The sequence below is a fragment of the Manacus vitellinus genome, unplaced genomic scaffold, assembly GCF_001715985.3.
Source record: "Manacus vitellinus isolate BGI_N305 unplaced genomic scaffold, ASM171598v3 scaffold_32_pilon, whole genome shotgun sequence".
Lineage (NCBI taxonomy): Eukaryota > Metazoa > Chordata > Aves > Passeriformes > Pipridae > Manacus > Manacus vitellinus.
In genome coordinates, this window is record NW_021940460.1 from 4,258,439 (window position 1) to 4,401,128 (window position 142,690).

At 45.2% G+C, this 142,690-nt stretch overlaps 2 protein-coding genes across 4 annotated transcripts; one reads left to right on the forward strand and one right to left on the reverse strand.

Moving 5' to 3' along the window:
• Window positions 1–7,539: 7,539 nt before the first annotated feature.
• Window positions 7,540–15,363, reverse strand: IFT22 (intraflagellar transport 22). 3 transcript variants are annotated; one of them, XM_029961354.1, is made up of 5 exons: window positions 15,347–15,363; window positions 15,162–15,251; window positions 14,310–14,512; window positions 13,273–13,433; window positions 7,540–7,815 (listed from the first exon to the last, which is right to left on the reverse strand). In XM_029961354.1, exons 3-4 carry the CDS (start codon window positions 14,485–14,487, stop codon window positions 13,285–13,287), a joined length of 327 nt encoding a protein of 108 aa, XP_029817214.1. In that variant the 5' UTR covers window positions 14,488–14,512; window positions 15,162–15,251; window positions 15,347–15,363; the 3' UTR covers window positions 7,540–7,815; window positions 13,273–13,284. The 3 variants fall into 3 exon arrangements, with proteins under 3 accessions (XP_029817214.1, XP_029817215.1, XP_017932160.1); XM_029961355.1 differs by lacking the exon at window positions 7,540–7,815 and adding an exon at window positions 9,281–9,295; XM_018076671.2 differs by lacking the exons at window positions 7,540–7,815; window positions 15,162–15,251; window positions 15,347–15,363 and adding an exon at window positions 14,897–15,144 and having other exon boundaries at window positions 12,425–13,433.
• A 14,455-nt stretch (window positions 15,364–29,818) lies between these two features.
• Window positions 29,819–66,629, forward strand: LOC108640377 (collagen alpha-1(XXVI) chain-like). Its single transcript, XM_018076523.1, has 3 exons — window positions 29,819–29,868; window positions 56,027–56,149; window positions 66,452–66,629. The coding sequence occupies exons 1-3, from the start codon at window positions 29,843–29,845 to the stop codon at window positions 66,627–66,629; spliced, it is 327 nt and encodes a 108-aa protein (XP_017932012.1). The 5' UTR covers window positions 29,819–29,842.
• Window positions 66,630–142,690: the final 76,061 nt, after the last annotated feature.

Genomic DNA, 142,690 nt, shown 5'->3' on the forward strand with positions numbered 1-142,690 from the left:
TTAATGATCTCATTTGAAAGATGTCTATATTAAGATCTGAGAGCTCTCTGTGTTCCCAAGGGACAGGCTCATTGAATATTGTGATGTACCGTGAAACTAAACAGTTTTTCTTATTTCTTACCTCAAAATAACCAAGGAGTCAGAAACTCATTCTGTGTGAGTAACAAAAGGGCACATTGAGAGCACAGTCTTTTGGGTAACCTTGCTCAGCCATACATTAGAATTGCCACTGCAGGGAGACACAGCTCTGCCTTGCACTCCTTCATTGGCAGGTATAAAAATAAGCCATGACCCATTCAGACTCACTATACCTGTATTAACAAAATTATCTGCACACACTTCAACTGCTGCAGTACCAAGTCCAGCACCTCTACTTAAGTCACTGCTGAAGGCAGATTTGGACAAAGGCTCCCTCCTGCCAGCTCTGTTATTGCAGCAGGATTTTGCAGTAGAGGAGAGCAGGCACCAGAGTCAGTCACCACACATTTACCACACCTCACCCAGCAAAGCCCGGTGTGGGCCAGCACTGGGACCTCAGAGAGACCTCTCTTGTTTTTCACTCTGTTCATGAGATTATACTTTTCTTTAAAAAACCTAAAATAGCAGCAGGAGGTTCTGCTTCTTGAGGCTGTTTTGCATAGAAGTGTGACATGCAGTAGTGTTTCTCTAACCAACAGACCATGTCAACAGTAGCATCCCATGCATTCAACTTCCTGATCTTGAGTCGACCAGTTCGTTAACATCAACGAGATGAGTCATGTCAGATCTGCAAGACTGGGCCATTTATCTCATTTTCTTCCTCTGAGGCACAAGCAGATCAGATATCCCATAAATTCTAATGGTTTGCAATGCCCACTTGCCAAGAGAAGGAGGGAGTGTTGCAAGTACCATAAAATTCGTTGTCCCATGTGGGTCATATTAAATGGTGAAGCCAAAAGATTTCCCTGTTAAGGCTTCAGCAGCAATGCTCCTTTTGGAGTGTTTTATTCATCCAACCACTGTTAACCCTCAGTCTGTCCCTCTCAGAACTGCCTTTGGAGACATTTAGAAGAACAATACCCAAGAAATCTTTGTGTAAAGAGCAGACCAGGCAGCTGAAGAGACGCCACAGGATTTCAGAGGATCACCACATCTTTGCAAGTCCTTCAGCTGAACAAGCCTACCTTTTGAACAGTTGAATCCAGGTGGGTTTACTGGAAGCTCCAAAAGTGTAGCTCAAGGCCTTCCTCCAGGTGGGACTCCACAGTGATTCCTGAGCCTTTTCTGAGGCTCTGCCAATTCCTGCATATGCAGAGATGGTCCAACCAAATAGTTGTCAGTACAAGTTAAAATCCCACATCTTAGGTCAGTGGGTACACCCATATGGTCCAGCTGTTTCTCATCAATGCCATCCCATCCTTATGAATCCTTTTATTCCCTGTTTTCCCTGATTTCTCCTAAGTGTTACAGTGGTCTCTCTATTTGCCTCTTTATTTCACTGGAGTGCCTTTTCCAGACCTATGTCCCTTAGATGCAGACACACAAAATATTTTGTTTTTCTATGGCACCTTCCATGGGAGAAAGAGCCTTTTAGTAGAGTCAGAAGAGGGGGAATTATCTTGGATTTACAGGCTGAGCAGACCCAGAGACACAGCCTGATTTTCCTGGGGATACACAAAAATCAGCAACAGGAAGGAAAAAACCTGAACATGTATCTCCTACCTCCCTATAGCTTTTTTTTTGTCATGAAGTGCATTTCCTTTCCTTATTCATCCCACCTTAAAAAAATACCAAAAATACTTCTGACCTTCTATGAAAAATAGCTGAAGACAAACATCTGTTGTAAAATGAATATTTCTGAGCAGGTGAAAGGATCAAAGAAACTCGTTTTCTATAGAATCTCAGTTTGATTCTCTCAAAAATGTTTGCTGCTGAGATAGCTTCCCTGCCTGGCTCTTGCACCACTCAGGCAGCAGCAAGAAGCTCCTTTCCCCTCTGAGACCACAGGAGGTTTCACATTACGTTGTTAACCTCCCTCGGATCATCTCCTCCGTGCACAATCCCAGTCACATTTACATGCAGACATAATGTCACTCAGCCCACTTTATGCCACTTAAATCTCTCTCGTTGCCATGGGGAGCATTGATAAGGAACCAATTAGCAAATAAAATATTTGAGGACGGATGTGAAAGCCCCTACTCCGTGGATTTGTGTGTCACAGGCAGTGACATTTCATTTGGCATTTGTCCTTACCTGGCTGAGCTTCTTCCACTGCAATTTCAGCTACATTGTGTAGTCAAAACATGCCCTTCCCACGGGATTTAGAGGCTTAGACGTGCAACACTATCTGACCCGGGGGAATTTTTACAGCTCTCAGGAGAAGAGGGATCGCTTGGAAAGCGCTTTTCCGGCATGGAAGTGCCAAGAGCACCATCCAGTGCCTGAGCGGAGTAAACACACAGGAACTCGATGGCGCTGGGACAAAGGCAGCTCTGCACATCCCACAGCCCAGCCACACGTGGTGGGGTGCACGAGGATTTAATAAAATGCAGACGCTTACAGAAGGAACTTGGAAGGGAAGTCTGGCAAAGCGGTCAGCCTTTCAGGAGGACAGGAGGCAAGCTGGAAGATCCCATCTTTTAAGCTAGAGCTGTAGGCTGAGTTGAGTTACTGATGATTTAGGGAGCAAAAGATGCAAGGGAGGAGGAAGAAGAGGTGGCAATAGATGGAGCCGGTTAAGAAAAGCAGGTAATTAAATCCATGATGGAAAGGAGCTGCTGCAGAGAGAGAAAATCGGGCCAGATCCTGCAATCCTTCCCCTTTGCAGAATTGAATCAGCAAAGGGAGACTAGGAAGGTGTGCTGGCAGCTGAGAAAATAAGGGAGAAGTGACCTCAGCTGCCACTGCCCAGTCCCAACAGCCTTGTATGGCTTGTCAAATGTGAGTAGTCCTGGATTTCGAGAATAAAAATTATTTGGAAAAAGATTTTGCACACATGTGGGCCATAAGTAATAGTTCTTACTACATATGGCTACAGGCTGTTGGTGGGCTAGAGAGAAGGAACTAATTGGAGAACAAGGAGTCCTTGGGGCTAAAAGTGGGCACAGGCAGAAATTAATGTTATCTGTAAAGAAGTGATACCCAAAAAGATGTCCAAGAAAAAGCATGCAGCTTTTCCATGGAGTGGTAGCTGTGCAACAGTGTATGGAAACTCTGTGTAAACAAGGAAACAGGAGTTTGGCATATTATGAACTGGATATTTATTAATCAGAGATACAGAGTGCTGCAGTTTACCACAATATTTGTGGTAATTTGTCACTAACATGTTCTCCCTAAAATCAGACTTTGGGCATGGTATGGAAATGCTGTAATCCAAGACAACTCCTCTGTTGTGTTCAGCCTCACATGTGTTTGCTCTTACCGTTTTTATATTGAACTTGCAGAGCAAAACTCACTTCTTTGATTAATATTGAGCAGTGTTTTGTTAGTGCCCTGTGGCAGAAGTGCCCAGATGGAGTGGGTTGAATACTGAAAACATGAGAAGCATTTAGTGTTCTGTGGAGCTCTGTTAAAGGTGTCTGAATGGAACATCTGGTATCAAATCTTGGGATAAATCAGTTTGGACCTGCTCTGGGTCTGTGCTTTGTTCCAGCTTTACATTCCCTCTCTTCCTTCCTTGTTCCTAGAGCCAATAGATGATGGTTTATTGCCTGGTGCAACCCATTAAAGTCCCTTTGTTGAGGCTTGGCAATTAGTTGAGCAGAAAGAGTATAAAAATCACTTTGACATCTGGGGGGTTGAAATGGCAACGCTGACTTAAGATCTCCCTGAAAGGCTTTTTATCTGTCCTCAAGGTGAGGGAGAAAGAAGAAAGAGTGATTATCCAGAGACTTTGGGAAGATATTGCCTGATGTGCCTGCAGAGTGTAGCCCTGTTAGAGGGCTTATGTGTGTATAAAACATGCCTACCCACCACAGGGCCCTGATGTGGGCATGCAAGACCTCCCTGCCAGGGGAAATTATTGCTATCCCACTGCTCAGCACTGCCACATCCCTCTGCCAGTCCTGCTCTGTGGGCAAGAAAAACTCCTGCAGATTTGAAGAGTGAGGAAGGAAGACGGAGCCGTTGGGGTGTCGTGTGACTGACACCACACAACAGATGGAGGTGCCCATCCTTCAGTCCTACAGCACGTTCCACAGCCCCAGCCTTCCCAAACACATCCCACTGCTGGGAACAGCCAGGAAGGGCAGGCTCACGTGGTTTTCACACCAAGAACTGTGGCTGCAGAGGCGAATCAGGTGCTGAGGCACATGAACATCTAATTTAGAAGTGTTCGAGATGGACTCCTGGCACTTCAGGAAGTGTTTCAGCTGAGTACACAGAGCTCCCAAATACCCTTTGGACATTTGGCTCCACTCTTGGGCAGATTTGCATGAGTGGTGTTTTTAGCTGCTCGTGTGAGTGGTGTTTTTACCTCCAAATTTTACCAGATTTCCCTGCTCAGAGGCTCTGACTCCCAGAACTATGACCAAAGCCATGAAAGAACACCAAATGGGAATCCCTAAATTGCATTCAGAGTATTCTGAAGCAACTCCTTCCTGAGTAGTAACCAAGAAAATTGTCTCACAGTGTAACATTTTATGCTATTGAGAAAATAAGATATTTTGAGTTATATTCCTTTAAGATGTCTTGCTGTGTTTAAAGGGCTGATTTTCTTCTCTTTTTTGTTTTGTTTTCAGGCTTGATACATCAACCAAACTTCAGAGGAGCTGCTCTTGCCTCACACCAATGTTGAGACGAAAGAGAAGCAAGTTATTCATGTTTTAATGTTGTTTTGTGCCAGATGTTTTGCTGGTAGAAATCCATAGCTCCACAGGCACCCATTTCTTCAGGATCTGGAATGTCTGACACAATTTCTGTCTCCATTCTGGACGGTCTGTGAAGGAAGCTGCTTTATTTTGCAATATTGAATATTCATGCTGGGAAATTATAAGGAAAAACAAAATAATGAGAGACAGGGTCTCTAATAAGCTTCCTGTCACATGAGGCTCTGGTTCTGGTGAAGCAGATGTGGTTGCTGACTTGTTTCCAAAATGTTTGTGGAGTGGTGATTAGATTCTGTCATACTGATGTTATATCTCTGTGATCTCATTCAATACAAGTAGTTCTGCAAACAGTGAAATATTTTTTTCCGATGGATTTATATCTTGGATTGTGTTTCTGCATAAATTCTCTGATGTTTAATGGGGATTGAGTTCATTTTAGCCTGTTTCTTCAATGAGAGATGAGTAATCTGTCTTGACTTGGCTGCCTACTTTCACAAAACTTGCAGGAATTAAATATCACAAGTATTTAAAATTTGAGTGGGAATTATGAACCAGTTCCAGAGTTATTTGGAGCCAACTCATATAAACAAACATAAACATGAGTCTCATTTTCTTTACAAAAGCAACAGGTAAGAAGCAATCTTCTGTTACTTTGTCCTTCTATTTTACCTCCTTGATTCTATTTTTTTATTAGTGATCAATCATATAAGATATGCTTTATTTATAAAGCTGTGTGAAATATGAGACTTGTTTACCACATTGAATAGATATAAAAACATCATTAATTTATACTTATTATGGGCCACACAAGAGATGACATTGCTTTTTATTGTCCTTGCCAGAGCAGGGGAAAGAGGTGACATGGATTTTAACTTACATGTTTGCACAGGCAAGTGCAGAGAAAGAACATTATTTTTCCTTTAGAATTCTCATAGTTCTGGTTTGGAAAGGGAGAAAGGAAACCTAGAATCGAAAATGATCTTTTGTGTTGCTGAGTCCAGTCTTCTGCTTCTGCAGAGAGCCAAGTTCCCAGTCTTTTTCATAAAACAGGTTGTGCTATTCAAAAATATGCTCCTTTCTCTTTGTCATCCCTCCTATCCTCCCAGCTTCCCACTTTCTTTGGGTGTTTGCTCCAGAATTTACTTCCTTTGATAGGAAGAAACCCTTTAATTTCCATAATCAGTTTATGCATGTCTGCTCTTGTTCTGTGTTGTTCTATGTTCTTGTTCTTCTTTCCTAAAAAGTTCATTCCTGTAGGTAGCCATGTCTGTAAGGGGAATAAGGAAAGAAGACTCTTCCAAGAGGACAGAAAATCTACACTTGGGCAAATTCTTAAGACACAAATCTGTTGGAAACTAGGCTTCAACAGCACTTAACATAAAATGTTTGTGTGTCTAATACTCCCAGGTTTTTCTGGGACTGGCAAATGAATTATTTAACAATGGAAACTGCACATGCATCTGCTTGGCTTCTGTGGGTTCATGTTATAGAAAACTGTAGGAGTGTTGTAGAGATCACAACTACCCAACTTTGTGTCATAGACCCTGTGTCTTCACAGGCCTCAGAAATTCCCATTTAGCTGAGTAGAGGAGAACAGAGTGGCAAGTCTCTGCTTTCATTGCTAATGCTTTGTAAAATAACCTTTATGGTCTGTAGATTCAGTCCTGTGCAGGTCTGTGTGACTTAGGATTTATTACACTGCACTTCATATTTGTGCATCTCTCTCCAGTTCCTGGAGAGGAAAGAAATTAAAGGTCTAAAAGGTTAGCTTGGTGTTAATAGATCGAGATATACCCAATATTTAACTTCCCTGGACAAAGGAACTGCTTCAAGGGCTGGCTTGTCCTGTTACAGTGTGACAGTGTCAGCCCTGTGTGCTGCAAACCTTCACCCAACCTTAGAAATAAAAAATAAAAAAGCCAAGTGTCTGCTCAATGGAAAACAGATGGAGTGTTCATTAGACATTACTTTTAATGATCTGCTTTAAAAGTAAAGATACACCATTCCAAGCAGAAGAAGGGCCTCCTAATAGCTGTGTTTAGGTCCCAGGCTCATTATCTGAGCTACAGATAAGCAAGATTGCAAGACCTTTGAATCATTGGAACTTCCAGTTAAGCTTGCCGACCATTATTAGAATTCCAAACACAGCAGAACTATTTTGGAGCCTTACCAATATTTTTTCCTGAAGATGTATCTTTATTTAATGATTCAGAGTTATTATGATGGGCCTGGCAGTCAGTTGCTCAGTTGCTGGAGTATTACCATTTAACCTAGGTCAGGATAAAAATCTGGGAATATTCACTGCAGGGCAGACCTTTTGCATCTTTGAGGGCCTGTTCTTCACAGTCCACCTTGGTGTGACTCCCCCAAATGGTGTTGCTGGCTGTGAGAGGTGACCCCAGCAGTCTAGAAAGCCTGAAGATCCTTCCTGAAAAGATAAACCCTGCATTCTGTGCCTGTAGGTACTAAATCAACTTTTGGCATGTAAAGAACAATGCAATCCCAGGGTTTTAGGCATAGATGGCTGCTGCCAAACCACAAGAAATGCTTTTGTCTGGAACTCATGGAGCAGTAACATAGCAATGGAGGGTGTACCCTTGTCTGTTATTCCCTCTGAGCAAATTCTCAGAGACATGTTACCAGGATCCAGATAGATTTCATGGAACTAGGAGAGAAATGGGCTTTAATTTTCTTATAAAGGGAGGAAGAGACAATAGAACTCAGCAAAACATGTGGCAAGTTTTGTTTCTGTCTGAGAGTTATGCAAGCAAAACCCAGTGCCCATCCTCAGACAGCACTCTCCCAAGTGAGACTCACGTGAGGGAACTTGTGTTACTTTTCTCCTTAAAGCCTTCAAAATTGCTTTATTTCCTCTGCATATGTGTAAATACAGCCTTATGTCTTCAACTGATCTCCAGCTGGTGAGTATGAGTCAGAATCCAAACTTCTCAAAGTTCAAGGAAATTTAGAGCTGATGTTCTGGTTCACTGTCACCTCTGTAGAAAAATACCTGCATGAATAATGAGAAATAAGCCTCTTGTTTTCATAAGAGGGACCAGAAGGATCAAGTTCAGCAAAAGTCTATCACAAACTGTTAATTAAGCACTGTTCTGAAACCAGGTTTTTCCCACTCTGTTAGAAACCTTCTTCAATTTCCAGACTGGAGTTATTAGTGGCTGGTTTGTTCACATATATTACTGTGCCAAAGCTGTCTTTTAGTTTAGATTATACACAAATAGAATGTGAGTATTAGGTTTCCTCTGCTTTTTGTCTCTTTTGGGGAAAAAAAAAAGAGCTTAAATACAAGGTCACCTTGTGTTCAAGGTCCAGTTATTTCCTCACACAATTCAAGGGTGGGGGGAGAACAAGCAAAAGGAGCAGATGACAAAGATGACAAGAGTGCTTTATATTTAGGTTTGTGTACCTTAGAATGAGCCAGCAACAGCATCCCTCCTCCTGTTATCTTATGTCCAAGTAAATACAGTTAATTTTCTTTCTTTGGGTTATATTTGCAGAAATCAAGCAAATGCCTTCTCTCCCTGTGTTACTAGAGTGTATTGGGATCCAGTTTTTGAGAAAATGTGTTTATTCTCTTTCATTGTACCCCTATTTTATGCCTTTGACATTGGAGCATAGATATACTCCTCCCCTTGTCATTATTTCTTCTTGAAATAATGACTAATCTCTATTTTCTTTACTTTGGTACCTCAGATCACAGTTGAAAAGTTATGCCAGCAAATTTCCCCAGGTTGTTAAATTGCTTATGGTTTAAAAGTTCATTGCAGTTGAAAGTTTTGCTATTCAAGGTTAAATTGTTGAGGTAATCCTGGATCACAAGTTGTTGAATTGTTTGTAATCAAAAGTTTTTCATTGATGAAGTTAACAGTTTAAAAGTACACAGTTTAAAACTGTGAAGGGTTACAGTCAAGTTGAAAGCATAGGATATCCTTGAATTTTAAAGAATAGGCCTAGTGTTGCATTACCAATTCCAAAAAGCTTTCAGTGGAAGAATTAAGAAGTTTCCTTATTTTACCATGCCAATTTATAGCTAAGCAGTTATGTCAGCTGACTGACATAATTTAAAAGCATAAAAGGCAGGAGCCACATTAATAAAGTGTTCCATTTTGCACCTAACATTGAGGTGCAAACCCTCAAGTGTGTGAACCCTCATCCCTGTGGGGCTGTCGAGGACCCTGAGAGAGCCTGTTTGCCACAAGAGGGAAAAAACAATACAATTGTTTCCTTCTTCTTGTCTCATTGAGTGGCCTTTTCCTGGTTTAGTGTAGCTTTGTGAGCATGGGTGGCCAAAGCATGGGTTGCACAAGCCAGTTCCATCATCCTGGTGATTACAGCACGAGGTGAGAGGTTTCAGATACTCCTGGTTGTGAAGAAATGATTTTCAGAGGATGAACTCTCAGCAAATTCCAAGCAGGTGCCTTTCTGAGATGTTTAGTTGTGCAAACCTCAGTCACTCGGGGAGGAATCTTGTCCTAAGTGAATAACACAAGATGGATCAGTGTGAAAATCCACACCTGGAAGTTGCTTCCTAAAGCAGCTCCATGTCAGCACCCTGCAGATTTTAAAGTGAGGGTGCAAACCCCCAGCCTGGCTGGACACTGTGCAGGGTGGTGGCCTCTGTGACTCCCTCGAGTCACTTGGCAGAGCAATAATGGAAACGGGAACGTGGGATTTCTTATGTCTATTGTGTCCATTGGAACAATACTGCTGAGAGCAACTGGGACCAAAGGCCTGGCCTTCAAAATATCTGACTTGAAAAGAGAGCTGCATTTTTTTGGTAAGGTCCAAATGTGTTTCATTCAGCTTTGCTGCTACTCCCAGAGCTGAGTTGTAAAAAAGTCACACATCTGGGCTGCGCTGCCTGGAACTGTTTCTGTCATCCCAAGCAGTTTTTGGCTTCATTATGTTCTGGGTGTGCAGCAAAGAGCTTGTAAGAGCAAACTCTTAACTGAAGAGCTTAAATGTCTTGAATCACCAGCCTGCAGGGTAGCCATGGTCTTTAACTTTATAGATATAAACCTGAAGTCTTAAAATTCTGCATTTCTAGCCCTGCAGAATTCTCATTCAGACTGCTCCCTATCAAATTTCCATGCTGACTCCATGTCCAGGCAGGTCAGCTGTCCAAAGGAATGATGGACCAAGTGCTTTCATGGGAGATAAGTGTGAACTTGAGTAGAGCTCACCAATAGCTATAAAGTTTTTTTAAGCTATACAGCAATAAAACTGAAAATAATTTCAGTACATCCTAAATAAAGGGATGTAAGATGTCAGGATTATCAATATTTAATGCCAAGTGACAAAATAATGTTGCACCTCAATAGTTCCTGTTGAAGTAATGGCTTGTTTTCTCACTGCACAGTTGGCATATCCTGGAGTCTTTGGATTCTGCACTGTGGAGGCTGAATGTGTTAGAATTAATTAATTAATATTTAAAATGTTCTATGCCCCTCATTCCAGCCTCAGTTCCCCAAAGCATGACAGTGCAGGTGATCACAGAAAAGCCACTGGAACAAATAGCTACTGAATTCCAGTGTGGTCAAGGATCCACAGAAAGGACAGGGAACTTGGAGCTCCCAGTTTGTGCATAGCTGATCCAGAGCAGGGGTTTGGGGCCCGTGGCTGCTGCCAGGATGAGAAGGGGACACGAAGGGGACACTCTGAGAGCCTGAGGACACCTAGAGAAGGCCACATGTGTCTGGAGGAGTTGGCAGGCTTGCCTAGTTCTCTGCCTTCCCTTCCACTTCTTGGAAAGTCCATCCAAAAAAAGCTTTTCCAAACTTCCCAGCATGGTGGGCAGGTCCTCAGTGTGGAAGACTAAAACAGAGTGCTTTTGCTGCAGACTTGCCCTTCTGCTCCTGAACTGTTCCTACTCGTGGTTAAACCCGTGCCTTGCCAGCCAACTGATTTCCACATGCTCCCACTTCCCTTTACACTTTTCTGAGCAGTTCTTTGGCCTCTCAAAAAGCATGGACAGAGCACAGGACAGTCACTTCCCAACCACGTGGCTTCAGGCACACAAACAGACCTGCACATCCCAAGGAGTAACTCTGGGATGGGGTGTCCCTGGGGGCTCTGCAGACTCCGACAGCACAAAAGGGCAGGTTGGGAAGGGCAGAGACCTGACTCTGCTCAGCTGGCATTCTCATACCTCCCTTCCAAGCAGGTGCCTCTGATGGCCTGTTTCATAAATCATTATTGAAAGATACCTCTGAATAAATACTTTCTCTTCTCCAGTACTAAGGATTAATTTTGCATGAGTCTGTGTGTTTACTCTGTTCTTCAGCAGGGACAGAAATTACTCTCGGCCAGATTTTACGAATGATGTTCCACATTTATTGCATATTATGACCTTTTTGGATGATACAAAGTCAAGTCTAGGGATCTGTCTTTCTTATTTTTCTTCTCTAATGAACAGTGTGTTGCAGTGTAAAGACACCTGTAATTTACATCCTTTATTTGAGATTAAAGTAAGCTCATGATTAACATATTATATGAAGCAAGGTGGTGAACAGGAGAGTTCATTGACTTTTCAACCCTGGAATCACCCAAACACTGTTTTACATTCCAAATAAAATATTTGCTGGGTTTCACACCAGTCTTTTACCAGTGTGTATCACAATGTTGCTGTTGGGAAAAACTGAATTTATTAAGGCAATATATTTTAAAAATTGGCTCCAGCACCACACAGCTGGCAACAAGGAAAAAGTAATCTAAGGCAGCATGTAAAAAACTGTTCTTTAGTTAGATTGTGAATTTTCCAATAACTGCCTCCAGCAGACCACCCTATGACACTGATTGCAAGCACATAAAGCCTGATGGTTCCAAAGTCATATAAATAAAACGTGGATGTTGAAATGCCAACCTCCCACTATTTGCCTCCAACCTTTTCTTTTCATCTCTTCACTGCTTATTTTGCTTTTTTTCTTTCCTGGTGTCCTTCCTCTCACTGATGTTTTCCTTCAGTACCACCTCCCTCTTTGCCTCCCAGAACCAAGGGGAGGTTTCAGCTTTAATGGCAGAGCAGGAGCCAGCAGGCAATGGAAAGGAGCTGGGGTGGATTTGGTGAGGACACCAAGCCCCCAAAAAGCAGAAGAGTGCAGGTTATTTGTGTGTGCACACAACTTCACACACCCAGTGCCCACCTGAGCAAACCAGAGGAGCAGTTTAGGGCAGTTCTAAACTGGAGCCCAGCTCAGTATGGTTCAGAGTGTTATTTGTAGCCAGGAGTTTGATGACCTGGAGCTGTTCTAAGATCTTTTAATTTTTCACCTCCCCTGCCATTGCATAAGGACAGGCCACTCATCACTCAGAAAAGAGCTATGAAAATAATAAAAATAGATTAATTAACGTGGAAGAAAACCCAAGAAGCTCTCAATCCTGTTGTCTGGAACTAAAATACATCTGGTACTTCCTGGTTTATAACATACTTTGTGTAAAGGCTGTTTACTCTTTGGCTGTTTGGGTTGGTGACAAGTTTTTGTAAATGTCTCTTGTTAGACCTAAGTAGGGTGAAATGTTTATCTCTTGTTTTCCTTACTAAAAATTAAGCAAGTTGTTAAGAGTCTCACAAAACTATAATTAACTTTCCCTTTGCAAACAGAACATTTTAAAAATGTTTTTATTGCCTTAGTAATGAGTGTTACAAAAAATGTCTTCCACAGCAAAACACACTAATAACAGGGATGAGTGCAAACCAAACAAGTCAAAGTAAATTATCTATGAAACCACTTATTTTAATGCAACAGGGAACAGTAATAAAAGTTTCGAAACAGCTTTTCCTCCTTTGAGAAAGCAGAACTATTTTTTTCTCTGTTGGAGCTCCTGACATAGGTCAAAATATTGCACTACACTGAGATTTCAATTCTTTTCCTCCCAGAGGGACCTAAACATTGTCCTCACAACATGTGTATTTTGTTGGAATAGAAGAAAAACCTAGTCCTGAGAAGGACTGCAACCAGCTCTGTCAGGCCAAGGCAACGGCTGGGCAGGAAGAACATAAAACAACGTGGATTCCACACCACAACTACTCTCAGATCTCTATTCCAGTCAGTGTGTACTGACTTCCAAGGGCATAACTTGCCCAGGAACCCAGCTAACATGAGCCCTTTACTCAGATGCTTCAGCCCAACTCCACAAATCTCCTGTTCTGTCAGGCCTCATTCCCTGACCCCTCTGCACAAAGGGCTTCTGTGAGGGATGACCCAAACCTTTCTCTTTTGGTCCTCACTAACATATTAAAAAATCCCTTCCTGTACTTCTGATGCCAAAGTGCAGGTGTAAAGTTACCCAGATTGCTGGATGTGCAGCCCTCTCCTTGGCACCACAGCTCACCTGATGTCAGCACTTCTTTCCAGGCTGAAGTGTTTATAGGCTGGCAAATTCTCCTTGTGAGGACCCATTCACAGGCTTACAAGGGGGAAACTATAATTTTTTCTTCCCTGTTCAGTACCTTTTTTTAATGTTATGAGATAATTGACATTTCTTCCCTCTCTCTGCTCTCATTCATTATGGTGATAATGCTTCTGAAGTATTTCATGAATTCCATCCGAACATCTTCAGGATCTTCCTCCAAGTTGGAATGTATTAGTTTTAGTTTGTTCAGTGGGTAAGCTTTGAAAGTAAATAAAAAACAATTAAGTATATTTCTTTTAAAAAAGAAATAGTCACGAAGTCATGGGACAGCTCATGCTGGAGTCAGCTGGAATTCAGTAGTACCCAATGTTTGATACCCCAAACAAAACATGAAGAAGAAATGCAGCAGAGCTTGTCAGCTTTACAAAGAAATCCAGCTTAATGCTAAATTAAATTCTTCAAACAGTATTATTAAAGCTTAAAGTCTGGTTTTGGAGTCATATTCAGTTAGACAGAATCAAACAATTCAGCACCAAACTACAGTTTTACTGCTGAAGTGATGTGACATTTTTTGATTACTTCAAAGTCACAGAATCATACAGTTATATTAAATATGTATTAATATATTAATACTTATAACAAATATGTAGTTGTTTGAACACTGGAACAGGTTGCCCAGAGCGTGTGTTTTCACTGATATAAACAGCCACAAATAATTTTGCAGTATATAAGGCACTGATTTTAAAAGGGAGATCATTAGCCTCTTATTTCAAAGGGCTCCTGTTCTTTTGATTGATAGAATGCAGACTTAAATGGCCTCAAAAGTTAACAAAAAACCATCCAATGGAAGAACCAAACTACTACTGATGAGGAAATATGGCAGGAGTTCTAATTCCTGGCTCAGCTGCAAAGTTACTGTGTGACTTTAGAGAAGCCACTCAAAACTTTGCTTGCCTTTACTTTCCCTTTTGTGAAACAGGAATATCCTTGAGATCAATTATTTCTGGTGTTGCAGAGTGTTCTTTAATTGGCAGATTCAAATGAGAAATGTAAGCCATAAGTTATGAACAATTTTAAAGACACAGAGATCAGTGAAAAGCTCCGAGTTACAGGTGGAGTTTTCCATCTCCTTACCCAGGGACAGGTTTTCTGTGTCCTCTGCACTGCCTGGCTTGTGATGTGCCACCAGGAGACACTGACTGTCGAGCAGTGGCTGCTGCTGCACGAAGCAGGAGTACCACATCTCAATTTCTTTCAGGTGACTGGGCAGCTCAGGGTTGAAGATTATTATTACCCCATGAGAGTCCTTCATCAGAGCTGGCCAGCACGTTTCAAACCTTGAAAGAACAGCACATGGCAAGATTGACAGCTGGACAACAGAAACATGCACCCAAACACCCTCAAGTTTTCTTCTTCCCTCTTCAAAAAGACATCTAAGTGTGGCTTTTTTTAATTATAAGATCAGTAATCTTGCCAGTGATCTATATATTCCAACTACTTTGTCTTACCTACTATGCTACTTGGTCCCATGGTTTGCTGACAATCTGCTATTTGGTCAAGTGCTTATTTCACCTTTTTCCCTAAAAATGGATCTGTCCCTTTCTCAATTGTATCTTTTGGAAATTTAGGGCTCAATCATATACATACACTGTTTGAAGTTCACTCACATAACAGCTTCAAGGAGATAAAGGCCATTACAAGTGGGCCTCTGTCTCCTTTACCTGTAATTCCATTCCAGGAGCTGTGGACTTTACTGGTATATTCAGTAAATATTTTGCATATATTATGCAAAACAAAGTTCAGCTGTGATCATGGCAGAGAGTACCTAATGTCAGATGCTTTACAGCAGAAGCTATAGAAGGATATATTGGGCTAAAGAGTCAGGAATATTCCTCGTCTCAAACAGATCACTGGTTTTAGGCCTGAGGTCTGAATAACCTGTGTAAACATAAATATCAGGGGTTAAGTACCAAGGACGTGGCTTACTTTTGGTCACCACTGCAATCCCACAGCTCGAATCGACACCCAGCTCCCTTGCTGTTCCCATTCAGGTTTGGCTTCTCATACTCCAGGATCCTGCGGGAAGTGATGGATACACGGTGAAACACGCTCCTGTGCAGCAGCACAGCAGAGCTCGGGGTCGGCACGCAGAGCTCGGGGGTCTCGCTCACCTCACCCCCTGCGTCGGGCTGTAGCTCCCGATCCCTTCCGTGCTCTCCGACACGAAGTTCGCCAGCACCGACTTCCCAGACTGGCCGAAAGACACCCGGCAGGAATTGAACGCGCCACAGCCACAGTGCCCACCCGAGCCCCCAAACGCTGCCCCTCCCGCTCAGCCCCGGGCCCTTCTCCCTCCCTCCTGCCGCAGGGCTCCCGCGGGGCTCGGGGGGTCCCTGTCGAGGGGACTCTCTCGGGGGGTCTCTGCCGAGGGTCCCTTTCGGGGGGTCTCTGCCGAGGGGACTCTATCGGGGGGTCCCTGTCGGGGGTCCCGCTCACCTCTCGCGGCCCCACCAGCAGCACCTTCGCCCTCACATGGCGGAGGGGGGGGGCACGGCCCCCCGCCGCAGCGCTGCCGCAACGCGTCCGCGCGGGAGGGAGGCGGGCGGTGATTGGCGCTGCCGCCGTACGTGACGGCGGCGGGGCGGGGCGGGGGCGGGGCGCGCGAGTGACTCGCGGCCGCCGTGAGGGGGCGGCTCCGTTGAGGGGGCGGCTCCTCAGACCCGCGACGTCCGCGCCGCGTCCCCACAGTGTCCCCACAGTGTCCCCACAGTGTCCCCTCAGTGCCCCCTCAGTGCCCCCACTGACCCTGTGTCCCCAGACACGCGTTGTGTCCTCGCTTCGTCCTCTTCGTGCCCCCACAGTGTTCCCAGAACGTTCCCGCTGTGCCCCCGCAGCGCCAGCAGTCCAACCCCGCAGTGTCCCCACGGTGCCCCCGCCCCGCTCCGCCCGCGGATCCGTCTGCCGGAGTAAGTAGGTCTCACAGCGAAAGGGTGAAGGGATCCTTTACACTCCGCACGCTGATCTGGTCCAGGGGAACACGGGGTGACCAGCGGGGAGAAGGGTGAAGTCCTGCTGGCTGCTTTCACAAAGGGACAAGATTCCCGCACGGGGCTCCCTCCAGCTGTGCGATTCCTGAGCACTGAGGAGCGGAGGGACAGCTCAACACTCTGAGGGCAGGAGGAGGAGAACGTGGAAGGTCCCTCTCAGACCATTTTTCTGCCCGTAGGTACCAAACTTTGAGCCATGAGCAGATAAACCTCCACTATTCCCCTGCAACCTTTCAAGGAAAGATGCAATAGGGACCACCAAGCCCAAACCTGCTGGCCGCCCACAGTGGGTTTGTAGCGCCTGTAAATCCAAAGCAGTGAGCCCTGAGGGGACCCCCAGCTTTTGTGTCCATTATTGTGTGGCAGCGAATCCTTCTGCCTGCACCGTTTTGGGGAGAGGTGTCCCCTTGGTCCCTCTGGCCTCTGGAAAGCAAGAGCCAGATACTAAACACACCTAAAACTCACACGGTGCTCCTGTGTGTCCTGGTGTCCCTCACTCATCCCATCCTTGCCTTGTTTCATTGCAATTTTACCTGCAGATTCTCCTTGAAAGGACAATGAAGCCAAGCTCCTGGAGATTCTTATTAAGGCTCGTTAGGGGAAGCAAGAGGCTTTATTAAATTGCAGCTTCTAAGAAAATAAAACATCTGGCAGACAGATGTGCCGCCTCAGAGCTGTTTAGTGCCCAGGTACAATAGCACTTTTAGACAAGCTTTCAAATAGGGCCTCTAGGCACTACCACAATGTAAATGTTTATTATTAGTACTGCTAATAAATGTGAACCAGAATTGCCCTGCTCTCACTGAGGGGGTACAATCTTCTCTATCACACTGGAGACTCATTTGTTGTTTCACTCCTTACATTGGGATAGTTTAGGATGGTTCAGTGTGGCAGTGGCACCTCACCATTCACACAGTATTTTAAACTTCAGAAAACCCTCTGTTTTCAGGTTGGTGGGACAAAGACAATGAAAAAACACTAGTTGCAACTAGCACTGAATTTGATTCTGCTGTAGCAGATTGGAAGTGTGTTTTCTGCTTGTGAAGGTCCATGTGTGATACAGGACCAAATTCACAATGAACTGGGAAAACTCCTATTAATCCTTTCTGCAGCTCTGTTGTTTTCCACGTTTCAGACCCACAACTTGCAAAGGAAAGACAGGAAGGGTGGCCCAGAGAGAAGAACCAGGACAGCCTCTCACATTAGCTGGCACATGGTATTAGCTGCCATTAGCACTTGAAGAGAAATGTGTTATGAAGGGAACTATTGTGGACAGCAGCACAGAAGAGGGGAAAAAAAAGACTAAGAGGTAACTGAAACTGGGTAAAACTGGCTGTTTGTGCAGCTGCCCAGAAAGCAATTAGGATTAATTTTTAGATGAAGTGTCAGATAGGGTCTTTGTGTGTTTATATTAGCCACTGAAGAGTAAGGAGAGCACAGCTAACTAAGGCTGCAATTTTGGGATTTATCCATGTGATTTAGAGCTTGAAGTCACTTTAGAAAGTGGGAATTAAGCTTTCAAGCCACTTAGGGTGACGTTTTCAAAGGCATCTAAGTCAAGTACACTTGATATTATCAAGATCTGCCTTAGGCATATGGGTAAAGTTATGTTAGTTGCTGGTGTATTGTTTGCTGAGAGCACATGTGTATGAATCACTTTGCTTCTCTTATTTAAAACTCTTTGTCAGACTACAGCAGTGAGAAAACTCCAGCAGTAAGTGAACTACTTCCAGACAATGCTGGTAATGTCTTTAGGTCTTGCATTTATTAGCTGGCTGGTTTTCCACCATAATGTTTTGGTAGCAAACAAAAATTATCATCTCCACGTGATTCTCTGTGGGCAGATCCTCCTCCTTCCTTCAAAAGCCAAAAGCAACTGCAAGGTATCAATAATATTTCAACAAAAGTGTTCTTCACTCTAGAAATGCCAGTGAGAACTCGAGTGAGGAGACACAGCAATTGCTGTACCAGGGCATGTGATGCTTTTTGCCTGAATTGCAGATCAGAGGACTTTGCCTCCAAGTTAGAGGTCTGCAGGTTTTACTGGAAGCAGCAGTAAAATGTAGTGCCAGTCACCTTTCAGATAATAGTTGAGCACTTGCAAACCATTCAGTCTTTCAGAGAACACTATTTTGCATTGTATTTCATTTAATGTGGCATATAAAATTTTTCCTATGAAAACAACTAAAAAAAAAATAAAAATCTTTCATAAGCTTTTTGTGGCTCAGTGCTGGTACTTTGTTTAATGTCCTGTAACAATGTTTCCAAACTTTGGAAAAAAAACCCCAAAATACCCTAGAGCACTGGAGTTGTGTGTGAAAATGCTGCCTTGGTTAGAAGTACAACCACATGGCACAGCTCACCATGAGAGGGGAGGCTCTGCCTGGTTGCTGTTTGTTGCATGACATTTATTGTGTGTGTGCAGAAACAGCTCTTCAGTGGGTGCAGGCAGGGACCTGCACTACATCCTCCACTTATTTATACTCGTTCATCTGGGGGCAAGGCCTAGAACAGAGGAATTGAGAGGAAGGAACACCTATTTTTGAGCACTGTAGCCCGTTATTAAAAATGAAGGAGAAAATCAATATTGCAATCTCAAGGCTTGTTGCTTAGGAAGCTCAGGGCAGGGATATGTCTCCAGGGCTCGAAGTGTAGTTGATTAAGTAAATGATGGTTTGGATGAAGTGTGGCAGCTCTCTGGAAAAAAGTTTTGGTAGGGCTATGAAAAAGGAGAAAATGGAAACAGGACATTAAGTTGCTTTGACAGGGGTGCAGTGGAGCCCTGCTCTTTGTCTTGAGTCTGCAGGGTAACACTCAGTTCAGTGTCTCTCAGGAAACTTATTCTGAAATAAATAGGAAAAGCTCATGCACAACCTCGTTGCTTGGCTCATGCCAACACATTGTCAAGGACTACAACTCTGATCAATCTGTGGCCTCAAAGTCCTTCCCAGAGGAGATGAGGATCTTTATTTCCATTTTATAGATGGAGAAACAAAGCAGAGGAAGGTTAAATTACTTGTCTGAGCAGCCCACCAGCTGACAGGAGATCCAGATTAATTAAAATGCCTCTAAATGTGAGTTCTGGCCAGGCATAGAGGAGGCGGGGGGGGCAGACAACTCAGGCAGACAACTTAGTGGCCAATGCGTTCTCCTGACCAGTGGCCATGAACTCAGTGCCAACTTAAGCAGCCCATTCTCCCAATGACCCTTCATCAAAGTCAGTGGAAGTTCCCAAGGGATTAATTTAACTTGCTCCATTCATGCAGTGGCATATAGACAAAACCCTGCCTCCATGACCACCAAAAGACACCAAAATTCCCTGATTTGTGAGTCACAATATGCAAATCCTGAAGTAGGATTTAGCTCCTATGGTTTAAATCTTCAGGTCCAGCTGCAGATGATGTCTCTGATGGATGTTTTGCTTATTCCAGAGCGGTTGCTCTGATCCCAGTCCGTGGAGCAACAGTAACACCTAGTGGCTGAACGTGCCAGTCCCTTCCTCCTTTCCTCGCTCCCCGTCACAAAGTAGAGTTGGAGGGCACACGGTGTGATTGACAGTTTTGACTTGCAAGGCCAACACTCGGGATCTCCAGGGATTTACCATTTTCCTTTCAACCCCCCACCACGTTCTGGTTTCTATTAAAAGTGGTAGATGAAATATGAAACTCTTCCTCCCACCCCCCAAGCCCCTTCACTTTTCTGGCTTATGGAGGAGGTTGTTCCAGTCCATCTTGATCTGTAGGTGGGTGGGCTGTGAGTGACCGAGCCTACTGCTTCCAGCTTGGAGCACTCAGATTTCTGTCAGGAATCCAAGCTTTTTTTTCTTTTTCTTTTCCCTTTTCTTTTTCTTTCTTTTTTCTTTTTTTTTTTTTTTTGGTCTGAAAAAGATCAAGCAGATCATCTGGTGGAGGTTGGTGACCTCAGTGCATTTGATAATGTGGTGTTAACTTGCCTGTGTTAAGGCAGACCAAACCAATCAGTTCCAAGAAGTACCATTTCCTAAGATGTGGTATGTGGGATTGTTTGCCACGATCTACTGGGACTGCTAATTCATCAGAGAGGGACCCCTAGAAAAACAGCATTAGGGAGGAAAGAACCCACAGATGTTTATTGTGTTAGCAGGAAAGCCCTTCAGAGGGTCTTCATTCTCCCTCACAGGGGAAAGGTTCAATTTTTCCATGGAAAAAAGACATTAAGCAAAAGTATTTCTGCTGAAGCCCAGATCATTTGCATTTGTAAATAGAGCCTCAGCTCTTTGTGGGAGTTACATTACTGAGACACTATGGGCTTATCATATTCATGCTGTTTAATTTTAGGCTTCTGGTTTAGGTATTCTGAACTACCCATTAGGAGGGTCTTCACTGCCTGTTGACAGAGCCTGGGCTCTTAATTTGCACTGTGGACACTTGCTCTTTTCCACAGGATTTTAACTGGATCACCACCGACTCAAAGAGCAGCGTTTGTCTCCCTTCACAACCCCAGCTCTCCATCTGGCTTCCTCACAATTACCTGTTTAGATGGAACTGATTCAATTGAAAACCAGTCTGGGATGAAAAAATAAAATAAAAGAATCAGCTTCATGCCCCCCTTTACTGCACAACAGCACAAACCCCTGTGCTGACAGAAAGAAGGTAACGAGGACCAGCGGGGACGTGGCCAAGTGGGACAAGGATGGGACCATTTCTGTTGTCTGCTGTGCAGATGTACACTAAATTAAGGAGTGCATATAGTCCTAGAATTAGTCAGACCTCCTGATTTGGTGTTCTTGATACCTGCTTGTGAGAGCAGTCAAAGAGCCTGATGGTGAGAAATAAGGAATATTGTGCTGGGATGTGTCAGGCACCCTTTACTCTTAGAAGAGAGAGTGTGGCAGCCTTGCTGGGCTGGGCAAAACCCCTTCCTCTATGTTTGGTAAAAATGACATCGGAGGTGGTAGACCTGAAAGCACCCAAACGAGACAATGAAAGGATAATTGTTATTTGTGATTCACAAGAGCTCTCGGAACCTTTTCTATTAGACCCGTCTGTTTTTTGTTTGGAATATAACATTTCAAAGTGAGCTTTGTTTCTCCCTGGCAGCTGTGGTGTCTGCCACCCGTGTGGGGCTGCAGAGGCTTATTAACATTGTCTGATCCAGTTATTCACTCAAGGCCAGACCCTCAATGACTTCATAGAAAGAAAGCAAAGAAGTGTGTAATGTCCTTAGAGGGACTGCCATGTGCCCTATAGGAGAGGAGAACCTACTGACAGGAAGATTTTGTTTTCTCTCATTTTCATTCTCTGGTTTGACTTATGTGTTACTTTGGAGTTTGTGGCCAAACACGGGAGTTCCTTAACCCCACGATCCTTCCAGGCATTATGTTTCTGTTAACATCCTGGGTCAAGGCAGCTGGCTTTTCACATGGCTCCCATTCATTTTCATTTAAGGCTCAATTACCTCTTGGCAGTATGCCACTAGAGACAACAGATTTATACCAGTAATTAGTATGTTTTGAGAAGTCTGGAATAAAATCCTCTTTTGCTTTGGTACCTGGATACAGTGATGAATTCTTAACTCTACACCCTCGACTTAAAAATCTGTAGGCTTGATAATTTTGCCTCAATTCCCTTTAAAACCTGCTAAAAGTAGTATATTAGTTTCCAATGCTTGGCTCACTTGCAAACTCTTCATTTGAAATTCCCTCCTTAACATCTTTGGGCTCACAAATAAACATGTATGAGACTGGCACTCTGAGTGGGACCTGCTGCAGCTGAACCTCCTTCCATGTCTGCAGGTGGGGTTTGAAGCAAAGTGTTGTACTGTGTGTTTTAAACACCAGGAGGAATGTTTTGGAAATATAAAAAGGGAAGTGGGTTGGGTATTATAAAAGAGTTCATATTTAATACAGATTTTTGATTGTGTAGCATTAAGTGGTTCGTTATTTTATTGTTCTTCAATAATTTGAGAGCTTAAATCTTCTGCTCTTGGCTTGGCTAGTGATGCTGTCTTGAGCTGGGTTATAAAAATACTATGCTTCACCTAAGCACAGATTGTTATAGTTTTCATCTTAATTAGCAAGCTGCAGATTAATACAATCACTCTTTCTTTCTTTTGCCATAGAAGTTCAGAAGTATAATCTGCACTTGTGAGAACACAAAGAATTGGACTGGAAGCATTCCAAACTCTTTACTGTAAGTGTTCAAAGATTTAATGGAGTCTTCAGTCATAAAAATCTTTAATTTGAACTAGACCTTTATGTTCTCCATTCTTAAATTCACCATTTTTATGTCCAGGGGATTTCCTGTTATCCAAGTATGGATGGAGGCCCTTTGTTTCCCTCTGTGTGTGTTTTCTAATTCAAATCAAATGTGTATGTCAGTGGTTGATTGCACTTAACCTCCTTAGGTTCATATTTCTTATTTAATTGCATTACATTTTAAGGTTTAAGGCTATGTATTTACTGCAGTTAATAGCACACCATATTTTAATGAAGCTGTTATCTTCTGCAAGTATACACAGAACAATGGAGATTGATTGTAGAGGATCTTTTAGAGAAACTGTATCTCAAAGCCATTTAAAATGAATAAACACAGTGGAGAGTTTTAGTTAATGTAGCTCTTTACCTGCCACAGCTTCAAAACTAAGGAAATGAATGGTTGGGTTACGAAGGCTGTTTGTTCTCCTCCTCCCCAGACCTCAGGAGGTCAGGGCTGTAGCTGCAGTGTCCCAGGGAACATGGAACAAGCTGTGTTTGTTCCCAGAGATGCTCCAGAATTGCAGCACTGCTTTTTCCAAACTCCACTCACCTTCCCTGTACACTGTCCAGGCTCCCTCTCTGCCCAACCTACAGCCCAGCTCTGTAAATCTGTTGTCAGTCAGTTTAGGAAAGGCCCAGAACATGGAAAACGATTATCTAATTTTATTGAAACATCTGAAAAAAAAAAAAAAAGGCAACTATTACCCAGAGATCATGTCCAGAAAATCTGGGACAAATCTCCTGTGCTCTGCTAGAGCACAGCCAGCTGAACACCTGTTTCCAATGCAGAACAGGGCATCACCCTGCACTTGGGGCACTGCACCGGGTTTCTCACAACAATCTGAGAGTTAAACACTCTGAATTGAGCCAAAAAATGTTTTCCTCTGAGCCACTTCTTTCCAGGCACACAGCAAGGCTGATAGTCTTGTCCTACCATTCCATCACATACCAAAAATCTCCTTAGTCTGGTCAAAAGCTTTTATTTCCTTTTTTTGGGCAACAATCAGTTTAAACATTTCATAGTATCTTGCAGACTTTATAATTTCCTTTCTGCCAAAGAACAATTTATATCTCTCTTTAGATTACATCTCATCTTGCTTCTTTTGTTTTTTTCGTCTCTTGTTTCATTATTGTTGCTATTTATACCATGTCATTTTTATTCCATTTCTATTATCCTCACAATAGCCATGATACATAACAGAGCACTGAACCCCGTGTTACAAAGGGAGGCACTGAGAGATTTCCTGATGGCTCTGGTAGGTCAGGGAGTTCAACCAGATTCTTTCTGGGTGCAGACTGACAGCCCATGCATCCTTCTTGCCTGAGACCCTGTGGCACAGGGGCTGTGAGCCAGTGTAATCCCAGGGGATTATTTGGGGATTGGTTTTGCATCTGTAGAGAGATTGATCTCCCTCGGGCAGAAGAGAAAACAGAGAGAGATGAAGAGCATTTCTCATGGTGAAAGAGAGATCTGTGTCCTATCTGTGGAGCTGGGTGTTTGGAAAGCACAGTTTAGTAGCTCCAGTTTGGGTCATTCAGACATGGAAGCGAGGCCTGGAAGAGGGGTGGATTTTGGAAATCCATTAGGTGTGGAATCCATTGCTGACAATGGAGTGCACTGTGAACACCTAAGCTAGCATTAGTGCACGTGTGCTTAGCCAAGAAATACTTGGAACCTGTTGCCTTGCAGTGACTTTAGCCTTTAATGCCTGCAATGATTCTTTCGTATTTAGCACCTTAGCTGCCTTTTTATTGCTTCCATGGAGGAATCTGTAAGGTTCAAGAGAGGAGATTAGGTAGAGAGCCAGCTAAAGAGCAAGGCAGGGCCACTGAACAGTGTTGGGGTTTGCTTACATGATTGCTCCCCTTAGAATGGAGAGAGCAAAATGTTCATAAATTAATAAATCTGGAGAATATTCTCTTTAAACAATCCCCAGAAACCCCAGCCTAGCACACAGCTGTAGAAAAAAGACCCCAACAACTGAACAGGATGTTGGGTTGCATTATGGTAAGAACAGGGTATATATCAAAAAGGTGTTATTGTTATTACCTAAACCTCTGGTGAGTTCTTGTTGAGATTGCTCTTTTCAGTACTGCTCACTCCACCTAAGGAGGACATGATTAAGGGATAAAGCAGAGAAAATGACAGTAACACTGTGCCTTTTAGCTCTGAGTTATAAAGTAAGACTGAAGAGCTTTGGTATTATCTTGTTTAAAAAGAGATCTTGCAGTGATTTTAAATGATTTTAAAATAATGAAGGAGATTAATCACATTGAAACAGACAAAGTCTGTGAAAACAAGGCGACTTAATTTGGCAAATAGGATCTTGGGAAAAGAATGAAGACAGAGAAGGGAGAGGCTCATAGGAATGCTCCAAGAAATATGTAATGTCAGCTGTCAGAGCAGCCCTGTGAGTGTGGATGTGCAGTGCTTTAGAGCAGAATGAGATGAGACAGAACTGTAAGGAAAAGGCAGGTGTGACAGTTGGGCTGTGGCTGTTGACCAGTGGCACACAGGGCCAGTGAAAGCCAGGCTTTGGGACACACCTGCAGCCTGTGGTGAGATCCAGCACGGGCAAGGCAAGGGGGGTGCAGGAAGGCACTGACTGGCAGGGAGTTTGCAGTGTGAAGACATGGCTGGCAGGTAAGGACACTGGGGAACAAGGAGGAGGAGAAAAGAGGGGGAAAGCAGGTGGCTGCTGCTAATCCACCTTAACTAAGGTGAAAATACTGGTGGTAATTACAGCTCTCAGCTGGGCAGGATCCTGCTGTGGAGGTGATGGTCCCTGTGCAATGGGACCAAGTGCAGTGATTTTCAGGGTGCAGCCCACAAATTTTTGAAGGACCAAGGCCCTGTGAAAGCCAGCTAAGAAAAGCAGACTCTTGTGGTTAGGCCTAATTGTCATGGCTCATGGAGAAAGTTCCTGGGAGATTTGGAAAAAAACCAATTAAAGCTGTAAAAATAAGGATGGAACATTCAGATTTGCTGTGTGGATGAAAGGGGACTCCAGACTCCTCACCTGCATCCCCCCCAGTTCTTCTCCTTGGTTCCACAGGGCAGGTGTGCAGGAGCTGGGATGAGGATGCTTATTTCCATAACTCCTTTCTTATCTGGTTTGTGTGCCTTTACCTGTGTATTCTGTCAGGAAGGGGGTGAGCCCAGTCCCTCTTATGTGGCTTGCACAATACAGAGAGGGAACTGAGATTCCTACTCACGTTGGATTCCTCAAGTCAGGCAACCTGGGTCCATGGGGAAATTGAGAGAAGTACGAGGATTCTGGGGCCAGAGTCCAAAAACTGAGACATTCTTTGGGCATGAAAGTTCTTGCATGTCTGAGATTCAGAGAGTCCGTGGCTCAGGACAGGTTTCCAAAACCAGCTAAGCATTGGGATACCACTGAATGTGGATATCCTGCAGTCAGTGACTCCAATAAAAATTGCAGCCTGGTCTCTGGTAGCTGCTCCCACTGCACGTTACAAAGTGCTTCATTTTGTTATAGAAGCTCAAGGTTGTTTGTGGTCTGGAGGATTTATAAATTCAGTGTTTATGTCCTGTGCAGCATCAAGCAAGCAGGCAGCCCTCAGTGACTGAATAATGTTTAAAGAGCAGTTAATGAACAGGAACATGGTTCAAGGATACAGACCTGGAGACAGACCTCCCAATGTTTTCTTTAGTGACCTCAGCAATGGAAGAGGGAGTTTATTAAATCTCTAGATGAGGCAAAGCTGGAACCGAATGCAAGAGTACTGGAAGGCAGGATTAAAATTTCAAGTGATCTTGACAAATTGGTGATATAATCTGAATAAAATAAGATGAAACTCATTAAGGACAACTGCAGGGCACTGTGCTTTGGCAGGAATAACTTTAACTAGCAAGTACAGGATGAGGGAATGTCAGGCCAGCAGTTCTGCAGAAAAGGTAGAGGATCCCAAACTAAACATGGATTAACAATGATGTACAGGTGTCAAAAAGGCAAATCCTCAGCAGGGCAGTGATATTCCACAGAAGTAGAGGTCATGGATACCATAAGAAAGATATAGACCAGCTGGCAAGTCCAGAGGAGAATACCCAAACAGCTCTACCTAACTATCTAACACGTGACCTGAAGGGAAAATCTGAAGGAGTTGCCATTGTTTTGCTTCTAGAAGGAAAGGAGAGGTGTTAAAACATTTTTAAAAGTACACTGAGGAATTAAAAGTCTCTTAAAAGAGAGGAGGAATAGTTTTCTGTATCCATAATGAGAAAAGTAAGCCATTAGGAGCTTAAATTGCAATAAACCAGACTGAGATGGGATGTTAAGAAAAACTACCAGGACAGAGCACCAAATATTGAAGTGTGTTTTCAGATGACCACGGGGAGTTTCTGCCTTGAGGTTTTTCAGAACAAGGCAGAAAAATGTGTGCCAACAATAATCTGTGTATAATAGATCCTGCCTTCTAGCAGGGAGAAGGAAGAGGGGTTAGGTAACTCTTCCAGTCCTTCCTGGCTACTTCTGAACGTGTTTCTCCTCTGGCAGCTTTGAGTGCAACAGACTTGGTGCTATTTCTGCCTTGGCTTTATCCCACCTGAGTGCACCCCTGCTTTATTGCATTCTTGGTGATCTGATGGATCAAGGGTGTGCCCACAAACTCCCTGTGCTTGTGCAGATCAGTGCCTGACATCAAAGGTGGCATAAATCATTTTTCCCAGGGCACAATCATGCTCAGAGTATGTGTAATTCCACCGGACACAGTCATTGTCTTGCTGATCTCTTGAGTCATCACATTTTTCATCTGCTGAATTATGCTTCAATCTGAGTTATTTTATCCCCTGTATTGCTTTATAATACCCACACAAGTGCTTCACTCAGACAACATTCTCATCTATGGTCAATGAATTTTGCCAAAGTCATGACTTCTGGATCATTTCTTGTGCTTCACACAATAACACCATCTACCAGGTTTACTGTAGGCTGAACTGCTGGTGTAAGTGTGACTTTTTCCAATTCTATTCCATTTTGAGTTCAGCTGTGATTGATTTATTCCAGGTCAAATTCAAGAAATGTCCACACACTATTCTCTCCAGCTTAAAAGGAAAACCACTGCAGTCTCCTAAAATTTTTAGTTTGCCTCAGGTTTGGTTTGACTTCTCAGTAACAGACATGTTACAATAACCTTAGTAATCTTATAATTTAATTTATAGTAGAGGTCTTGAACTCTTACTGTTACTAACCTCTTATCCATCTCCTTCAATTTTCCAAGGTTTCTTGAGTGCTTTGTATATCACAAGGAAATAATCTAGGCATTTTGAGAAGCTAGAAGGGGTTTATCTAAATGATTTTTGGGTTTAGAAGATCTTATCAATTACTTTACTCTCACTTCAAAAGGACACTTCATAATTCTAAAGCTCCACAAGGTTTTATCAGCTAGAACAAAGCTGGTTTTCCTTTAGTTTCTTCTCAGTATCTGCATGAAAGGTGCACTCACTAAATCCAAGGGGTAGGCCTTTCAGAGTTTGTTTGCCGTGATTCTGATAACATTCTGACTCTTTTTTTCAGCTAACTGCTGACTTTTGTCCCACTGTAAGTGGTGCTGAAGAGTTGAGATGGCATTACAGCTCTGGAGATGCTCACAGGTACAACAGTGCTTTTCTACCTTTTTGAGCCACCTTTCAAACTGAAAACATCATCGAAACCAAACCCCTCTTTCTCTGTATCATTCCTTTTTTTCCCTTTCCACTGAACATAAATCAGACTAAACTTTGAATATTCCTTTTACTGTCTGTATTCCCCCTACTTCATTTCTTAGCTGGCTTGCATGTGGGGTGTGTATGTTTAAAGAAATTATAGATATTTTCACAGAACAGTTTCTAATATCTTATGTCTCAGGTTTGCCTGATGGACTAGGAAGCTGAAAAACACTGCAGACCATGTGAAACTCTAAGTGCCCACACAATCCACATCCAGTGGATTATTCTTTGACATGACAGTGTAAGGCTGTCACTTGCATGGAAGGACAGCCCTCCAAGGGCTGCTTTTTCATGACAGTAAAGTGTATAGGGTTGGTAAATTAAAAACCTGCCCCTTACCTCTTTACTTTTCTTCCCCTCGTGCTTCCCTGCATCGTGGCTTTCCAGTACCCACCCTGCCTCCTCCATTGTGAACTGAGTGGGTGAAACACATCCAGATAATTTATTTAGCCCTGATTGCCTGGGCAAATCTTTAATTAACATGCTTATGCTCAGGCATAGAAAGTGTAGCTGTATATTTTGAAATACATTACGTCTGGTTTGTAAGAATAGGACTGTTCGGATTTCAAGGGTTCTCTTCTCAAAACCAGTCCCTCTGATAAATTGAATGGATTATGTTTTTGTTGGCTGTCTTTGTTACCTCCATCACTGTGTTTCCAATTTATCAACATAGTTTTGAGAAATTGTTAGAATATGTTGCACTCGTAAGCACCGTGGGGAGAAAAAATATTCATTTATTACTGCTATTGTGTTTGATTATATTACACATATCCAAAGGACTAAAATGAAATGTCATCTTTAATTCTCCCCTTACAGTAGACAATATCACCCTTTCTCCTCCCTTTCCAAAAACAGCTTGGAAGTCAATTCTTCATTTTCATTTCAAATCAGCCATACAGAGTAGAAGCAAGTGTGCATTAGGGACAGGGCAGAAGGAATGGGAGTCTGGAGATCTGAGCTCTGTTTCTGGCTCTGCCTTTAGCTCTTTCCAGTCTCAAGCAAAGTCATTTGACCTCTGGTCTCCAGTCTCTCAGTTCATGAAATAGGAAGACCATTAGCTTCCTACAGATGTCTCTAATAATTTGCCAGAATCATGTCTTGTCTAATCACCTGTGTTTAATATCTCCCAGGGTCTTGCAAAATCAGTGAAGGCTGAAGCAGCAAATTTTGCATGCAGCCGAAAATGAAATGTTCTTGGGGAGTTAAGACTTAAAGACTATGAAGAGCTTCTGAAGGGGGTAACCCAAGCCAGGAGAATGGGTCAGAAAACCACTGGTGCTGTTCAGTGTCATTAAATATTGATAAATGATCTATCCCAGCTTGTCAGGAGAGGGGAACTTTGTGTGTTTGGGACAAAAGGCTGATCCCAGCCCTCAGCACTCAGCCTGGAGCTGCAACAAACTGCTGGTGGTTGGATGTCCAGCTGAACCCACTTGGGCTGAGCACACACAGCTGAGGACGAGTACCCAGATTAAAGGGGAGGGGAGCCTTCAAAAACTGCTTTGTGGGTGCTCCAGTTCCTGACTGCTTCCTCAAAAGACAAGTGAATTTGGTGTGGTTTGTAGCCCAACTGAGAGGGGAGACCAGAGAGTAGGTGTTTTCTTTTATTACCCTGTCAGGCTGAGTAGAGGGTTCCTCAGGACTGACTTGGAGCAGAATGGCTGAGAGGCTGAGCATCCTAGGGTGAGTTGCTGGGAGCTTTGTGTTTTCTTGTGGGGGGAAAGGCAGGGAAAATGTTCCCCTTGCTGAGGGTGAGAGGAGACTAAAGGGAAGGGTGCTCAGGGCTGGGGACAGAGGGGCCTGTTATATCCTGGCTTCAGGCACTGCGGGCCTTTTGTAAATAAATAGTGCCTGTTTCTGAGTGGGCTTGGTGATCCAGTGCTCCTGCACCAGGCTTTTAGGGCTCTCTTTGAGCTCAGAGTGCTGGTCCATTGCTCTTTCCAGCTCTGGGTCTGGCACACCCGGGGGCAGCTGTTGGGCACCCCCAGGGAGGCCGTGCTGAGCTGCTGTGCAGATTGTACCTCTGCCTCCCTGGGGGATTTGCTGCAGTGATTAATGACAGTGGCTGTTGAAAAACCTGGTGCCTCATTTGCAGTCTAAACTTGTCTGGTTACAGGCTCCAGCCAGGGGCCATTTGTCTCTGTGTGCAGGCTCTGGAGGTGGGCACTGTGGGGGAAGGGGTAGGTGTTCACCTGTGGGTGGAGAACAAATGCCAGATACAAGATGGTGGAGTTTCCCAGTATCTTTTGGGTAACATTTTTCAGCTGTGGTATCTTATAGGAATTGTGTTGCTCTTGAGGAGAAGAAGTCTCTGCCCTTGCTGAGCCCCACAGAGAGGCCTTGGGCCCCTGGCATGAAAGCAAAAGATGTGTTTCAGTGGTACATCAGGGCTGTCTTTGGATGGTCACACAGTGAAGGTGCTGAGGCAGTGTTGAGAGCTTGCAGGATCTGAGGGGAAAAAACTTAGACAGTTGTGTCACCTCAAAAATTAAGTCTCTCCTTGTGGAGTTCGGCTCAGATGAGTCACTTGCCCATTCAGGAGCTGCAGCAGCCCAGGTTCCTCTTGACCTGGGAGGGAATGCTGAAAGGCCAGCAAATGGGGTCTGTGACACTGCAGCCAAATGGGAGATGTACAATGGTTTTAAACACAGACTCTGCTGCAGTACAGAGAGGGAGCTGTGCTGCTGCCTTCCTTCTCAGGGTAGTGCCTTTGTGAAACACCCACATCCTTCCTGCAAAAATGTTCCTCCTGTCTGGGGTTGACTGTGCAGTTCTCCAAGCTCAGGGCCATGCTGGATGATAGGCAGAGGTGGTCTGTGGGAAGTGGTGGCAAAGAGAGTGTTTGTGAATCACAGAATCACGCAGGTTGGAAAAGACCTCGAGGCCACTGAGTGCAACAGCCAACCCCACACTGTCACATTCACGGCTGAGCCGTGTCCCCATGTGATGCCAGAATGTGCAGGATGCACATACTGAAGCAGAGATCACATTCTCGCTGGTTACCTTGCGAGTGAAGCGTCTTAAAAATTATTTATTTCCTCCTTTATCTGTGTAATTTCTGCAGTATGAATATGGCAGCAGGCACAGGCTTTTGGGCAGTGGATTGCCCTCGACCTGGCTCTCGGCTGGGGGTGGGTATTCGTGCCAGCTCTGCCCCGGGGGCCCGCGCAGCCCCGGGCGTTCCGTGCCCCGCGGGGCCGCGGCTCAGCGTCCCCGGCCCGGGCTCGGGGTGCCCGGGTGCCCGCACCCTCGGAGCCCCTTCGCAGCGGGGTCTGCCGCGAGGCCTGGCAAGGGTTAACGCCGAAGCCCCACGCCCCCTTTGACGGAGTCGGACCAACCTCGCCAAATTTGAAAAGGCATCCGGGGCTGAGTGAGCGCCCTGGGCGCCATCGAGCCGCGCTGGCCCCGACCCCTGCGCGGGCAGCAGCCGCCGGGCTTCGGCTTGCCGAGGGACGCGCTTTCCCTTCGGGAGCCGGAGCGGCCCAGCCCGTGTCCTCGGGCCGCGCCCCCCGTGGTCCCCGCTCCCGGGGGCATCTCCCGTGCCGTGGGATCCCGCGTTGACCCGGCCGGGGAGCGCGGTGCGGCCCCGCGCCTGCCGCGCCGTCTAAGAGGAGAAGGGGGAGGCGGTGGGAAAAGCCCGTCCTCGCAAAAATGCAGCTCGCCCTTTTCTTGTCCTGGTGCTGCTGCCTGCACGGGTGCGCGCTGGGCACGGGCTTCCTCTACCAATTCCCAGCATCAACCCTGCAGCACAACTACCCAGAGCAGAGCTCGGGCTCGCCGGGCAGCGGCTTCGCCAGTCGCCGGTGAGTAAGACCGGGAACGCCTCCCGGGAGAGGCGGCTCCGGGGGACGCACGGGCAGCGGTCCCCGCGGAGGGCACAGGAGTGAGCCGGGCTGGGCTGGGCTGCCCGCATCCTAACTGGGATGCGGGAGGCTCCCTACCTGCCTGAGCACTGTCCCTCTCAGGGACAGGGGGCGGCTGGGAAAACGAGATGCTGAGCTTTGGGAAATGACACCCGCAAACTCTCTCCTCTTACCGCCCTCAGCCCGTCGGGGACGGGAAGGGGCTTTGCTGGGTCTGTAGGGCAGCGTGTTCCCTGTGCACGGCGCAGCCAGAGCCGGAAAACCTCCCGAGCCTGGACACGGGGGATGCCGGCAGAGGGAACTGTTATAGCCCTCGGCTGCGAGGAGAAACTTGTTCAGCTCAACAAAGGAAAGCCCTTAATTACAGATCTCTGTTCAAGAGCTGCAGCTTCCAAGTAGCTGTTTAAAACCAAACCTCCCACTCTTCTCCTCTCCTTCCTACCCCAACCCAATTTCTTATAAACTTAATGTAAATCAGTTTTGATTTACTGTATCTTGCTGCTCCAGTAGAGCAAACAATTTAGGCTTCTCCCCCTCCCCTCTGTTTTCTCTGGGTACTTCTCTAGAGGTGAAACAGCTGTTCAGATGAATGAGCTGCACTGTATAAAGCAAGAGAGTGGCTTAACCTGATTCCAGTTGTTCTTGAATTTCACTTTTTTCTTTTTTTTCCCCCTGCCTTTCCCTTAAATGGGGACTTGGGATTTAATATTCAGGGCTCGTCCATCCTGTCTCTACCTCTTTTCCTCCTCCTCTTGCTAATAGCTAGTCCGTGTGAGTTGTGCTGCTGTGGAGGAGGGCTTCTGTTTTAGCACCGCTTATTTGGGCAGGGAATTGGGATACGGATTTCCATCGGGTGTCAGAGGCACAGAGCGGGCACCAGCCCTGTGCCTCGCACGGCTCTCGCATCTGGTGCGGGTTTCGGCCCCGGGTGGGGGTGGGTCTGTCCGCGGGGCTGTCAGAGAGGCCTCGGGCTGTAGGGGGTGTGATGTTAAACTACAGTAACTGTCAAAGGGTTTGAAACGGCAGAAAATTATAGGAGAGTAATGGGATAAACCTATCCCAGCTGGATCTGTTCCAAGGTACCCCCTTCCCAAAGCATGAGCTGCAATGAGAACCACATGTCATTTGTCTTACATATCTATTAGCCTGCAGATCTTTGTTCTGAGCTACCACGCTTACAGCAGTGTGGGCTGTGTCTCTGCTCACCAAAGACCTTCCCCAGTTCACACTCACACAGTTTTCCCATGCCTCAGTGGTTTGGGCAGCTGATGCTTTGTCAGGGGAACGTGCCCCTCTCCAACTCTATAAAGTGTTGTATAAAACCACATAAAGCTGATTTAAACAATGATGTTGGGAAAGCTGGTAGATTTTATTTATTTATTTAGTTAGTTAGTTCAATGGAACTCTGCCATGAGAGAATCTCCTATTCTAGTTTAAAGCAGAGGGGAAAGTAAAAAAATTGCAGGGAGGGAAAAATCACTGGTGGGTGTCATGAAAAGAAAATTCAAGTGCTCAGTCAAATATCACACGTTGAAGCAATCTTTGTATGTTTTAATTTCCCCCTGAGCGGTGGAGTTTTGTTGTTGGCAAATGTCTTAACAGCTTCACTTTCTGATGGGAAAATCTGTGTGGGAAAACTTTCCCCAGCCACAATGTTGGACCTGTGGGGGGAACCTCCTGCCGGGTGCAGCTTCAGGTTGGGAGAGCCGGAGCTTTCTGGATTTAATATGGTCCTCAACGGGAATGAGGCTTTTTGCTCTGAGTCTGACACTGATCTATGTGGGTGTGAAGGGTTTGTTTTTTTTCAAGGACTGAATCAGACTGTTGTTAACACTGTTCAGTGTCCTTTTGCCATTAACATGGGATCTTGGTAGCACCTCAGTTATGTGAGGCAACAGCAGCTCTGTCACAGCAGAGTTTTCTGGCCTCTGCCCGGGAGAGGCTGTGGAAGAGATGAGATGGTGGGAAGGTGATTCCTGTTCATGACACTACATGGCCATTCTCACTTTTCTTCTTCAATCTTCCCAGTGAGTACTTTGTCCAGTGACTTCTGGCACTTCTCCTGAGTCAAAAACAAGCAGGGCCAGAGCACTGGAAGTTACTGCTGCAGCTCCAGGTTTTGGTATGTGTCAGCACATACTGATGGGATGCTCTGCAGCTGACATGTTTCCTTGATACACACCATGTTCCTGCAGTTGTCTTTTCCTGCCCTTAATCAAGAGGTGAAGACATGATTGAGCTGTTTGGGAATCTGCTATCAATATTTTGAAAATTCACTTGTTGTAAGAATTATATTTCTCCAAGGGAGGAAGTTTCTGGGATCCTTTGTGCTGATATAGCCCTTGATAGGAAGGTTGCAGTCTGACTCAGAGATGGGCTCCTGAGGCTCCAAGGACTACTGAACATGTTTTTGTGTCAGAAAACTAAGGCCTTGGGCAGTCTAAGAAGCTTGGGGTGGTGGTAAAGGGAAAATTAGAGGAGGAAGTATAATTATTCACACCCTTCAAAATGAAACTATGGAGTACTATTACCATGCTGGAAGTAGCTTGGTTCTCAAAGAATGGCTGTATCTGTGTTAGTTGTCTCTGGAATTGGTGTTCTCTCACTCTGTTTTCCTGTACTTTCTAATCAGTCATGCCTCAGGCCCCTGTGAGCTCAAGTGTGGGAGTTAAACACTTCTGACACTAGAAGGGCTTCGACTGGAAACCTCTTTGGATGTGAGGTGGAGGTAGCTGAAAGAAAACTCCCAAACATGAACCCAAAAGAAATGTAGGATAATGATTCTTTGTTAGAGTGAGCATTACAGTAGCATCACAGAAGTCATCTGGGTTGGATGCAAAGTCCAGCTGTGATAGGCCTTCAAAACACACCTCACCCTAAAAATTTCTTCCTGTGAGTGAACATTAGAACCACGATGTTACAAACAACAGGACAGTACATGGCATCCTTATCCAGATTATCCTGGTAACTACACATCAGTACTTCTTCTGGTCACAGTAATTCCCAGTGCTTGCTACAGCAGTGATGTTTCTTGGGGATGGATATGGAGAGGAAAGTAATGTCAGTCCATTGGAATCTGTAAGTGCAGCTTTTCATTGCTGGAGACAGAGGCCAGGTGACCTTCATCCATTTCTTGTTGTGCATCCGAGCCCAGCCCAGGAGAGCAAGACCTGGCTTCCAGATCCTCCTTTACCAATGGTTTACTCCATGTCAGAGGGCAAATTGCCCTGGAACAGTTAAACATGCTCTGTGTGCTGCTTTGATGTGGGGAAGATATTTAAACAGACAACACCTTTTCTGTACTACATCTTGTCTTGCTTCCCCCTGAGAAACCTGAAGTGTTGATGCTTTCAGATGTTTAGCTGATGCTTGAAATATGTTGTTAATTATTCCTTGAGGCCACCAGTTCCTTAATAGGTCACTTGAATGTCTGGCTCTGGAGATCAAGATGTCTTGGTGGACCTGTTGTAGGTAGATGTCTTCTTTTCAGAATAACCACCAGTGTTGTGCCTGTGCTGGGCTGGAATTGCTCCTCCCCAGCACACCTGCACTGCACTGTAACAACCTCCAGCCTCTTAGGGGAGATTTTAGTACTTTTAAGTAATTGTGGGTCTCTTTATGTGATAGAAACTTGTTCTTCATATTAAAAGGTGATCTGTACATCAGTATCCCAATTTATGCAGTCTGACAGAACACATATCTGGAGTTTTCCTGTTGGATTTCTGTTAATTCTCTCTTTACCAGAGAAAGATGACTTGAACCTTATTTCGGCCCCAAATTCTGAACCTCTTGTGACTCTTAAGTGGGTGTGGAATATAAAACTCTACATATTGGCCAAATGTGGTTCTCCCTTTTTACTGACAGGATCTTGCTCTCTGAGTCATTCCCTCCATCACCTAATAGTCTGCTCCTTGCCTGGGGTCTCTGGTTTGCTGTGGGCTCTGAGGATGTCAAGTAAACAAACCAGGATTTGTATCACGCTGAGTCCTCTGCCCTAATTCCACTTTGAAGTGCCTGACCCAGGTAACCAAGGGGTCAGAAGGTCTTGAGCTCATCACCAAACCCTGGAACTATCTGGTGTTTGTCTCCTGGACTTTGCAGCCATATGATCTTCATCTGACTCAGTGCTGTAACTTCACAATGCCATTAGCAGTGGAAGCAATGGCAGTGTAAGGGCCTGGTGACACTGGAATGGCTTTGAAATACCAGATGTGACTGGAGTCACTGCAGTAAATTATTCCTTTAGGAAATCTACCATCCTGTCTTTCCAGCTGCTTGTGTGAATCATTTCCTCTCAGGTAGGTTTCATTTACCAACTCTAGGAAGAAAAAGGGAGCAGAGAGGCAAAACAATGGGTGGCAGTGAACTTGTGCTCCCCTTGGGTACATTAACAAATGTGTCTCTTTCAATAACTCTTATTTGTTAATTTTCTCAAAGCTGAGCTTGGCAGTGTCCTAAAATCCTGGCTGAAACAGGCAGGTTAGAAACTTCACAGGTTTTCTTTGGGATGTGATTCTGTGACACTTGAATCATAGAATAGTTACTCACATCTTTGTTTTATTGGATTGTCTTGATACAGGGGGAAAAATGAAGACTGACTTTCAGATGATGATGGCCTGAAAGCATAGAGTGCTTTAGGGCTGCTGCAGTGGGATAGTGGACCAGCCACTCGTGCTTTTTGCTGCATTAGACCTCTAGCATGTCTGGAAAGGTTACTGGTTTGTACAGCACAGATGCCTCTCCTGTAGGGTAATATCAAAATTCATCTGACCATGTTTCTGCAATATGCACAAAGCTCTCAACTCACTTTTAATTAGGCAGATCTAGACAGTGCTTAAACTTACTTCCACTCAGGCATAATGTTTGTTTTGAGGCTTTGAGCACACAGCTAGGCTGTGCCAACTTAGATATCACAAAGATTCTGTTGAGGAGCATGGCTGCAAAAGTAAAAAAAGGCTAATGCTGCTGATTGGGTTCCTGTCCTACATTTCTGAGGTTTTTATATAGTTGAATAATACTAAAGCTCCTGCTTAGTTTAACTGTGCACAGTGTTGTACTGATCTGAGTTAGTCCTTAATGCTGCAGAAGCAAACAAGAGTGGGAACTGTGATATTGTTCCTTATTGGGTTTGTTCCTTTCTTGGAAGAAATGATTTGTTGATGTGAAATTTATTGCATGGAATAACATGGTTTAGATGCTTTGACAAGTTTGGATGAAGTTGAATGGTTTTGATAAGTTTAATGTTTTCCTCCTCTTGGAATTGAACAGACGCGGAAGTGAAGAGTGTGCTTGGGTGAAAGTGTTGTCTGTAATGTCTACCTAGGCTTGACTGCTTGAATCTTTTTGGGAGGACTAACAAATAGGAAGCTGTTTCAGACTCCTTTTCAGCTTCCAAAGCTTGGAAATCATAGTTCTGGCACAGAAAAAACCTCTCCTATCTGTCTAGAAATGGCTTTCCCCCAGAGGACCACACAATGGATGCTACTGAGACAAAAGCTGAAGGCAACTTCATAATGTTTCATGTTTGGAACAGACCAGTCTCTTCTTCCATATCAATATGGTTTATCTGGAAAACAGAATCTACCACTTAAAAACATAGCAGTTGATTTCGAAAGCTCTTTGGAACTGAGAAGAGAAGGTATCTGTGAGATTCTCTTATTGCAGGACTCTACCCCTGTGGTTTGGGTGTCTCCTGTCTGTCCTCCAAGAGCTGAGTAAGGCTGTCCTTATCCAGCCACCTTCCTTTGTGCTGAGCAAACAAACCATCTGTCAAAACTTTAAAGCTAACATGAGGTACCACTACATAGGAATGCCCAGTTCACGTCCAATCTTGACATCAGGTTATGTAGTCAAATGTCTTTTTAATCAATTCCACTTTTTCTGCCTCCAGGAACTGGGTGGAAGGGATGTTCTTTGCAGTGTTTGCGCTGGATACAGGCATGTGTTTGCTCAGAGCATCTCAGAAATGCCACTGCAGTGAAATCATGAGGCAGGGGAGTATTCCCTGGATGTGGTTGTGTAACCAAGTTGTACTGAGTCTGTAGAGTTAAGAACAGGTTCAGTTTTGTTTCTTCTGGGTGTCCCCCACTTTTTTTTCTGTATGTATGTGTGTGCTCTGAAGAGGAGTTGTGTTTGTCTCTCCAGATGGACAAGACTCTTGCTTCCTGCTTTCCACTTCTCAATGGAATAAAAAGACCAAGGCTGTGGGAAGGAGTGCCTCATAAGGGCTGTGTAGGCCAAGGTGTTCCATGAAAGGTACCTGTTTCATGTGAGAACAGTTTTGGGGGTGGACACTGAGGAAGGAGGCACAGCAACTGCAGTTGCAGGGCTGAGTACTAAGGTTCCTGGTCTTCTGTTCTGTATGAGAAATGGGAATAGGATGCTCCTTACCCTGTGCATGTTGGAGCTGTTTAGGACTAAGAAAAGGCAGCAGCATAGGTGCTAAATGAGCTAAATACTCCTTTTGCCCTGTTGTGATGACCCTGTGAGATGGGATTGCTCAGTTAAGGCACTGCACAAAAACTTCCCCTCTTGTCCATGGCTCGTTTTGTTCCCGGGGTCAATCAACATCTGCTTTTTCCCCACAGGACTTTGCTTATTTAGTTGTTCAAAAGTGTGGTGCTGGGAGTTCTCAGCTTGGTTGGGAATGCTCCTTCTCCTTGGGAAAGGGCTGGGGGCAGATGGGCTGGCGGGATGACATAACGTCTCCGTGCCGGGGCTCCCATTGGCCCGGTGCGGCCGTGCCTGGTGGGGTGTGGTAGCCCCGAACGGAAGGGCAGACATTTCTTTTTTGCTGTGTGCTGCTCAGCCCTTATTAAACTCAGATGTTTCTAACCCTTTCCTCCAGGCTCTCATTATTGCTGTAAACACAGCAGAGCACAGGGAGCTTTTTCAAATCCTCATTTGAGGCAGCAATGGGTGACAGCTCTCCCGACACGAATTCAACGCTCCAACCCGAGGACATTCTGCCTGTGTTTTCCCTAAAGAAGAAAACTTTTTTTCTCATTTGATGCCACTTCTCTTGCTCCTGCCTTGGCTTTCTTGGCTTCCTTAATTCCATCTTGTGCTTCCACAGAACCTGTCTGGTTTCTGCCACCCTGCTCAATGTGGGCTGTCTGGCTGCTTTGTCTCATTGCTGTATCTTGTGCAAACTTGGAGTTGTTTGCATTTTCAGTGGCAGTCAAAGTGATGCCAGCTAAAATAAGGTTTCTGTTGCTGTGCTAGGATAACTAAAAAAGGCTCTCCTGGAAGAAAACACCTAGATCTGCCTGTCAGCAGGTCTGTATCTCAGCTGTACCTCTTCCAGATTTACTGTGTGGCTCTGACAGAAAATGATATTTCAGCTTTTTGTGGAGGGAGAAAGAGAGGAGAGACTGCCATGGTAACAGGGCCTTAGATGCTTCCTACCTATGAACCACATCTCACCCACTGTGAGCTACTGTACCCCTTCAGGGGAACTTAGGAATCCTTGGTATCTCTGAATATAGGCTGTTAACTTTGAGGTATATTCAGGCTATTTTTAATCTTCTTGCATTCAGTTCTCCAAGGACTATACTCATTGCAAAGCTACTTAGGAGTCTCAAATATCCATTTAATATCATTCTTTTTCTGAGCTGAGAAATTCTTGGCCCAGTGAGGTATCAGGGCTGCTTTGTCAGAGCATTGACTTGGTAAAAACTGTGTTCCTGCAAGATCTCTGAAGGTTTCTGTCAGAACATCTGTAGGGCTTGTTCTCACGACATTCTTGTATCACTCTAGTCTTGTGTCCCTCATAAATTGAACTGAAGAGCTCTTGATGGTTCAGAACCAGGATATGTCAGGTGTTGGGAAGATCATTGCCATTATGATGCAGTATTTAGTCACTGGAAATACAAGTGATTTCCTTTTGGAAATCCAAGCTATCCTAAGACATTGGAAGATGTCTTAGGATCTGGTCCCTGCCATCTCTGACTTGGTTTAAATTGCCCTTCAAGAGCTTCTGGTGCATGGGAGACACAGAGAGCTGTTCTCATTTGGGTCTCTACATCCCCAAGAAAACACTGATTTAATTAGTGACCATTGCAGCTTTGAGGTGAACTTTTTATACTGCTTTTAATAAACTTTAAAACTAAAATGGCAGAGCTCCTGAGAACTGAGCTGTCAGCTTGTGTCTGGCACTGGCACTGGCAGTACAGGACAGAGAAAATCTGATATGCTTAAGCTCCAGTATTTCAACATGGCAAACCCTGCTAACCTAAACACTGAGGGGGGAGCTGCATTCTTTGCTATGCCTAATCTCTGTATTTTGTTAAACATGCATTCCTGCCAGAACTTTATTGGACAGAACAATAGTGACCAGCTGGGCAAGTGACCCTGGCTTTTCTGGTCGGCAGAGGAATTCGGCATCTGAGGAGTTCAGATTCTCATGTGCAGCTTAAAGTGATCTGGATTTAGTTGCTTTTAATTATTAGCTGGCTGATTCATAAGGCTTTGTTTTCCACACTCTTTCCCAAGAAAAAGGCTATTTCCTTAAATGCTCAATGTACATTCTGTAGAGCAGCACAAAGTCTGGGAACTGAGACTTGCAAGTTCTCTCTCTCTCTTTTCTTTCCCCTAAATAAAATGGGAATAGTAATATTTCCCTTCATGTAAGGGAAGGCTCTGGGGAGTATTTCATGAGGGTGTGGTTATATCTTGGAGGGAAAACTGCAAAATCCAAAGTACTGTATATGAATATATGCAGAAGTTTATAATAAATCTATGAATGATAATACTTGGCACTTGTATAAACTTCCACTTACAGAACAGAGGTCGTTGTGCTCCCTGTTTACTGCACCTCTCTGAGCCTGGAAAGTCTTTGGGAGTTAGTCTTTGCAGACAAGGATTTAGTTTGAAGGGGAAGCTGAGAGGTGAGAGAGGGAGCTGAGCAGGGCAGGCTGGATTGCCCAGCAGCAGAGGGCTGGGGGATGGCACAGGCTGGGGTGTTTTCCTGTCCCCAGTGCCAGTGAAGGTTTTTGGGAGCCTGAATGTGGGACATACCTTTAAAACCAGCATGGACTGACAGGCTCAGGGCAAAACTGACTGTGGCCAAGTGCTCCAACGCTGGTGCTGTTTGGTCACACCAAAGGCAGGTCTGGGCTGGGATGCTGCTGCAAGCTTTGTGTTCCCATCTGAGGTACAGCAGAGAGCAAAAAGGCAAATTGGCTCTGTAGGATGTTCCAGTGCTTGGCTTAATGCTGCTGTAAATCAGCGTAACCTGCAGCAAAAGCTCCAGTCTCCCTGCAGTGTATTTCAGGATACAGCACTGAGCCAAAGGGCTTAAACTATCACACAGTAAAATGCTGTCTCTTAGGCAGCTGTTACTGGAAGTCACTAATGTATATCACAAATGATACGAAAATTTTGGATTACAAAGCGGTAGGAATTCTTAGGCTGTCGGCCTGTGGATAAGCTCTGAATGAGTGTGCGTTGCAAGCAGAAATAATAGGATCTCGTTTTGCCAAGCACCAGAGAAATACTTGAGGCCTGATAGTGTAATTAAAAGTCTGCTCAAACCCTTGCAAGACCTCTGCAACCAAACCCCTTGGAAGTTTACTGCAAGGACTGCAGCAATGGACTAATTTTCTTGGGTAACGTCCTTTGAAACAATCGAGCTCTCTAATTACGGCTGTCAGGCCTTGCTGAGTGGTTGTTGGTGTCTGAACTAGAAGGTTTTCAAAGTAACTTCTGCAAATGACTGTAGAACTTTGCTGACAGTAAAGTTTGAGCTCCCAGGTACCATTTGGAGAAGTTACTGGATAACCTTTGGGAAGGTTGGGGTGAAGCTGTGTCTCTGCACTGGCTGGGAAGAGCAGGGAGAAAAGTGGGAATGTGGAATTACAAGAATCATCACAACTTGTCTCTTGAGTTGGAGACTGGACTGGATTATATTGGACAACACCTTGTGTCTGGGTTATGGATTGGGGTCTGAACATCCCTGGGGAGTTGAGACTCACTTTGTACGGCACCTCTGTGAGCTCTGTGTTTGGGGGTGGTTTTTTATTGGGGTTTTTTGTTTGTTTATTTTGTTTGGTTTTTTTAATCAACCAGAAAACCCCACCTAAGACCAACACCAAACCCCACACAAGCATTTGACCAGAATTGGGCACCTCCCATGGACTTTTGGCTGAAATGTTGCCAGTAATAGTTAAATAGGTAAACAGGGGCTGCTCCTGTGGTCAACCTGACAGCAACTGGAACCTGTTTGATAGCTGTTCTGTCACTGCATACTCTGAGGTTCAACCAAGCTTTTTGACTTGTGTATGAGAATGGTTTCAACAGACTCACACCAAGTTTTTTTGCTGTAAGAAGCACGTGACATGAGTGTGTCACAGCCATTTAATTTGACATTCAGCTCTGCTGTTTTCAGATGGACATCCCTGTGGACTTCCTTAGAAATGGCTCAAGTGAGCACTGTTTAGGTTGGACACCAGGAAAAGGTTTTCCTCAAAGGGTGGTTGGGCACTGAACAGGCTCCCCAGGGCAGTGGGCACAGCCCCAAGCCTGAGTTCAAGGAGCATTTGGACAATGCTCTCAGACACATGCTGGGATTGTTGGGATGTCCTGTGCAGGGCAAGGAGTTGGACTCTGATCCAGACAAGTCCCTTCCAACTCAGAATATTCTATGATTCCGTGTTGCAATGGCAGTTCTGGTTTTGGTTGCAGGGTGGCTAAATTTGGCACCATCCTTTGCTGGGACACTGCATGTAAAAATTTCTCCAACCTGTGCTGAAAGGTGCACAGGAAAACTCTCATATATGTGTGTGTGAGGGGGGAAAAAACATGAGCAGCTTGGAGCTGTGGTGTGTGAAGGCTGTTTGTGTACATATTTAGTGCAATAATAAACACAGACTGTTACTGAGCAGCCCTGTGTCATTCACAGCTTTGTTGGTTTGCCTGCAGTAAGAAAAAAACCCAGTAAGCTGTTCTTCCCAAACTATGAAAAAGGTACCAGAAATACAGAATAACTGTCACCCATCGATAAAATTCAGGTTATAACTGCTTGTTTTAGTCAAACTTTTATCTTCTGCACTACTTCTGTCACTCTTCATCCTCTGATTGAAAAACTCTGGGTAAACAGAGGAGGAGAAAAAACCTTCTTCTCTCTTTAATGGCTTTGCCTTGAATTTGCCCCAAGCTTTTGCAAGTAGTGTGTTTAAAATGGGATGTGGGTGTATGCAGTGTCAGCCACTCTCACAGACTGAGACCCCCCTCACCAATAACTCCAGACATTCCCTTTCCCAGCAGAACAGTGAGGGATGCCTGTGAAGCCTCTGCTTTAGGAGTAGGGATCATTTGTGTGCATCAGTTTGCACCCTCACCAAACCTGTGGTTCAAGTGCTGTTGGGGATTTTCCCCCTTTGCTGTGGAGGAGCAGTTTGGTTGCTCTGCCCTTTTGCATGGGCAGGTAACTTGAAACTTCGACAACCAAAAACCTCCACGAACCCCTGTCTAATGGAGTTTGCTGTCCAATTCCCCCCAGAACAGGGCAGGAATTTTTCTGACCACATGTCTGTATGTCAGACCTCCTGCTGTCCCCTCTCTTGCTCGGTGCTGCCTCCTCCCCATCCGGTTTCCCACGTGTGTACTGGGGAATGTTTCGAGGCAGTGTTATCATTCCAAAGGAATCTACTGTGCGTGCACAGGCTATGGAGGGTTGGGGTTTTTTTTTCAGCTGTTATTACTTGGCCAAATCAAACCCATTTTCCACCTGGATACCGACATGTAGATCTCCTCCCTCAAGACCCTCTCCCTTCCAAAGAGAGGCTTCCAAAGCACCGAGGCACTAAAGCGGTTTCTTAGATTGCTCAAGAATTTTTTAATAACAGGGGAAGGTGTTGGTGTTTCTGTTCACAAGAGAAAGCCTTGCTTTTTTTAAGCTTTTTTTTTTTTTATTATTTCTAATGAACAAACTGGATTGTAGCAAGGTTTAAAAGGAGAATACACATAATTGTTCTTGGCTAGAAATGAACTATGGAGATTGCTTCCAAAACCAAGGAAAGCTTAGGAAGTTGTTAAAAGCAGAAGAACCTTTTACATTGAAAATAGGTAGGTAGAGCACTTAAGTTTGTAGATGTCTCTTTACAGTCTGTCTGTAGACAGATATCGAAGTGCAAAGGGTTCTGTGTGATTAAAACAATCTGCTTAAAACTGAGTTTAAAACTTGATGAGGCAACACAGTGTTCACTAGCAAGGGTTTGGGTGATCCACAACAAATGCTGTGTAGTTATATTTTTTTATGGCATTGGATGGATGCAGCCAAGAGAGTGGAAGAGTGGGAATGTGGAGGAAGGTGAAAAGGGGGTTGCTGGTACAGCAGATTGTGCCTGTAACTACCCCATCCAAGCTGTGTTACAGTCACAGGGAGTTCTGAAGGAGGCTTCTACTTTGTGCAGAGGAAGCACTTTGAAAGGGCTCCTGCTTTGGCAACTGGGAGGTGTTTTAGGGCAATTCCCTTCATTGAAATGGGCATTGGGAATGACTGGCTTGAGGGGGAGCCAAGGAAGGAAAAGATGTGATCGAGTAACCATCCATGGATGTGGACATGTTTGTAAAGGCTGTTGCTAGTTTACTCCATTAAAGGTGGGTTTTGAGAGTTTTAGGCTGCGCAAGTCAGAATTTATTAACCTTGAAGCTATTGATGCATCCTCCTGCCTTAGCCCCCTGCTTCTGATCTCCCTCCCAATATACCCTTTACTGTTGTAAAGGGCAAACTCAGCTCTCTGATCACGCAACAGATCCCACTTCTGATGTTCCTACTTCCCTACACATGAAACTCCCATGGGTGTGACTGGAACAATAGGATTATTTTCCAAATTATTTTTTATTGTAGTAACGCCCAGGACAGCCTTGTGCCAGACATGGCAGACGTGGGATGAAAAGTTTTCAATTTAAATAGCAAATTAACACACAGGCTTTGGGGGTTGTTTTTCAGCCTGATTAACACTTTGAATGCCCAGGCAGAGGGGTTTTCCAAGGCTTTGTTGTCATTAGATTGGGTCTCACATGGCTCATCTTGGGATCTCTGAGCTGGGCAGGCGAAAGACATCTCATTTAATCCACTTTCCACAACACAGCCTGATGTTCAGAATGACCTTGGCACATCAGTAGAGCAGTTCCTAGAGAAAAGTGCTTGGCTCTTGAGGTACAGACATGTGGATGGGGTACAGCTGTCCCCAAAAGAATCTTCCTGGAGCACCAGCAGTATTCTTGTCTCAGGCTGATGGGTACCTGAACTTCAGTTGCCTCACTGAACACAAGTGGCTAATCTGACAAATTAAAAGGGGAAAAGAGAAATTGTTGATCTCGAAGCCAAATAAGAAGATGGATTTGTCTAGACTGGCTTATTGTTTCTAATCACCTCCTCCAGCACAGGAAACATTAGAGAGCTGTAGGGTTTTCTTGCACTTGAAGAAAGGCTGTTTCCTTGGCAGTTCCAGTGAGGTTGTCGTGTCTGGCTCTTGGGCAGTCACTGGAAACAGGCTGAGCCTGCACACACCTACTGCAGCTTCACTCCAGGAAGAGAGGTCCCTTTGGCTCCTGAAATCCTGTTCCCAGCAATGATGGGCAACCACAGGATAGGTAATTATTTTAGAAATGTCTGCTGTGTAGTGCCTTGTATACCAGAGCCCACAAACTCCTTTACCAGTTGCTGAACATACTGAAGACCTGGACTGAATGAAATAATTGTAATGTGCTAGAGGAGTCCTGGGTTCAGTTTACCTGACACAGCTGTCTGTACAGGTATTTCCAGTTGCATCCTAACACTTGTGAATCTGAAGCTGATGCTCTGATCTGGTTTGTGATACCTTTTGGGGCTCACTGCTCTGTTGAAAACCAAAAAAACCCCACATCTGAATTCCCTTAAGGAGAAACCAATGTGTTGTCTGGGGGATCTTCAATATATATCTTTTTTTCTTTTTAGCTAGCAAAAGGATATACCTGTACTACTCTAGTGACAGCAGCATCCCCCCTGTCCAGCTCCAGAAGAACCCCAAACCTGCCTGTCCCACGGGCAGATTAACATCACGCAGTCGATAGGAAGCAATGACTCGATCGTGCCATCTTGTTTTTTCCTCTGATATGCTCAACACTCTCCTTTTGACATTGCCTTTTGTTCTTGCTGTAGTTTGTGGTTTTTGGTGCCAGCATAATGCTAATGAAAAACACTGCTGCACTTAGGCCCAGTGTCCCTGTCATGCATGTGGCATTCATTGCTGCTGGGGCTTTGGCACCGGGGGCTGAATGTGAAGCACAGAGATGTTCTGTTGCCCATACAGAGCTCTATAAGCAAACAAATGAATTTGGGAGCAGCCCCTGTTCAGTCCTGGCAGACTGGTTGTCCATGCTGATCCAGGCTCTGGAGGGAAAAGGGTGTGATTTGAAGGAGATACTGAAAACAGCAGGAGCCTCATTTGTCCATTTTGAATTGTGCAAAGTGTTGTTTTGTTACTGGGTGATGTAGCAGGGGGAAATAAAGACAGACTGACTTTGTGGGTGGTGGAGGAGAGGCTGCACCACAACAGCAGTGCTAGTAAAGCACAGGATGCTGTTACAGGGTTTTGCTGACTCTTTATGCCAGTTTTCTTCATGCTTTTCTCTCTGCAAAGGTTTTGAGGTTGAGCAGGTGTGTGCCAGTGTCCTATCCTTCCACTTAAAATTCCCACTCCACCTCCAACTAATTCAAAGTTAAATTCTGAATGGATTTTTGTAAACTTAGAAGTACTGACTTTTATCAGTTAGTCTTGTACTTGTAATCAGGATCAGGATCCCTGTCCTCAGCTTAAGCTGTTCTAGATCAGATCCTCAGAGGAGGACACAGCCAAGTGCCAAATGTAGACTTTGAACACGGGGATCTGTTTCAGATTAAACAAATCCCAGCTCTCTACTTTCAGTCAAGGTCTTAAGGATTTTTTTTTTTCTGTGATCCCACTCCTCCTTCCAAGGTCAGGCTTCTTAGGAATGAACAAATGAGTACTATGGATGTATTCACAGTGTGAAGGTGTTAGACCCACCTACAACCAGGTTATCCAGCTGTGCAAAAATGTTTAGACTCAGGTTCTTCTTTTGAAAGGCTTTCAAGGAGCTTTTATGTTGCAAAAATGACTTGGTTGTAATTGTGCATGATTTCCACACTGCATGGATATCAAATGCCAGATTCCATCAAGTCAGTCTAATTTAACAGAGACAGATTCCATGGATATTTTTGTGCATTTCCTCTTTCCTCCCTCTGTGAACAGTGGAAACTACTGTCTTCTCATTGATTGTGATAAGCTCAGGGAGGGAGCAGCAAAACATTTCAGTGCATAGAAAAATGTCTGTAAAAGCAAAGCACTTCAAAGGAGTGAACCCCCCTTTTATTTCTGAGCACTCAGTCATGGACTAACTTCTTTCGTTTCCATGATGAGGATAATTATGGTTCAGGTCAACCATATTTATTGTTTGATTCAGCTGGAACGTGTCACCAGCAAACTCAGAAGGTGGGTATAAATCAGAGGGACTTTATGCTGGAGAAATTTGCCTTCTGCCTTCTCACCCCTGTCCCCTTATGAACATATGAACAGGTATGTAGGCATAGAGGGCCATGATTAATTTATTATTAATAAGAATTAGAATTATTAAAATATAACATTAAGTTAAATATTAAATTATAATTATTAATTACCTGCCTGATCAACCTTTTCTGTGTTTGCTTCTGCCTCTTATATCCTGCATTTATATCAGGGATGAGGTCCAGGGTGGCTCTGCTGTACAAATGAATCCATGTGTGTCACAGGGGAGTGCTCTCATCTTCAGAGCCCCTCCTGCAGTAGCTGCAGCAGTTGGAAAATCCCTTTGAATGGGGTTGGGGATTGGAAGAGAAGGGGAATGGTTTCATGGCTGAAGAAGCTGAATGTTGCTCTGGGAGCTGCTTCCCTCCTTGTCTCTGAAGAAGAGTTGCTGTGCTCCATGGTATTTAGCTATTCTGCTTCCAGGTGTTTAAAAATTCCAGTAGGGAGAAGTTTTCCCTTAACCCCTGTAGCTTTGATGACTGCTGAAGGGTAAGGTAAAATCTTGTGCAGTTTCCCATGAATTGAAGAAAGCTCAGCCCTCAAGGAAATGCTGTTTGGAGGGTCAACCCTGCACACAACAAAGCAAGGAAAGCACAGTGAAATGTGCTTGGCTACAGAATTTGCTGAAGATTGAAGCAGTTGTGCAGACTAAACTGTGTTTTCCTCCTAAGGTAAAGATTCCTCTAGGACTAAACTCCCTCCAGCAGGCTCTGATAATCCACTTTGTGTGGGAAAACTTAAGGCTGTTATTGGCAACTGAGTATTTGAAGTGCACTGAGCACAGGACATATTGCCCCCCTGGGGAAGGGTTATGCTATTGGGAGGTTCCGAGATAAATTGTCCCATCTTACTTGGGGAGCCAGAACTTATTTTTATGGCCACTTTGTTCAGACTCTTACTGGGGGGGTGGAGTGGTGGTGTGTGCAGAGAGACTGGAGCTCCTTCCAATCTTTGTCTGACCAACACAGCAAACTGGGAGACCTGGAACTTGTCTTATTCTTGTTCGTGCCTTTGGCTCTCTGCTGCTTCAAATGGCTGCTGCTGTCTGGCTGCAGAAACACCAGCAGCCTTCCAGTTTTATTCATTTCCCAAAATGAATGGGCTGTTACAAAGATTTTTCTCCCTTTTTCACGGGAGTCAGGGTAACCTCTGTTAGTGACTGTGAAGTGCTCAGTGGGAGCAAGGCATGCGTAAAACATCAATATTGACAACGAGATTACTGTGGCTTGTCGTGTCTTCTGACTTGCAGACCTCTTAAAACTTGTACTGGAAGAGCAGAACTGAACCCTGCCATCATAAGCTCATGCACAGCCACCCCCTCGCCTCTGCCAGGTGGTCTTTGATGGATTCCTCAGCAATGGTCCATCAATCTACAGGCCTGAATCAATCCATCAGCTCTGAACATTCCAATATTGTGGAGACTGCTGGTTACAACTGAATTTTGTAGCTGGCTCTTTGCTGGGCAACAAGCTGGATGACAGCCTTGATCCTGAAACCTAGTTACCTGGGGAGAGCAGGAATATGACCAAGAACAGGAGAAACTTAAGCCCAGTTTGGCTTTCATCTGAGCTTTCCAGTAACATGGGATGGGATTGTTTCCTCTCTAGCCAGGTCACAGCAGTAAGGAGTTATCTGCCCACAGCCAACTGAATTAGCTGGTAAACTTGATCCTCATGTGTGATTGAAGCACGTTCAGGGAGGGGTGTATTTGTGGATAAGAAGTGAATAATGCAGTTTTACAGAACTGGATTGTTCAGGAGATACCCCAGAGAGCCTGGCAGCCTTTGAATCTGGATTTCTGGGCATGTAGAGGGCAACTTCTGTTCCTGGCCTCGGGGGAATATATAAATAACTAACCCTCCTAGCACCAGGCTCCAGCACACAGTGTATGGATTGCTGTTCTGGCAAAGCAAGTGGGATGCTGTACTATTTACACAGAGAAAAGGGCACAGTTTGCTTTCATTGAGTCAGAACAGCAACTTTTTCCCAGTGAAAGTCAGTGACCTTCTGATTTTATTGAAATTCCTCTCTAGGATTGCAGGGAAATTGATAGCTCCAGTGAAAAATGTCATGAGGAAACTTGGGGAAATCTATCTAGCTATCAAAACACTCCTACTGTTTTCTGTGCCCTAAATGTTGATCTCTGCTAAGTATAACACACAGTGTGTTATCCTTATGGAAACAAAAAGATAATTCAGTGCAGTTGTTTACACAGGACAAAGCTTTAGGGCAAGTCACAAGCATCAGAAATGCCAACCTTACTGAGAGACTTCTGGGGTATTTGTTGGGTCAGTTCATGCCCAAACATATGCAACAGGTGCTGATGAAACAATCCTACATGTTAAGTGTTCCCCCACTCCCAGAAAGAATTCTCTTCCTCATGGCTTGACCAGTTAAGTCTTGGTGGTTTGAGCTTTTGTGTTGGCACTGAGCTTTCACTGCAAGTACTAAACCCACACCAAATCTCTGCCTTTCTCAGCTCTACAACAGCATCAAAGGCTTTGTGCAGAGTCCAGCTGGTAGGATTGTGTTTGGAAGTGCAGCATTTCACGCTGGTGGGAGCCTGGTGTGCTCTAAGGCCACGGATATCGGGGAGTTGGAGCCACATCCTTCACCCCAGGGAGCACATCAGGTCCTGTGTGTGGGAGGTGGTGCCTGCTGTAGGTCTGTCCCTAGCAGGGCACGGCAGCCAGTGGGTTTTGTGTGTGGAGCTGAGCTGCCATCCCATTGAAAGGAGTGATTAGGCAGGAATGTGGCCGCTTTCATTTTCGACTCGCACGCTCCTGATTAACCAGGCGACTTGCTGGGTCCTGATCACTTCAGCCCTGACACTGTTCAGTTCGTGATCCCTTCTCCAGTGAAATGAAGCCTCCTAAGAGCCAGTTGGCTTTTCTCTTGCAAACCACCTAGAATGTCCTCCAGGGACCCCCAGGAGACAGAGAAGCCTGGGTAGAAGGCAGCAGTTTGCACTAGGAAAAAAGCAGACGTGTGCTGTGGTTGTGAGCATTTCTAAGGATTCACAGGGGGGATGAATGGATGGAGGGATCCCTTACACACCCTTGGAGTTTGTGGGCTTAGGGAACAGTCCTGGGCAAATCCAGATGGTGAGAAGAGGGAAAGAGGAAGGTTGCTGTCAGTGTCTTCCCATCTATGAAAGGACTGTGCTAAGCTAACTCAGTCATGCTATCCAGGAATTAAACTTTGATATGTGAGTATATGACTCTTCTGGAACCTACAGTGTTTTAGCTTGAGTATCTGTTACCTTACACTTCTCCACCCTCTGCAGTCTCTTTTCCCTCTCACTGTTGGATGACAGGCTGTACAGACATCCAAAATCTCCAGGGGATGAACTCTGCTTCCAAATAAACATCTGATGAGGGACACGGGAGGTTCACAAAGCCAGTGGGGTGCAGACAGGGCTTCCTCTCTGGCATCAGAATCAAATTGCAGCTCCAGCTCTCTGTGTAAGTCCAACTTCCCCTTGAGATCCCTTGACCTGTGCCCTGGAAGGTGAGAATTTCTTGTCTTCTCCAGTGTCCAAGTGCCTGAAGGCATCACTGCTCATGCTGAGTCAGCAGAGAGCAGGCAACTCCCTCCCAGCATCTGCTGAGGGAGGGGTCTGTTTAAGCTCAGAATAGTTTTCAGAGTGTGTCCAAGTGGAAATAAACTACTGATTTTGTTGTTCCATTTAGCCTGAAAGGTCCACAGTAACATCCTGAACCTACACACTAAATACAGTTGGGCATCTGCTGGCATCAACAGCCATATTCCCTCTGGAAAAACATGTCAGCTGTGAGCAAGACATGAGATCTTGGTCTGTAGCCCCAGAGTGAAACTGTTTAAATCAGTAGCTTGTGGGCCACGGTCTCTGTTGCCCATGAAAGTCTTCCAAGAATTAAATAGGCTGTGAGAGGAGGGTGTCCCTTTGGAAAAGGCTGGGGGCAATGGCCCCAGTGAAACTTGTCTCTCTAAGCAAAGACCAATTCCCTGTGACATTGCAGGACATCACTCTAAATATGCTGGTGATGAGCACCCAGAGATCTGACAGACCCAACCCTAAAGGAGCTGCTGTTTGGATTGTTTTGTTTGCTTGCTTGGAATATTCTCTTGGAATAAGCAGCAATGTATTCTCTGCCATCCTGGATGTGTGCCAGTAGAAGTCCTAAACCTTCCCTCCTAGCATCTGTATATAATATAAAGGGTCATTTATAATCTCCCTAAGCCGTGATGGGGCCTTTCGTCACGTTGTGTGAAGCCTACTTGCCTTCTGGAGGCTGTTCTTGCTGACTTCTGGCTTGCAAAGAGAAATCTTGGGGTGGTTTTGTCTGTCTGTCTTCTTTCTGTTGTAATCACTGTGCTCTTACATCTCCAGTGAGTTCCAAGCTGTACATCCTAATGCATCCTTGATCAGCTGTGTTCCTGTCTGCCTCACCTGCTCGTGTGCCACAGTAAAAGATACCTAAAAGCTGCATTTGTAGGAAAATCATGTCATTTATGGAAAGCCAAGAGTGTGATGCTTTATCAATAGGAATGTACCTTTCACTCCTGGCTGTGGGTATCTTTAACCAACCTCTTCTTTCTGTTGGTAAAGAGAGAAGTTGGAGAAATCTGTGTCCACATTGGATTAGCTGAGTATCTTTGGGGTCTGACTATTTTTTTTAAATTTTTTTTTTTTTTGTGCCCTTGTGATCCACTCCTTTAGAGAAGACTCATAGTGCTGAGGTGATGAGTGGTGTGCTGCTTTATCACTGTCACTGCACTCTGTGCTCCTGCTCAGGGAGGTGAAAGGTTGTCCCTAGGTTGGAGTGAAAGGTCTGTTATCCTGCCCTGGGCTACCAGTCCTGTTCAGCCTGGCAAACCCAGGTGATGGCTTCAGGCAAGGAAAGCAGTGAATGGAGAGCTTCAGGGGAGCTTTTCACTTCCTCTAATGATTGATCCCTTTTATAACAGGTCCCTGAGCAGGTCATGTGGAGAAATGAACCTGGGGAAGTGTTGGGTTTCTCCCCACCCCAGCGTGCTCTGTCCTGTGGGCTGTAGAGTGGGAACAGCCTTTACCTCCAGCTGCTGCCCAAGACTGTCACTAAGTTGTAACATGGTCTGTTCACCACATCTCACTTTTGTGGAAGGCTTTTCCCAGGCAGAAGTTACAACTTGACTGCCAAATTCCTTGGACCTGCTCTATCTGGTCCTTGGAATAAGCTGTTCAAAGGTGTGAGACCTACTCAGATAACAGTGGGTTTGAGCTTGTTTAGAAAGAAAATCTATGTGCCTTCCAGCCCCACCTGCTGAATGGAAACCCTGGCAAAACCAGCTTTGTACATGGTGCAAAACAATCAACCTTTCCTGCAGTTTTTGACATAGGCAACCTGCACAGTGCCACCTGTTCAGCTCCAGATCCACAAATGTAGTGCTAGACCCCCAAGCTGGTTGAAAATAATCCTTGAAGGAACAAGATGGCATTAAATCTGAGTTTATGCAAGGGAAGACTAAAGAGGGTAACAATTAGTTTCCAATTTCTCCTTGGCAGTTGCAGTTTTGAGCTGCCATTATATATTAAGCAGAGCAGATAAGCTGAGAGAATCCCTCTGGCAATTGTGGAGTCTACTTCCATCCCCTGCCTTTCTCTTCTGGGGTGTGCTGGGCTGTTCATCTTTGTTCACCTCATTTCCCTTCAGGAATATGAAGCTCCCTATCTTCAGCATCAGATATGGAGGGGTTTGTTCAGAGTACAGTTGAATTTTTTTATTTTTTTTTTTTAATCTCATACAGAAGTGCTTTGTTTGTACCCAAGAAGGTGGGACAAGTTGTCTCAGAAGCCTCCCAAAATCAGTATTAGAGTGAAATAATCAGTGTGGGATAATCCAGCTCTGCACCATGGAAACAGTACTAGTTCCCAGATAACTCTGGGAAAAGGCCAGAGGGACAGACATATAAGCTACATAACAGTTAAAGCATTGCATGTGTAAATAAATATCTATTTGGATTTCATTGACAATCCAGAAAAATGATCTTAACGTGAGGAGAGGCACTCAAGCCCTTGATAATTGTACTCTGTTTTAAAACGTTGAGTAACTCCACTGTAAATTTGTTAGTATTTATCCCCCTTCATGCTCTGTTACATGTTGCTAGAGTGGATATTCCTGCTTCCTTCCTCTCCTGTGGTGGGGACAATTTCTTTCCTCTTCACATCTTAAAGAGAAGTTTTGGTTTCCATAATTTCAGGACAGATATTTCTGGCATTATCCTGGCAGGGTCTGTGTGTGTGCAGGTGGTTTTACCTGACATGAAGTGCTTTTGCCCTGAGGCTTGTGCACAAGTGCTGTCCCTGTGATTGCTGTGAGCAGTGGGCTCAAGGTAGATCAGCCAGAGCTCCTCGTGTTCTCACCCTTTCTCCTGGCTGCTTTTCCTTCCACACTCAACTGGCCATTCCCATGGCATGAGGAGATATTTTCCAACACTACCCATCTGGATAAACCCCATGACTAAGGCTTGGAGAGGTGACATGGCTGATTGCATCACGTGTGCAAGTGAAATGAAAGAGAAAAACTTTACTTTGAATGATCACATTTCCAGTCTTTAGCTCCTGACTTTGTTTCTTCTGGTTTTGTTCCCTAAACTATGTGTGGAGGTTGTGTTGAGCCTGTTAAGGTGACCTGAAGCTTCATCAACCTCCTCTTTTTCCCCATTTTGCTCTCTGGTTCTATGCTGTGGATGTCAGCAGAGACATTTGGGTACCAGGGTGCCTGATCCCTGTATATCCACCACAGATCCTCCATAAATCTGAGAGAGCTGGTTCTGTGAGACCTCCCCACCTGCTTGGGGTCACCTGTGACGTGCCTTTAATCCATGCTTCCCAACAAGGAATCCCAAAAGGGTTAGTGGTGAGCAGGGGAAGCTGCAGAGCTCTGCCCTGTCACTGCTGCAGGGCTGGTGGCACTGGGCACACAGTCCCCTCGCCCTGGGTGCCCTGGGTGCCCATCCAGCTGTAGCTGAAGGGTCACTGAGCAGCTCACTGGCCCCATTGTGGTCTGTGGTGTTGGCTCAGCCTCTGGCATGTGTGCCTCCTATTCATGGAAATGGGAGCTATCCAGAGAGCAGAGGCTCCTGCAGAGATGGGAGGGGAATCCAAAACGGGGAGAAAAAGCAATAAATGCTGTAAATGGCAAATACTGGGGAAATTAAACTACCATGGGGAAGGTGGTTTAGGGAAGGAGAGGGGGATGTACAGGTGCATTTCCACTGTGCAAGCAATTTGATTTTTGGTGTGCAAGGCTGGGGAGTCACTGTGATACTTGGAGAAGGGATCAGATGTACTGGGAGCTCTTGCTTTAAGAAGGGTGAGGAGCCAGGACTCCTCTGATTCAGCATGGAATGCTTACACAAGCACTCTGTGTGTTTTGGAGCACAGGCTGGTATCTCCACTTCCCATTAATGACCCCAGTTCTGATTCCCAAGCAGTAGGAAAGTGCATCTCAAACCTGTTATAACTGTGCTGAGGAACCAAAGCATCACAAAACATCCCATACCAAAGCATTCCCAAAAAAACGTGAACCAGTATTTGACAAGCACGAAAGTAAAAATGAAAGTATCCTTCCCCCCCCCCAAGCATGTCAATGGAACCTAAAAGCATTTTGTGGTGTTTTTTTTTCCTGTGTTTTTTTTGTGGGTTTTGGTTTTTTGTTTGGGGTTTTTTGGGGGTTTTTTTGGGGGGGGTTTTTTCAGAGAAAGTCCCTGAGGGGTCTGTAGATCCTATTTCCTCAGCCTGATACTGCAGCTCCTTCTGTCTCACACACCTTGCAGCAAGGAGGTCTGTCTCTCTCTTGTTTTCTTATGAGACAGCCTAAGACACTCATCCCTCCCTCCCCTGCACTTTTCCTTGCCCTCTTTCAGACTGTAACCTCACCAGGACAGCAGCAGGACTTGTCCAGCACCCAACTTGGCTGAGCCCTGCTGACAATAAGCTCCTCCACACCAGAAACCAGAATTTTCTAACTGCTGTTGTTCAGAATGGTGGGAGGCTGGAGAGTGATCCCATAACGAGCAGGATGAAATTAAGATCAGTACAATGGGAACTGACTATCAGGAGATTTGGAAGACTTTTTTTTTCTTCCCCTCAAGTCCTATTGTTTCTGATAAGTGGCAGAACCAAATTATGTACTATAAAACCCTGGCCTCTGAGGAGCAAGCAAGAGGCGTTAGTGGATCTCTTGTGGCTCAGGTTGGCAGAAGCTGGGAATCTTTCTGCAGCTATTGGGAGGGGAGGGTGGGGTGAGGAATGAAGACTGCAAGTTAGCCTGGCTGTGGCTGGTGGAAGAAAGAACCTCACCCCCAGATACTTGCTCTGGTTTTGCTGTACCTTGGTCCAGCTCATTGTGTTCCTGGGGCTAACGGTGTCCTTTCTCTCTGCAGGCACTGGTGTCACTACACAGTGACAAGGACAGTCTCCTGCCAGGTGCAGAACGGCTCAGAAACGGTGATCCAGAGGGTTTATCAGAGCTGCCGGTGGCCAGGACCTTGTGCCAACTTAGTGAGGTAAAAATCTTCCTGTCTCACAGCCCAAATCTTGCTGCCCTTCCCGTTCAGTTGGGTGGCTGGTAAGTACTGCAGGGAGGGCTGACATCAGGTGTGAGAACCTGCTTTGTGGGGCTGTAATAAAGGGGTGCCACTGGTGTTAACTGCAGAGTAACCACATGTGGAGGTAAGTGTGTCTGTGTTTAGAGAGCTCCTAAAATCAGCAGCAATGCTACAAAGTATAGTTTAGAAATGAGACATTATTTATTCTGTGCAAGGTAGAGGTTTCCACAAATCAAGTACACCAAGGGGTAAAACGTTACACCTTTTATACAGTAAAACTTACATGAACCCCCCATCTAATACATATTCTCCATCTGCCTAAGGCATATTTATTTATTTGGTTGATGTAATCTCACACAATGCTTGAAACACAAAGTTCTTTTCATTAAGCAACTTCTATTGTAGAGGCTATCTGACAACATCAGTTATGTTTACAAAAGGAGACAAAATTCAGCCTGGGGACAGATTATTCAACTTGAAGGCATCAGGATTAGGACAAGCTCTGTGAAAGAGCTCATTTTAGGCTGAAATGCCAGTTTGTACTTCACACAGGAGGCTGCTGCCAGTCAGACCTGAAAGTAAATAAATGTTCAGTGTGACTGAACAGGGTTAGCAGAGTTGCTGTATCAATTGTTCCATGTGACCTGTTGGCATCAAGTCCTCATACTCAGGTTTTTAGGGGTAATATTGATCACACACACTGGAAACCTGGGATCAAATTCCTTGTAGCTGATGATGGACGAAGGTAACGTGCCCTGTGTTTTCAGAGTGGAATTTCCTTAGGTTTCCTGCATCTCAGTATCCTTTAGAGATGTGTTAAAACACAATGTCCCTCTCCTCAGATGAGAAACAAAGCTTAAAAGCAGCAACTTGTCAAAAACTTGCCCTGAGCCTGCTTTGACTCTCAGTCATCTACAGTCTTGGAACCCACCTACGTTTAAGAAGGAAAAAAAAAAACAAACTAGTGTGAAATAGCTGTCCTCAGCTACCACCTTTCAGTAAAGTGTCTTTGCACTGTTGAGCTTTGCCTTCTCTGAAAGGCATTCTCAGAGCAGGACAGTGTCACCCACCCACCTGGGAATCGGGGCAAAAAAAGCCACTGTGCTCTAAATCTGCACCTAACCTCTAAAACTCATTCCCATGTAGACAAACCATACCTTAGCTCTCAAAGCTCAGTCATTTTATTGGTATTGTTACCAATTCACCCACAGGGGACTGTTTGAGGTCCTCCTGTAGTTGATAACCTGACTGTGATTGAACTGCAGACTGAGATCGACCTTCCCAATCTGTTCTTGTGACACTTCATCTGGAATTCACATTTTGCACGTGGCTGTTACCACAGTTGGGTCTCCAGTTTCCACTTGGCCAGTGGTCAGTCTCAGTTTTTTCACTTGTAATATATCTGCTTTGGTGTCTCTTTGGTCTTTATGCAAGGCTGTGGTTGAAACACTTAATATTTTAAATTGTCATGGCCAAACTTCTGTTGGAGCTTTTTAATTTCACAGACATTTTACTCACATAATTGTCACTAGAAACTTGTGAGCTTTCACCTTGTCTCCTAAACTTGCCAAAAGTCTTGCTTATTTTTCCTTGTTAACATAACTGTAGTTTCCTAAGTACCAAATAATTGATCATGTTCCCAGTAAAAATTCTTTCTGTGGGCTCCTGCAGTTACTCCTATACATTGATTCTTGCATTAACCCTGAGACTTTAGGAGCAGTGTGTGCTGTTGGGATGTTGTTGTTCATGGAACACTTTCAGTTTCAAATATAGTTTGGTTTGTTTGCCTGTTGAGTCCAATTGTTTGGAGACAATACAGAACAGCAGCAGACAATCTCAATTTTTCTTTCTATGTGAAAATATCACAGAAAGAAGCTGGGGACTATTGATATTTAAGATCTCAGCTGGTGGTGAAAGCTCAGCTAGCAGGAGCTGCATTTCTGGAAGATGATCACCATGAAGAAACTCACCAGGAGAGATGGGGGGACACCAACACTCTGCTGCCTTTGAGCTGGGAGGAAATGCAAGTGAAGAGAATGGAACCCTCCCAAGGAAATGACTATAATGTCTGTCTTCTAATCCCACACCATGGACAGTCTTGCTTAAAGTAGGGAAAGACCCTGGACCTCTTTCCCAAGGACCTCCAGAAAGTGCTGACAATGCTGGAGCCCACTCAGCTCCCACAAGAGGTAGAGCAGGTTCCTGATAATTTCCCCTCCTGCCACTGTCCAAAAGGGAGAGCCCCAAAAACAAGTGACAACGAAGCTGAAGCCACTGAGTTCCTGAGAGTCAAGTGGGCTGCTGGTCAAGTTATCTCCATCCCAGACATCTTTTACAGGTTGTTGTTTTTGACAGTGCATCTGATTTTGTGACAACAAACTGAAAACCAGCTGCTGAAAATTACAGATCTTGGTCATGTAACTGCTGTGGGCAACATTTGGTAACCCTGGTTGTGTGGCTGAGGTCTTATTTCCTGAGCCTACACAGCAGCCTATCACTCTTATGTTGCCAGCCCACAGGGGAGCATGGACTGGCTTTCAGAGGCAGGCTGAAGTTAAAACTACTTTTATTTTAAAATACTTCTCCCCTCCTCTTTCACCAAAATGAATATTGTGTCTTTAGGAAACACCAATCTCTCTCTTGTTTTCAGATGAAAACTCCCAAGGATACAAATAAGACAGTCAGTTCCCAAAGTCCCAAGGCAGTGTAGTGCCTCTTTTATTCAGCACCTCACTTGCTAGTGCATTTCCTTGCAAATTGTACTTGTTTTCTCTTTTCTGTTAAGAAACTGGCTTTGAAGGGGCTTGTAAGCTTTTATGAGCCACAATGCTGCACAATTTCCTTTGACAGGTCTCTGAAAATCCCTGCAGAAGATGAGCAGAGCAGAAAACCCAACTTGGGTACCCTACTTGTTTCTGTTTCCTCCTTACCTTCTCTGTACCAGCTCTTTTTTGGGGTTTTCTGGAAGTCTGGCTTCAGGCAAGGTCAGGCTTACTCCAGGTCTTGTAGTGCCTAGAAATGTTCAGGTTCTCTATGTCCTCGTGGTTGTTTAAGTGATATAAATATATCAGTGGGGTTTTTTTGCTGGAAAGATAAACTTAAAGATCTTCTGGCCTTCTCCTGTTCTTCTCCAGTGAGATTTGTGGTGCCTGAGCTTGAATTGAAGGGGAGGGCACAGTGTATGACTGAAAGCAATGCAAAATGTCAGCAATGCCCTGGCATTATTTTGGCTTTATAGCATTTCTCCCAGCTGTGATTCGAAACAAGCTGTTTTCATCTCCTTGTTTACAGGGAGTCAACCATATCTGGGAGAGCTTCGACTCTGCCAGCACCCGTTATCAGGCTGCTTACTAGCAAAAGGGACATCAGCCAAAAAAAGGCATCTCTCAGCCTCGTGGTGACAGCTGAGAGGGGCTCTGTGTCAGAGAGACTCTGCTTACAAGCAGACATTGGTGTAGCCAGACACGGATTTAATCTGCTTCCTGTCTCCCGTTCACTCGTGTTATGTTTCCTTCCCTTATTGCACAAACTGCAGCTCAGGGTCAGGCCTTTGACAGAGGAGGATCTGTGAGATCCCAGCTTAGCAGCTTGGGTTGTGTGATGTCCTTGCTGTCCAGTCACTTGCTCTTGGGAATCTGGCAGGGGAACTTCTTGAGCAGGAGTGTCGTCATCTTGGCCGGGATGGGATGAGCCGCTCTGTTCTTGCCCTCCACCCCAGACTCTTTATTTAGCTTGGGTGCTGAGTTGCTCTGGAGCAGCCTTGGCTGGAGGCTCTCCCTCAGCAGATCTATTCTTGAACTCTCTCTGTCTGTGTGGTGAAGGCTTCAGCTCCTGCACACCAAAGGCTGTGCCTTTGCTTTGTCACGCCACAGAGTGCACGGGCAGCTCTCCAGCAGTCTGGCTGAAACTGCTGCTGTGCTTAAAACTCCCATGCCATTTGTCTGTCTGAAGGAAGGGATAAAGTCTCTAGCTTGGTGTTTCAATGGCAACTTAATCTCTGGCTCTCTGCTGCCTGGATGGTTGCCTCCAACTTCTAGCAAACCCAGAGACATCCCAATTATAACCCTTCTCCTGAGCAATGGTTTTGCTGCAGCAGCTGCAGGTTGAGGTACAGTCCTGTCCTGCTTGGGACACTGCCCTCCTTGAGGCTCACTGAGAAGGGTGGTCTGCAAGACCTGGCAAAGAGACCTGCACTCAGTTGCTGGAGCTTTTGTGACTTCCTGTGCCATTGGTCCAGCAATGCCACCTCACCTGTAAGATCAGAACAGTGCTGCTTTTGTCTTACTGTGTTTTATGACTCTGAGAATAGGACAGCCTCTTGTGATACCCTAGTTGGCCAAAATCAGCCTACTTTTGATTGGGGTATTTGTGTTGTGGTCACTAAGACAGTGTCTCAGGAGGTGAATGAATGGGATGAACAGCATTGGCAGATCACGTGCTGCTACAGCCTTCAGAAGACAAACACTCCCTGCTTCATACTGGTTTTGCTACAGAAATGCCCATCTCATCTCTGGAAACATGCTGGAAGGATGTTCTGACTCCTCTCTTACTTGTCCCATCCTAGAAAAAGAATGTTCCCAGCAAGGCTGTGTGAGTTTTTATCCTGTTGTGCTTTGCTGGGCTCGGTGGTCACACACCTGTCTCACTCTGGCCTTTGAGCCTCCTGTCTCTGCAGCACTTTCAGGGGTGGGATTTCCTGGTCTCTCTACTTTAGTAAGAGCCATTAAAACTCCAGACATTAAGTTACTCAGCTGTTAGTTTTAAACATCACTCAAAGGTGGGAGAGATGGAAGGAAGATCATTCTTGCAACACAGCAAACCTGGGCTGTGATGCCCTTTCCAGCTGCCAGTCACTGCATGTTTTTTCCTTTCAATATTTGTAGCTGGTTTGGCTTATCACAAAGGCTCTGTGCTTTTGATGACATTTTTAATGTGAGAAGGCTACACATCTTGCATGGATCACTCTTATTTTTTGCTTCTGAACGCTGGGTTTTCTTTTATTTATTTCTTTATTTTTGTTCTTTTCATTTAAACTGAACACATTACTGCTCCTGGAGGGATTTTTACAAGCCAGCTTGTAGAATAACAAAGAAGGAATTCTGCAGGCTCATCCATTTTGGTCTTGTCTGCTTTTGAAAACTCCATTGCTACAGGGTCAGTAGGAGAAGTTGGGGATCTGTCACCCAGGAGATTGGCCTGTAGCTGATGTTCCTCCTCAGTTTCAGAGCTAGTAATGCCACAGGGAAATCCTTCTCTCTTTCTTGCTTTCCAGTCAATTGAATAATAAATCCCAGAGCTTATTCCAGTGCATTAGGATTGCTATTTGAAGCCCTGTTACACATAAACTCTTTTATGTGTTTAATTCCCTTACGACTCTACATTTTGGAGAGAAATATGCTTGGAAAAAGCTGTCTGCTCTCCCATGCACACATGGGATATAAATGTAGGATCAACAGTCCTCCTGCAAACGGGGAGGAGGCTCTGGGAGTGTAGGATTAGAGCTGCAGCACAAAGGGGCATTCTGAGCTCTGGAACAATGTGGCTGGCTGTGTGTGCTGCCTGGGCACAGGTGGAGGGCCACCTGTTCTGGGGATTGTGCTCAGGCTGCTGACTGAGGGCTTTTGATCTCGCTCAGACATTCTGTCTGAACACTCTTCCTCCTCGCTGGTGGAAGTGCAGTGCTGCTCTGCAACAGCACTGAGATCTGATTGTTAATAGAGGCAGGAGCTGATGAGAACTCTAGTGGCATAGAAACATCTGTGTCCTCAGTCTTTTTCTTCTTAAGACTGAAAGACTGTAAATTATTGCTGTTTACAGTGGGGCATGGGAGCTGTATAAGTTTTGTTTCCTGGGTTTTAGTCTCTGGCTAAGTTGTGCAAACCAGACATGTCCAGAGCTAAACAGAGTCCTCTTCCTCCCTTTTGGCAAAGGCAGGAGACACGTACAATGACCTCCAGTGCTCCTGCAGCTGCAGGGTTTTTTATCCAGTGTCTGCAGGAGCATATTTGAAACTGCTCTGGTTACATTTTTCTCTGGGGAGCTACTGCCTTTGTGCTGGGGAAGCTGGAAGAGCTGGGGCTGCAGGAAAAAAGAGGACAGGTCTGATTCACAGCGATGGTCTCTGCCATGCCTGTGAGCTGCAAAGGTGCTCCTTGTCCCTGCATCAGCTGTGACACTGCTTTGAGGTGAAGTTGTCTTATCTGTGTTCACAGAGGAGCTCCCTGGTGTAATCAGTGTCTGGTAGGCTTTGAGAGGATAGTCATGATGGGCTGTCTGTCTGGAGTGAGGGTGGTGCTGTTGGGAACCAAATATATTCCTGATAACTTCTCTGAGCTCTTAACAACCTCCCTTCTTTCCAAGTCCTTCAGGATATGGTTACTTCACCTGACTTATCTGAAATGTGATTTCAGAGCACCCTGCTTTTCTATGGGAGGTTTTAGGGTTTTGGCATGTCTATATATCAGGGCATGGGTAGAAAGTTAGAGGCACTACCACAAGCTTTGTTCTGAACTTCTTATAATGCAGAGGTAGCACTTGTTATAATGAAGGTCCACTGTCCCTGAAAGACAGTATGCCAATTATATGTACAGGGTTGGACCCACTGGGTTGGTAAGTGACTTCATTGCCATGAGAGTAGTGGGCAAAAGAAAGCCTTGGATTCCTTGGTTTCCAAGGAATTTGCCAAGATAATTCCCTATCCAAGATTCTTTGCCAGTCAAATAAGCAAGTTCATTCCTCTTGTTATCCTGAAACCCACCAGTAAGTGATGGTGAAACTTTCAATCTGGGACTTGAATAAAAGCGAATTAAAAGCCCCTGGAGGTCGCTGAGGTCTCCTGGGGCACAAACGGCAGGGACAAAACCTTCTCTTGCGGTGTGGAAACGAGTTTCACGCCTTCCCTCTCCTGGGGTCCTCAGGCATAAACAGCTTTGTTTGTGAGTGTCAAAGGGCAGGGCAGATCCAGGCTGGGGGAAGGCATTTCCTGTGTGTGACAGCCTGTCCTGCCTGGGTCATGGCAGAGATCACGCCTGGCTCTTTGACCTGGTTTCTGAGGCTTTGATCCAAGAATGTGACACTCTTCCCCTTTCCTGTGTCAGGTCTGGCTGTTGTGTTCAGTGACACTTCCTTGAGAGAGGGGGGAACACATCCTTGTGTGCTGAGGCGTGAGACTTGTTGGCTGCCATCCTTCTGTGTGTCCTGACCTCTCCAGTACTTCCAGCTTCATACCCCCAGATCAGTTCATCAGTCCTCTCTCCCCAAATTACCATTTCCTGAGCAGTCACTTAAAGACCACAAGCAAGAGACATTGCTTCCCAAATGATGATTGCATGTGGACAAGCTTGTCTGACAGGGATCAGGCAGTCTCCAAGGACAGGCAGGTCTAGTTTGTGGTCTAGTAACAGCAGCAGCTGCTGATTGAGCTTTCTGGGTTCTTCCCTGGGAGTTGCCCCACTCCCTGGGACCCTGTTATGAAGCCTCAGCAAACATTTTGGGAAATGACATGTGTCTCTTGCAGCAGAGTGGCAGGTCCTGGTGGTTTGCTTCTCTGTGAGGGGCTTGGAAGTCTTCTGCTGAAGGGGACTGTGTGTGCTGAGCATATCCTTTGCTCTGGGAAGCAAAGCAGTGCAGGTTGTGGCTCATCTTAAACTCATCTCCTACTGTGGTTTGGCAGATTTCTATGCCAGTGTTTGTGGCTTGGGTGACATCCAAGGGAAAGGCTTCCCTATTCTGCTACCAATCCTTTTTTCTGCCTGTTGTGTTTTCCACATGTTTTTTTCATTCTAAGGCTTCTGATCTTTAACAGGTATCTTCCTTCCCCGTCCTTTTTCCATGTGGTTTTTTTCCCTCTCCTTCAAGTGTCAGACAGTGGTGATGCTTTGCTAATGGCACTCTCTTTGTTGCTCCCCTCCTGGAATAGCTGTCAGAAATCTGCATGTTGTGATGACACAGGCAACAACAGACCTTGGTGCCATGTCAAAAACTGAGGGAAAAATGATGCTATGAAGAACAGAGCAACTTCAGAACAAATTGGAGCTTGCAAGCTGGGACCACTTCACATGTGTGACTGCAGGATGCTGAACAGAGCTGCAAACATCAGAACTCTTCCAGGAAATTCAGGGTGGGTGGTAGACTGTGACAGCTGAGCTCCACGTTTGTCATGCCCTGAGAAGTCCTTGCTCATTTGAGGATTAAACTATAGCTACTTCCCCGACACAGAACTGCTGCCAAGATTCCAGTCTGGCTCGAGCCACTCTCCACACTTCATAATGAAGTTTGAGAGAGCTTTAACATCTTGGTGTTGGCAGAAACATGGTTTTAAAATCACGGTGTGGTTGGAGACTAGCTGGCTCTGGACACTGGTAACAAGGCTGGAGACTTTCATCTCAAGGTCAGATCCAGCTGTGGTGTTAGTGACAAAGCCATGAACTCCTGACTGATGGTTCGGGGCTTACGTGTGGAAAGATGTCTCGAGTCCAACGCCAGGACTTGGAGTCAGGAGGCTTGGGTTCAGTTCCTGAGCTCTGCCAGAGCTATTCTGAGAGACCCTCAGCAAGACACTCAAAGTCTTTGTGCCTTAGGTCTCTCTGTTAGAAAGCACTGAAGGTCTACCTATGTCAGTGTGCTGCCAAGTCCTCAAACTCGCTCCTGGCTGTGAACTCCTGAATGCCATTGGATGCAGAAGTGCAAAGGACTAGGTGGGATGAGCTGGCTCTGTCCAGCCCCTATTAGACAAGTGCCTGGATCCCAGTTATTAGCAGTATTAGCAGTAACTGGTGAGCTTTCTGGCAGCTCAAGGGGTGAGGATATCACATTCTCAGGAGGCAGCGCTGCTCTCCCGTCGCTGGGCGATGCCGTTCCCCGTGCAGGCAGCCCTGTGCTCAGGAGGAAGCTCGTGCAGCCCTCCTCCCTGGTGCCTATGGGAGAACGTGGTTTCTGTGTTTGGCAGCTGGCACAAATCAGCAGCAACAGCTTCCTGAGAAATGAGTTTCCCAAAGACTCTGTTAACCACGACTGAGCTGCTCCCTTCTTTCCAAGACATACATGGGCAGCCTCTCCTGGCAAGCCTTTGTTACTGCTCTTGGAGTAACCACCAACGTCACTGCAGGGCTGTCCTGGATGTACACCTGTGCCTGCCTCCCCTTGGAGCACTTGGGATGAGATTCATGCAGCCTCTGGCTCTGTCCTGGCCTTGTGCCCAGCTGAGCCCGGGGCAGCCTCCTGCTGGCACTGCAGGAAGAGGATTTTTCCCCAGGGAGAGGGTGCTCAGGGCTTGTGTCTGTCTGGCTCAGCGAGAGAAGCATAAACTGCAGCCTGCAACACTGTAATCCCAAAGCTTCAGACTCTCCCTGTGTGTGCCAAATTCCTTTGGCTGTTAACTAAGGGCAGGAATTTCGAGGGGAGCTTGTGGAGTACGACTTCTGTGTTTGCTTTCAGCTTCATGAATAGCAGCAGTGACTTGTTTGGCTGTATGCTGGGAAAACTGATTTGCCAGCTTCGAAGAGCTGCTGTTTTAAAGGAAAAGCTGGCACTTCGGCAACTCTGTTTTGTGTTGACTTCAGAACCACTGGTGCCTTGCACAGGTCTGTTGTGTCTGCAGGTAGCCCCCCAGTTTCCAGTGGGGCTTGGCAGTGCTGGTGCTGTAATTGGGATCCTTGGGATGCTGTGCTGGCCACAGAGCTCCCAAACCTGTCCTGCACAACCTCAGCAGTGGTGAAGGAAAGTGTGACCCTCTTTCAGATGGGGAGAACTGAGGCACAGGTCATCCAGCTGGAAAAAAGGCTCCACGAGGATCACTGATTGTTGTCATGCTGATGTGTTGGCAAACCCCAGATAAGAGTGGTGGGAGAAGGGAGATTGGAAGCTCTCTTAGTTCTGTGTGAGGAAAGGCTCATGCCAGCCTTTGTTCAGTGTCAGAGAAATCCTCGTGGAGGCAGAGTGCAAGAAAGAGTCATCACCTCTGCTACCTGCAGCACCTTGGGAGTGATGAGATCTCCACAAAGCCACACTGGTGTTACCTGGGGGGAGGTGTGGGGCAGAACCAGAAGGGCATGAGGGCTTAAGGAGGAAAATAAAAGTTGAATCAGACCCACACTGTAGTAAAACATCGCTCTGTTATTCCATGTGACTATTTTTGTGGCTGGGGGTGGCTGGGTGCTCTGGGGATGTATCCAGGCAGGAAGATGTGTTATGGATTAGCAGCAACACCACCCTTGGGTAGGTAAGTGCATTCCACTGACTCCTTGTTTGTGTTAGTTACAGGACTCTCATCAGACCCACGTACAAAATGTCCTACAGAACTGTGACCACGCTGGAGTGGAGGTGCTGTCCTGGCTTCACGGGGAGCAACTGTGAGGAGGGTGAGTTATCCAGCAATGCATCTGTCCTTATGGAGCAGCAAGGATGGATTGGCTGGGTTGAGCTGGGTTTTGGTCCTTAATTTGCCCTATGCCTCTCAAACAGAGGAACAAATCACCTCTTCACTTCCCATCGTTATCTGAATGTCACACGCAAGCTCTGGAACACAAACCATACTGAATGTCTGCAAACAGCCCTGAACAGGGAGGGGGAAAGAAATGAAGAAATAGGTACTCAGGGATGACCTGAGTATAGATGTGCTTGTGCTTGGCATCCCCATTGCACAGTCCTTTAGAAAATGCACTCTCTCCATGTTTCTGTGTTATCTTCTCCCTGTTCCCTGTCATCACCATCAGTTGCTGTAACTGCTGAAAGCTGGTCCCTGAATGGCTGCTTCTGAAAGTTTTATGCCTGTAAGGTCTGGACATAAATTATATGTGTTCCCAGAAAGCTTTGAATTAAATCAGCACCTCTGGTTTCCTTTTCCACCTGCTCCCTGACTTATGGGTACAACACTTAGGTTGCACAGAGCATGCGAAAACACACTTCTGGGTTTCCTTTCACACAGAGGAAAACAGAGCAGGAAGTAAAGAAAGTATTTTTATTTTTTTTAATCATAATAGACAAAAAGGGCATGTTTTACATTTTGCTTCCTAATGTTTTCTACTTTAACTGTTGCTTCTGGGGGTTTAAAGCAATTCCTGCTTCTCCATCAAGTCTCATGTGTAGGCATTAAAGCATCTGCTCAATCTGACATGAGGTTTCATGGTTTATGAACAGGAGGAACTAGGCCTTGAGTTTTCTGTCCATTTGCATCAGGTCAGCACAGCCTGTCTCTGGCAGCTGAAGGGTCATTGGGGTGTCCAGCACTTCTCAGACTCTGCTGTTTGTAGCTGCACCTCGGGTTTTTTTTGTGCTGTGATATCTTAATGCTGATCACACAATTTGGGCAAATCTCTAGCTAGGAAATTGTCTCCTTACAGTCACAGAGAATGATGATTGCAGACAGCAGCTCCCTCCAGGCTGCTGAGGAAACAATAGCTTCCCAGAAGCTCAAGAAAAGCCTTAAAAAGTGGCAAAGCTGCCCTAAATTGCAGTCTGCAGGAGAGAGCTTTGCATTTTAACGTGCTGCTAAAAGGAGTGAGCCTGAGAAAGAGAAGCTGCTGTGTGCAGCTTGGAGTTTTACCTGCTGCTGCAGGGGACAGGGGAGCTAAGGGTGGTGGCAGAGCTGTCACTTCCAGAGTAGCTGCAGCTCAGGGTGAGAGGATCTGCCCAGGGACCTGGGGGGCCCTTGAGCAGAGCCCGCTGGTGCCTGTGGGTTTGGACAGGTGTGAGTAATTCCAGCTTAGTGGTGCAAAGGAGAGAATCCAGCTCCCTCCTGCAGTGCCAGATCTGCCTCAGCACAGTCCATGGAAATAAAAAGCCAACATAAGCTTGTTGGAGCAAGTCGGCAGCGATCTCACAGGAGCAGGTCTGGGGAACGAGGTGACAATTTTATGCAGTCAGTTTTCAAGGTGGAACTGTTCTTCTGGGCTTGGATATGGTCTGTGGGGTGTGAGCACAAAGCCAGTAGCAAGCCCTCACTTTCATGTGTGAGATTCTTTTTACCTTTTTCTTTTTTTTTTCTTTTCTCTCCCTAAAACATCTGGTGCTACTGACAGTCCCATACTCTTGAAATAAGGAGAAAAATAAAGAAGTACCCATTTCTAGTACAGCAGAGTTGTGCCACTTTAGTTTCCAGTGTCAATACTGCTGCTAGTGGTGTGCACAGCACCTTGAGCTGTCCATCAGTTCTAAAATGGAAGCATTTACTTACTCCTTATGCTAATTCTTAATGTTAGTGTCACTTGGAAATGTAAATAAAAGAGGCTAAAAAGAGCTCTTTGGCAACCTGATGTAAAGCCTTTTGTACTTTCTGTGCTCTCTCCTACTACAAGTTGGTTCCTCTGAGAGGGTGGGATGTTTACATCTGTCTGAGTCCTTCCTGGAAACAGCAGACACAAGGAAACAGGAAACAGAAAACTAAACTGAAACAAAACAAAGCCAGTGCAGTGGTGAAGCCACAGTGAATTAGCAGGGTCGAACTTCAGAATACCTTCACTTTTTTTGGTATTTAGTTAGATTTCTTCTCAATATTTCATGTCACTTGGATGTACAGCTGATGTGAGGTAGGTATGGCTGGAGGCAGAGTGGACCTGCACTATTTTTAACTCCCCTTCTTGCTGTGGTGCAAATAATCCAGTTCTCTGGCAGTCACTGCTCTCCATGTGCCAGCAGAATGGCAACTACAGTGGCTCAGGGCTTCCTCTGCAAGAGGTCTCCTGTTTCCAGAGACTGAAGGAAAACATTTTCCTTCCCAGAGAGTCCTGGAATAGCAAGGTTACATTTTCATCAGTAGGATGGACTAAGCCTGGAGGTAATACATTTATCAAGCACAGAGGAGTTCTGGGAGCTGTGTGTGTGTGGGAATGGCTGCAGGGTCCCTTCTTCACACTGATGGTGGCCTTTGCATCTTGATGCTTGAGAGTTCTATGACATCTATTGATTCCTCCTTTTAACCCCCAGGGAGCAGGGTTAATATTTACTCCTTTTTTTGTGCTGTTCTGAAACAGTGTCTTTGGGGCAGCCAGTGTAGCATATCTGGAGCACAGATTATTTTTACTAGCTGTCCTTACATCAAGCCTTCCTTGCCCTTTGAAAATTTATTTCTTTTAGCATTTTGTGAGGGAAGACAGGACGGGGAGAGGGCAAACAAGGAGGAAACAAGTCAAAGAATTTGCAATCATTCAGAGGCTGCAGTGCAGTTATTTCTGACATGCTTCTCTTGTGATCTCCCAAAAGGCAGGTCAGCTTTCCTTTGCTCAGGAAGCAGTTCAGTGTGGATGTCTAGTCCCAAAGTATGACAGACCTCTGATGGGACTGGCTTGCTGGAACACACTCTCAGAAGGAAAGCCCCCCTCCCACAGTGACACCCTGTGCTCTGATAGAGCAACATGTGAAATGCAATTCTGTTATTAAAGTGTCTCCATCCTCAGCTGATAAGTTTAGCTTGAGACAGCAACCACTTAACTGCCACCAGCTGGCAGGCACCTACTTTAATGCTGAGGGCTGCACATTTTCAGATTTAAATTATCTTGGGAATTTAACTCTTGCATTAGAGCTGATAAAGAGCAGCAGCATCTGGAGGAAGCCCAGCTTTAGAAGTGGATGGAGATTTTGCTCTCAGAGGGTTATTAATTTACTGAGGTGGGGATGGTTTCCAATCTGTTTCCTTTTTTAAGCTGACACTGTTGGGGCTTTCCCCTCTTCCCTTCATTGCTTTCCCCTCACCCAAAGGTGTGTCAACACTTGAAAGGTCTCCAGTTCCTTCACTGGTTTTGTAGAACTGTGACCAGCTAGTTGAGTTGATAGTTGAAAATCACCAGTTGTACCAGGCCTTCCCAAAGGGTTTCTTGCAACTTTCTTGGATGGAGAAAGAGACTTGATGCAAACAAGTCTGCTGAATATAACTGTCACTAGATGCTAACTTTTATATTCCAGTTTCAGGGTTTTTTTTGTTTTGTTTAAACTGGAGCCCAAGCCCAGGACAGGAAATGAATCCACTGAGCCACCCAGTCTGCTGACTGCTGATATAAAGAACATATGGATGAGGGCAGTGCAGAGGTGAAGTGGTTTAGTTGTTGCAATCATGCATCAAGCTGATTGATTTGAATCCAAGATGATGCTGACATTTCAACTCAGCCTTTTTTTTTTTTTCTATATGGCTGAAAGTTCAAAGGCAAGTGCAACCTCCTGGGAGAGGAAAAGGGTCCCCAGCAAGTTCAGGGGCTCGGTGTGCTGCCCTAGAGCTCTCCAGCTAGGCAAGGTCTTATTTCACTTTACAAATATAACATAGCTTTCTTTCTTGTTTGTTTGTGCTGCTTGAATTTGGGACAGTGGCCAGTATCCTATTTACCCCAGAAGTAGATTGATGGTAGACAGCTTAGCTGTTTGGGCACGAAGCAGCTCCCAGGGCAACCTCAGCACCTCTAAAGTGGTGCCATTGTGATTCCAAGCTTACTTTTTTTCTTCTTTCTATAAGAATAAAAGTAGGATAGGAAATTTGAGCAGCTTTGTTCAAGTTTAATTTGAGAACTTCCTTTTTTTTTTTTTTTGTCCTTCTCCCCCTCCTCATTTCAGTTCTTGGAATATTTTTATCTACTTCTAATAACTATTGTTTGCATCTTATCATCCTGACATTTTTCAGATCTCTTAGATTCTCATGTATGTATAATTTTCAAAGCAGTATAAGAAAATGAGGACTTTCCTCTTGGTATGATAGAGTGCAAAAACCCTCTTCTTTCTTACTGCTGGTTCACCAAATTTCTTGGTCCCAGGAGGAGAGATGCAGAACAACACTGCCAGGAAAATCTCAAGTGAGCAAATGCAATTATGAGACAAAATTTGATGAGACCATGAGAAAGGACATCAAAACAAGAGACCTGAAAGTTTGGAAGCCCATTGAAGGGCTGTAGGAGAAAGGGTATTCAAAGAGGTGCAGATGGGACCTCACTTCTGCAAGTCTTGGTTGAGCTGTTAAAACACAGAGCTGTCAACATATGTGGAGATGAAATGTGAAGATTATGGAGTAACATTTTCTGTGATATCACAGTAGTTCTGTTCAGGAGTTGAACCTGTGTTTTTTCCCTTTCTCAAGTTACTTCAGTTCCTTCTTGTTTCTCCCTCTTCCCCACAGCCACCACTGGTGAGCAAGGAATTTCAGTCTGTGTATCACACACAGCAGCTCCAGAGCTGCTGCCCCTGAACTGTTTCATCTTGCCCTTAGAAACTGAGAAAATCTAAGAGAAGGCAATGGGAGTCAAGAGACATTGCACTGCCTGCAAAATTGCTGCAGAATCCTTGTACAGCGATGTTTTTCCACTTCCCTCATAAAGTAACAGTGGAATTCTCCAGAGGTGTTTTTCTCAGTGCTCTCTGGTTCCCTGGGCAGTTCTGTGCTGCAAATGTGTGGCAGACTGAGGTTCTTTCCCTTCAAGTTTGGATCTAATATGGATAGTTCTCTACTAGAGGCTGGTTCAGTAATTCCTGTAGTGAAAAGTGACTTTGTTCTCATTTTGACACCCTTGAAACTGAGTCCTACATTTGGTTCCACAGAGCATATTTGCTTCTGAAAATATCATCTCATGCCAAAGTTTAATATTTATTAGATGCAACAAGTGAATTGTGTGAATACATGTTCCAGACTATTAAGTGCAACCTGATTTCCCTAATAATTATCTAGTTAGTAAGCAGGTGGTAAAATGTGATAACTATCTCTGCAAACCTACCTTCAAAAATATTTCATGAAAAAGCATCAAAAGACATTGATCACCCTTGATGGAATTGCTGATGTGTGACAGTGCCTTTCTGAGCACTGATGTTTGTGTACCTGGAGTACACAGGTACCTACTCCAGTATTTTATTCCATAACCTCCACCTCCTGCTGCTCCATGGGTTACACCTCTTCCTGCTTGTGTTTCTGGTGGCCCCTTCAACATGAAGGTCCACCAGAAGCTTCCCAAACTCCCCTATGATGTGTCACCCAGTTTCCATCCTCTCCCATCAGTGGTCTGACCATTCAGCAACCTCTGGCTTCAGGCACAACGTGTGTCACCCTGGATCAAATTTTTTGAGGAGTTCCTGGAGCGTGTGGTCACTGTTGGAAGTATGTGCAGCCTGCTGAGAGCACTTTCTGGCATCAGTGATGTGTGACTACTTGAACAATTTCTAAGTGTTCATCTTCTCTTTCAATACATGGTCAAAAAAAAAAAAAAAATCCCTGTCAGATTTCCAAATATTTTGACACTGCATTCCAGCATCTGAGTAGTTTCATTTTTTTGGACATTTCTAATCTGAACAGGGAGAATTTTATTCAGCACCTAATGTCAAAATATCTGAAGTGCTAAATATCTGCAGATGTTATCTTAACATAATTGGGAATGCTGTGTGCTGTACCATTACACTGTCCCAAGATTTTTTAGCTCCCATCCAATTACTGCGGTATGTTAAGAATCCTTTTTATTTTGATAAGCTATTGCTTTGCTTTCCCAAACATATTGGATGCTTTCTGCTGTGTGTTTCTTAATTCACAAGTGGGAGACACACCTGTTTATAGTGAATGACTTTCCTATGAATTTGCTTTATCTCTAATCTGGAGTGAGCATAGCCTTCCCTGGGACAGGGCTAGGCCAGGCTGGATGGGACCTGGAGCAACCTGGGATAGTGGAAGGTGTCCCTGCCCATGGCAGGGGGTGGAATGAGATGGGCTTTCAAGTCCCTTCCAACCCAAACCATCCTGGGACTCTGTTAGATTTGTATAAGCACTCTTAGACACATCTCTGGTGGTTGATTAGATATGGATAGTTTTGCATCCAAGGAAGCTCCTGAATTACTTGAGATGAGAATTTGGAAGATGTGGGTTCTGAAGAGCCCACACAAGCTCTTGACAGTGTCTTCTCCCTTTCATAATCCTGACCTCCTTCAACCCTGAGCTTTTCTCATGTAACTGTTCCTTTCAGAGCTCCTGTTCTCCCCCAAATTATCATTTGTTTCCCATTCATCCTCACAATGATGAAACCTTTATTTGCTTGAGGCCATTAGAAGGGAGTTGGTTTTTTCTCACATGTGAGACTCTCATTGTTACAGCCTTGGGAGCTGTTGACAGTGTGGTGCCCTCTGGAAAAAGGGGGATGTGACACGTTATGCTGCCAGTCCTGCAAATGCAGTTAGTACCAAAATCAGGGAAAACATTCTCCTGAAAAACTCCACCCTATTCCTCTTTTCTACAGACCTTCCTGTTGGAGGTGGTGGGGGGAGGGTGGGGCTGTGTTTATACCAGAAGGTAGGAATTTTTGGAGTGTACACTGTCATTTGCATAGGGAAGAGCTAAATGAGACCAACAGTTTCTAATTGATGTCCACAGTTCATTTTGATGCCTTTCAAGTGAATTATAGATAACAATGGAAGAAGAATTAAAACCACCTGCTGGAGCTGTTCCTGAGCTTCCTTGCTGCCTTAGTGACTTGTTTGGGTTTTATCAGAATAGGAAATGAGGCCTTTATTGTGAAATGCCCACAGTTGGAGGGGGTGGCTGTGAAAAGTATCTTTCCTTCACTGACTTCACAAGGCTATTGCCCATTTGACCAGCTGGTTTGTATTTAATTCTTGAGCATAACACTCGTGAAATTACAGCTCCTCCCCACTGATTTTCAAGGGCTTAGTTATGAAATGTGTGGACTTAATGTTGCTGTCAAACAGTGTGGAATGGGATGGTTCCTTGAGGAAGAAGTTACTGAATTTGTTGCAGGAGAATTCTTGAGTGGCCCAGCAATGCCTGACTTGCAGAGTGCCATCTCTTCTGAGTGCACTGATTTATTTCCTTTTAGTTGTCCTGGATAACTATTGAGATTGGTTTCATGTTTTGTAGAAGGTGAAAGCAAGAGGTAAGCATCAAATTCCCATATTGCTGAATCCTAGACTTTATTCTTATTTGATTCCTTATTATTAAATGGGGAACCAGAAGTGTTCCTCCAGATAATTTCTGGTGGAGTTGGCTTTCAATTTAACATGGAGAAGTGCTAGGCAAAAGCATGGTCAACAAGTGTCATTCCTACATCATGCCTTCTCTATATAAAGGCAGCAAAGTTAGTACAGTGGTACCTTCATGTGTATGTGTTGGTGCTCCTCAGAGAGGCCAAGTTTCAGCATTTATTGTAACTTCAGCCTTTTTACTGCTAAGTTCCTGTGAAAGCCAGTCCTAATTGTGTTGCACAGCTGAGCCCCAGGATTTTAATGCTGTAAAGGGTGCGTGAAGGAAACTGTTTGGATTGGAAAAGAATATGCCTTTTGTAGTTGATGGCATTTGAATATGTTGTGTACTTTATTTATTATTTACCTGTGGTTAAATAATTAGATTGGCTCACTGTGGTTACCAGTTGGAGGAGTGTGTGTGTTATACACAACTGTTCTAAAAATGCCATAACTGGTAGTCATTTAGGGCTAACTCATGGTTTTCAAATACTGGACAAGAAGTAGGTATAGACTCATTCCAATGACCTCATGCTTGTGATTCCAAGGAGTTTAGGAACTGATTAAGTGTTTCCTTTACGTGCAGCATTGCAAGATACCCTTATTGTCACTGCATTGCAAAGAACTCTTGTTGGGTGGGTCTTTAGCAACTTTACAGGTCTGAAATAATTGAAGGCTGGTCAAAACTTGCTGGTGGGCTTTCTGAAGAAATCAGCTTTGATTTTATGTACCACCAGATAGATTTTTTTTTTTTTGAACAACATTTAATAAAAGACTTCGTCAAAAGGCATATGAGTGAAACATCACTGCTTAAATGGGTTGTAGTAGGTCCCTCGACCATCAAAGCAGGAAAGACTCAGGAATGGCTCTGAAAACCCCCTATCACAGAGTTCATTAAGAATTGATAAGCTTTATTCTGCCCTCATAACATATGCTGCTTGCTCGGGCTCCTGATTTGTCTCTCCTTGCATAGTGCATCCAAATCCACAAGTAACATGCAAGTTTGCATTTCATTTTGAGCCCAGCAGGCATAAGGCAATGAGGTTACAAGACCTTTCCAAGTGAGCCTGGAGGGACTTGTTGGCTAGAGTTTGGATTTCTGGCAAGCAGCTTCCTCCAGCTCTCTTCTGTAATAAACCCAGGGTTCAGTCCCCGGCCTCTCGCAGATACCGAGCACTGTTGCGTGTCTCTGGGTAATCAGTCACTGCACAGGCACAGATGTTTCAAGATGCACAGCAATGGGTGCAGCAGAAAACAGAGGCAACATCAGGGTCATGCTACAGATGCAACCACATCTTCCATGTGTTCGTTCCTGCCGGGGGAATTCCTGTAACGTTTGCGGTTTTCTGGTCGCTGATCCCACCGAAGGGGGAACGCGAACGCTAATCACGCTCGTGGCTTTGCTAAGCCCTGCAATGCCATGGATGGCTGATGCCTCTAGTGCAGGCAGATCCAAGAGAAGAGCATTAAAATAATAACAGAGAGGGGTGTGGGATTGCCCAAGGCTTCCATTAATTTGGGCAGCAATTCTAAGAAAGTCAGAAGGATTTTAGAAATACGGGACCAGAAGATGTCCTAGTCCTTACCTGGTTGTGGAGGTACTAAGAGACAGCTGAAGAAATTCCTGCGTTTTCTCTTTTCCTGTAAATGAAATATACTCAAGCAGAAAGCAGACCCAGACAGCATTCAGAATGTAATGCTTCATTTGTTTGTACATAATGACTTTTGTAGCAGTAACGCTAAAGATGTCTTTGGCACGTATCCACCGGGGGAATGCAGGGCCTGTGTTCATTGCTAGGTGGTCCTTCATTGTAAAAACCTTGGGGGACATCCACGGCAGATGGGCTTTAATGAGACTGTGTCCTGCTGCCAGTGACTGTCACATGTGGCTCCCCAGGCCAAGCACGAGAGGTTTCTGTTGAAGGTGTCGGGTCTTGTTCTCATGGAAGAAGAGTGTTTCTTACAGCACAAGCTGTAGAAACTGCTGTGGTACCACTGAGACACTGATGGAAATTGTGAATGTCTGGGTTAATTAGTTCTTCTCCAGTGGCCAGTTTGGGTGGGAGATACAAGTGTGGCTGTTGTCAGCCAGTGTTTTTTAGCCTCAATGGCAGAGAACTGTACTTAAGTAACAAAAGTTCTGGTTTTCTCTTTACTGGTGGCGAGAGTTGTTAAATCCATGTGCTCCCAGTACTTGTGTAGCAATGGCTCAAACTCCACTCTCTGGATTGCTGCAGGGCTCTGCTCTGTAAAATATTACAGCCCATTCAAGAAGGGGAACAAGCTACTCCTAAACTTGGCTTGTTTGATCTTTTCAAACTTAGCCTCAAGTGATTAAGCAAACAGTGTCTTTTCAAGCATTCTCCAGTTGTATTATCTGCTAAACACATCTCTCAGTGTGATCTGAGAGATGCCTTGAACATTGTCCTTCTGCTGTGTGTTTGCTGGTCCTTGTGGTAACATAAATAAGCAGTTATTTCTATTGCATCTGGTCTGTCTGGGTGGGATGCAGAGGATGGGTATTGGTTTACATTTAACGTTTAACATAAACTTGAAGATTCTTGCTTTTGTCTTAATATTAGCACTCACAGCAAGACAGCAGCTTTTTATTAGCTACACAGGAAAATAAGCCATTCTCCTTGCTTTGGGAGTAGTTCATTTATAGCATGATGTGTCTGCACAAAGGTATCATTCTTGCCCTGCCCTTGTCTTAGGGAAGGAGAACCTCTCCTAGCAATGGTAGTTGGGATAGTAACCATAAACCTGTGAGCTCCTTACAGAACAGCATCACAAGTTCTTTCACACACTTAATAAGGAACTTGTATGAGTATTTACATGGCTCCATTAATGCCTACTGGAGACTTTTTTTCCAGAGTGAGTGTCCTTTGGCACACAGCATTGGTTTCCTAGACCTGAATAAATGTAAATACTGTAAACTCTAGAATATTCACCTTGGAATCTGTGTTCTGCCACGAGTTCTGCTGTTAAGCTCTGGTCTTTGTTGATTGAAGCAGGAGAGACAATAAAAATAAGTTTCACACTTCAAACTCATTAGAAGCTGACAGGAGTAAGAGAGGACCATTTTCCTGAAGTATATCAAAAGCTGATTATTTATCAGTCCTTTTCCCTTGGAATTGGGATGACCCCAGAGTGAATTCCTATCCATATGGTTTTGTACCTTGTTCATATCTCAAATCAGCAGAAACTCTGATCTTCACCTGGCTTTTTATGGCAGCTTGTAGGGCTGTAAATGTGAATATGCTCTGACAGCAAACCCTAAATCAACCTTTGGTCACTGCAAGCTGGAACAGTTTGAAAACCTGTGTAACTTTTTGACCAAGCCTGGGCTGATGTTCAACATCTTTAATGAGACCTGGAGCCAGAATAGCCCTGATGACTTCAGACTTGCATTATAAGCCAACTGTAGACCCCAATGTACACTCAGGTTGGGACAGAGGATGTAATGGGTCAGCTGCACCATTTGGGCAGGAATGTGCTTGCTCCCATGGGATCCATTGAGCACTGGTGTTCTCAGGGCTGTTTTTACTTTGGCACTGACAACCAGTGGCCACTTTCTCCCTCTTTTCACCACTTCTCCTGAGCACCAGCCACCTCAGAGCAGTCTTTGCCAGCACTTGGCATGGTTTTCCTTTACTTCCCAGCTCTCACCATGGCATGAACAGTGTGACACTGAAATGATTCCCAGTTTCTGAGAGGGTGTTGGAAGAGCTAAGAAATAATCAAGTTTTTTTCTGACTACTGCAGATGACAGAGGAGAGCTGGACCACTAATACTGATATAACAAAACTCTGCAGGACCTGTCTAGAAAGGAAAGGTGTTTTTATTTTAATACACATCAATATATTGATTCTGTTCCCTCACATTCTTGTAACTGTGAGCACTTGTGGGGATTGGATCACTTGAGACCTGGAGAAAAAGGGACAGTGATTGTCCTATCTGCTATCTTTTGGGTCTTTCCAGACTGGTAATGAAAGCTGGATTTTGGACAGTCTTTTATGACTTTTAGATGTCAGCAATAGTTAGGATTTACCTTTTGACTCCAAAGTTTGCTTACTTCACTGTCAATAACTATTACCCAAGGCTGCTGCCTGTTGTCTTTTACCTTATTCTGGGTATTTTCCTGGTTGCAGTTTGTCTTCCACGGAGGTAACAGGAAGGAGCACAGTGTGTGTGACCTTCATTTGTGTTTCATTCTTACCAATTCTAACATTTCTGTCAAAAAAAACAGCTGGCACTTGGAACAGGTGAGTACTGTAGGTCCCTTCCAGCTGGGACTATTTTATCCTAGGTAACAAATAATCTCCCTGTGTGTGACACACCTGTGCCTTTTGAGATGCATGTTATGGACTGAGTTCCATCCAGAGCACCTGTAGATCCAGGTTTCTCTTTGGGTTGCCTTGGATCTGAGAGTGTGAGAGTTTCTCTGCATTTGTTGCCACAAAGACAGTTTTGATGTGCACTGAAGCACCTTCCTGTGGGCTCTGATCCCAGCTCCTGCTCCTCCTTGGCTGGCTGGGGTATCCAGCACGTGTGTGAAAACAAACCAACCCCAAACCAAACCCAAAACATCACTCAGCGTTCAGGTTGCACAGTTTCCCCCCTCATTCCAATGACTAAATTCCACTTCACTGATGCAATAGGATGCTCCAGGCCATGTTCTCCAGGGCAGGGATTGCAACTGCTCATGTGATTAAAGCCCCTTGGCCAGCAGCCCCATCACGGCGGGGTTCATTCCTCCAGTAAGAGTGGCTGGTGCTCGTTAACCAAGCTGTGGTTCCAGATTTTGCAGCCTTGGGATTTCTGGCTCAGTAGTGAGAATCCTCTGGTATTTGTTGTGATCCCACCTGAGCCCCACAGGATATCTGGACACGGGGCACGGAGCAGGGCCTGTGTCAACCTCCGTGGGCACACACGAGATGTTTTATTGCCTTTGCTTATCTGGCTGCCCTTCACTCTCCTAATATGAACCATACCAAAGAAAGCTGCTGAGAACTGAAGATTATCTGTGGTATTCGTTGCTTTTCGGAAGGGCAGTTGGTTCAGGGTTGGCTTTTAGCATTTGCTAGGCCTCGTCTCCTTGACAGAAAACAACAGACTAAAGCGATTACCGAGAGCAGCTGCTTAGAAGGGGCTTTGGGTATTTTTTCCGCTTTTGCTGACCTGAACCACAGCAATTATAAGTTCTGGTTATTGTAAACTTACCACAGAACACAAGGCATACCTTAAAATGATGTCATGTCTAGACACGCAATTCAGGTATAAATTATGGAGAGAAAGTAGCTTGTTCAGTGGTTAAACTGTAAAAATTTAACAAGATATTTCTGTGTCTTTAGCCTTCACTCTTGCATACGTATTTCTTTACCTCTTACCAGGAGAATTCTGAGACTGCCTCTTAATTTTTTTGTGTTGGGAGATGGAATTTCCTCCCCGTTCTCCATTTCATTTCCTATTTCTGCCTCGCTGGGTCTCCAGGGAAGCAGTGTAGCCATCTACTCAGAGTCCAGAGCTAGGGAGGAAGACTCTTGGGTCCAGTCATGACTCAGGCAAGGTCACACGAGTATGGCAACCTTTCCAAGATCTGGCTTGCTCTTCTGGGTAGCTTTGTTTTATGGGGTGGTAGGGGAAAGAGAACTCTGCTGTGGTGCCCAGGTGCCTGATTTTTGACGTACTCACTATTTCGAGTCTCGGCAACATCCCTGTAAGTCCCTGGCGAGGCTGTGTGGGCCTTATGTGTGAGGGTAAGTTGGATCCCACTTACAGCAGGCTTGTCTAGGTGGTTTATGTGAGCTGGATTTCTGTCTGGAGCCTCTGCTCCAGCTCTGCAGGGGAATGGTGGGCACAGCCGAGGTTTTGGGCAGTTTCAGGACTCAAGCCTGGCAGCCCCAGGGGATGGGTGGCTGTCACCAGAACAGCTCGTGCACATCCCTCCTGTCCTGCCCACCAGCAGGTATTTGGGTAGACCTCTCCTGCTGACAGGGCCTGGCTAGTCCAGGGCTTGTATTAAAATGCAGCTCCCCGTGCTTGGCCTGGGCTCCGTGTCACGGTGAGATGGGAATTGCTGGCTCCCCACCTGGTGTAATCCATACCCTCCAGGTAGCTGCAATGAAATGCAGACTTTGGAGATGGAGGTTGGAGGAGGCCTGTTGGGTTAGCAAGCCAGTGCAGGACTATTCTCTGTAGTGTATTCTGTTGTGCTTTTCCTGGCCTAATTACACAGCCCTCAAGTGAAGGAATTTGGCAAGAATATTCTTCCGCTTTAACTGGTATTTGGTCTCAGGTTCCCTTAGTAAGCTCTTTCTCAGTCATCTCCATTATTGCAAGCTGCCATCTAGAATTTCTCTCTGTAGATGCCTTTTGTGAATTGCTCCCAGGTCCAAATATGGTGCCTATTCTTACCTGAGGAGCATCTTGCTCTCCCCAGACATGTGGTCTGCCATCTGTGTGTCCTCTCAAGAGCAAGGATCTGACTCTTATCACACCTGGGCCTCTCAGGGTCTTTTTTAACCCACGATTGCATTGGTTTGGTTCCTGGAAGCTTTCTGTGCTGCAGATCTCTGGAGATAAATGTTAATGCTCAGCAAGCAGGGATGGCAATTGATTCCATAGGAGTTGTTCTGTTCCTGTTGCCATGGGGACAGTTTTGGAATACATTGAAGAACAGTTTAGCTCTATTTTCAGCACATGCAGCAATGCTCTTGCTTCCAAAGGGGCACATGTGACTGCAGTCACATGGACTTAAGGTGTCCCCTCTGGCTGTTGGTGTCCTGGGAAGGGAAGACTTTTCCTTGGCATCCATGAACTGAGGTAGACAAGCTCTAAGCCTTGATTCATTCCCAACACCAGGCTTTTTGATAATATAGCAGTCAGGTCAACTTTCCCCTGTGCCATATAGATGTCAGCTCTGTTCTGGAACCATGACTTTCCTGTCCTGACCAAATCTTTGTCCAAAGAAAGTCTCAATTTGCCCAGGTCTTTTTTGCTGTCCTGCTTTTCAGGATCACAGCAAGACTTGTTTTCAAGTCTTTGGATGCATTTATATCCATTGTTTCTCATGGCCTCTTTGTCCCTGCCATCAGGGAACGACCTTTTTGCTGTTGTTTTTGTCTGCCCCCCCCATGCTGCTGTTTGCAGAGCAGTGTGTGGGAGGTGAACACAGGGTGTATCCTGAGAGGTGCCCAGTGTCCCCCGAGGGACTAATGCTCAGTGCAGAGAGTGGATCAGAGACAAACCTTGTGGTGTTTGTGACTGAACTGCACCACAAATTGTCACAACACCTTCAGAGATCAACACACAAGATGACTGTCTGCAGCAAGGCCATGAAGTAGATGCTGCCATTGGAATAGTTTGCATTAAGAGCACTGGAGCAATTAAAGCTCCCACTGCACCCTTCCAATGCATTGCACAGGCTGAGGTGGCCTTAGGGCCCCTTTTCAGCTTTTGATGGAGTGATTGTTTTTGTACATGGATATCTTTTTCCCTTTTTTTTTTCTTTAATGGCTATTAAACATAGGAGGAGAGTGTTATTATGACTCTGAGTACTGTCAGCCAAAGTTTCTCCTCTCTTCTGCTTCTAGGATATCCACTTGCAGTGTCCCAGTTTTCCCTATTCATGACTTTTTAGAGGTTCTTTTTCTTTCATGAGACTCTTGATCAGTTCAAGTACAAACAGATGGAAAGCAGCAGAGATCCAGCTCCATAGCAGCACCCAGGCCAGGCTCTTAACTCATCTCAAGTGTTTGGTGCTCAGGGACAGGGGCTACAGCCAGGAATTGCATAGCCTGGGGCAGGATGCTGTATGTTCCTCCATGTGTTGTCCCTCACTACTCCCACATTTTTACCTCTCCCCTCACCTCCCTTTTCATCCCACCTTTCTGGGCCTGCAGTTTCACGTTCTGGTTTGCCCAAGTGGAGCTCACTTCCTTCCCTGCAATACTGAGATGTCCCTCTCCTGGTCAGGTCCAGGGACAGAAGCTACAGGCTCAGCTGGCACTTGTCCCTCCCTGGGCAGAGGGGGACAGGGAGTGAAGGCTGGTGGTGCATGGGAGGTGAAAGATATGGAGAAACAGTTGGTGCTTCAGGCAGGAGTTGTCTTGGCACCCTGTTCTGCTTGTGGTGTTCAGGGAGTGCTCTGAACAGAGGAACAGTTTCTTTGGGTAATGGATTCTGGTCCTGCTGCTGAGTGTGTGTTGTCAGAGCCAACTTCTGTTGTTCCTGGAGTCTTTTCTCCAGATGCCCACAAGGCAAAAGCCCCAATTGGCATAAGACATTGTCACTAATGGCCCATCTTGCCTAATGGGGCTGGTTTTGAGCCCAGGGTCCCTGCACTGCCTCAGCAATAAGGCTGCCAGCAAGACCTGCCCTTGTCCTGACTGTGCCAACAAGGAGAACTTCCAATGAGACCACCGAGTGTGCTTCTCCTGTGGAATTATCATCACATCACTTTGCCAGCCTCCTTCAAACAAATGTCAGATGGAAGTTTGTAAATCCTGTTGTCCCGTGAAAAATTAACTTGCTCCAAAGTGTTGAAGTGTTGCAGGAAGCAAAACTTCAGGCTGTACTGGAGTATTGAACTATGTGGAAGTTGGAGAATTTTCCCACTTCTACTCCATGTGGAGTAACTTAGCTTTTTCAGCACCTTAAGGGCATTGACATCCATCCAGGGAAGGGAAAACAGGAGAAATGCAAGAAATGAAAATGTGAACCAGAGCTTCTTAGGCAGAGACCATGGCCTGCATATGAGATTCCCTTTTGCTTCAGATTTTATAGGAATTTTATGGAAAGGGAAGATATATGATCTCTGAGGAGAACACAGCTATTCTGCAGCTTTCTACTCAGAGATGGCCTTTAGCAAGCGTGTGCATATAGATAATTCTTAATGTGAAGCAGAACTTCTTAAAATTCGTAACAACATCTCGTTAAGTATCATCACAAGGAACTCTGCAGGGAGGATTTTGTTTAATTTTAATAGAAGTAGTCTCTCTAGGAAGTTAAAGTTTGGGTAACTAGGGGACTAGATGCTTCCCATTCATAGGTTGTATTGGGCCAGTGCTGGGTTGGGAACTGAATGTGCTGTTGGAAGTAAAGCAGTGGGTGGAGTGGAGTGTGAAACCTGCTGTGATGCTGGTCCTGAAGAGATGGTTGTGTTGCTTAACATATAATAACGATTTCCCTCGATATAAATTGCAAATATGCATAGAAAAATGTGTGTGGCATCTGTGGATGTGCTAAAAAGAAGGGTCTTTGCTCACAGCTTTCCATGTTCTGCGTTTGTGCGATGGCTGACGACCCACTTTGGCCTTTGGTGTCATGTAACTGCACTCCCAGTCTGTCCTACTGTTTTCCAAGTAGTGCTCTTGGCCACACCAGGCTGTGAACATTGTGAAGACAGACCCTATCACATTTTTTTATAATCTCTGCTAGTTCCTGAAGTGGAGCTTTGAGTGACTGGTGACAGATCTGCACTAAGTTTGGAAGCAAATGCAAATTATTTCAGAGAAAATCTTTTTCGCAGAGCAAGCCTCTGCTGGCTGGGGAGGAAGGATCAGATATATTCACCTAGGCTTTCTCATCTAGCCAGCTTCACATTCCTTTCCCTCTTTCTCTTATGCTTCTGTTTCTTTTGTTTCCCCCCAGACCCATTGTTCTTGTTCTCTTCCAGCTGTTAAGGCACAGCCTTGGTCGGGAACAGGCAGAGATGCAGTTTTGGGGTGGTGGGCTGGTGTGGGCTCCTCATTCCCAGCCTCTGCTGCTCTTCTGTGCCCAGTCTTTGGTGTCTCACAGCAGTTCCCACCAGTGCCATCATCCACAACTGCTGCTGGGTCCACAGGGTCAGGTATTCCGAACTCCTCTGCTTGTACTCCACACCTATTTGCCCCCTGGTTAGTAGGGAATAATCACATCAGTTCCCAGGGAAGCCCAGGATGTGGGAGAAGGAACTGGAGGCAATTTCCTCTCCATCTCCCTGTCATGAGACACCACAAACCCTGTTTGTTGTGGACAGGTTGTTGTTCTGTCTGTGCTGTAGGAGAGCAGCAATGCCTGGGGAGGCCTCTCTGCAGCTGGTACTAAACTGAATTTCCCCCTTGTCCAAGGTGGTTGGCCAAGGATTGTCTCCACCCTGTCTGCCACCTTCCTCCAGGTTTCCAGAGTGGCAAAGGCTGCTCCCCTCTGCTCTCCTCAGAATGAAGGAAGGTGACTGAACTGCCACAGCTCTCAAACTGGGATGCACAGGGCTCTGGAGGCTCTGCCTCTAACTCTTCTCCAGCTGTCCCTTGTGGAAAGGAACTGGAGGGTGAATCCAGCAGTGTAACTGCTCTCCTGCTCCTCAGCTCCCTGAGGAAGGCACCTCCTGTGCCTGCTTTGTGCAGCTGCCCTTCCCAGAGGGCTCTCTGTAAATGCAGGAGGGCTGTTGGCTTGGGAGCAGGAAAGTGAGACTCTGGAAATCGCTGGGCTTTGGGATTTAACTCTTCAACCTCTGGAGTTCAAAAGCAAAAGGCTGAGTTAGCCCTTACTCCCCAAGCCTCCTGCAGCTGAGCTGAGCCCTCTGGGCTAGTGCAAGGTTGTTTTCTTCCCTGGATCCGTGGGATCCACGGGATCCCAGCTGTGCAGGCAAGGAATCAGCAGGGAACAACCCAGCAGGAAAAAGGGATGAGAGCAAGTGCCCATACTCTGGGAGTGGTTCACCTCCCTCCTCACCTTTTCTAAAGCTCAGCAGCACTCATGGAGCTGGAATGGGGGCTGCATTTATCAAATTCCTGTCTGCAACAGCAATGCAGTTGTTTTAGATTAGTGTACAAATAGACATTAGTGTAATACATCTGTTGTTAATCCACATCTTGGTAGAAAAAAGATGCCAACACATCATTTATTAGCCACATCGATCCTATAATGTCCTTTCTTTTGTCTTTTGAGTATGTAATAGGTTCCAGGATGTCTTTTATTTCATTGTATACCACGTTTCCCCTTGTCTAACATAGCAGGACATAATGCATTCCAGGATGTAATTTATGCCATTTTGGAACTGGACACCACACATTGTATCTTGAACTTTTCTGAAAACCTTCAGTGTGTTAGTAGTTGTGCTCTGCTCACAGGTCTTTGCACAATTGATGGGTAGAAAGAGCAGGAAAACTAGTAGGAAGGAAAGCAATTTATTCTTAGTCCAAGGTGAGCTGAAGGACCATCAGGAACTCTGGATGCTGGAATGGCAGGCTATAACTCTTACACCCTTGATTTGTTTAGAAAGCTGGAAAGGGGGGTGGCAGTCCACCCTAAGAACCTATCCATGACTGCTTGTATAAGACCCTGATAGTTTCAATGGGATTCCACTTGGAAAAGGAACCAGCTGAGGGGTAGCTGTGACAGATACAGATCTGCTTTTTTGTGAGAACTGAAGGCTGCTGCTCATCTGATTGTATCAAAAACCTCTGTGCCAGCCCCAGGTGAAAGAATGAAAAATGCCTCGCTGCCTTTTTCCATGTTTAGTGATGTTAATGGGGTTTGAGGAGCAGATGACATCCACAGGTGATGAGGGAAGCAGGGACACAAGGCCTGCTGAAAGCTGGGGAGGTTGGTGGTAATTTGCCTGTGGAATGATCATCTGGGGAGGAATTGGCAGTGGCCACTTGCCTGATAACTTCTGCAGGAGTCTGTTCCTTTTGCTTGGCTTGGTCGTGAATTAAAATCCCACCCAGAAGGATGGAATCCCAGCCCTGCACTCCCTCCCCACTGCAGCATCCCAGGGGCAGCTTCAGCCTCTGGCAGATGTTTGCTGTGTGGTGGAGCAGGACACTGGAGCAAGAGACTCATCCAGGGGGACAGCACAGGATTTCAAATCAGCTTCCACAAGGAGGAAGAAACACCATGAGCAGATCCTTTGAGTTTTAGGTCAGACCAACAGTTGTTCTAAACCTGTGGGAAGGTTTTTGAAGAGAAAATATTTTGGCAATATAAAATAATATTCCTCCTCTGTTGTTTTCTTTCTTTCATTGCAGGATCTCACAGGAGACAATCCTTACACTGTCCCAGCTTCCCTGCTTTGGCCCCCTTTTTTTCTCTATGTGTCTGGTTTCTGATGCATCAGTCTTGAAGACTGTGAGGGAATAATGACACTAAACTGCAGTCCTGAGTTCTTGCTTTATCAGACCTTCTTCTTTAGTATGTGCTGATTTTAAGCACATGAATAGTACAGGGAGTTTGGGAAAGGGTTGCCAGGGGTAACCGAGACGTAAGACCAGAGGGAATAATGTTAATAAAATAAATTGCTGACTCAGAGCAGCCTGATAACTCAGACGGGTCAGTTCTTAGGCTTGACATCATGTTTTTCTTCTTTCCTCCCTCTCTGTCCACATCAGCTGCCTCTGTCCTGCAGGCACTGTCATTCACAGGACCACAGTTCAGCTAAATCCAATACAGTGTCATGTCATTAGCACACAAGCCTCCTGTGCCAGGATCTCTTGTTTCCAGGCCTCCAGAGAACTGAATGTTAAAACTTTTGAAAAGACAAACTGTTGTAGACATGACAAACCCTTATCCCTTTCCACACAGCTCAGCACCATTCCCGTGTAAGGGGAGATATGACAGAGTATGAAATAGCAAACAGCACAGACACCAGTCAAGCAATTAATTCTCCTGTCAAGGCGTAGGAATGCTGCAGGATGAGAAGGAGTGGAGAAGGCAGAGTTACTTGTGTAGTGAACAGCCCTGGATCTGTATTGTGCTGGGAACACAGAACAGAGTCTCCAACCCAAAGTCCTTCCTGTCTGCACTGTCTGCTGTAATTAAAAGATCACACAATTAAGGCAGCTGTGAAATTGCGTGTTTGGGATCTCAGTGTCACAGGATGGGAACACAGCCAAAATTTCTGCCTGGTTCACATTGAGAGCTGCTGTGCATCAGAGCAGATAAACCTACCAGAGCCCAGCCCTGCAGGTATTTGGTGGTGCTTCAGAAGAACCTTAAGTAAGTTTGTCTGTTAAGTCTGATGTGTGGTGCTTTACTCTTTCCTTTGGAACCAACCCTTTTCAAAAAACTTGTTCTTCCTATTGGCAGTTACCTCGTTGGCTGGTACCTGAGGCAAGTACTTGCTGTTGAGGGCTTAGATGGCCACACTTTGTCCCTCTACCATAAGATTTAAGAGATCCTCCTAAAGGAGGAATGGTGTGTGCCTGTACACAGAGGAGGAAGAAAAAGCATCCTGTACAGGCTGGGACACCGAGGGACACCACACCTCAAGTGACTTACCTGTGGTTAACAAACAGGTGCTCTGTAGGAGATAAAAGTGATTCTCAGCTCTGTGCCTCAATCCAGTTTGCATTTTCTTTTCCCCAGAACAGAAATGACAGATGTTTGAGTGATGGATGCTGCCTTGGTCATGTAAAATTATCCCCCTGTCCTTTTTCTCCTCAGACCAAGTCGAGTTTGTGCAGTACTGCTGACAGGGCAGTGAACACCCCTGCCTGCCCCTGTGTGCCCCTCAGCATGGCCTGTCAGGGCATGTGTGTCCCCAGACATTTGACTCTGGGCTAATTGGCTTTCCTGGGGTCCAGGTAAAACTGGCTGATGGTTCCCACCCACTCCTTGGTCCCTCAGCTGGCTGTGCTTGCTCTAAAATCATCTTTAGAGACGCACACTCTGTTTCAGTGGTTTATAATGGCCAGGGGAGCCACTTCCCAGGCTGTGTGTGCTCCTGTCTGGTCCCTGCAGCCAGAAGGTTGCAATTATTTCCTTGTTCTTTCAGACTTCATTATGTTGCTCCACATGCCTTCATATGGTAAAGGACACTGCAGTTCTAACAAGCTTGGCTGGAATAACCATTCCTTCTTGGCAAATGCTTGCCCTGACTTGAAGCTGTGCAGTGAGACCAAGGAATCTTCTGTGTTTTGCTGGGGGGTGCTGGTGCTGCTCACTCAACCCTGTCCCCCTGTCCCTGCTGAGGCAGGTACACATTCCTGTGGGAAGGGAGGGGAAGAAAATGCTTCTCTTTTGGCTGTTCAGCCAGTGTCCACAGTTCACCAAGTGCCAGGAATGTGCTGTTCCCATGGTGATCCTGGGCTGGTCGGTGCCATGTGGCTGGGGAGGGGACTTCCAAACCCACTGGGGGAATGGGTTAAGAAATGTGTGTCCAGTTAAGCACAGCAAGCACCAGTTGTACAGAGCTGTACAGGTCAATGTAGTGTACAGTGAGGGATAAGGATGGGTCTCTGGGAACTGTAGGCAAACCATTCAAGACTGGAAACTCTTAAAATACTTTGGAGATGGTTGATTTTCCTCTTGCACTTTCTCAGATGGAACTGCTGCAGTTTCAGGTATTCTTTTACTTGTACAACCCACAGCCCAGCATGCTAAGTTTGATTCCCTGAAACCCCCAGCACTGCCCTGAAGTTACATCAGTGGAGTTGAGGTTGGGATTAAAGCAGATATGAAACCTGGAGGGCCATGCAGGCAGGATGGGCTTCGCAGGGGCCAGGCAGGAGTGCAGATCTTTGTGCTTCTGCCATTCTTTATATCAAGGCAGAGTGGAGGTTTAAAGGGGCTTAGAAAAAAAAAGAGAAATCATGGTGTGATGCAGTATTTTGGCACCACTGAGTTATTTTGCTTAATAGTTTGGAGATGATTTAATCTCTGAGATAATTAAATTGAAGGTGTCATTTCAAAAGATAACAATGTCTGTATGAGCTCTGTTAGGTTTGGCATGAGCTTCGTCTTGTTTTGTGGGGATTGAGGGATTTTCCTATGTGGAACATGGGGGAGGAAAGGCAGGGCTAGTTTGATGGTATTTATTTCCACCCTTTCTTGCTATAAAATAAACTGACATAATGCAGAGCAAGAAAGCAGATCCTGTGACTTCAAGGGGGCAAGAGCAAAACACTCCCCTGGATTTTAACGTAGCTTGTGACAGTGAAACATCTTAGATCAAGTCCCATCTTCACTTGTCTGCTCCCATGACCTGCTGAGGGGGAGAAATTGGTCTGTGAAACAGTGCAGGGGGGCAGGAGGAGGCCAAGGGCACTGTGAGCTCTGCAGGAATCTTTTTAGGGGAGTGTGGTCCCAGAGTCCTGCTGGGCTCCCAAAAAGTTACTCTCCCCTCCACTGCCACTTATTTCAACTAGAAAGTCTCTGTAAGTGTAGTGACATGGCTGTGACTTGCTCTGTGCCTTTCCTCCCAGGGGACAGCTCTGCCTCAGTGCCACCCCTCTGCTGGCTCAAACAGGGCACAGCTCAGTTTGTTGGCCCTGTGGGGACGTGCTAATCCTTGTGCTCTGGGTACACACCTCCTCCAGAGCAACGTGTGATGTGCTGGACTTACCCAGCTGAAATGTAACATTCAGCCCTCTGGTATGTGACCCACAGGTGACTGGAACACGTGTTCCAGAAACGAGGTACCAGCCCACTCCTACAGACCCTCCTGCCCGGTCAGAGGGAGCCAGCCTGCAGTTTTCTCAGCCAAAACCTCCTCGAGCTGGCAGGGAGCCCTCAGTTACACGTGTCAGTGCTCTGCTCCATCCCTGCCGTGCCCCAAAACCTCCCTGTGACACGGGGTGGGACTGGGGGAGCTGGGCTGGCAGGGAGTGGGTCCCTGCAGGGCACCTGCCTTGGCCAAGATCTCCCCTGACTGTCCTGAAAGATGCTCTCCCTCAGCCCAGGCCCTGCTCAGCAATGGGCTCGTGCAGTAAGAGCTTGGTAGCAGATTTCCTTCTCTTTGAACACAGCATTTTTAGTAGTATCTTACCTAGTTGCTGCATTTAGTCCTCTGGGCCTCAGTGCTCTTCTGCCACCACTGAACACCAGCTGTGTGACCCTCAGAGAAGAAAGGCTCCACGTGTAATATGTGTGTGTCTGTATTATTTTTCACTTTAGCTCTGATGTGAAAAGCCCTGTCTGGGCATTTGAGTGCTGTGGCTTGTGATATACACCAATTTATGTAGAAGTTGGCAGGGGATCTTTTTCCTTGCCAGCAGGAGAAGCAAGGGGACCTGGGACCCCCTTCTGGTGAATTACTTAGAAAAACAGCCAACATTTAAAATTACAGGTTTGGAATTGAACTATAAATTCCAGTGAAGTAAAAGATCCATGAATAATATGTCATTAGGCTGAAATATAATTTGTTTGTGTGTTCTAAGCAGTAGAAAGGAAACAGGATATAATTCCTATTAGCAACGTATATATTTTCCCCAAGCAAGGAACCAGCTGTCTAATGGAAATTTTATGTTTGCTCCATAAATGTTTTTAACTGTTTGCTTGTTTTGAGTTCTTTTTCCAACAGTACACAGAGCTTTAATCTCTCCTGGTTCAGCTGGTTTGAAGTGTTGCTTTCAGGTTGGGATTGCATGTCCTCTGACACAGAATTAAGATCCACAAATCCAGTGTAAGTTTGTCTGTCTGCTCTGATGAGCATCTCGAGAATTACAAACCAGACTTACAAAAGATCGTCTCCTGTCTTTGCTCAGGTCTGACCAACTGTTCTGTGATCTGGAAAACTCGTGAAACACGAGGAGTTATTTTTGCAAGGGGCTTTTTGCATTTCTCATGTAGTGTTGGACCCATTGTAACCATAGAACACTTTTTTTTTTATTTTTTGTCACTTATGCCAATAGAAGTTTGGGTGAACCAGATCAAAGCTGTTGGATTTGTTTCTGTTTGAGACAGAAATTGCCACAGATCCTTGCACAGAAATGTTTGAGGCACTTGTGGTGCCCTTCAGTGTTTGCCCTTTCACCAGCAGAGGAATCTGGAGTTTATCTGATTTCCTTTTATCAGCATCTGTCTCCTCACTGGTTGGTGATGACATTGTGGCTGCACCTGCTTATCTCACACCAGGTAGGGTGGGAGGCAAAGGCTGACCCTTTCTTTAGACCTCAGTTTAACATGTGGGGGGGGCATATCTTGCATTTAATGTCACTTTGTATTTAGTTTGGGAGGCTAGACCTGTGTCACTTGGTATCAGAGAAGTTATGCTGGCCCCAAAGTGGTGCATCCCGGGGGTGAATTGGGATTCATGGACAAAGAGCTCTTGTGAAAACAGGTTCTGAGCTTCCCAAAGATCTTAAGGACCTTGCTAAGCACTTGCTCTGAATTCAGCCTCAGAAGTTTAGTGTCATCTGAATGTAAAAGAGGACAAGTTCAGTGCTCTGTGTTGACACCTGGCAGTGCATGAGGTATAGAAAGTACAATATCTGTCCACCAACACTTGTAAATATGTAAATACGTAACTGTGGGAGGTCCTGCTGTGTCCTCACTGCTCTGAATTGGAAGCAACTCAGCTGAAGGCAGTGGGAGAGCACCAGGATAAAGCTGCCCTAAACAGAAATGTCAGGGACCCCTGTGAATCCTGGGCTGAGACAGGAGGAGTTAAAGAGCTCCTGCCCAGGGAGTAAGAGCAGGAGCTGCCACCGGGTGCTGACAGACAGGGAGGCACTCACTGCCTGCAGCTTCTATCGATTCCCACTCTGTTGTCAGCAGGTTGTAAATAAAATCACTGCTGGGCTGCTCTTTCTGCTGGCTCTGGGGCTGCAGCTGCCTGGGGTGAGCCCCCAGGGCTGATGGATAACAAGGGGGTCTGACTGTGCCTCCAGCACCATCGGTCAGGGGAAGGGAGACATCCCATGACATCCCTTCTTATCCAGCATGGCCTGAATGGCTTGGAGAGGCAGGAGAGGCAGAGGGTGGTGTGTGCTTTGGTTGAGTTGCTGGTTCATCCCAAGGAAATGAACTGCTTTCTGTCTGATGTGAACTGGGCTTGATTTCTTGGCAGCTTTGAGAGAGAGAAATAGGATTAAAACTAAATGGAGGAATTCATCTTTTCAAAAAGAAAAATGGAAGAGGAGGGAAAGGGTCCAGATAGGCATTAAAACTTGAAATCAAGCTTAAAAAGTTGCTGCTTGCTCTCAGAGTTCCTCAGAAGGCATCCAAAGAGCTAACTCATGTGTTTTTGAAAACACCGTGGCCCAGCAGTGCTCGTGAGTTATGAAAAGGGGGCCCAGAGTTCTGCTTCGTGGCTCCACAACCAACTCCTGTGTGTGATGTGGACCAAACTGCTCAGGCCAGCTCTTCAGAAGCAGTCAATAATTTTGGGGCTGTCTGGTTTGGGAGTTGCCAAATCCAAGCAGCTTCCATTGGCTTCTGTTGGTAGTTCAGGGCAGGGAGAGCCTTAGACAAACAAACAACCTCTTCCCCCCTGCTGCTGCTGCTCAGACAGCCCAAGTTAGGACACCCAAAGTCTGCAGTGCCCAATTTCTTTTTCCACACCAGAAAATGTTGACTTTCATCTTAATCTGTTTCTTCATCCATAAAACAACAATGTTACAACCAGTTGCTTATCCCAGATAGTCAATGTAAGGATAAAAAAAAAAAAAAAGAAGTATCCTCAAAGAAAACTTATTTGTGAAGCAAACTTTCTAAATGTGGTGCCAGGACTTTCATGACGGCTCTTTCTCTATGGGAGGCGAAGGTGCCACGTAACTCTGTGTTTTGAACTGATTTAGAGCATTTCTTTTCAGGCTCCTGCGAGTCTTGTCCTCTCTGAACATGGGTGTTCCCATTCTCCAGTTTGTTTTTCACATCTGGACCAGCCCAGCTCCCGGGGGAGGCTGTATAGAGAGCACTGAATGTGAGCAGGATGGTGCTTCATCCCCAGGATGGTGATTCCAGGTCACACCAAAGCACCAACCCCAGGAGGACACTGGCAAAGCTGCAGCAGGGCCTGTGGGTTCGAGTGGCCCCCAGGTCTGGGCAGTGAGGCAGAAAGCTTCAGGTCCTGGGAAATGGGCATTTTTATTTGCATTTGCTGCTGTGAGAAACACACGGGCTGGGCCATCCGTGTCCCCTCCTGCCTGGGGATGGAGTGTTTGGGGCTGTAATTTCAGCTGCTCAGCCTCTGCTCCGTCCCACCCGTGCTCCAGAAGGGAACTCAGCAGTAAACTTTCCAGGTCTGTCTGCAGTTGATCTGCTTCAGTCCTACTGGCATTTTTGATGGGAATTTTACGACTTCTTCCTTGCGAGTTTGGTACACATTTTGTTTTCTTTGGAGCCAGTATTGGCTGCTCGTGCCTTTCTTTTGGAAGCTCCAGTGATCAATGCCTTGGGTTGTGGGAACTCTTGCAGAGAAGAGTTCTGTCATCATTTATGGGGGTACGGGAAAAACAGATGAAGCAGTGTAATATATGCCAAATATTATCCTCAGAACTGCTCTTATCTGATATCTACAGCTGTGCTTGCCTAATGTTAATATTATTTTGCTTAGTTGGACCTTTCTTTACAGATTTTTTTTTTTTAAAAGTGGAGTTCTCTGGAATCAGGCATCTTTGTTCAGAACTAGAATTATCTCTGTTGATATCTGTGTGTATGATTCACTTTTACTGTGTCAGGATTGGGTCTTTAACACTCATTCTCTGTGTTTTCCAAAGTCATGTTCTGGTGAAAGCCATCAGGAGGAAAGTTGCTGTTATGGTTTTGGAAGTTAATTGGGTGCTTTTTGCTGACGCTTAATTTTAATCTGACACTGCTCTGCCATCTAGGCTGGAACCTTGGGTAGGCTCTTGAAAAAAAGTGGGAATTCTTGGATAGTATGAGCCAGAGGGACAGATTCTCCATTTCTGTAATTGTCACACGTGCTGTTTGTGCTGCCTTAGGCTTGGTCACCATCTGCTTCTGAGCCTGTGGAGTCATCTGAGCAATTAGTCCAAGGCTCATTCATCAGCCATTGACTGTTTATGATTATTTTTGGATCTCTCTCATCATGGTGCCTGGACCTACTGAAGGGAGTGTGGTACAGATGCCAAGGCAGGTAAATAAAATACACAAAAGTAAAAGTTTTCATATCCCCCCCAGTAACTCTTGTAACCAAACAAGCTGATTTTGGAGACTTGCCTTTTAAGGGAATCTGTTGTTCTGTCTGGTAGTGCAGACTAACACTTAATCTTTAACTTCTCCTGCAGCATGTTGTGACCCAAGGCAAGACATCCATCCTTCTTGCAAGAGAACTGTAATCCAAGCCCCGACCATACAGGACAGGGATGATAATACAGGAGCTATTACTGCAGGAAGCCAGCAGTTGCAACAACATTTTTAATAGGTGTAAAAGTGTCTAAAAATATTACCTGCCGGCACAAATAAGTTTAAATTGCAGTCAGGAGTAGATTCCCTTAAACACACCAGCCTAACATTCAAAAAAACTTTTTTTTTAAGTGAAAAGCTTAAATAATTTCCCCAGAAAGCCAGTTTGTAACATAAGCCTTCCCAGGGAATGATCCAATGTGCAGTCTAATCGTTTTATGTGACTATTTAATCTACTGTTTAACAAACAAAAATACTTGCAGTACCATAGCAACTACTGCACAGTTTGGTGCCCTTGGGACAGATCAGCTTCTTGATCCAAAGCAAACCTGCCTGCTCTGTACTCTAGGATATACTGGAGGGCAACCTTGTGGAATCATAAGGAAGACTTTCCAAATTCAGGCAAAAACGGACTCATTTTTGGATGTGGATGTTTCGTTCACTGGCCCAGATATGCATAAATATACTCCTTGCTTTGGGATAAACAGGAATCCATAATTCTGCAAGGCTTCAAGGGCATGAGGGATTCCAGCCTTTTTCCTGGATGTAGGTGTATTACAGCTAGAAACCACTTCATTATTTGTGCATAAAACTTGTGTGTATTGAGTTTCAGAGGAATGCCCAGCTACTAATTTTATATATAAGGTAATACAGTACCTCTCCTGCTCTGACAATGGCTGAAATTCTTTCAGAAACTCTGTAGAACCATTGGTTTTGACAAAAGGCTCTGTCCTGGGTCTAAATCCCAATTCTCCAGATTCCCCTCCTATCTTCTGGATGTTTTTTCCACAACTTGATTGCTGCAACTGCGAGTTTTCTGCCCCAGACTTTCCTATGCTTTGCTCTGATGCTGTTGGATCTGCAGCACATGGAGGAAACTATCCTGGGCCACAACACAACCCAAAAATGCAACTTAATTGTGGCTCCATTTCCCTTTTTGTGTCACCTGATGAACCTATGGCTGTCAGGGCAGAGAGCAATTGGCCTTTCTTCTGGAGGGTGTGGATTTATCCTTAGCCTGGAGACACATCTGAGCCATCCAGGATTTGTCTTACATGTAGAGCTGGTCAGGACTTTCCCAACAGAACTGTGTTGTTTAAGGAAATGCTGATTCCATGGGATCTCCCTGTTATTGGGAGAGATGTGTCCAAACTGCTGACAGGAGCCAGCAGTGGTGCTGGTGACCAACCTCCTGGCTCTGGATCCTCCTGATGGGCTCCGTGGCTGCCTGGATCAAGGGTGGTGAGAGATCAAACCAGGGGTGTTGGGAAGATGCTCATTGACTGAATACCCCATTTGTCATCTGCCTGCAGGGATGTAGGGCAAGCAGGCTGGAGGACATCCCTATGGATCCATCCTTTCCTTGGAAACTCTGCTATGTGGTATTTTCCTCTCTCCTCTTGCACAACCGACCAAATATTGACAATTTGGAATTGTCTTTGAAACCCAAATCCTTCTCTGGTCTTGTTAGACCAATTACTGCCCCTCTGTGCTGTACAGTGTGGGAGGCTGTTATTGGGGTCTTTCTCATCCTCTAGTGGGGTGCCTGGATCTTTTCATGGTATCACAGACTCATTTGCAGGAAGAAAAGAAAAGGGAAACATTTTGGGGTGTTCATGCTCCCAGGAATGTGTGTTGCCATAAAAGTTTTTGGCTAGTAGTGGTGTGATTTTCTGTATGGTAAATATTTGTCTTTTCCCTTTCCCCCCCCTCTATTTTCTGTTTTTCTTTTCTCTTCCTGTTATTCTGTGACCTTTTTGCTCTCTCTTCTTCTGCGTTCACAGCAGCAACAAAAGCTGTTGGTAAGTTTGCCTAAGAGAAGTTAATTTCTCAGATATGTGTGTGTAGAGCCTGAGAACCTTCCTGGTTCAAAAACATAAGTAAAATGTTAAGTTACCATGCTCCTAAAGCAATATACTGTACTTCATCTAAAAAGAATCTGTTCCACATTGCAAGATCTCTGGGCACTCTGTGTAAAATGATATCCTACTAAGAAATAGAACTTATTAATGAAAGTTTTGACAGAGAAGATTTCATTTTGAAAATAATGTTCCCCAAAGCTTTTATAATAATTAGGTTTGAAACAAGGCTGTGCAGACACAATAATTTCCAGGCTGAGTGATCAGATATAACTCTCTTCTATCTTTTCTTTTTTTCCCTTCTTCCCCTAATTTCCCTCCTTACAATTAGACCTGCCACAGATTTTATACTGGAAAGGCCCAATATGGTATAATAAAGACAAAAAAAAAAAATGGAAGACAAAAGTAGGGGGAAGCTTCCTCCAAACTTTCTTTGATTTCTTCTCAAATTATCCTTGTACATAAAACAATTTAAAATTGAAATTGCAGCCCCAATAAGAGATTCTGAGGATTCTAGAGGAAATACCCCTAAAAATCTAATGATTGGTGCAGGCAACTTTGCCAGTTTTGTTGTTGGCCAAATCAGCTTATGGTCATTAAAAGCATTGTTCTAACAGGGAGAAGGAGCTGCTTGTGCCCTCCAAAATTTAGATGATATCCTCATGGAGATACTTAACTTGAAATTGCTTTGATAGTCTCTTAATTGAATTAGTGCAAATCCCATGCAGACATGCTTAATTTGGAATACATAAGACTACAGATGGATGTGTGTTGTCCTCACTGCAGCTGGAGGAGTTACAGGCCATCAATTTAGCAACTCCTGACATTTTGTACCCTCTGTGCTTGTTGTGAACACAAAGTACCCTCTGCTGGCTAAACCAAACCTGAGTGTGCCAACCAAAGGTTCACCTGATTTCTGTTAATCATAAAATGATGGAGTGGTTTGGGTTGGAAGGGACCTTAAAGATCATCTCGTTCCACCTCCTGCCATGGGCAGGGACACCTTCCACTGTCCCCGGTTGCTCCAACCTGGCCTTGGGCACTTCCAGGGATGGGGCAGCCACAGCTTCTCTGGGCAACCTGTGCCAGGCCTCAGGTATCTCTGAGTTCCCTCTTTTGCCCTTTCCCATCCAGACCCCCAGGCAATTCTTGCCTGGAATTGCTGTGGGGTCTCACACACAACCTGCATCCTCACAGTCCTCATACCTGCTTTAGATTTCAGTGAGTGCCAGTGGTTTTGGAGATGATACCAACACTGCCACAGCTGGTTGCTGCCCTGCTGGGAAGGTGGGTTTGTGCCCATGGGATTTGGCAGTGACATCTTGAAACAAGCTGAGCGTTGTGCCACTGCACACGAAGGGGCAGCTCTGCAGGGCTCTGGAATTCTGTGCTTTCCAGGTGAATTAGTTGTGGATACACTGAAGGCCACCTGATTTTAGACTGGTTTGCTGGCACAGTGTGTTCTCTTCAGGCCCTTGATGTTAGGATTTATCCTATACCTTGATATGGAGTAGCATTATCTGAATTGTTCTTGGCACGGTCCAGGACAGATCTATCGTTTCAGGCTCTGGGCAGGAGGAGTGTGAGTCTCTGGGGAGCACAGGGGTATTTTTGTGTTGTCTGGCTGGTTGATTTAATTGCAGGGAGTTCAGCTGCCTGAGAGGCCGAGTTTTATGGCATGATTTGTGTTTTGGGGTTTGTCAAGAGGCCTAGATCCTTGAATCAACATGTGTTTTGCCTTTCTCTTTTTCATCTTAATTTTGAATAAATAAAATTAAATTATATTGAAAATTTCTGGTGTTTTATCGCTCTCAAAGCTTCTCCAAACCCTGAGCCTGCTCACATCCCAGCCAACCAGGTGAAGAACACGTACCTGTCTTTTCAGTGAATAAGACAGATAAATTAAGGGGCTTTCTTATTGGTCTTTGTCCCAAAGATGTTGGTCTTAGAGTTGGGAATAGAAACTGAGACCTTTTGCTGTGCTCCTCAGACCACCCTTCCAACCATATGCTTATGTTTCACTGCTCAGCAAACACGTGCAATTAGTGATCTGTGCTGTTCCTGCTATCAGGCATCTCCATGAAATTTATTATCCTGCAAAAGATCTAAGCTTTTCCATAGTTATCCCCTGGCTGTGTTCCTTTGTGAATTATTTACGGTAGTATTTTTGGTCTTCAGTCCTCCAGTTTTGGCTAAAACAATTCTTCCTCCAGTTTCCTGCCGTTTATCCCTCGTGCACTAAAGCCAGACTTTTGGATTGTCCCATTACCACATTTCAGAGGTCACTGTTAAGCTCTACCTTAGGAGGAGCAGCTTTATCAAGCTCTAGCCCTGCATGTCGGTAGCAGATGAGTGTTTTTCCCCCTTTAAAAGGGATGGTGGCAGAAGCTTTGTATTGAAAACACAGAATTGGAAATCTCTGCTTTTAATAACCCAAGGTTATTTTGTAATGTAGGGAGGAGCCTTGTTTTTCAACAATTGTGTTTTCGCCATTGATTTTGTTTGCTGCCATTTGAGTTTCTTGGTTGGACAATGAAAAATATTCCTATTTTAGCCAGACCTTACAGTAAGCACTGCTTTTCGCTTCCATCAAGTAAAGTTATGTGTGGGAAGGCTGCAAGGGATCAGATATTTTCTTTATTTACATTGTTTTCAGTTCTCATGCTCTAGTACAGTCCTATGATCTTTACTTTGGCAAGCAAATATTGCTGATTTCTTAAAACCCTGCAGAAGATGTCACCAGGAGTTACAGCTCCTGAACTTCAGAACAACAGCAAAAACTTACCTGTGGAAAACTTATGTTTGAAGACAAACTGCACTATCTCTCCTCTAATTATAACTGGCTGAAAAGCTGCTGGGGACATAAAAGACTAAAGAATTGCCTGCAGTGGCTTTGTAACCAATGCAGCTGCAATAAAAAACCAGGTTTCTTACTGAAGGTGAAGAGGGAGAGAATTAACCCTCCTGATACCTGAGAGATGCTTTGTGAGTGCAGAAGTTGGTCCTTGCTAATAGAGATTTTCTGAGTATTTTTGACTCTAAATACAAATATTCTGCAGGCAGGATGTGAGTAAGTGGGTGATAAGGTTTCAGTAAGAAAAAAGGGATGAGACTCTGAAGGGTCTGTGACAGAAGGGCACCAGAGGGGGAGAGTAACAAGAGATCTGTGTATATGTGTGTGCCTCTGTCTTCCTTCACTTTTGCCCAATCCCATACAAATTAAACCTATTTAATCTTCCTTGCTCCATTTAACAAGTTGGCCATGGGTTCACATATTAACTCCAGTTTGTCTTTTGATATAATAGCATTGCAGATGATGGATGGACTGTCATGCATGTCTTCATTTTAATAGAGAATGGGAACATTCTTCCTGCAGGCAGCTTCTCATTTTTCATTTTTCTTTCTGCTTTCTCCATTGCTGTCTGTCAGACAACAAGATCTTTGTTTCATAGGAGTTTATCTGCTCCTGCTGTTTGTTCTGCACCTGGAGTCAAGACATGTGATTTGTGGCCCTGTGTAATCCCATCCCGAGCGACCCACTGGGACAGCTCAAACAGGGTGGAGATGCTCCAGGTGGGAAGGACGGGGAGGATCTCGGAAAACTGGAGAGGCCTCTCCTGCAAATACCCTGCAAAACAGGCAGGGCATCAATCCTGTGGGTTTGACTCCTCAGATTTTCCTCAGCAGTGCCTGTAATAATAGTGAAGGATGTGTTTTGGGAAAACCTTTGACAACCTTTGAATGCCCAGCGTTGTCTCGAGTTTCTCTTTTCAGTGTGGCTTTGCCTTGAACTATCCTTTTGGGAACAGCTCTTCTCCCCCTCCCCATCTCTTTATCTCCTTGTCTCTTCCATGCAAAACTGTAGGGCTTGGTTAGAACAACAGAGGAGTTTTTAAAGGAGCCAGAACAAAAAACAAGATCTCTTTAGTGAAGTGGCGGCGGATCCTTGATTGCTTCCATTCCACTTTGTCTTGGGGCTGTTATTTTTGCTTTCTTGGGTTAGATGTTTTATGGATATTACCATCCATCTTCATCTTGGAGACTCAAATACTTTGGTACCAAATAGTGCTAAACTTGCATTCATATCAAAAGAAATTTTGCTCGGCAAATGCCCAAGGAAATCTGACTTGGTTTGCTTTTGTAATATCTGCAGGTTACTTTGCAAGTTGCTTTATCTTTCTCTTTTATTGCCTGAGGTGTCAGCTGCAAACTTGTTCATGGTTGAGTTTATACCAATGATACACCCAAAAAAGGAAGAGGTTTTTTAAAACCTGACCTGAAACAATCCAACTAACCAGATGCGTGGAGAGAAGTTCAACCTTTAAAATGAGCCACTCAAAACTTTCAAGGTCAGGGGAATAAAAACTGTTGTGTGTTCTTTGCTGCTTTAGCAGAAACAGCTCTGTGGACCTCTAGTGGTCTGAAGATCAGACTTTTAGCCACTGCTTTTATCTGGAATATAACCTTAACACGTTTCAGAAGCTGTTATAAGTTTGTAAATCTGGTCTCTATATGTAGAACTGCTTTACTGAAGAACTACTGGGTTCTGCTTTGGCCTTTCCATGTCAAAAACTGAGCAACATTCAAAAAGCCAACTAAAAGAACTCTCACCCAGCAAAAGGGGAAAACAGTCCACTCAGTCAAAAGAAAATGCAGACATAAAGGAACAATCGAAGGTCAGATTTCAGCCCAAATTCAGGGCCTGTGCTCTCAGAAAAACATCACGCAACATTTCTCTCACACTTGGATTTCACAGAACTTTTTTTGTTCTCTGAAAAATATTCTACCAAGAGAAATGTTTTTCCTCAACCCAGATGGGTGTGTTAATGCAGAACGTTGGTATCCTTTACATCCCAAGCACTCCCACAGTTTGCCAGTGCATCAAGAACCTGTTCAGTGAGACAGGCTGGGAGCTGTCGCCTCCAAAACAGAACCTTTGAGAGGGAGGAGCAGGTTCTGAGACCATAGAGTGTAAAAAAGAAACGTGGAAAGAGGGATGTGTTCTCAAATTCTCCATTTTAATGATGTGACTGGGTCTAAATTACTGCCTGAAGTGTTAATTTCAGTTGTCCCAATGATATCTCTGTTAGGAGAGCCCGGCCTGCTGTGGAGGAGGAGTGGGGAGGCTGCACCACACAGATCACACCTGGCCTCCTGCTCTGCTCCAACACAGACATGATGGGAAAAAGGGAATCAATCCCACTTCGTGGTGCACTGTCCCAAACAGTTCATAAAACAGTGCTATTTTTTTCAAATTGCAAGTTAGTCCTCACAAAAGAGCATTGTATGACCACTTAGGTGTATGATTCCTTCCTGCATTTGGTTGTCTGCTTCTCTGAAACCACATTTTATTGCAGCAGTAACTACAGAATGCCCAGAGCATCAGAAATTAGATACCTGAAAGGATAATTTTTGGGTTTTTTATATGTGATTAGGCTGTGATGGTCCCCACAACAAACTAGAAGGGGGAAAATTCAGGTCATCCTGTGCTTTTCCAGCTGCAGCAGATAGAGAAAATGTAGCAGAAATGCACCTTGGCTGCCCCATTCCTCCTGTGCAGTCATGGCAGAGGAGGACTGGGAAATTGGCCCCAGACCATCCTTTCATTTGGGAATGTGCTCATAGTAGTTACTGTAATTTTTCATAGACCTGATCATGAATTTTCCAGCAGTTCTTTAAAATGAAGCTGCTGTTGGAAATAAAGGTGCAAGTTGTTCGGTGTCAGGTCATGCTTGAGAGCATTTGGAAGCAGCACTTGGATTCGGGTTGTCAGTGTTATTTCTTACAGGTACTAGTTTTGCTTCACAGAAAATCTTATTTAAATGGAAATGGGGCAGGGAGGGTGAAGGCACTGATTTCTTCACATTTTCTAACATTGTAAGTGTGTTTGTGGGGGTTTTTTCTTTCTAATTTCAAATTTTCTGACGTACTGGATAGCTAATTTTTTTAATCACTTGGTATTGATGGGAGGTGTTTGAAACAAAGCTGAGGGACCAGCCTCCCTGGTGTCCCTGGGCATGGCTGTGTGTGCAGCTCTTACCTTGCAGTGCTCTTTGGGCCCAGCTGTTGGGATGAAGGGAATGAAGCAAAGCAGTGCTGCCTGAGAAGCATTTCAAGCACTTTGCTCTGGGTCACTGTGTGCTCACAGAGCCCCAGATTTCAGGTTTCTCTGATGTTCCTCTGTCTTTCAGGTAGGGCTGATGGTTGCCTTGCTCTTGAGTTTTGCATTGCTGTTAGAAGAGTTCACCTTTTAGAGGCAGTGACCTGATTCTTTTCATCCTAAAGTGCCTGAGTTTCCTGTGTAGCCTTGACCACTCTTTTGGAGATGGAGTTTGGACCTTGGCCCATTTCTGCTGACTAATTCAGTGTCTGTGATGTGAGGAGGCCACAATTAGTAGGTGAGAGATTGGTGCTGGCACGAAGAAGATGAGAGAGAGAAGGCAGCTGAAGGGTAGGATGCCACTCAGCAATGTCTGAAATGGGAGACACAGATCTGGTGTGCAAGCTTTGGTCTTTTCCATCAGGAAAAGTCTCATGGGACAATGTTACGGCACAAAGCCATCCTATATGTGCTTGGAGCAGGGGGCTTAACAAATGAGCTCATTCCTACTGAAACTCTAGCACTCTGAGCATATTACTACTATGGATTAATGCAATTTATTTTTGTCACTGACTGATTCATAGGGTGTTCTCTTGCAATTTGCAAAAGCACCTCGTGAATCATTGAAGCAGGAATTATAAAATTAAATGCTTCTTTCCTCTTCTGACGCTGGCCCTTGGAGCCAGGCTATCTGGGGGAGGTGTGAGGGAAGGGTGTGTGACTGTGCACAAAGAGTCATGTCAGCAGTTTCTCCTCTGCTGAGCTCACATCAGAGCTTGGGGGACATTAGAATGTAAGGAACCCACTCACTGCACAGAGGGTTGACTCTCACTCCACAGCTTTGCATTGGCTTGGGTTTGCATCCATTTTATGTGGCTGTCTCTGAGTTGTGTTTATGATCCAACACTGCTCCCTGGGTTACAGTGCTCTCCTGCCAGACTGAAGGCAGCCTGCAGCCACATTTGTGGTGACCAGTGACAGGACTCAAGGGAGCAACACCTGAAGCTGTGTCAGGGCAGGCTCAGGTTGGATCTCAGAAAAAGTTTCTTCCCCCAGAGAGTGGTTGGGTACTGCCCAGGCTCCCCAGGGCAGTGGGCACAGCACCAAGGCTGCCAGAGCTCAGGGAGGGTTTGGCTGATCCTCTGGGGCACAGGGGATGACTCTTGGGCCTGTGCAGGGCTGAGGGTTGAACACAATGATCCTTGGGGGTCCCTTCCAGCTTGGCATATTCTGGGGTTCTGTGAAATTCCCCAAACAGGCACCAGCTTTGTACTCTTGGTGTTGAGTGTCAGGCTTTAGCAGATAACCCAGGTCTCCTTTTGCAGACCATGGGCACAGACCTTGGGCACCTCTGCCTGCCCAAACCACCCAACCTGCAGACAGACAAGTGTTCTCTGCCCCTCCTGTGTGTCTGCCTCCTAAACTGCCCTTGATTGCCACCACAGTGTGCTCAGGTCAGGGAACTGCTCCTCTATGAGCAGTTATCACCTTGAAACTTTGGTGTGGGTTTTTGGGGCTGGGTTGGGTGATGTGCTGAGTATCCCCCACTACTAATGGACAAGCACATTGGATCATCTCAACCCTAAAAGGTACTTCTGCAGTTTGTGTTGTGTAAGAGCTAAAGAATTGAACTAGCTGAGACCTAAAAGGATGCCACCTTCTAGCAGGTGGACCAGTGAACATTGTTAACAGGTGAAAAAGCCAGAATACTTCTATAATATGATGACAAAAATAGTTCTGAGAGAACTTGATTCGCCATCCAGAAACACCAAATTTGTTTTACCCACAGTGTACCTTTTCCAAAGGGTGGAAACATCAGCTGTTGTTTAATTAGAGTGTTCCTCAGTTTGCAGGGGTTTCTCTTTTTTAAATGACTATACTGCAGCTTTAAACCCCCAGAATATTGTAAACATATTGCAAGCATATGCTCTCCATGCAGAAAAACCACAAAACAATAAACCTAATGTTGAAAACCACATTAAAACAAGGAAAAATCACTTCACTAATGTTTTGTTTCATACAATTTTTTAAGACTTGGATTGGAGTTGAGTCCATTCTCTTGGCTGCTAATCAAAGAGCCAGCATGCTTCACATAGGAAAAATGTAAACTTTAGAGGGCCAAGCATTTTACTTTCAATGCCCCTTTCAGACAGCGGGTTTTATGGGTTAACAAATGTTAGCCAATACTTCTCTGACAGGGACAATCAGTACATGGGTATCTGAGAGTAGCTGAGTTCCCTTTGGGGGACCTGGAATCACTTAGTTCTCGTTAGCCCAGTGATTAGGGTTGTTGAGTTTTCAGTGTGTCACCATTTTTGTAACCTGTTAAGGAAATAAACAATATTTACAAAGGGAAATAAATTATTGTGGATTCCTCACTTTAATTGCATTCATGTCTTCCTAAATCAAGATGCTTTATTTGGATTTGCTGGAGGGCTACAATTCTTGTCAAAGGCTGATTGATTTGGACTTTTCTGTGCCTTCATCTGGATCTGATTCCCTCTTGGAAAGTCGACTAACAACAGAAACATCTGATAAAAGGACTTTTCACTTGGAGCCCTTTACAACTGTAATTGCAAATTATCAGCCTGAATTAAGATGGGGGAAAATTATTAGTAAAAAGGTACTTGGCTCAATAAGCTCCCTACATCATAATTTTATCTAAGAATCTTCTGACTGCTTTCACTTTACATCCCCTGATTATTCAGAAGCATGTCTATTGGTCCAAAACTCAATTACATGATCTCTTGTCCATGTGATCAGCTCTGGTTTTAGCATTTCTAAAAACCTTTTGAAGGTTTATAAAGCTTGAAGAGGGCAGGGTTCAGTGCCAGTCACAGGGGCCGTGCTCTGTGTCTCTTCACTGATCAGATCCTTGCACTGGGGGGACTCCCCTGAGAGCACAAGGGATGGGGAAAGGCCACAGGGGAGTTGGCTGCACCTTGGTGCCAGCCAAGGATTGCACAGATGGGAGCAAACCAATAGCCCTTTGGCATTTCTCAGTGCCTGAGGGAGCATTTCTGGGGGATCCAGAAATGAGAGGATGTGAACTGGGGACTCACAGTGTTGAATGAAGTCACTGATCAAGAAGCCACTTGCTTCTTGCCTGGGAATGGAATAAGAAAGCAAAGGCAAGTCAGGAAGACTCCTGCCACTGAAGCTGCTGCTCAAGGGCACTCTGGTGCCGTGGGGTGAGTGCAGGGTGAGAGTAGAGGCTGGTTTAGCTCTTCAGTTTTTTGCTTTAAGAGTTTTCATGGGGGTCAGGCACCTGAATCTCGCTGCACTCTTGGATTTCTGTATAAAACATCCTTCCTTGAAGGTGTCGAGTGATTTGCTTCATGTGGGATGTGCTCCAGTGTGTGAGCACCTTGAGATGAACAGTCAGTAGATGTCAGTAGAAACTGGGCCATTTCTCACCCTGTGGGACTGGGCTCTTCCCTCAGTTCACCAGAGCCAAGGGAAGCATTGTATTGGCCAGCACTGGGTGTGTTTCCCTGATTTTATTAACTGCTGGTGATTCTTCTCCTGCTCAATGTTCTCTCTTGTGTGTGCACTCCTAAGCAAACCATGTAGGGGCAGATTCTACAGTTTCCTTGGCTTTATGTCCTGGGCACCAAACTTCTGCCTGGTCCTGGAGCTGACTCTGCTGTTGACTGGCTTCCCCTGTAGAACTGTTAAGGCTGGAAAGGACCTCTGAGATCATTGAGTCCAACTGAACAGACCCTCCATTGTGTCTGCTGCTGCAGCACCTGAAGGATGAGCTGTTTGATGTTCAGGGCTACAGCTTTTGTTAATAATTGCTCCCTTTCCCTCAGAACTCCCATTTGCTCCTGTGATAAGCCTGGATGTAGATGCCCTCAATAAGGTAATAATAATACATGTAATCTTGCTCTGCATCCACATTGGTCTGGGGGAGTTCTGCCTTCATTTTGACTCTTAAACCTGCCTGGCTTTCAGTTTTTAAGTCTTTCCCATTTTTCTCTGTGGCTACTTTCCAAGTCTTGCTATAAAGTCCTCATCAATGTTCTCCAGGGCATTTTCAATCTACTGCTCAAAGGGAGAAAAATTTGCACATTCCTTTCTCAAGTGCTTCAGCCTCCTCAAGAGCTACTCAGACCTGCTGATAAGATCAGAATGCTCCTAAACATGTGATGTGTGTAATTATGGCCAGCATGATTCTGAACATTAGGATACTGGATAGTGTTGGCTGCTCAGCAAGTCCCACTGGGGACTTCCCCTCTCCTGACACATGTTCACCCCTGCCTTGCTGTGCCTTGGTGTCATCTCAACCAGTCATCTCAGTGCCTGTCTCATTGGGATTTTGGAGAGGTCATACTCCTGGCTTCTACCTCAGGGTTTGGGTTTTTTTGTTGTTTTTGTTTGTTTTTTTTTAAAGATGTGTAGCAACATCCCTAATCCATAGCCCAAATTTAGTATCCTGAATCTCTGCCCAAAAAGTTGTCAGATGAAAAGTTCTTTAAGCCGTTTCCTTTCCTCTCTGGTTCTGTTCTCCCATCTGTCTCTCCAGCAATAGCCATTTGCTCTCTCTCCTCCTTCAGGGAGTCTCTGCAGTGCTGAGGTGGGACTGAGGAGGGGATGCTGCATTGGTGCCACCATCTTAGAGGATGGAGCCCGGCACACTGGTGCTTCTCCTCTGCCAGCTCAGGCTGCAGACATTCATTTTTCATTAAAAATTCCATGAGATATCTTGCTTTGATTGAAAACACTGTCAAGGAGTGAATGAGGTGTAACTAATGCAGAAGAATGGACTTGTCTCCTGAGGGAACTGTGAGCAGGTGCTTGGGTGGGAGCACAGGCTGATCTGTGCTGAACCACAAACCACTGGAGTCTGGGAGGGTTTCCAGGTCAGGTGTTGCTTTGTGCTTGTCCTGTACACTTCCACCTGGGATCCTAGGAAAGCTGTGACACGGGGCTGCCCATGTTCTTAAAGTAGTATTTTATATGGTAAGTCCTTTGTGTGGAAGAGAGAAGAGGTTGCTGTGACTGGCACCTTGTTGAGCAGGTGGCAACCTGAGCTGCTGCTTATTCCCTCTGATCTGCTCACAGTGCATCTCAGCAGCCTCAGCACAATTCCTGGGCTTTAGCTGAACCCCTCCTTCCTTCCTCACAAAGTAAACCAACCAGACTCAGGGGTTGCTGGCACTCAGTTATCCCTTCCTGAATACAAATTTTAACAGCTTTCCAGGCAGGACCGACAGACTTCTTTGTGTGTGATACTTTGACAACTTTGCCTCCTTTATCACATTTCAACTCTTTGTCTTCACTGTGAACCAGCTTCTTTAGCCCATTAGAGCAAGGCTGTCATATTCTTATGCAGAAGGGTAATTTGTGTAACCTTAGGTAAGCCAAGGTCTTGAATTCTGTGCCTTACCAAGTGTTGCTCATATACTTTTGAGCTAAACAGTGCTGGCTTAGGTACTGTGTGGTGAAAGAGAGCAACTGTGTGCTGGGGGAGCCATTGAGTGGCAGCTGCTTGATGGAAATGTCACAATTCCTGAGTGTCCTGGCTGTGATTTGAGGTAGACCCAGATCAAGGTTACCAAGGCAACTCAAGTACCTTGAATTACAGGGATATTCAAAGCTTAATCCAAGAGATGTAGTTCAGGCCTGTCTCAAAGTATATCTTGTGCAGCAGATGTACAATGTGTGGTGGATTTTTTTCCATGCAGTAAATTTTCCCTCCTGTCGCAGTTTTGGATTGGAGCACCTTTCTTTCCAAGCTGTCCTTGACCTGTGTCTAAACGTACATCCCACAGTCCCAGATGTCTGAAACAAGTAAAACAAGTACAGCCCACGTGGAAGCTGGGCAGGGGGACTGTGTTCTGTGCTCTGCCAGCTCCCCTCCCACTTGCCCAAGGACAAGGAAATCCCTTGGGCAAGTCTGGCCGTTGTATCGCTCCCTTTTCTTATTCCACTTTGACTCAGCAGGTTTCAGAGGAAGCCTAGATTTTCATCTGGCCTGGAAGGAAAAACAGTTACCTTCCCATCCCAGTTCTTTGTGGAAGGATCTAAATTACCATCCCAGCTGTGTGCAATGTCCACAGAAGAACAGGATACCTCCTGCCCCGTGCCAGCTCCCCGCCGGCCGCCCTCATTCCCGTGCAGATGGATAGGAAGTGAGTTAGGAAGTGACAGCCTGTTTCATGCCATCACAGATTCCAGGAGCAGCTGTAAGTGCAATATCCATGGAACTGCATTGCAAGGAAGAACAGCCATCACTTTTATTCCCTTCTGTACAGTCTGCCTGGGTCGCTGTTTGATGTGCAGTTCCTCTTTCATCTGAGCCTTGCCAGTCGGTGCTTTCCTGGTTCATTGAGCTCTTTTTCAGAGACAGAGATTTTATTATTTTGTTTTAAGGGGGTGTGGAGGAGAAGTTATTTTCATTCTATAATTTGGTCCCAAATTGAGAGCAGCAAAACTTTCCAGGAAAGGATGAGTCCCCCTTTGGCATGAAAAGCAGTGGTTTTCATAGTTTCTGGTTCGTTGCCTGACTTTTCAGAGATTGCTGAGCATATGCAGCTCTTACCAAATTCACTGGGATACAGAGACTGGGGACTCCTGGAAGTCACACCTTCCTTGTTTAACTTAAGCTCATCTTACTGGATCACTGGAAGAACTAAACTTTAATAAGTGGCAGATTTATGTCATCCCTAAAGTGCCTTGCACCTCACACTGCATTTCCTTTTGATTAATATCAGGCAGTGATTTAATCAACACTTTAAGTTACAAGCACATTTCATTCCTGGCTGGAAGTTATAAATCAGAAAACTTTATGAAAGGGTGTAAATAGAAACCTACAGAATCAATTTGTCAGCCAAGAGGTTCCAGTTTGTCATAACTGTTACTTCAACCGTGAGAACGTGTTTTTACAATTAGAAAGAAATGCTCACTCCAAATGGTGTATTACATTAAATAGAAAAAAATATAAAAAATACGCTGTCAAATTGGAACTCAACCTGGGGTTATGGTGGAAGTAACTAAATAAACCCATGAAGAGAAAATAAAATAGGATTTTTCTGTTCAATGAGTCACTCAAAATATATTGAGTGTGTACTTGAATATAAACCAAAAACAAGGTAAACCAAATACAAGCAAAATAAAACCATAATCAAGTTGGTAAGGAATAACATTAAAGTAAATTGCCAAATACATTGAGAATTTGGGGCAGAGGGGGTAAAAACAGCTGGTGGAAAGTACTTTCTAAGGGGTATTTAGAATTTCTGACATGGGGAGTCTGGCAGTGCTTCCCTTAATTTCAGTTCTTTGTGTTGTTTTTAATTATCTGCTCTGTGTGTTTTGACCAAATATATGAAACAACGAAAATTATAAGCTTGAAAGCAAATAGAGTAAGTTTAATTAGAGTTTGACAGAAAGAAAGAGTTTGAGTTAGATAAAAACAGCAGCTGATAAATAATTTGGAGAAAAATGGCCAAAATCATATCCTAGTGTAACCCTCTTTAAGAAAATGAGAGGTTTAGCAGTTCCAGCCTGAGGTGGAAGGGCTCAGAGTCCAGGGAAATCTCCCCAGGACTGACTGGAGATGGGAGTGATGTGGCTGCTCCTGAACTGCTGCTGGAGGAGCCCCCAGGGAGAGGTGCTGATCCACATGGACTGACCCCAAGGCATCAAAGCAAAGAACTGTAAGAAGTGAAGGAAATCTTTGCCTTGTCAGTGGCCTGATTCAGTTAAGTGCTTGATAACTGGAAATCCTGGATAACTAAGGGATGAACCGTGCAGATAAAGGAATTGCATATTTAAGGAACTGGTTAAATCCTGTAGGAATCCCAGTGCAAAGCAAGCAGATGGAATCTTTGCAAGATCTCAGCTCAAACTGCAGCCTAGAATTTGAGCGTGGTAAAAACGTGAACATTTCTGTGGCATGAGATAAAACCTTCAGGGAAAGTTGGTATCCCCCAAAATTCTGTGCTCCAGGGTGCAGTTGGTTCCTCAGCTGAGCGAAAATTGCCAGAAAATCGTAGCTTTGGCTGATTAAACCCCTGAATGGTTTCTAATCATTAACCTAAACGTGCTTTCAATAAACCTGTATATTTGCCCGGTCTGCAAACTCCTCCGGGTCCTTTGGCTCGGGGTGTTGCTTTGCAGCAGTGGGTGCAAGGGCTTGTGCATTCCTGGGAAGTGCTGGGAATCCTGCTGGGAGCACGGCGGGCGTAGGCGGCGGGCACTTATGACCATGTGCTCTCCAATCTCTCAGCATTAGTATGCATGTTTTAAACATTTTTTTTGGATGCGAGTGAGCAAAATTAAATGTAGCATTCAATTTGAGATGAGCCGCTGATTTATGTAAAACACACACAGATTGCCTGAAGTGGTCGTGGAGCCTCCAGTGTTGGAAATCTTTAAGAACCACTTAGGCAAACATGTCAGGAATGATAAGAGCTGAGCTGATCCTGCTTTAGGATGAGAGGCTGGGCAGATGGCCTTCCGAGGTCCTGGCCCCCACGGCTGGAGGTCAGGGAAGCATTTCAGAATGAAATAAAAAACAAAAATCAGACCTCTGCAGATTAGCCCCGGCCAAGAAACACGCCCATTATTAGCAAGTACAAAAGGAGAATTTGAGCCACTTGCACTTCATGAGCCTTTAAAAAAAAAAAGTCCTGAAATAGCATCCAGTTGTTTAAGTGACTCAGATTTTTGCTTTGACAGCGTGCTTGGTAAGCTACATTGTTTTGAATGATTTGCTGCTCAGCTCTGTGACATTTATTGCTTTTTGGATGAAAAGGAGAAAACTCCCCTAGGTCTGTTTAGAATTTGTTCATCTGTAATTTCCACGTATGTTTCCTTATTTAGCGGTTGGAGTTGGAAGTGTGTGTTGGCATTCCCTCCTTTCAAATTTATTGAGTTACACTCAGAAGAGCCTCTATTCCTCTCTGTTGGGCAATGTGTACAAAAAGGCTTATTCAGCAGTTGCTAAATAGGTGATAGGTATGTGTGGTTTCTTTCCCTTTAGTTCTCTGTCCTACAGTTGCCTTTCAGAGCCGCCCCAGCGCCCGCTGGGAATGGAGAAGAGGCTGGAGGAGCTGCCCCTGCAGGGCTGTGCCCGGGGCCGAGCTGGAGCCCCTCGTGGTGGCCCAAGCCCCGTGGAAGTGGCCGGCGGGGCGTGGGACTGGCAGTGGGGTGTGCCGGGAGGGAGCCGCTGGCCAGCCCCGGCTCCAGCTGCAGGGAACGGGGCCAGCAGGGGCTGGGGAAGAGGTTGATGTCATGGCTGTGACCTGGGACCCACCCACGCACATGCCCAGCCCCAGCGAGGACATGGGGAGATGACTGGGAGATGTCTGGGAGATGACTGGGAGATGACTGTCATCTCCCACTTGTGCTCTGCTCCGGGAGCACCTCCTCCCTCTGGCTCTCCGAGGGCTCGTGACCTGCTGCTTCCAACCGTGGGAAAGATTTGGGGTGAGGTTTGTAGGTTCAGGAAGGTCAGTGTCTGTTGGTGTAGCAATCCCAGTCCTGTTACTCTTTTTCCTTATAAGTATTTTCTTGTCTAGACAGTCCTCTCCAACACGTCTGTCTCTGTATGGAGGGTTGGTTTGAATGTGTCCTGTGGCACCTGCTCTGGAGGTGCAGGATAAGCAGCACTCCTGAGCTGATTCCTGGGAGTGTTGGGAGTGTCACCTTCTTTGCAGCAGGGCTTCACTGCAGGTATTTTCAGTCCCTCTTGATTTGTAGCTCTGGCTGTTGATGGGCTGCATCGCTGTCACGCTGCAAAAGGAAGGCTACATGTGGCTTCTTGGATAGAGTTGAGGTTTTTTATTGACTTTTTTTTTCCTTTTGCTTTATATTTAAACACCCTTGAATATAAGAGTTATATTCAACTCTTGAAGCGTTCAGAGGTCAGATCAACATCAACACAGGAGGGAAGCTGATTAGATCTTAGTTCAGCTGCTGGTGTTCATGAAGTGCTTTGTCCCATTGATAAGAAGTGAGAGCAGTGGAAACTGTACAAATCCCTCTAACAAGACTTGCTCTTGCAGAGAGAGAAATTTAAGCAAATATTTCAACAGTAAGGTACAGCCACTTCAGATTAAGAGTGTGGGTGTATGTGCCCACCTTCCAGCTGGCTTGCTGATTGAGGAAACATCAGACAACATAAGCAATAAGTTCCAGATAGAGCCTGTGGGCTCCAAAAACCTCTACCAGAATCGTGAGTGGAGGTATAAAAGTGCCAACATTCAGGTAATTCTTTCCAAAATGCTGCCAGGAATGATTTAATAATGTTCCACTCCTAACAGTTCTTCCTCGTTGCTGTTCATTTCTGGAGGAAGTCCTGGTGGCATTTTTTGGACATTGATTGAAATCAGGCTTGAGTTTCATCTCTTCCCTTGTGTTATTCCAGTCCATTGGGAATCCTCATTCCCCACCCTCTGCAGGCTCCTGCAGAGATTCCATTCTGACCTTGGTGGTGTTGGAGACTTTGGGGTTAGTTACTTATTTCAGCTCTTGTGATTTCCTCTGACCACTGTCTGGCAGAGCAAAAGGCTCCAGCACAGGCTGTGGCTCTTTTTCCATGCAATTCCTGTGATTTTCCTCCTAGATGAGGCTACTGTGAGCCAGGAGAATCCAGGATTGCTGGAGGTTGCATGAGATTTTCAGCTGTTTCATGCCTCTGTGCTTGCATTGCTTGTTTGTTGGTAGATCACTTCTGACTCTCTGCAGAGGTTTAAGTGAATCCACTGCATGGTTTAACCTTTTGGGTTAAGCTGCTGGATGGTGACTCAGAAGAGCCAGTGGTTAGTCTCAGGCTTTGCTCAATGATCCTCCATGACAATTTTTGGTCTGTGATGCTGAAGATGGGAGAGATCCCTCGTCTCACGTGGCTGTGGAATATCCCTGCTCTGTTAAGACACGAAGTTTCCAATTTTGTGTCTGACTTTATTAAGCTATCACACATGGTAAGCTTAGAACCAGCTGTTCAGTGAGTGGCAGATGCTTATCATAAATTAATAGCAAAATACTCAAGCAAAACCCAGCTGATACATGGGAGTACAGCTTCTCTGCAGTGGTTTGGAGATAGGCTACCTGCACACTTTGAAACAGAAGTTTAAAGAGTTTAGTCCCTTGGCTCCACTGTGTGTGTTTGGGGACAATCTCATTCCTCACACGCAGGCTTAGTTTCCTCCCTTTCTTTTTAGTGTAGCTGATAAAATGAGAGTAATACTGGTTTTAGCTTACAGGAATTCAAACCCTAAAAAGCTACCACAAACAAGAAAAAATTCTTTGAGTTCCCTACATACAGCACAGAGGATGTTGTAGGAAATCCAGGAATGATCCTTGTTTGCAGGTTCCCAGCAGGGATCCTTGTTTTCAGGGGAGTGTTGCCCTTATGAAAGGATCAAGGAGCTCAAATCTCTGAGCAGTCTCAAGTGTGCTGAACCTTAGAAATCAGGGGTGCTGGTGCTGAGTGAGCTCTGACATTGCCCATGCTGGTGGCAGTGATTGCCAACTTCCAGCTCAGCTTGCTGACACCCCTAGGTCCTCAGGCTGAAGAGTGAACTCAAACCCAGCAGATGGAACACTCGTGGGAGCTGTGGGGGGGCTGCCCCAGCCTTTCCACCTCTGTGCAGGAGGGACTCACAGCCCCTCTTTTCAGGAGCACGGGCAGGGTTTGTGAAAGCTGAGCCTTGTCTAGGAAGGTTCCCTTTCTAATCAGAGCTGCAGGAAAGGATCCCTCAAGGGTCTGTTCAGAACAGGAGCTGATAAAGATCCAGAAGGTGATTTCACTCCTCTGTCCATTGATCACAGGCAACCTAGGGAGACCAGACCAAACACAGACATGTCGGCTGTGTCCCAAGGTTATGTGATACAAATGCTCTTGCTTAAGAGGTGGGTTTTTTTTAAAACTCCTTGATTATGTGGTCAGTGTGTTTAATTCCTTTCTCTGCTACATTATGAAGTGGGATAAAATCTCAGTCTCCCTTGCTTTCAAGAGTATTTCCTGCATCTCCCTTCCTCCCAAATGCCCATTTCTTCTTGCCTTATGGTTGGAATCTGTTGGAATAGGACTGGGGCAGTGTGTGAAACCACTAATACACAGCAGCCTTTAGGAGGATCAGGGATCCGTGGTCCAGAATGCAAATGCATGCTTTAAAAACGTTCCACTGAGCAGGAAAGGAGAGAGGATTAAAGTTTCACTTCCTTTTTATTTTTATAAGCCTAAGTTATCTGTCAGTTGGAAACGTAATAAATTAGACAGACATTATCCTTTCCCTCCTCCAGGTTGGATGTTTTGTGTTTCACAGTACAATGAATAACTAAACTTCATTATCACCAGGCTGTCAGCATTGAAAAGCTATTGCAAAGCTCTTTGCCTGGTTAATTGAATCCTGGGTGGTGTGTGCCTAATTCATGGCTCCATGCAATTGTCAGTGTGTGAATGGCAGCAAAAGGTGGCTCTGGTTGGAGCACTGCTGTTACCTGGTGTTCACAGGCCTCTTCCCAAAGCCTCACCAGCACCAGGTACCTGCATTGTACAGCCCTGATAATGGTGTCATGAAATAAGTGCACCAGGGACCGTTCCATCATTTCAATTACGAGACTGAAAGATGTGGGGAGCTGCAAAAGCCACGGAGGTTAAGAATGCCACGATGTATAAATAGCCTTGGAGAAGTGTAAGCACCAAATTGAATGCAGATGGGTTTGTGGACTTTGCAAGTGGCTTGCTGGGGAATGTCTGCACCACACCCCCACCCCTGCATCCATCACGGTGAGAGTGCTGGGTTTGTCAGCGGGTCTGGATTATACTAAAAATACCTCACTTGTACCTAATATTTTGCATGAATCCCTGAAGTGCTTTACTGCAAAGGATGGCACTGCCCTTCCTGCCCTGCACCTACAGAAACAGTGGCACAGAAGGACCTGGTGGTAAAGCAGGGCAAAATCTGCTTTGGAGGAAGCCCTGTTCCCCTGCCTGGGCAGGGATGAAGGTGTTCAGGAGCAATGTGGAGCTTTCCTGGTGGAGTTTTCCTTAGGGAGCTTCTTCCTACAGTAACCAGTAGTGGAAAGTAGAAAAGTAGGCTCTTGAAAACAGTGAGATCTGCTGAGGGACTTTCCTCCTCTTGGGAATTGGTGAAGGATCCTTTCCCACTGCCTCCCTGTCTGAAATCAGGTGTGGAAGCCCTCCCTGGCATTCCTGCATTGGCCAGCAGTGGATTCACTGAGTTTTGGGTCTGCAAGTGAAGCTGGGGTGGGTCTGAAGGCAAGGCAGAGCCCGGGCCCCCACCTGGCACAAGCAGCATTCCCAGCCCTGTGACAGGGAGACGTTCCCATCAGCCACACCAGGGAGAAATGGGCTGGAGGCAACTTTTCCTTGTGAGTCTGGATCCCTGACTCCTGCTGTGCCGAGCTTTCATTTCTCACCTCGAGATTAAATCTGAGATTTTAATCTTTATTTTTGCGGTGACTTAGTCTTCCCAGTGCTTTTGGCAAAACGGTGAGCTTTGAGGTTGGTCTTAGCCAGATGCTCTCAGGAGATGAAATGCTGCCCATCTCAAGCTTCCCCTGCAGTTCCATTTAACAGAGGAGTTTTTGGGTAGGGTCTCTAAGTTGGCACTTTCAAGTGGTGAGTGTAACCCTGAAGTTGTGAAGCTGCTCAGTCACCATCAGTCTCACGTTCTTCTAGTGTGTGACTGCCTGTTCCCAGAGTGAGGGACAAAATGGGGGAGGATGGAGGGAGACTTTGAAATCTCTGTGAATACCCATGGCCACCTCCAGCTTAGATTTGGGATGAGGGTCACAGCTGGGGAGGGGCAGGTTTGGATTAGGCTTTACTGAGAGATGCCACTTCAAGACTAAAGCCTGAAAAGATGTTTTCCTTCTGCAGTCTTGTTTTCAAAGACACTGGGGCAACACAGCAAGAAGAAGGTCTTTTCACAAGGCTCCAGCCCATCTGACCAGCATTAAAATTGCTCTTGTTGGGGTTTTAATTTGGCTTGTGAAGAAAGGGATGTGCTCCAGCAGCTGGAGTTGAATGTAGAAGCAGCTGAAATTTAGAGTTCCAGCTCTGAAGTAATAGCTTTTGGTGCTTCTCTAAAATGTACTGGTTTTAAGTGTCAATGCAAGGAAATTGTCTGAGCAAAAGAAATGTTATGTGACAAGAAAGGGAGGAAAAAAATAAAAGTGAAACAGGAAATTATAGGAAACCAGTATAGTAGCACTTGGTGAGCAGTTCTTCACTAATTTAGGGAAGGTTATACCTGGTCTAACTCAGCCTTAAAATAAAAACCATGGGGTAAGTTCTGAGCTTACATTACTAACATTCCCCTGTGGTTAGTAGCAAAGTTTATTCCAGCAAGCTAATGGGTTTTTTTAAAGATATCTTTGGTCTCCTAAAGTCAAACTCGTGGCTAGTTCAAAGTTTTATGGCTGTCTGAGGTACCAATTTTCATTTTCTGTATATTTCCATACTGTGTAATTTTTATGGCTACATGAGAATTACTGATGTTTGTGCATACTTACCAAGTTATTGAAATATCCTGGTGACTCTCAGCCCAAAACACACACCCAGGCTCTCCAGGGAAGCGCCTGCTACCCGTGCACAGTTGACTCATGTGGTATATATTGCAGAACAGATTTGAAGTATAAGCTGAGAACAGAGGCCCTATGCTGAGTGACTAAGATAAATTACAAAAGTTGTGTTGTTTCTCAGCCTACATGCAGGAAACTCTGAAGTCAGTGAACCTTAGGAAAGATCAACAAATGCAAGATGCTCTGTAGGTTTTTTTTAGGTTGTTTTCAGTGTTTTGTTTCCTTATTTCTTCTGTTTTGGTTTTTTTGTGTGTGTGTGTGTGTCCTCACTCTGTGTTAGAGCCCCAGGCCACTGCTGAGCTACCCTGGTGAAGGGCAGTGGGACAAGATAAAAGCTTGAGGCACTTCTTGTCCTTCATCTTTATCTTACTGTGCTCTGCTGGGATGCAGGAAAATTCCCTGTAAACCCGGGGAACAGCCACCTATGCTGAGGGGAACAATGAAACAGCTCAGACATGGATGGCACAAGAGGCCCAAGGAAAAGCTTCTGCTCTGTGAAATGGCCCTGCAGGTGTGGGATGTGCAGCCCAGCTCCCAGCTGGAGAATCTGGATAGGACTGTAGATGCAGGGATGGGGACAGATCCTTCTGGAGAGAGAGGCCTCCTGTGATGATGGTTGAGCTCCAGGTCTGGTGTATTAACTAGTATTTGAGTGCTTCTGTCAAATAGATCATAACAGTGAATGTGGCACGGGAATCCTCATTCCTTCATTTAATTGTCATGTTAAAAACCCCCCAGACTCCACATTAGTCTGTCTAGCAACGCTAATTCAAAAGCAGGATAAATTTGCATACTGACTTCCACAAAAAGAAAAAAATTGTTTCCTGTACAAATCTCTGAATCTGGAGCTTTCCAAATCTGAAATTAATTAATATCTGAAAGAAACGAGCTGATGTCTAACTAATGATCTTTCAGTGCTGCTGGGAACATAGTTTATATTTTTAATTTTATATGATGTCAGCAACCACTTCTGGGGGCTGGCACGTACAGTGGGCGAGCCCAGAACACTTCAGAGACCAGCCAGGATTTTCAAAGCAGCTGCAAGAGTTCTGACTCCTGGGCACTGAGGAAAAAAATGTTCTTTGTGAGCTAAGCCCATCCACAGTTCTGGTTTCCCAGGCTGCCTCATTTATTCCATAATTTGAGACACTGTTGGATTATTCATCCTCCAAGCCCCCTCTGCTCACCAGCTCTGTCATTTATCAAGGGCACTACATGCTGCCCTTGATTTGATTGCTGCTTCTCTGGAAAGCACTAACAGAGGGTGAGAGAGCACAAAGAAACAGGGAGGGAAAGAAGAAAGGAAGAGAAAAATCTGTGTTTCTTGAAGGCAAGGAGTCCCTGGCTAATGTGCTGAGCCCTGCAGCTCCCAGAAGCCAACCCTGAACCAGAGTCCTGTCAAAAAGGAGTTCTTCCCTCATGTAATACTGAAGGAGGAGTAAATTTACAGCTTGCTTAGGGAGAACAAGAAGCCTTTTTGAGGCAGTCTATGCTGGACCTGCTCTCTCTGTTTCTGATTTTTTTTGTTTTGGATGCATCTCCAAACAATCATTTAAGATAAACAACACGAGCAGGGAAGCCTGGCCAAGTGGCTGAAATTACTGAACCTTTGAAGACTAAACACATGTAGGATCAATCTTCCCTGTAGTGTTTCCTACTGAAACTGGATCATTTCTTGCTGCTACAGTAAAATTTTCTGGAAATCCTACCAGGCCTCCCAGAAAGACTGATAATCTCTTACCTGCAGCGAGCTCTAATGTGTTTTCCCTTGAACAAACTTCCAAGACTTCCCTGTTGGGCTACATTTCTTTTCCTTACCAGTTTAGGAAAGAGTATGGATTAGCCTAATAATTCATGGGGTCATTCATGAGTTGTTAAAGCTACTGATGTCTCTGAAAGCCTCGTTCTCTGCACAGCCAGAGCTTGTCCTTGGCTTGTTCTTGGCTTCACTGTTACTACCTGTAACTTTAGTAATTGCACGAGGAATCTTCCTGTGGTGACCTTTGTCTGCACTTGCTCAGATAAATTTTAAATTCATAGAGAGTCTGTTTTTATCCAGGTCACAGATATGTTCTCCAGCCTCTGTGTGCCCGATTTGGGCTGTTGCTGCTGTGCACATGTAGTTGTAGTTCTGGCATGGGAAGAGCTGAGCGTTGGTTTCCAGTGTCGGCTCCGTACGGAGGATTTGCCGCCGCGCTCCGAAGTGTCCCCCGAGTGATCTCAGGGGTGCTCATTAATGACTGAAGCTGAGCTGAGCTGGATGTTGCCACTGCTTGGTGGGAGCAGAGCTCTAGCAGGGAGAATGGACATGCAGGTGAGAGCCCTGAGCACGAGCAACCTGCTTCAGATCCTCCTGTTCTACTTCCCATCATGGCGGGTTTTAAGTGGAGGGTGCCACCAGTATCCAAAATAATTGTGGTTGCAACTTGAGTCAGCAGAGTCTTTGGCTGTCTCTCATGGGAATGCTGAGGGAACACTGCTGTTGCTGCTTCACTTTCCTTTTCTGAGGCAAGGCAAGCAGCAAGGCTCCCTCCACAGCAGTGCTGTGTTGCAGCCCAGGAACTGGAATCAGGGGTTTGTTAGTGGTGTCTTCCTTTAAATGCAACTCTCATTAAAAAGCATATTTATATATTAGGTGAGCCTACATGTGTTGGTCCATCCTGATTCTGCAGCTGGTGATGTATCCCTTCTGTATTAGGAGTTGTTGCAGCAAGACTGTGTTTGTTTGTGTGCACTTTTGGCCATCCACAAACTGTGTTACTCAGCTGAAGTGCATTAGTAACGGAGCGCAAGTTTAGGAAAATTAAGCAAGTTATGGCCCTGACCGAGGAACCAGAGGCGACAAAGAGCAAGTTATGAGAGTGGGTTATTGGTGGAGAGGGAAAGAATACACCTGAAGCTGGACATGATAAACATTACTAACGCCGGGTTGCTGGTTTCTCGTGAGGAGTACGACTAATAAATAACCCAGCACTTCTTGGTTGGTACATAGAGCAAGGTTAAGTGGTGAGTGGTCCATGGACCATGGATTCTAGGTCCTGTGACGTTCCTCGTATTGAGGGGGATTTTATGCGAAAATTGGCGGTTTTAGGTTTTAGTTCGGTTAGCGGTATTATTCCTAGAACATGACATGTTATGTCCTTGTGTGGGAATGTGCCTAGGTCTGTTAATGACGAGTTTTGGGTTGTATGGGAGATAGTATGGAATATTTGGATGGACTTGCAATAATATTATGTCAGATTTTCCTACATGCATGTTATGTCTAATGTGGTGGAGAATGTTATGCAGTTCCCTTACTCTCAGCACCATTCACTGCCTGAGAATGACTTTCTGGAGCAGCTAAAACATTTCAGCCAGCAGTGTCTGACCTCCCTGCAGTTGCCCTCCCTCTGCTCAGGAGATACTGTCCCTCTCCACTGAGTGCAGCCTCTGCCTCTCCCGGCACTATTGTCCCTCTGGGAACTTGTGTCTGCAGTGTTTTCACATTTCCTTCCTGAGCAGATTCATCCCTCAGCCTGACAGCAGGTTTTTTTTTTCTTTGCTGGATGCTAAATCCTGGGTGTCTCCCCCTCAGTTGAATCCTGCAGGATGTTCTGTATAAATTTTGAGGTTGGGTCACTCTGTGCACAGGCAGAGAGGTCTGTTCCAGCATCATCTGCCATCTAGAAAGCACTGTCTCCACAGATCAAAGGAAGCACTGTGATGTTAAGGCTTGGCCACACTCCCAACTCCTTATGGTCTTCAAGCCCATCCTCCTGGAGCAGCTGCTTGTGGAGCTTCCACCAGGTGCCTACAATGAGGATTTGACTCGATGCCACTTGGCATTCAGCCCCCAGCATGATGGGCTGGAAAAAGCAGCAGAGGCTTACTCCTGCTACAGCAGACACTTTCCAGGTACTCTTTCCTTGATCCCTCTGTCTGTCTTCTTTATCCCAAAGAGCAGGAAAATCATGATAGAATTAAAATGGGATTTGCTTGCTGCAAAATCCTCAGCAGCTGTCTGCTCAAGAGCTGCATGTTTTAGCAGCTCTTCTGTGAGGGTCCAAGAGGTCAGTGCTGAGGTGCAGCAGTTGCTTTTTGATGAGATAAGGACTCATCATATCCCTCTCCCCTTTCCCTTTATGCTGTCAACTTCCATGCTGTGATTTCCATAAGAGAAACCTGGGTGGGTTGAACAGGGACCACGTCAAACATTTCTGTCCTTCATAACTTTGGGACAAAGAACAGAAGTTCCTTATCAACTGCCCTTATCTTGGAAGCTCAGGAAAGCAGATGGAGAAGGAAGACATGGGGATCATATTGGTCACACTGGATCAGATCAAATATCCCTCTAGCCCTTGGTCTTGTCTCTGACAGTGGCCAGGAGCTGATGCCTGTGGAAAAGTGTGAGTAAAAAGGCACATATGTAGTAATACTTCAGACTACTCTGCCAGCCTGCACCCAGCAAGCTGTGGCTCAAACATTTCTTTAGCTGTCAGCTGATTTTATTCCTCTTCGTAGCCCTCAGTGGATTTTTCTGTGCCAGGTGCAATGTCCTTGAGGTGGTGTTACAATGCAACACCCGTGCTGAGCAGTTCCACAGCCTCACTACACACTGCATGGAAGAGCAGTTTTCTGCCTCAGACTCTGTGATCTTGGTCAAGGCATTTTGTTTCCCTGTATGTAAAATGGGGATTACACGTTCCTGTTTCACAGGGAATTGGGAGGATAATATTTATAGGTTGTTTGGATTCTAGGGCTGAGAGACTTATAGAAACATACATATTAAATTAAGCAATTTGGTCTTAATCTGATTCCTTTCTGGCTTCCAACAGCCCCAGCCATAAACCCACACTTTCTTTTAATTCTTTGTAATTGAATTTATCTTAAAGAAAAGAAAAAAAAAGCAGAGGCAGATCTCTGTTGTCTTTGTCAGTCTTAACATTTGTGCTGGACACTCTCTTAATGTGGGTTTTCCAGTGTTCCACTCTGAGATACAGCATGCTATCAGGCCTTGATTGGGATATCATTAATAAGCACTGCAGTGGAATATAAATGTCAGCTTTGGGTGCCTGGCAGCTGCTCAGTGCTCCAGCAGATGATACTTCAGTTGGGGTCTCATCTTCAAGTAATGTGAGCTGTCAGCCCTGAGTCAAAAGCAGGAGACTGTAAGGAAAGGCACCAGACTCCTGAGAGTTCCTGGGTTCAGCAGGAATCACAGCCCTTGTCACGTTCGAACACAGGACTCCTCCAGAACAGTTTAGAAAGAGAGTCTGGTGTTCCACTGATTAAAGAGTCTGAACAGCTCCTTCCCCTGTCTGGCTCAGGCTGCAATGCTTCTCTCCAGAAAGAAGAAAAGAAAGAGGAGGAGAGGAATAAATCCTTCTTGGTGTCAGGTCTGTCCTGGGAGGTGGAACATTCCTCAGGGTGGCTGACACTCGGTGAAATGGTTGAGTGGAGCATTTTTCATGCTATGAAGTGTGAGGCTCTTGCCTCGTCTGCTCTGTTCATGCAGAGCAGAAACTCTGCAAAGGCTGATTTATCCATGTGTTCCATTCTCTGAAAATGAGAAGGCATTTCTGCACCTTTTCATTTGTAACTTTATGGAACTCCACATGTGTGGCAGAAATTAGATCATCTAATTGATTTCTAGTCAATCAGAGACTGTAAAGCCCTTGCAGGAGCCCAAGAGTTCACCCCCTGAGCTGCAGTGAAAGTTTCAGCCTGGCTCAGTGGTCACAATGTGGGATTAAAACTGCTTAAAATCACTGGACTTGCTCCCCTCTGGTGTTTTAGATTGCAGGAAGGTTCTGTAGTGGAAATGGGTGGGTGATGAGAGCAGTTTCCAAACAGAAGTGAGTGCCTGCAGACTGGGAAGTCCAGACTGGAGAGCTCTGATACTGCAGTGATGGACCAGTTCTGGTCAGAGCTGGAGCTGCATCGATGGGAGGCATCACTCTACAGGTGATAGTGAGGCTTCATTTCAGCTCTGTGTTTATTTAGCCCAAACTACTGCCCTAACAGGAGGTGGAGGTTCATCCTGACTCTGGTTCCTGTTTGAGATGAAGGGAGTGTGGATATAAAGGTGATATGAATTGTTTACATTTTCCTTTGTTGCTATTAGTGCATATTATTATATTATTGGAAGTTCTTGTTAGTGCTTCAGTTTTGATCACTTAAACATCAAACAATTCATGTAGAACTAGGGCTGGTCTCTGCTTCTTCCCAGATCTGCCGCTGGAAAATATTGGAAGAAACAATGATAGCCCCAACCCCCAAACAACCTCAAAATCATCTCTTTCTGGAATAAGAAACGGGGAAAAGGAATTTCTATGCTTGCAGCAGCAAGCATCAGTTTTGGATCCAGCCACACAGATGAGTTTGGTTGCTTCATGTTCATCCCCTGTTACATCTTGTGACTTTCCAAGTGAAGCCCAGTTACCATCATCCACACCAAAACCCATGACCCTTAGTTATTAATTCCCTCTTCCCACTGACCTGGCTCTCCATAAATCCTAGGCCTGGAATCTTTCTTCCTTTCTTCTCCCCCTGTTCCCACCTCTTTCCCTCTTTTTTTCTTTTAAATTAAACACATTCCAGAGAGAGGCTGGGAGCTGTTAGGAAGCTCTGCATTGATGGGGCTTCCTTTGGGATGTGCAGGCTGGTGAGATGCTGCCCGTGCTTCCGCAGCAAGGAATGAGAGGAGGCTCCAGCCTGTGGCATCCAGCACTCCCAGATCTGCTCCAGAACCACTTCTGCATTCTCAGTTCAGCAGCAGAAGGGCAGGAAGTGGCTGAGGGTCCCTGCAGACAACAAACAGGAATAGGGTTGCAGGAGAACTGAGGGACAAATACATCAGTAGGCTTAAGGGTGAACTGCCCAGTACTGCTGGGGTCCCTGAGCTGTGCTCTGGCAACCTGCCTTTACTGTGCTTGCTGCTGCTGCAGCTGGATCTCTGGATAAATGCTAAATTGAAATATTTTCTGGTTCCCACAAAACTAAAGGGGATCAGTTTTACATGGAGTGAAGTGTCTGAAGCTGTGCACAGGTGAGGCTTTACCTGTGCTGGGTGTTTCTCTGTGCTGAGGACAACAGAGCCCTCGTTTCTCTTGTCTGTGTGCCCATCACCCAGCCCACATTGGGCTCACCTTGATCATGAAAATAACCATATTATTATTTCTTTCTCTTGGTGTAAGTGTTCTGCTGTGTCTGTTCACTGAGCAGAACTGGAGGTGGAGCCCTAGGGAGCCTCATTCAGTTCAACCTTTTCACTTTGACAGGGAAGCTTTGCTATCTGCTGTGTGATTCTGTGACAGATTTACCAATGTGCCATTTAGCAGACTTGTGCAAACTCTACATCCTCAGTTGCCTTATGAAAATGTCACAAAGAAATAAGACTTAAGCCATGCCAAAATCAAGATATGTGCAAAGTATTTTGACTCTGTTCTCAAGGGGCCTGATATTTCATCATAGAAGGAAATTAGATTAGTTTGACATGATTTGTTCTTGACAGATGTATGTGCACTGTAAAGTGATTTGATTGTTATCTTCCAGGTACTTATAAATAGTCTAATTATTTACTGCTTCATTTTTTTCTGGTTTTTATATAAAAATGGCTGGCTTCTGTTTTTCTTTTTTAAGGATAAGCATCATCCTGCCCCTCTGCCCAGACTCTCAAAATACTCTCAAAATACTGTGGCCCACATAATCAGAAACTTTGGAACTGCCTTGCTAAGTCAACAATTAACAAGGTTTTGTCCTTTGGATGGTATGTTTGTGAGTGACACATCATAAAACCTTTCACTTTTTAACTTATTGCACTACCTTGATCATGCCCAGAAACTCAACCTCCCAGCTGGGTGAGTCTCCACCGATGTGGATTTCAATCCTGTCCAGAGAAAAAAGTACAAAAGAACCTGGGAAACTGGAAAAAGGATCTTAAGGACACTGATTGAAGTCAGCCCAAGTATGGCAAGAGAAAGCCCAGCTGAGAAATAACACAGCGAAGCAGCGGATTTCCTACCTATTAATTTTGCACTTTGTGTTTGGGTTTACTGGATTCTTTTTGCTGTAGTGCTTTAACACAATAAGTGGTGTAAAACGTTTTAACTTTCCCAAAGAAGTCCAAATACTTTTAACAGATGACTTGATCTTTCGTGCCAGGGAGCGTTGCTTTAGTCTCTGTGCAATTTCCCTTTGAAAGAGTGCCCAGCCCTGCCTGAGAACAGCTGAAGGCACAAAGTAATTTGATCAAAATTTTCAGACATCTTGAGGGATCCAAGGTTTGTCCCATCAAGAACCACTTTTCACCTTTCCCTCGCTTCTGCATCTTAAAAATCCATAAGGAAAAAGAAAAAAAAACCCAACAAACCCCAACCATTAATTTATATTTAGAAGCTGACTTTTCTCTTTGAATCTCTTTCTGGCTCAGCCAAACTCGGAGCCCAGGCTGACAGCTGTGAGTTTGTACCATCGATTTCCATGGACATGTTCCTCAGATAATTACCTGAGGGACCGGGTCTCAAACCTCAGCGTGTGGCCCACGGCCAAGGCGACGGAGATCTGGCACCGTGTGGGAAGAAGGGTCAGTGCAAATCAAACAAGAGCCCCATTCCCATGTGAGAAGGAAATAAAACCTCCACGTGCAGGCATGTGGAGAAGCTTCTCATTAGCCCCCTTAACTCAAACATAACCAAGCAGGAAAAATAATGCTGGCAAGAAAATGCAACTGTGTTTATTGGCCATTCGGTGCCCAGCAGGTCTCAAACTCTTTGCATTGCCTTTTTCATTAATGCTGCACTGGAAACCCCCTCTGCCTGTTCCTTTTAAGAGCTGAAAATCTTCTGTGCGCTGGAGGCATGAATAAAAGTTCATAGCAAAGAACATAAAAAGGAAAAGTTAACATACGTGGCTGTGAGCAACCTGGGTGGAAAACTGAAAGCTCCTCACACAGTCAGTGCACAAAAAGGTTCCTCCAGACAGACTGATGTGACACACTCACTTTGCCTTTGAGCATGAAGAGAGACCATGGGGACCAGCTTGGGCTCCAGTGTCTCACTTTCAGGTGCCTAAATTAGGGCAGTAAATCCTCCACTTCAGTGTAGGCAGGGACTGCTGTGTAGCAGACAGGGGTGCTGCAGAGGGAATTGGTCTGTCCGTGGGGAACAGGATGTGTCAGGATATGCCATCATGTCCTGCCAAGCTGGCAAAATCCAAACTGTCAGGGATGGCTCCAAAGGCCCTGGGGTGCTGGGCATGTTCTCTTTGTCCAGGACATCCATCCCATTGTCTGGTTCCCTTTTTACCAGCAAAAGCAGAGGGGTAAACCAGTTTCCACAACAAAATTGTTTCAGAAGCTTGTTCAATGAGTGACTCCTGTGGTCTCAGCTGTCACTCTGTCCAGAAATGGCTGCCTTTGCTGTGTGTGGAATGGCTCTTTGCCAGGATGGGGACCTGCAGGTGTGGTCAGTGAGCTGTGCTTGTGTTTGATGGGCTGCAGGAGAGCAGAGCTCACAAGGCCCAGCTTGTGGAGATACCACACACTCACTTGTTCCACCCTGGAAAATCACAGACTCCAAACTCGGTGAGATGTCCTGCGAGCCAGCCACGAATCCACCAGGGAAGTGGAAGTCAGGAATTCTTCCCATGTAAAAATCCAGTGTAATCTCCATGGCTATATTTAGGCATTTAAACCCCAACGCCCTGAGTGCCCCCAGTGTAACAGAGCAAAAGGAGTGTGAGGAAGTAGCAAAGTATTTGTCCCACATAAAGACTAAATATCCATTATCAGCAATCTCTTTGGCTTGCTTCCTCTGTTGTTTCTTTCCCTCTGGAGATTTGGCAATTGGATTGATTTGCTGCCTGACTCACTGTCTTAGATTGAGATACTGAGAATTGCTGACAGTCTTAATAAAATTAGTGTTAGGGAGGATGTTTGAACATTTGCCTTTGACGTTTTTAAGGGAGAGAGCTGACATTTAGTCTAAATTAAAAAGTTACTAAATTGCCTTTGTTTTTTCCCCTGACAAAAGAGTTAGTAGTTTTCATCTGAAAACTTAGTCCAGAATTAGGAATTTTGGATTGCAAGTTTTGGTCTTTCTTTTTGCTGAGAACCTCTGGATAGTCAAGAAAGCACTAGATATTTAACAGAGTTTTTGGGAGAAATATTTTCATAGAACTGGAAGATAAATGTACAAATGTCTCTCGGTATTGTTTTATGATAGTGAGGATTGTTTTTTCTATCTTAGGTGACACAGAGGTCAAACTGAAATAATGGTCTTAATATCAAACTCTAAGGACAGGCAATGATCTAGTTTTTATTTTTCAAGAATGGTTTGCATCATTACTTTTACATGCAGTTGCCTGGTCTTTAGGATTTGTGATTAACTTTTACTCCCTGTGGGAAATGACTGAATTCAGGAGACATTTGTTTCATGTCATTACTGCTCTTTGTATGCACACCCCTGCACTCTGGTCTATCCCCAGGTAACAGCAGCAAGCTGGACTTGGGTTAGCTCTGGTCTGCAAGAGGACCACTCTGCAGTGGCTGTAGGCAGTTTTCAGTAGCCTTTAAAGGTTTTCATTCAAGTGTTTGTTATTTTAAGCTCTTTGCCTAACAAGTGGAGCTGCCTGATGTCACTGTGAGTCTTCTTTAATGTTCCCTTTCCATGACCCTTGCAGCAAAGCATTGGAGCTGCTGCTGCCAGTCAGTGTGCACAGAAAGTGTGGAATCATGTGAAAGGTGTTCCAGGTGTCACCACTCATTTGAAAGTTGTGTCCTTCCAAAGGATGGGGCAAATAACTGCACTTAGAGGAAGTGCAGCTCTGCTGGAGCCAGTGCACTGCTGGTCACCCCCCTGCCCTGTCTGTCTCCCTGCCTGTCTCATCCCTCAACTGGTGGGAATATAAGTTTCTGGGGTTGGAACTGGCATTACTTTGTGCCTGTGTCACTTTGGGGCCATCCCTGCTGGCTGTGTGCTGTTATCAGCAGAACTAGTTGCTCTTCAGTGGATTTTTGGGGGGGGGGATGGAACAGAAAGGCTGTGCCAGTCACAGCTGTCCATGTGTGCGGTCGGATTCCTGCTGCCTTCAATGGAGGGTGAATGCCAGAATCTACAACTTCTCCTGCTCCCCTATAGGCAGCATTGCTTGTTCTGTCCCACAAAAGGTTGCTATTCTCTCTTCCCCTTTCTCTGGCTGTGAGAAGTATAAACTATTTTAGTGCAGAGATTTTGGAAGGTTTTCTCCCTCTTCCCCATTTCCTGAAAAGCTTTCATACGGAGTGAGACACTCATAAGCTTTTCCGAGATAAGAACTTAATTTATTTACGCTTCATTGTTCCAGGCATGGCTACAGATTGGTTTGGAAATTTGCTGTTCCAACTTTAACAGGTCACTGCATGGAAAGGAGCAGCTGGATTCTCCTCCAGAGCAGCCGTCAGCTGTTGGAAATCTCTTGATACTTCCCTGGCTTCTCCAGATTCAGCATTAACTTCTCCTTCCTGTAACAGGAATTTAATGCTACGTGCTGTAGACTCTTTAGCAAGAAGAAGGAGGGAAGCACAGGAAGGGAATACGGTGTCGATAGCAGATGCTGGTGGGGCTGGCAGAGGCCACACCGTTGCTCTGACTCCTTTTCACCTTCAAAAGGTCAAAGTGTAAGAGAAAAACCCTCTCCAACTTATCACAGCTTATCACAATCTTCCTGCAAGTAATTTCTGTGGCAAGTAGGCAACGAGTTCAAACCCAAGAAAGGCAAACTCTGCTCTGTGATTTTACACTGCTTTTCCTTCCCACCTCTTCCCCTCTCAAAAGGTGCCTCCTCTGTTGTGTAGGCCAATGTTCCAGGTGCAGAGCTGGGGTCTGGAGGCACAGCCCCATTTCTCATCTCACACTGACTGCATGGCAGCAGAATTCTGCTGACTTGGGGGAAGTCAGTCCCGATTTACGCAGACAGACTGACCCGTTTGTTAAATGTGCACGATGACATGTGTAGGAGGTGCAGTGCAGCCAAGGAACTCTGCCATGAGAACAGAGTTTCACTGCTGCTCGACTTTCTTCAGAATACAATGACGAAAACTTCATACTGCATTAAGTAGTACTTAATTAATGTAAGCCACGAGAGAGAGAAATTCAAGCGACTTGCTCCTTTGAGCTGGATGTTTTACTGAGAACTGAGCCAGAGTGACATAACTGGTGACTTTTTTGAGAAGTTGAGCTGTTGGTCGCCTCTCCTTCTCAACTTGATACCGAGATTCGTCCTTCAACACCAGCTAAAAAATGTTGAAAGCAGGTTTTCTGCTTGATCTTTCCCAATCTTTCTATCAGCGCTTCTTGCTGTGAACTTTCTGCTGTAATTTGTCAGTCTTGAATGTCTCAAAAGTTCCTGTGAGACAGGAACTGCACATGCAGGAGTGTCCCAAGGCAAACAGGGCTGTAGGCACCGACAACTTACAGTATTTAACCTCTGCCAGGATTTAACTGATGGGCATTTTGCAAATAGTCACAATCAATAGAATTTTTTCATGTGACTAAATCTGATTATGGGAAGAGAATAAAGTGAGAAGGGGAAAGAACAGGGGAGACACCACACAGTTACCATTGCTGGTCATCAGAGCTTGGAATTTATGTCCTGTGAAAAACATGGGGAAATAACTGAGAGTCAGGAGGGAAGAGTTACTGGTCATGACATCATTAACTCAGTTAATACAAAACTTTATATGCTCACAAGGAGAGACTTGTCTGTTGAGCTGATGGTAAAAGGGGGTGGATTCTGCCTGCTGTAAATTGATGTGGTTCCACTTTGACATGTCAAAATGTTCTCTGGCCTTTTGTGTGGTTTAGTCCAGACCAGGGATCCTCAGTTCTGTGAGGTGTGACCTTTTCCTCTCAGCCTTTCAGGTTAAGAGGGTATAAAATTTGTTGCTAGACATGGAGGTTGCAAGGATTTTGGTGAAACTCAAGATAAAGTTCCCAGATCCTTTTGATGCATCGTTGACTGTTTTCAAGCACTTTGTCTCTCCCCTTTATTCTGAACTCGGAGCTATTCATTAAAAGGGAAGAAAGAAAAAGCAGTTTCCTCTAGTTAAGATAGTTAATCACATTTAGAAGATCCACAGATGGAGCCCCCTGAATGGCCTGTTGAATTTGAGACTCAGCTCTCCCTGGAGGATATTAGAGTCTCATCGTTCACACATCCAGCTCCCGTAATGACGACTGGGATTATTAGAGGAAATCCCCCTGTGCACCTGTGAATCTAAACTCATGTGGTTCTCTTGCCTGTGCATTCAGACTCCAATTCACAAAACAAAACAGCTGGATTAGCACAGGCAGGGCCAAGTCATCTGGGGGAGGGGTATGTTCAGTTTTGTGAGCAAAGCGATCGCGGCTCGGGAGCATTTCATGATTTGTCTGAATGTGGAGTTGTCTCGGATCGTGTGGGGGAAGGTCATCACAAAAATGCTCTGAATAATCATTGGTTTTAATGTTCAGGTCAGTGGTTTTGTGTGATGTGTGACTTTATGGTACAGCTTTCCTTCTGAAATTTTTCCCAGTGTGTTCACAAGATCCCATGTCCCAGCCAGTGCTAATCGTAATCACTCGTTAATTGGAAAATGATGAGGGAAATGGGTAGCCCACTATAGAATGAAATATATTCCATGGACATCTGGTGTTAGATGCCTCTAGTGTGAAATAAGAAAGCAATTGTTGTGTCCCCAGGGAACTGTAACCCTGCCAGTAAAGTTTTTCGTTCAGGGGGTGTAGTGGGAAGGGCTCCTTCTCTTTGGAAAAGCAGGGACAGCACTGGTATTGAGGCAAGGGATTCTCCTACATGTGCTGTGAGTGAGAGCTGAGCACACATTGAGTTACTCAAAGGCTGATGTAAGTGGAGAGATCTGTCCCATCCAAACATAGGATGGTGGCTGGGCAGGTATTTCAGCCAGTGAATAACCAAAATATCAACCAACCTCCAGGGATTAACCATATGTCATTTACCCTCCTGTAAGCAGAATGAGAATTCCATATGCATTCCCATCCCATGATTTTGAGTTAATCTTCCACTGGTGTGTGATTTTTGAGGAACTATAGATTGAATCCAGGCACACCAGCCAAGCCTAATTTCCAATTTATTTTATTTTATTTTTTATTTGTTTGTGGGGTTTTAATATTCTTTTTCTTTTCAAATTCCTTCAATACCAAAGGGCCAAACAGATTCTTGGGCACTAATTTAAAATACTGCTACTAATAACAACAACCTCACATTTGCTGTTTGTGAAAAGCTGAGAACCAGCAATGATGAAAGATGAAACTGCCCCAAGTTTCTTGGCAAAAGTGACGGAGGCAAATATTTCAGAGGTCATTTCAATTTTGAAATTTGCTTCCTTGGAGATTGTGCTGTGGTAACAATTTGCCTTCTAGATCTTATCAGTGAAGCACTGGAATTCCATAGTAACTGAAATGAAAGAATTTTAGGATGTGGAGTCTGGCTGTTGAAGATATCCCTGTGCTGCTGTTCTCATTAACCTTGCTGGTCTTACAGGCAGTTGCTGCACAGTCCAGGTCCAGCATCTCTCACTCAACATCTTACAGTGCAAGCTCAGAATGATTTGGATGTCCCCATTCACTGATATAACATGCTCCACTGTCCTATTTGTTATCTGTTGGCCTTTTCAATAAGTTTTTGTGGGTTTGTTTTTTAAAAAGCAAACATACCCCCAACCTTGCTCGTGCACTAATTGACTTTGCAAGTGAAATAGTGCTCTCTTATTTAACAGCAGTGCTTCAGGAGCACCGAGACACCACTCAGAGCAGGGCTCTCTATGAGCATTAAACAAACCCACAGCCACAGCAGCACCTGCCAGGTGGCAGCTTCTGCAGTCCTTAACATTCCCTTTTTTTTGCATGGGAATAATGGGGACTCTGAAGAAGTGCTGCACTGATAGATTTGGTGAGATGTGTCTTATGTAAGAAAAAATTACAGCTGAAAACTGTTGTTTCCCAGCCTGATTTGTTCTCTCTGCAGCAGGGCTGCCCAGCAGGTGTTTCTGAGATCAGCTGAGGATCTCCCTCGAGGCGTGATTATTTTTACTGTGCTTTGTTGGGTGACTCCTCCCAAATATCCTTGTCCCTGGCACCGGGGCCACCTTCACTGATGGCCCCAAAGCCTGAGAGAGCGAGATACAATGTGGAATGAGGGGTCTGTGATGTGATGAGAGCTGGTGCTGCTGTTCCAGGCTCTGGCTGGGACTGGAGGGACCTGCATGTTTAAAGGCAGTCCTGGGTTCTGGAGAGCTGGTTTTAATGGTTTTAATCAGTGCTCTGCCTGATTGCTTCTCCAGCTTCTGTGCAATCCATTTCTTTTTCATGCCAAAACCAGCTTGCAAAGCCTTTGACTCTGCTCTGGCTCAAGGGCAGTAATGTAGGAAAACAAATGTCTTCTTTTAGCTTTCCTGTGCACCTTTTGATACAATCCTGAATTTAACGTTGCACAGTTCTCGTGGAGCAAAAAACTCACGTTGTTTTTGGTTGTTAGCTGAGTTCAGCAATTCTAACTTTGTCCAGTGTTTCTAGGCTTGGATTCTGACCTGTAGGCTTACTGGGTGAGTAGGGAGGCTGTACCCAAGCACTGGTAGGACATTTATTTGTCCTTTTTCACCTGCTGCTGACTTGGATCTCACTGCTGGGGAGCAGCATCATGAGAACAGCTCTTGGTATGGTGTGTTCTTGCAGTTGGTGCCTCTCCTTGGGGTATCTTGTGCTTCAGGGATAAGGAATTGAACTCTCTTTTCACTGGGAAAAGAGGGCTTGTATGGAAGCTTTACCCTGGAGAATGGCCTTTTGACTGCAGGGTGACCTGATCTAGAAGTCATCGAGTACCTACTCTGATCTCCAGCTCAGAAATGAAGTGCCTGTTTCTCTGAGTAGATGAAAATACCCCAAGGCACAGTCAGATTTCTAAGAAGTTTCAACACCTACTTGCAGTGTTTCTTTCCTTATCTCCCTCCAGCAGTTGGAGGTCATGTGGAACACCTTTTTTTCATGGAATTGAGCCGCAGATTGAAAAACCTGCTGCAGTAGATTGTGAGCAGGTTTCTGTTTTGACTTTTCAATTTATATCACTGAAGACAAATTTTATTAGTAAAATCTTGGGCAACTCAGCAGTGGATTTTTAGGCTCTGACTGGGTGCCTGGAGCAGCATTTCTTTGAACTGTCTTTGAGAGGAACTGCAGCTGTATAAATGGATGAAGACTGTGGAAAGAAACTATAAATATGGCTTTATTAAGGTGGGTTTTTAAATCAAAGTGACTTTTTGAAATATTTTAATGAACCTTAAAAACTATTTTGCAGTTCTTTCCAACAGTTATGTTACTTTTCAGCAATGGGAGAGGAGGGGCATGTTAGTGAGGGAACCGTGGCCTTTGCATCTCTGGCAGTGGATGGGGCAGTGCCTTTTCCATGGACTCTTTAACCTTGGCTGGACAAAACAACTTAAAATGACCAGGGGCTAGACCAGCATGCTGCTTCTGCTACTAATTTTCATGGTGTAAATTGTGACTGGGCTACACAGGGCTAGACAGATACCATTGGGTGGTGTTGGGGGTCAGGGAGTGAGGAATTTGGGGGCATTTGAGACATTTCCTGTTGCCCTGCAGCTCTTTAAATGGGCAGTGGTGGATTGTGCTTTACCAGGACTGTGACAAACTCACTCAATATATGTTTTCCTTGCTAGAAGTAAATTGAAAACAACGATTTAGCACAGGAAAAATGTGCAAGAAAATGTGCAAGCGTAGCTTGATGATGGTTTAGTGCCTCATATTCCCCTCGTGTTCTTGTCACGGGGAGTTTAGGATCTTTGCTTAAGTGCACGTGGCAAGTATGTGAAGTCCACAAGCCAACTGGTACTTTGTGTTGGCTGTCCTGGGAGTTAATCCTGGGCTATGAGCACCACTGAACTCTTGTCCTTAGCAGTGGGAGCCAGTGAAACTGTAGAAGAAACTGGGGCTTTACATCAGAAAAGACACGTCCATTCCAGCTTAAACACACACCTCCACATCTCCATGGCTCCAAAGCTGGCTCCAGTGAAATGCAGAGAGGGTTAGTCTAAAACAGGGAGTGGAGCAAGGGGTAGGTGGAGGGATATGGGTGGGCATTGGGAACTCTGTGCTAAACCACTGGCACTTCTGTCTTGCTTATTCTCCACCGTAGTGCCGTGTCTGCGAGGAGAACACTGGGCAAGGTTCTTCACTCAAGGCCAAGGCCATACCATGAAGGAAATCATTCAGAAAGCTTCACAGTAGTAGTGAAGAGTGTAAAAGTAGCTGTGATGGAAGTGTTTTCTTCTGGGCACAGACACGAGGGTGTGTGCACATGTACACAGCATCTGTGTAAATGGCTGTGTAACAGAAAAGGCACTGGAGTGCATCATCCAGAGGTGGTCTGAGCTGGGAGTTCCACGCAGCAGAGCCTGATGAAAAGAGGCTTTGTAGCAACTACAGTGCTCTGTTTGGGGAGGCAGAGGTGTTCCAGGTACACTGTACCATCATGGTCAGAATGCCTTTGTTTTTGGCACAAAGGTAACCACCTCTTTTTTTATTCAAGTGTCACATTTTACCCGCTTGCATTTTCCTGCTTGTATGTTTTGGCTTTGGCCCAGGCCCTCGGGCTCTGTGTGCTCATCTGGTTTTGATAAAACATTGAACTTAGACAATACATCTTCTTGGACATTTCTTCCTGTTAGATTCAAGTGTGATACAAAGCAACCAGTACTTGATCAGTAGCAGACACTGTTTTTATCAAGCATTGTTGGATGTTCATTAGCCATGAAAGGACTGTAGAGAAAACTTGCCACAGCACACACCAGTACAGGTAGGTGCTTCCTCTTCTGAGCCCTTCTTTTAGCCACTTCAGAGAAACCCCAGGCTGGATGTCGGGTGCTCTTTTAAAGTCCATATTCACCTACTAGGCTACAACATTTAAATTATTCAGCTGGTGTTTATCTTGCTTCTTTTACAGCCTTGTTAGTCTGCTAAGAGAGATAAAATGCTCCTGAGATATTGAACAGTGGCAGGTGAATGGGAGTAGCAACCTCATTAAAAATCATCTACTTATCCTGATATTTAGGTAGCATTTAATGACATGAGAATTTGGAGTGCAGTAAAATACTGGGTAAAAAGCTGAGTAAAAATAGCATCTCTCCTGGTCTGCCCGAGGAGCTTGTGTGACCTCTGATAAAATTGTGAGTCTGTCAGCCTCTGTAATATTCTTAATATCCTTAATGTACACAAGGAAAGGATGTACCACATCCTTATTTGTTGGACAGTGATCTAAAACATGAGGAAAGGTGTTCATCTCACTCAAGTTCATCTGCCTACCTGTGCATCTAGCACTCATCTATTCCAGTCATCCAGGCTCCCCTGGTGGAGTAGGAAGAGGGAGAAAGAGGGATGTCTCCAGAGGGCCGAGCATTCCTGCCTGATTTGCATGCCTGGCAAATCCACCAGCTGTGGCAGTGTCACCACATGGTGTTAGTGATGCTGAGTGAGCTGGGAGTGGCTGCTGTGTCCCCGTGTTTGCACCATTCCTTGAGGAGCAACTGCCTTAAATCCTGGTACCTGGGTAGTTCTGCCTGTAGCCTGCTGGGCTGGGCTGGGCACAGGGATTGCTGTGATCCCTGCTGTTATCTCAGGACATGAGCCTGCCCACAGCCCTCCTGTGACACTTATTTTCAGTGTCCAGCTCCCAGCTCTTCCAGCAGGACTGGTTTGTGAGACGGGCAATGGGGGAAACTCCAGCAGATGCTGCAGTGAACTTGTTCCGTGTGCTGTTGGAAAGCCTGAGGGAGATAAAAGCTCCTCAGCCTTACCCAGCACTGCTGTCAGAGGTCTCAGCCTGACCTCAGGCTCTGACAGACGTGTTTATCCAGCGTGAGGGAGGCTGCAGGCCCTGCTTTGTTCTCAGCTGTTTTATCTCTTCGTGTCTCATCTCCCTTCCTCCGGCCGGGGCACTGAGATGAAAGTTGAGTGCACCCCTCTGCAAACTTCCTGATAGATCCAATTAAAATACTTCATTCTTGTAGCACATGGGAGGGTTGAGCCATTGAACCTATTCTGCTGCAGGGTTACGATCCTGGAGCTTTTTTAATGTCTTGTTTCTGGGATTATGGGTATTCAAACCTGAGATTGAACACTTTGGCTTTTATGGGAAAGGCTGGTAGAACTTAACATGATATTTGGTTTTCAGCAGATTTTTGCTCAACGTGGAACTGAGTCTTGCCATCTTAAATACTATACTCAAATAAATAAATGTGGTAGAATCCCATTTAATTTGTGTGAGTTACACTCCCTAAAATCCTCTAGGCTATTTGAACAGATTACAAGCCAAAACCCAGAGTTTACCCCTAAGTTTCCAGCTGTGCAAATCCATCCTTAGATATTAAAAAGACTGAGTTTCATTCTACATTTTCTGTCTCGTGTATCTTGACCAATTTGCTGCAACAATCAAAGATCTGGTTCTCAGAGTGTTGTAACCAACAAGTGTTTTTTTAAATCATATCTTAATCCTCAGAGGCAAGAGATAACACTCAGAGCTCACTAGTTTTTTTCTGTGACACTGAAACACATGACAGACCCCCACTAAATCTGTCTCCAGGTCCTGGGATTAGAAGGCAGCTGACAATGCTCATTGATGATACACAGGATGAGGGGGAAATCCTGCTTACACTCCCTGTATTGATTGTTCCAATGATTGCAATGTGATTTTATTTTTGCCTGTATCATGTGGACATGGCACAAGAAGAAATACATAGCAGAGGTTCCATTTTTTTTGAAGTGTCATCTAAGCCATCTCCCATTTAAAAAATGAAGTTGCTTTTACAGGAACCATACAAAACCCTTGTCAAGACTTCTATGAAATACTGTTGTGTCCTAATAATAACTCCTAGCTGAAAAATCTTGGCATCCTGCAGTTTAGGAAAGGGTTTTAAAATTCACCTTCAGTTTTTGGGCAACAGGCAAAACATGTGGCTCTGTTTAGGAGCTATTTTCGTTAAGGCCTGACAATACAGGATGATAAAATACAGCTGCATTGTTTAAACTTTCAATTTAATTTCTGGTTTGTGTCCAAGTTGTTTCATCAATATGGCGCCATTCATTTCAAAACAAAGCCCTTGGAAGGGTCTCCATTACCCCACCATTGATCAAGAGGGTGTTAAAATGTGGAGCCTAATTATGTTTCTGGCCTGCTTGGAATTCCAAAATTGGATTTTTATAACTGTCAAATTTGCAATCAGGGTAACTTTCCATGACAATTAGTCAGAATTATTAAGGCTTTTGTTGCCAGGGAGTTATAACTAATGGTGCTGGTTCACTTTTCAAGGCTCAGTAAGTGTCAAAGGCAACATTTATCTTACAGAAGAGCCATTTCACTCCAACATTGTCTATACTGAACTGCACCCGAACCTCTACTACTGTTACAGTCATTTTTATCAACCCTCCAGGGCTGAGTTGTGGCCACAACCTCTGCTGAAAGCTCTGCAGACAGAATTATCCACTGGGTCCTGCCTTGTTGCAAGATGGGACTCGAGAATTGTGACATGAGAAAGTTCATCCCTGAGTGTTTCATTCAGGCTCAGCTTGGTGAGGGCTGGTACTCAAAAGGCTGTTGATTTTTGTCAACTATTGCTTTGAATCTTTCAAATGAGCCAAACAGAAGCATCTGTGCAACCTGTCTGAGGAATTCTCTCCCCTCCCAGCCTGACTGACACCTCACTCACAGTTAAGGCACCTGTGTGTGTGATGTTGAGTAGGTGCTGAAATAGAGGAATTTGCCCAGGTAGGAAATCCTTCTTGGTCTAGCTTTGCAAACATTTTAAAAAAAATACTAAAGGGGAAAAAAAACCCAACCAGTTGCAACAACAGGCAAAACCAAATCCAAAGACAAATTAAAGCTGAGATATCTACCCTATGCTGCCTTTTCCCCCCAAATGCTGATGCACGAGGGTGTTCACTCACAGGAGAGCAAACACTGACAGAAAAGCCTCCTTTGCCTCCTGTGCAACACCCATTTTGGAGGCACCTGGTGCCTTCATCTTTGCATCAGTTAAATGAACCACTTCCCAGGGGCAGTTAAAATCACCCTCTCCATGTTCCTGCTCTTCCTCCCACCCCACACTGCCCGTTCTGTTCCACTGACTCAAGTGTCTCTGCAGCCTCAGGGTCTAAGGAGCAGATCTCCTTGAAAAATAATCAATTAATGTGTTCAGACTGGGTTATTTTCAGGTCTCTCTTTCCTGTCTGTCAGAGTGTCCATCCATGAGGTGCAGAAAACAAAAGTGGCAACTTTTAAACCAGTTAAGCACTGGTCAAAATGTCACCTCTGGTTTTCCCCAGGCAGCCAGAGCCTGCCCTTTTCTCTTAGAAAATCTCTTTTTCTCTTAGAACACCTAGACCCTCTCTGTGTCCACTGACATATATTTACCTGGATTGTCATGGTGATTGTTTTTGACAAAAAGATCTGGAATTCAGCATTATTGATACAGGGCCCAAGCTGTTCAACCCCCTAATCCTGCAGAACGTTTGCCCGGGCAGAAAGAGGGATTGTAATCAATTTTGCTTAATTAAATCAACCTAAACTAATTGTCAGCTAATAAAATAGTGTTGGTCAGCTCATAAAACAGAAATGAAGATTAAAAGAGCAGTTGCCATGAACAGGTGGTAACTCTGTTTCCAAGTTAGACCACATTACTCTCTGGCACAGAATCTCTGAGAATACCTCATATTCTAGTTTTTTTCAAAAAATGTTTATGAAACTTATAAAATATAGAGCTCATTTTATAACCAATTTTCTATCTCACCTGCCAAGAGCAGTGGGGGTTGAGCCAGCACAAGGCGGATGCAGAGTTTTAGGCAGTTGTCCAGAAATGGATTCCCTGCACAGGGCTGTGGAATACATTTCTACCTTTGACTGGCCCTTCTTTTGCAATTCTTGAGATTTAGGTGGGGTTTTCTTGTTGCTATTACAGAAAAAACCCTTGTAAACTTGTTTTTAATCTCTTTAAGCTTGACCTGACACCGTTGTGCAAAGGGAGAAGCTTCCTATGCACACTGTGGCTGCTGTTTAACTCTAGATGGACCTTGAGTTAGTAACAGGATCCCTCTGAATTTGATCTTTGGTATTTATGTTGACTCTGCAGATCTTGCAAAAGGCATCAAACATTTATCTAATTTTAGCTGGAAAGGACTAAACTGGAATCTTTGCTTCTCAAAGTAGAAGCAGAACTTGGTGGTTTGTACTTGCTGTTAATGGTTGAATAATGGAAGAAAATTTATTGCACAGTGGCTACTACAGTTTTTGGTTATTAGTGCAAAACCATGTGGTTCTGAGACTTTTGTTATGGCTTGCAGGGAGTGTGGAGGCTCTGTGGTGATGCAGGGCTTTAGGCACTCGTTGCACATCTCATTGACCTGCCATTTTCTGTGAGCCATTCCCAAAATCTCATACAGGATGCACTTGGTTGCTCTTACATGAAGTCCTCAAACTTGGTAAGGCACTTAAAGACTGGTTTAATTCTCTTCCACTTCAGCCCTTCTCTTTGAGAGGGTACAATCACAGTCACTCTGCTGCACTGCCCCAGCTCGTTGGGTTCTGGCTGCAGGGACAGTCCCAGTGCCAAGGGGATGCTGCTGGGAATTGCCCCACCTGAGCGTTTCAGCTGCACAAGACAGACTGTGAGACCTTGTAGCCTCCAGCAGCTTGTCTGGGGACTTGACCTGGCTTTAATTTTTGGTCACACATTGCTTTGGGACCCAGACTTGTTTTTAAAATGTGAGGCTTGACTCTTGTTTCTCTGCACTCCTCTTGCAGCTGATGTGCCCTTCCCTGCCATGGAGGGCAGCTGCTCTGGTGCAAGGGAGCCAGTTTTTAGGCTCTTTGAGACTTGCCTTTCTGCTTTCTTTGGGCTGGTGTCTGACCTGCATAACTGCCTCCTCTCAGAGACAAAGGATGAGTTCCCCCAGCTGGCTGTCCAGGGGAGGTGGGGAAGGTGCTAGAGCTGCATCCCAATCCTCCCCTGCAATCCTGTGTCTGCTGTAGCAAAGACAGGGAGCAGAGTGGCTTTGGCTTGCTTTCTGTGAAGCAGGACATTGCTGTGGCTTGATAGAGACAGAGCTAGAGGAAGAGGTGGGACAGTTAGAAACCATCTGACAAGGTCAGGAGTGTTGGGAGAGAGGTTTCCATGAGAGGCCAGGACTCCCCAGTGTGGCTCCTGCAGTTTGTTTAGGAGGTTGCAACTGCTGCTGAGACAGAAGCAAAGCTGGTCCTGGCTGTGCAGAGGGAAACATGACACAGCTTGGAGCCAGCTGGCACTGGGGACACCTGCAGGAAAGGCTGCATCGTGGCCATCACCTTCTCCCTGGGGGATTTCCCAGCAGCCAGCAATGCTGCCTGGCTCCCACTGCTTGAGCTGCTGGGAACAGAAGTGGTGGGAGCAGTGCAGCACATGCTGTGGTTGCTCATCTGTGCAAAGCCATGGTAGGAATTTATGGGAACATCCCCTTGGGTCCCTGATCTGATTTACCATGTCCTTGCTGAATGAGCATCATTTGAATCCCAAATCTTGGATTAAACTAGATGAAAAAATTCCTCACACTGGCAATCCTGTGAGGGGCTTGGGGGCAAGTCCCTCTGGGACAGAATTTCTTTAAGAAACAGGGAATAAGATAGTGTTGGTGTCCATTCAGGGCAGTTTTCTCTTCATCCACATGTCCCATACTTACCTAACAATGAGGAAACATTTGCTGGGAGTTACACCAGCAGTCAAGTCTCTATTATTTCCCTCAAAGGATGGGTTTAGGGGGAATGTGACACTGTGACTGTGGGACTGGCCTCAGCTCATTATCACTGCTTGTGTGCTTTAAAGCTTGAGGTGATAGAGAGGAGCTGGAGGAATGTTAAAGCATCCCTGCTCCAAAGAAATGTGTGTTCAGTGAGTTTTTGAGGGTGTTAAGGGAATCCAGACCAGATTTACACTGGTGTAAATGCAGAAGCACTTCTCATTCCTCCCAATGAGGATGAGTAGGAGAACCATAAGCAAGTCTGCTGCTCAGCTTCCCAGGCATGTGCACAAACCCATCCAGGACCCCAAACTAACAAAAACCATATTCAAAGCAATTATCTGATCTTGTTTGTTTGTTTTTCATGTGATGTTTCTAGACACTGGTGCAACAAACACGCCCTTGTAAAAGCTTGTAACAGTTGTTTGTAGTTAGTATCTTCAAGATGGTTTTATGTGTGCTGATCGTGACTAATATCCATCTCTTCGATGTGATCGTCACCCTCCAGTGCTGGGGGAAGTTTTTCATACTAAGACAATTATTTTCTCAGCTTGTTCAGCATTTTTTTCTTCTTCCTTTTTTACCCTTCTGTTCACAAAACACAGATACTGATTTGCTCATGTATTGTGCTTTCCAGATGAAAGTGCTTTGTGGTTCACAGACTTAAATAATTAGGTCTTCACAGAGCTCAGACTGGTTATAAAGGCAGTTGGAGTCGTCATCTCTGGTTTTACACTTGGAAACAGAAAAATCTGCAGAGACAAGTTAACCAACCCAGCTCACAAGCAGAGCTGGGGGCAGACACCCCCTCTGAAGTGCACTGGTTATCCTAAGCATCAGGAGGTGCTGCTGTGCCCACACTGCTAAAGGCCTTCCCCCCTTCTTGATTCCATCTCTTCCTGTTGTCACAAACTTGTTTTTTAGAACATGCACCAGCTGCTGGAGAGGTGCTGGGTTCCTCTTCCTGTGGCTCAGCCAAAAAGACAGCAGCTGCTCTCCCTCCTTGAGCTGGGACCACTCTTTCCCCACAGTGTACAAAGGAGGCAGTGACTGCCATTATCCCAAAAAAACACCCCAGAACCAAACCCAGTCCCTTCTGCACACAACCAGAGTGGATGCTGCAGCCTGTTTCACTCAGTAGGTTTCACAGAACATTCTGAGTTCAAAGGGACCTGAAGGATTCTCAAGTCCAGCTCTTAAGTGAGTGGCCCATGCAGGGATCAATCCCATAACCCTGGTGCTGTTAGCACCGCTCTCTGACCATCTGAGCTAATCTCTGCTTTGTCTGTGGTTGTATTTCTTGGAAGCATCATCTCCAGTGGAGGCAGGGGCTGTTTTACAGGCTCGTTTCAGCACGTGGGAGAGCTGTGTGTGTGCTGTGCATGCCTGGCTTGCCGGGGGTGGGATGGGGGAGATGCTGCCAGGAGCGAGAACGAGCCGAGCAGGAGGCGCTTTCAGTCCTCACCAAGTTTTGCTCCTCAGGCTGAGTAAACGTTTTCTGTGCTGAGCCAACAGCGTGCAGGGAGAGGGTTTGCCACATTCCCAGTGATAATTGCCTTGTCTCCCCCCCGCAGGTGCTCCTGGCCGCCAGCACCGTTCCTTTCCCAACCAGGACCGTAAGTGGGCAACAAACACGAACTTCCCAAAAGGCAGAGCCTGAGAGTGAAGTGGGGTGCACTCCTGGGTGGGGGGCTGTGGCAGCCAGGGATGCCCTTTGCTTGTGGGGAAGAGCTTATGGGAGGGGGTCTGTGAGTCTCTGCCTGCTCTTTGCCTCAGTTTCCCTCAGGTACCTGGAGGGCAGGGAAAAGGGGAGTTGGGAATGGCTGACTTGCCCTTCCTAGTTTTTGCTTGATTCACTATCAGAGGGGGGACACCAGGCTCCACAGACCCTGGCTCTGTCCCAGGGTGCCTGTTGTGCTTGCCTTGTCATTAAAACTCACCCCCTGGTTTTCCCTGACCTGCTCATGCTCCTCATCAGCCTTTGGGGGTGATGTGTTGAGAAGAGCCAGACCCGGGGGTGGTTGGATGAGGTGAGTGTTCAGAGGGACGTGGCTGTGACCTTGTGTGTGATTGCAGGCTCTCCACGAGCAGAGAGGTTCCTCAGCCACTGGCATTCAGCAGCCTGGGGTCTCCTCATCGTGTGTCTGTGACACTCATGTTGGTGTCTCTGAACAGC

Bases quoted from the DNA above. Each gene is read 5' to 3' on its own strand.
- IFT22 (XM_029961354.1), bottom strand. From the start codon at position 14,487: ATGAAGGACTCTCATGGGGTAATAATAATCTTCAACCCTGAGCTGCCC. The intron at 13,434-14,309 runs GTAAGGAGATGG...TTACTTTCAAAG, and splicing joins CACAGAAAACCTGTCCCTGG to CTTACCCACTGAACAAACTA.
- LOC108640377 (XM_018076523.1), top strand. From the start codon at position 29,843: ATGGCTGAGAGGCTGAGCATCCTAGG. The intron at 29,869-56,026 runs GTGAGTTGCTGG...TTCTCTCTGCAG, and splicing joins GAGAGGCTGAGCATCCTAGG to GCACTGGTGTCACTACACAG. The intron at 56,150-66,451 runs GTAAAAATCTTC...TGTTAGTTACAG, and splicing joins CCTTGTGCCAACTTAGTGAG to GACTCTCATCAGACCCACGT.